Raw genomic sequence first — 144179 nt, forward strand, 5'->3', positions numbered from 1 at the left:
TGATCTCTACAGTCCCTCTAAGGTAAGAGACTTTTGAATACTTCAATTTTTCTCTCCCTTGATTTTATTTCTTCATCCATCCAAGGAAATTATTCCTGCAGATCAAGTAACCACTTTCCTCTAAGTCAGGGGGAGAACAGCTGGGTCTATAAACTTTTGTCTGAAGAGTCAGTTCTATAAATAACCTGCATTTTTCATAACTTTGCTTTCTAAGATTTCAGAAACAGTCTTAATTACAGCTCAGTAGGTAATACTTTTTATCATCAACAAATTTCAATAATCACTGCAAAGACTAAAATGAGAAATTTCCCATTTTAAAGTGATTTATTCAGGCATTTTTCCCACCAAAATTATTATACCTGATTTCTGCTAATGCAATAAACTAGGGAAAAAAAGTCAGTAAATCTATTAGCCCAGTATTTCTAGAGAAATATTTTTTTAAGATTTTGTTTATTTATTTGACAGGGAAAGAGAGATCACAAGTAGGCAGAGACGCAGGCAGAGAGAGAGGGGGAAGCAGGCTCCCCGCCAAGCAGAGAGACTGATGCAGGCCTCAATCCCAGGACCCGGAGATCATGACCTGAGCCAAAGGCAGAGGCCTAACCCACTGAGCCACCCGGGCACCCCTAGAGAAATAATTTTAAATTTTTGGATAAAGGATCAATACCAGCTGAACAGAATGCGAGACATCAGGATTGGAGTAAGGGTGGAAATTATAAACATAAATTTGTGGAAATTATAATCTCCTAAATTTAAAAAAAAAATCATTCAGTAATCTTACTTTTCACACTACCACGAGGACTCAGGAAGGGAACACAAACAAGAGAAGAAATGTAGTTTTCTGTCATGCCAGCATGTTTATTTCCTACTATTTTAAGCCCAGGAGGAAATCCTCCCAAGAACCAAATGCTATGCATCTTCTCTGTGGCTCGAGAATGTGGTGGCAGTGGAAGAAGAGACAGGAAAGGGAAGTATAGCATTAAGATGCTTTATCACAGATTTTCACCAATTAAAAATCGGTGTGTATAGGCAGGGCATGCACACACACACAATAATCATTACTGTGTAATTTATAACTTTGTTTTACTATACTAATATATTATGCAGATTTTGAAATATATACCAATAGCATAAAACAGTTAAAGGGTATGGCGACTAACATAACATAATAAAAAACTATTTAAAAAAGAATAAAGATAATAAAACTTCTAATATATCCCCCCACATCTTAATGAATCTGCTCTAGCACTCCATGCAGTATACGCACCTCACTTGGAGACCAATGGTATAAGTAAGAGATGCTAGGGTTAAAACAACTTATATTCATTTAGATGAAATAATGCCTCCGTTTTTATTGTTTTATAAATGTTGTTATTTCTAGAGAGTTTTAAATGTTATTTTTCTTAATCTTTTCAATTTTCACACTGCTTTTTTTTATATAAACTTAATATATTTTCAAAATCCTAAAAGAATTTTGAAACTAAAGATTAAACTACCTTGGAAATTTTTCTTTGTCATAGAAAACAATAAAAATAATAAGATTATGAGGTTTGTTTCCAAAATATAGGCATACCTCAGATATACTGTGGGTTCGGTTTCATATCACCACAAGAAATCGAGTATCACACTAAGAGGAGTCAAATACATTTCCTTAGGTGGCTTCCTAGTGTAAATAAAAGTTATAGAAGTCATATTTACACTATACTGTAGCATTTTAAGTAAGTGTGCAATAGTATTATGTCTTGAAAATATTTTATTCTTAAAAATATGCTAGCCATCATTACAACGAGTTGTAATCATTTTGTTGGTGGGGGTCTTGCTTCAATGTTGATAGCTGCTGACTGATCAGGGTAGTGGTTGCTGAAGGCTGAAATGGTTGTGGCAATTTCCTAAAATAAGAAAACAATGAAGTTTGCTGCACCAACTGCCTCTTACTTTCCCAAATAATTTCTCTGTAGCATGGAATGCTGTTTGATAGCATTTTACCTACAGTAGAATTTCTTTCAAAATTGGAGTCAATATTCTCAAACTCTGCCACTGCTTTATCAACTAAGTTTATATAATATTCTAAATTCTTTGTTGTCATTTCAACAATTTTCACAGTATCACAGAAGTAAAATCCATCTCAAGAAACTACTTTTTTTGCTCATTCATAAGAAGCAACTCCTCTGCTAAAGCGTCATAAAATTGCAGTAATTCAGTAACATCTTCAGGTTCTACTTATAAATCTGGCTCTCTTGATATTTTCATCACATAATCAGTTACTTCCTCCACTGAAGTCTTGAACCCTTCAAAATCACCAATGATAAATGAGATTAAATTCTTCCAAACTCCAGTTCATGTTAATATTTTGACTTCTTCCCATGAATCACAAACTTTGTTAACAGTGTGTAGAATGGTGAATCCTTCCTAGAAGGTTTTCAATTTACTTCACGAAAATCCATCTGAGGAATCACTATCTACAGCAGCTTACTCCATGGATGAAGAAGTCGTTTCAGTGCTTAAGTCTTACGGAAGAAATAACATAGCAACATTATCAACAATATAACAATAGCAGCATTATCAACAACAGCCAAACTATGGAGAGAGCCCAAATATCCATCAACTGATAAATGGGTAAAGATGTGGTATATACATAAAATGGAATATTATTCAGCCATCAAAAGAATGAAATCTTGCCATTTGCAACAATGTGGGTGGAGCTAGAGGATATTATGTTAAGCAAAATAAATGAGTCAGTGAAAGACAAATACTATAAAATTTCACTCATGTAGAATTTAAGAAACAAAACATATGAATATATGGGAAGGAGAAAAAAGAGAGAGGGTGGGAAACAAACCATAAGAGACTCTGTAAGACAAAGGACAAACTGAGAGTTGATGGAGGGAGGTGGGTGGATCATGGGTATGAAGAAGGGCATTTGTTATGATGAGCACTGGGTGTTAAATATAAGTGATAAATCATTAATTCTAACCCTTACACTATATGTTACCTAACTAGAACCTAAATAAAATTTGGGGGAAAAAAAGAGAAATGACAATGATCTGAACTTGTCAATGCAAATACAAAATCTTTTTTTTTTTTAAGATTTTATTTATTTATTTGACAGAGAGAGATCACAAGTAGATGGAGAGGCAGGCAGAGAGAGAGAGAGAGAGGGAAGCAGGTTCCCTGGTGAGCAGAGAGCCCGATGTGGGACTCAATCCCAGGACCTTGAGATCATGACCTGAGCCGAAGGCAGCAGCTTAACCCACTGAGCCACCCAGGCGCCCCTGCAAATACAAAATCTTTAGATGTTTCTCCAAATCTTTTCCGCAAGTGGATTGATTCTGATTTATTCTGTAGTCTCTTTTGCAAAAAATTTCTGGGGAGGTCTGCCTACCTGTCAGATAGAACATTTTGACTCATGAGTGAATTCTCCTTCTACAACAAGGATAACATTAATAAATAGAAGAAAACCCCTAACAAACAGATGTGAAGAGAGACTTGAACTTGGAATTTAAATAAAACTGTAAGAATATAAAAAAAAAAACCTATCAAATAAAATACCCTCATGGATGCTTTGTTTCTATGAGAAATTGATAAGAACAATTTCATTCAAAATATTTATCCAGTATGGTAATATAAATTAAATATAACCTGAAACATAAATATACATGTAATATAAATATATAATATATAATATAAATATAATGTAAATATAAATGAAATATAAATGTAAAATATGTTCCTCTTCGCTTTCCCTTTATTTTGTTGACGTTTAGGGAATGCTGATTTTTTTTTCATTTCACCCTGCATATTTTACATTCTGTGTGATAATTTGACATAAGAAACCATATTAGTCTCTTTCAATTACTTCTCAATTAAGTTGAGACCAAAGAGTGGTTGATAAAGACTGTGGGATTTACTTTTGAACCATCTGGATTTGAATGCTGGCCCTGTCAGTTAAGTTTCAAATTACTTCTCTGTTACTTTCCTTAACATAGAGATGTTAACAATTATACCACTACATTTCTGTATACATGTCTATAGTTGATCTTTGAACAATGTAGGGCTTAAGGGCACTGACTCCCTACACAATAAAAAATCCAAACTTTTGACTCCCTCTAAACTTAACTATTAATAGCCCATGGTCTACCAGAAGCCTTACTAATAACAAAAGCAGACAATTAACACATATTTTTTATGTTACCCATACACTGCATTTAATAAAGTCGGCAAGAGAAAAGAAAATGTTAAGAAACTAATAAGGAAAACACATTTACAGTACTGTACCATATTTATAAAAAAAAAAAAACTGCATGAAAGTAGACCCATGCACTTCAAACCTTTGTTGTTCAAGAGTCAACTGTACTATAATGTCTTATAGATGTACATGAAAAACTTTTATTCAGGAAAAATAAGTAGTTAACATTTAAAAAGTCAGCGTATATGGGGAAAAAGGATCAGGAACATTTTTCAAAATATATACAATTTAGTTACAAGAGCACTATCAAAATGTACGATCAGTTCTGGGGGAAAGACTTTGGACTACTGAAGCAAGCCAGTCAATATGATTGGAGGCAGCCTCAGCAGATATTAAAAAGGCACCAAAATGGGGCACCTGGGTGGCCAGTCTGCTAAGTGTCTGACTCTTAATTTCAGCTCAGGTCCTGATCATAGGGTTGTGAGACCTAGCCCCACATTGGGCTCTGTGGTAGATGTGTAGCCTGCTTAGGATTCTCTCTCTCCCTCTCCCTCTGCACCTGAACCCTCTCTCAAAAAAAAAAAAAAAAAAAAAAAAGCACCATCTTCCCAGTAATAGAGTTTTCATTCCCTTCCCTCATTTGACAATTCCATGCAAACTAGCACCTATAGGTATGTCAAGTATGGAGTGTTATATTTTTTAATTGTTGGGATACTGAGGAACTCCAAGTGTATCCAGGAAAGATGATAAAGTTTCCTAAGAATAAAAAAGGAAAATACCCATGTTTCAACCAAGTAGGAAGCATATCAATATTGTAAAATTTAGGACAACCATTTATGCACAAACCTGTTCTCTCCCAACTGTAGACAGCCATGGAAGTAGTGAGGTTGCTAATAACTTGTTTGTACAGGTTGTGTGAGGGAAGTACTATGCAATACTATTAATATCACTTCAAATTAATTACAGAAGGAGAATTTTCATATCCATGACCAAATATACTTTATGTGAATGGAGATTATATACTGAGATCCTATGGCTTCATCTTTATCATTATCTTAAATGTACATAATATGTTAATGCAATAATGCAATATATATAATTTGTGCACAAATATACATATATTGATGCTTTCTTTTCAGCTCTTGACTAGCAGCTATTAATCAGTCAGTTTATAATGGTACAAAGATTAGAAGGTAATTTGTACCTCCAGGGTATTAGGTATATTTGATTTTTTAAATCTAAACCAGATTTAGATTAAACCACATAAAATGCTGATTTGATTATAGATTATGTTCTTAGAAATCTTAGACCACTAAGAACATTTTGGGATAAATATATACCCATAAAATTTTGTGCATTCTTATGAGCAAATTTTACCTATTTTCTCTTTAATTTCCATTCCTATAGAGTTTATGCAGTGATTGTATTTGAAATGAAAAATTATCCTAAGCAAAATGAAGCATACATAAATAAAGATATCAACTTCTCCTGTACACACTAATTTCTGATTCCTCCTTTAAATGGTAGTAAACAAATGTGTAGCACAGAAATTATATAGCAATCATGGAATCCTATAATTGTACTGATTAACTTTGATTTAATTAACAGATAGGAGTTCTCCAAGGAGCTCTTATTTTGAAAGCTAAAAAAAGCTGAATTATCCAACTACCCCCCACTCACACACACATTTAGCAGTTTTTAATTTAGAGTAATAGGTACTTTAATGAGTTTTGAAAGATTAATTCTCTTAATTATGTCACCTGTATCTTTTGAATCAACATGGGAAGTGCCAGTGTTTGCAGATAACCAACATGTCTGACCTTCCACCCCTGTGTATTTGAGTAGAACTCTTTCTCCTCTTAGACAAAAAAAAAAAAAAAAAAAAAAAAATCTTGATGTTATTAGAATTCTTTTAATGATTTTGTATGAATATGTTTTTGTTCCTTTGAAAATTGTCTCCAAATTACTTGAGGGTATAAAAGCACATAACAAAACTATCATCACTCTATAATTCTATGGAATTATATTATGTATGCCCTTCATTTTTTGAAAACTCCAATAAATATGTGTAGTAAATAAAGAAGGAAAGAGGTAGGATGAAAAAAAGGAAGGGGAGAAATAATTTACATTTTTAGGTAATGCACTTCCCATTTTCTTGTTTAGCATAATCCGAGTGAGAAGAGGAGATGAGAGAAATGAATCTTCATTTCAGGCATTCTCACCTCTCATTGCATGAAAGTTCTACACAAATAAGTGTGATTCTAGTGTTTGTTTTATTTTATTAAAAGATGTTATTGGGGCACCTGGGTGGCTCAGTCGTGAAGCGTCTGCCATTGGCTCAGGTCATGATCCCAGCGTCCTGGGCTTGAGCCCCACATCGGGTTATCTGTTTGGCGGGAAGCCTGTTTCTCCCTCTCCCACTCCCCCTGCTTGTGTTCCCTCTCTCGCTGTGTCTCTGTCAAATGAACAAATAAAATATTTAAAAAAAAAAAAAAGATCTTATTTATTTGACTGAGAGAAAGAGACATCCAGAGAGGGAACACAAGCTGGGGGAGTGAGAGAGGGAGAAGCAGACTCTCCACTGAGTAGGGAGCCTCGCTCCGCTGGGTGCCAGAATGTTGGCATCATGACCTGAGCCAAAAGCAGACATTTAACAACTGAGTGACCCAGGCACCCAGATTCTAGTGTTTAAAATTTGCATTTTATACCATCCAGACTCTGAATACAATCTAATGCTTTATCTTGTGCTAAACTGAACCAGCAATACGTTCCAGTTTGAAGACTAGCTATTTTTCCTTAGGAAATATGGTTTGTGCGCATACCATACTTTATAGGTGATATTGAGGATTTTCAAGGGCAAATTTGATAGTGTGATTTTCTCTTGTATACAGACTATAGTAGCTACTCCTCCTATAATCTGTGCTGTGTTGTCCACACATATATTTAGAAACATTGGTATGGAGGACACTGATCACCTCAAAGTCAGCACCGTGGCTCATATGCAACTCTGGTCCATGGCTCTAGTCTTAACTGATAGCTATTCCGGTCTGCATTTGTTGGCTGGGTTTTAGTTGCAAAGAGATTATTTCTTTATTCGCTTGCTTGCTTGTTGGTTGGTTTGTTGGAGTATTGTTTGTATTCTACAAAATTCTCACCGGTGTTATAATATCTGAGTCCCTGCATGTTTGAAAATGTCTGTTTTCTTTATATTTGAAAAAAAGCTACTCAATGGAATAATTTTCTTAAAACACGTTTTTCTTTCCTGAAGAATTTTTAAGAATTCCTTAACACTCTTCCAGCAGGTAATGTGTAAAATTTCAAGACCAAATTGATTTGTTAAACTTAAAGGTGATTTAACTATCTTTGTCTGTTGCATGTAATATTATGTCCTTATCTTGTACCTTCACTTGAACATGTCTTGACTTGATTCTTTCGTATAAACCTTGATTGTGACATGATGAATCCTTCTGAATTCTTAGTTCTTTGTTCTTTTTAGGAACTGTCTCCGTTTTAGGTAAAATTTACATAACAGAAAATCCACCATTTTAATCATTTTAAAGTATACAATTCAATAACTTTTAGTACATTCACAGTGTTGTGTAACTGTCCCCTCTATCTAATTTTAGAACATTTAAAACATGCTCTTCAAATGATAGGATAGAAGTCCATTTTTCAAGATACTAGGATACAGGTTTTGGACATGCCAAAATTATTTTATGTTTACACCTTTTACTTTTTTAATTTCATAAACATAACTCCAAATACATCCTTATACATAAATTTTTGTCTGATTTTCTGATTACTTCCTTAGATCAAATTACTAGGAATGAAATTACTGGACTTGAAGAGTGAGATTATTATCAAGATTATTGATATAATTACTTTATATCATATATTTTTCCACTCCTGTAAAAATTCATACACTACATTGAGGGCTATTGTTTTAAAAACACTTAGTATTTTGACGGGGGTAGGGTTTTATGGTATCTTTACTCATATTCTCTTTATTCATTGCTTCCAAACCAGCACTTGATTCACAAAATCTATATACAACAGATGAGCTATCAGTCTCCAATTAAAAACCTTCCTTAATTATTATCTTCAATATTATGTCCCTCCATACCCCACCCCAGGTGTATTTAGTTCTAAACTCCCAGTACCTGTGAGTAGGACCTTATTTGGAAATAGTCTTTGCTCACATAATCAAGTTAAGATGATATACTGGTTTGGGGCTGACCCTAATGCAAGACTATCTCATTATAAGAAGAAGTTAATTTGGACACAGAGAAGGTAATATAAAGACACACAGGAAGAACGTCGGGTGATGATGGGGACAGAATTAGAATGATGCATCTAGAAGCCCAGGAACACCAAAGATATGCCAGCAACCAAAAGAAACTAGGAGGGAGGCATGGGAAAGATTCTCCCTCAGAGTCTCCAGAAAGAACCAACCTTGCCCACATCCTAATTTTAGGTTTCTAGCCCCCCAAACTGTGAAAAAATAAATTTCTATTGTTTTAAGCCAGTTTGTTGTAATTTGTTTTGATAACCTTAGGAAACTGATATAAATGTCAAATGCTAATGCTACAGAGAGGTCAAGGAAATTAAGGGCAGAAAGTGACAGTTCAATTTAACATGCAGGCAATTGATAGGACAGTGCATTGACAGAAGAGTACTAAATATTTAATACTTCGGAATATTATTGTAGTGAGGAAGTGAAAATAATGATCTTAGATATTTTGTTAAAGAAGAACATGTGGGAATAGAAAGAGAGAGAGAAAAGTGGTAACAAAAAGGGAATGTGGTCAGCTTATTATTTTTTTAAAGATTTTACTTATTTATTTGACAGACAGAGATCACAAGTAGGCAGAGAAGCAGGCAGAGAGAGAGGAGGAAGCAGGCTCCCCACCAGAGAGCCCATTGCGATGAGGGGCTCCATTCCAGGACCCCGGGATCATGACCTGAGCCAAAGGCAGAGGCTTTAACCCACTGAGCCACCAAGGCGCAGAGCTATTTTAATGCAGATTACTAGATGCGTTTCAATCTTAAAGGAAAAAAAGAGAGAGATGCTGAAGAGAATGAGAGAAGGGGAGTTGTTTAAAGAGGTAGCACAAATAAAAGAATGTGTTTTAGAAGATAAACCACTTCCATCAAGATGATAACAAATGATTAAAAAATAGGCAAAATGCACAGAAATGTGAAATTCATGGTTGATGTTCTTTTTTTTTTTTAAAGATTGTATTTATTTATCTATCTATTTATTTATTTAGAGAGCAGGAGGATGGGCAGAAGGAGAAGGAAAGAGAGCATCTCGAGCAGACTCCGTGCTAAGCACCCAGTACAGGCAGGGCTCTGTCTCACAACCCTGAGATCATGACCTGAACCAAAATCAAGTGTTGGTCACTTAACAAACCAAGCCACCCAGACACTCCAACTTGGCTGGTGTTCTGAATTTTTTTCAGATGAATTGGAGATAACTTGCTTAGCAGGAGAAAGATGATGAAGAAAGAAGAAAGTTGAAGGAAATTTGGAATTTGGGGAAATGAAAACTGATAGATCCACATGAAAAGGGTGTCTGGCAAAAAGCAAGTATTTTCAAGGAGCACCCGTCTACACAAGTGACTGAAGTTGTATCGATTGCTGATTGTTGATTGATTGCCAGCAATACTTAGTAGCCTGGTTTTGTGGAAATGACCCAATATAACTGCAAAGCACCATGATGAAATAACAAAGGATAAAAGTGCAAAGCAAGAGTCTAAGTGTGGACTGTCTGATTTGAAATTCATAAGAAAAAAAAAAAAATCTCAACACAGGGGGAACACTGAACATACTGAAACCAAACTGTCAAAGAGAAGTTTGTTGTCAGAGAAATCTGGAATCTTGACAAAATTTTTCTGAAAATAATTCCTCCACTAGCCAGCACCAATACCTGAAATTCTACCTTATTATTTTTAAGAGGACTGTTAAAATAAAAATACAAGTGTGAAATATGCCATATGGTTTCCTTGAGTTTTAAGAGAGAGAGGAGAAAAAAAAAAAAGGAGGAGAAAAGAGAAGGGGAAAGCATGTCATCAGTATCCATTCTATTATTGTAAGTTGTTAGCAAATTACTGGGGCACATTACCAATATGTATTCTAAGCAAAATATGGAGAACCAATTAAACCTGAGAGAAATGTGATCTATTATACAAATAAAATAGATAAACATTTCTTGGTGATTAGGAATAACTGACAAACATTCACATAAAGGATCATTATTTTTATTAACATTTATGTAGTCAAACCAAGATTTAATCACTATTATGTAAAACCTATTAACATCTCCTATGATACCATACTTGGCTTATTTCCAACAGCCTCATGCATTTGCAAAGGTTTTAAATGTGCTCAAACACATTCCCAAGGGTTTTTTCCTTACTGTATCATTCTCTTCATATTCTTTTGGTAATCTTTTTGAGTTAATTATTACTTTCATTTGAACATGATGAAATGTGTAAGGAGTCACTTCAAACATTGACACCACTATGAGCATAGTCTTTCCCTTTACTTGAACTCAGAATTAAGAATTTTGGTTCTTAGGGTTTTTTGTTTGTTTGTTTGTTTTTTCCTGGTCCAGTCCCAGAAGAAGTTTTCACTGTAGAAGTTATTTGCAGGCAGTCTTATGCTTTCTAGCAGTAGTCTACAATCAGGCCCTAGCTTCTTTAGGACACTGCACAGGATCAATTTAAATTATGTATTAGGCTAAGAGGCATTCTCTCAAATGAGTTTAAATGCATTTTATCTTTAGACCACCTACATGATATGTAAATATATATATATTTTTTAATATATTATATATATATATATATATATATATATATGACTTAAACACAATGCCTCTGCTCTAAATAAATCAAGGTCAAAATAAATGAAGAGCTCAAGATAACTTCAGGTCCATTTGTCTAAGTCCTTGCGTTGTATGGATGAAAAGCAGCAGCCAGTTATGACAATAGGTGATGCATTCAAAGCAGTAGCCAAGTTCGTAAACATTTTTCCATTTCTAAACCATCCTTAGAGAAAATCATACATGGAGTCACACCATTCACACAAGAGTCCAGCAGAACAACCATGCCATCTGGATTTATGTCTTCCTCAGTAAAGAACTGGTAATTTTTGAAAGTAGCTAGAATGTGCCTGATTTGTTCCTCAGTTCCTGTCATAAAAGATTTTACTCTTTCTGGCCTCTGTTCTTTAAGTTTGCCTTTGATTTCATGTAATCTTTGATGTACTTCTTGTAGGCGCTCTTTGTGAAGCTGGTTTCCTGCAAGTGATGGTTCATGACAATAGCAACATTAGTGATTACTGTGCTTCCAGTACCTTTGCCCTCCGGGACTTCAGTGGAAGTATTTCCATCATCAGTAAATCATCAGTGTTACCCTCTGTCCTCCTGATCATCTTCCCCTCTACTTCCAGGCACAACTCATCTCTGATCTCCCAAATCTTGTAGACGTTGGAGAACATCTTATCATGGCTGAAGAAGTCCTGGTAGCTGATCATGAGGGCAACAGGAGAAAGACCTCTAAGGAGCTAATTTAGCCAGAGCCTAGAGCTCTGAGCTAGTGGTGCAGCCTGAGCAGCGCTGGCAGGGAGGAGGAAGTGAACAGAAAAGCCACACTCCCATATTTTAAATGTAAGAGTATAGGATCCTTCTCTAAGAATCACCTTCTGGTATGTTACCATTACCTCTGCCCGTCCTCCTTTTCTCGGGAGTCCAAGGCTAAGACTTTGGAGTTCTTAGAGTAATAGAGAGAGGAATTAGAAAACCAGCAGAGTGAACTTGGATGAGGGCAAGATTTAGATTCTGAGGCTACAATGAGCAGATTACTTATCAAATTCTCTTAGGAAGAAGTCTAAGGAAGTTTCTTTCTTAGCCATTATCTTCTAAACCTTCCCATGTTTCAAAGCATAATCTTCTGATAAGTCTATTTTTTGGCACTTCATTTCATCCTTACAAAGAAATTTTTGTAAATTGAAGTAGAGTTGACACATAATATTACATTAATTTCAAGTGTGCAACTTAGTGATTCCACAACTCTATGTATTATGCTATGGTCACCACAAGTGTGGCTACCACCTGTCACCATATTTCCTATTACAATACCAGTAACTACATTCCCTATGGTATACCTTTCATACCTGTGTGACTTACTCATTACATAACTGGAAGCCTTTATCTCTCATTCCCTTTCACCCATTTTGCCCATCCTCCCTTTTCCCCACTCATAAACAACAACTTGCTCCTTATATTTATGGTTCTGTTTCTGCCCTTTTGTTGGTTTGTTTTGTTTTTTAGAGTCCACATATACGTGAAATCATATCATGTTTGTCTTCCTCTGACTTATTTCACTTACTATAATATGCTCTAGGTCCATCTATGTAGTCACAAATGGCAAGATCTCATTTTTTATGGCTGAATAATATTCCACTGTATATATGTGTGTGCGTGTGTGTATGTGTATGTATATAATATATTACATTATATATTATATTATATTATATTATATATGTTATATCTTCTTTATCCAATCTTCTACCAATGGATATTTTGGTTCCTTCCATATCTTGGTATTGTAAATAAAGCTGCAATAAATGGAAGGGTGCATATATCTTTTCCTTACAAAGAAATTCTTTAAGAGATGTTTACAGAATCCAGAATCCAGTGAACACATATCCTCCTGTTCAGTTGCACATTCCCAGTTGTACTTTCATATTCCACCATCCATAATACTTGCTCTAATGTCAAAAATAAAAAATAAAATAAAGAATAAAATTTTTAAAAAATAATGTCAAAATACTGCTAGACTGCAGGCTCAGTGAGAACAGGGTTCATATCTGGTTTATGTCTGTAGTTTCACTGCTCCATCCCTAATACTTGGCACAGCTCCTAGAAGGAAATATATTTCAGTACTAATGGGAGGAACAACTGAAACAATGAATGAACAATAAATCCTCTATTAGGATATACAGAGATTCTCTCTGTGGAAGGCAGATCTAAAAGGAAAGCCATGACCTGGATCCTTCTCTTCCTCTGAAAGAAAAGAAGTCACTCGTTACACCCTTTTCACTGGGGGCCTGGGTGGCTCAATAGGTTGAGCATCTGCCTTTGGCTCCAGTCAATAGAGTCCTGCATTGGGTTCCCTGCTCAGTGGGGAATCTGCCTCTCCCTCTGCCCACACCTCTACCCCACTCTCTCCCCCTCTTAAAAATAAATTTTAAATTTAAAAAAATATTTAAGTAAACCACTTTCATTGTAAGTACTTCCAATTATCATATATATATAATTTCCACTCAGGGAAAAATCTGCATCTCGGGTTTCTGATTTACCCTCAGTGTATTATGACATTCCAAGGTGAGCAGAATCCTTCAGAAGAAACCATAGTCTCTGTCCGGAGGAAGGCAAAGGAGACTGATTTCTGGTGACAGAGATTACAAGAGGACAAATGGGTAGACCCTGGAAGTGGGAGAGGAGAAGGGGTCTGAGAAGTGAGAACAGACACACAAGCAGAAAGTGAAGTGAAATTCCCAAGGCCAGTGACACCTACCAAAGTGTGCGTCTAGCTGTACCCACAGCCTGCAGCAGGTACACCCACACACGCTCTTGGCAAATCTCCTGGGATCGTGCCTCCGCTTTAGGGGTGAGTGGTTTAAATTGGTTTAAAAAGGAAATGTCTGAGAGCAGGGACCTCAGCAAAATATCTTGAAGTTAAAAGAGGAAAAAACAACCTTGCCCAGATTTTATTGCAACTATGAAAGTGCGGCTTTCCTTGAGCGTCTCAACCTGCCATGCTCCGGCTGGGTGGATACAAGTAGGGAGCGAATGAATGAAATGCTAAGAGAGGGAAGGAGCGCAATCGTGGCCCACGAAGGGGTTCGTCAGCTCCGCGGCCCCCACAACGTCACCAGAGCAGGGGATTGAACGAGACTATAAAGCCCGCTGCCGCGCCTGAACCCCAGTTCTCCAGCCAGTGCCCGGGAGCTAGCGCAGGGGCAACCCCGGACGTCCCCGCTGGTGAGGGCTCTTAACACCGCCCTTCCCTCGCATCTCATCCATCTGCCTGCTCCAGTCGCAAAGTCCTCGGAGAGAAAGTGACTCCCCTGCTACCCATCACCTGCTGGCTCAAAGCATCTCATAACCAGCAAGGACAGCGGTAGCTTCTCTACCTTGCTTCCAGGCGGGGCTGAGGTCCGCCCATTAGCAAAGGGACCAGGCGGAGCTGAGGTCCGACCCTTAGGAAAAGCAGAGAAGAACTTCGAGGGAGTCGGCTCCGGCTAGCTGGCGGCGGTGAGTGGGGAGGTCCGGGGCTGCAGACTTGCGGCGATGGGCTCTCTCTCCGCAGCCGCGAACTGGACCGACGGTGCGGGCACAGCCAGCGCGAACGCCGGGAACCTGAGTGCGGCGCTCGCCGCAGGAGTGGCGGCAGGGGCGACTGAGACTGAGTGGCTGCACCTGCTAGTCCAAGCCGGCAACCTCTCCGCCTCCTCCTCCGAGCCGAGACTGCCCGCAGCCTCCCCGGAGCCTACGCAGCCCCGAGCCAACCTCACCAACCAGTTCGTGCAGCCGTCCTGGCGCATCGCCCTCTGGTCCCTGGCATACGGCGTGGTGGTGGCCGTGGCGGTCTTCGGGAATCTCATTGTCATCTGGATCATCCTGGCCCACAAGCGCATGAGGACTGTCACCAACTACTTCCTCGTGAACCTGGCTTTCTCTGACGCCTCCATGGCTGCCTTCAACACCTTAGTCAACTTCATCTATGCGCTTCACAGCGAGTGGTACTTCGGTGCCAACTACTGTCGCTTCCAGAACTTCTTTCCTATCACGGCAGTGTTCGCCAGCATCTACTCTATGACGGCCATTGCGGTGGACAGGTGAGGAGAGAATAGGAAGGAAGGGGGGAGAAGGGGGAGAGAAGATCTGAGCAGTGGGATAAGTTCACCAAGTGACATGGTGACAAGATGGATTTGATAAAAGGAAAGGGCCTGGAAAGAGTTCTTGGAGAAAGGAGGTAACTAACCCATAGATCCTCATCCAACTGGCTGAACCAGTTTCTGCTTCTATGGCCTCCCCCACTCTCCACAACCCTTGGTCCCACTAAGCGCATCTAGAGGGATTGAGAAGACCAATGAGGGAGATGGGGAAAATGCATCATTCCCAGTAGGACAAACTCAGCTAGAAACAATACTAGCAGGTTTTCCCAAATGGCCTCAAACAATTGCTGCAAAATTTATGTTCTCTGTAAAACTATGTTTTGGTCTTCCTTCTGTTAATCACTGTTCTGTCAGAGAAATGGACAATGAGTCACCACCCCCCCACCTTTTCTCCTCTCTCTAGTCTGCTGGTCTTCATCCCCACCCACCCTATTCCCTATTCTTGTTGCAAGGCCAATACTGGCTTGTCCTCCCAGTCATGGAACACCCATTAGAGGTAACAATGCCCCTCCAAAAGACCGTTGTATGCTGAAGTTGGGTTAGATTTCACTTTTAATAATCTAAGTAGGCTATGAGCTGGGTACACCTTGTTCCTGGAAGATTACATACAGCCAATGTTTCGGATGATAGAGGGAAGACCCTAAATAACAAAGGGTTTAAAAATGAGAACTGCCATTTTATAGCTATTTAAGATAATTTTTAAGAATGCTCCTGCATATATAGTGGGGATTCTGAAATTCTTAAGCAATTAAAAGAAGCCTGATAGACCTCCAATATTTGTTCCCATATTTAAGTTTTTAAAATTTCTCTTGCACCTACTTTCTCCCATTGAACATTATGAAATATGCATACTTGTATTAAGACAGTGGAAACCCCCCACTTATAATTGAAAGCTGATTACACTTTAATCAATATTATTCTAAAAACCAACAACACTGGTTCATTCATCTCTGTTCTGTGACCTGCAGGCAGCTGCATAGGGGACAGAGGAGGGAGAATGTAATTTTAAGTTCAAGTCTCAATGTTCTTTTTTAAAATATTTTATTTATTTACTTGACAGATCACAAGTAGGCAGAGAGGCAGGCAGAAAGAGAGAGGGGAGGAATCAGGCTCCCTGCTGAGCAGAGAGCCCTAATGTGGGGTTTGATCCCAGGACCCTGAGATCATGATCTGAGCCGAAGGCAGAGGCTTTAACCCACTGAGCCACCCAGGCGACCCTCAAGTCTCAATGTTCTTAACCATGAAAAGAAAAGAGCACTTTTTTCAGTATTAACAAAATAAAATGAGACTTAATATTCTTACTACATTAAGACACCATTAAGAAATAAAATAAGAAAAAACAAGTTCTTTCTGTAAATCCATCCTCTGTATTTACTATTTTGAAATAGCACAGAGATATTGAAAACATAAATCTGTAAGAACTACAATCACATGCTAGACTCAAAGGATTAAGTTGAAGGAGCAGTGGTTAGTAGCCACTAACTAGGATAAATAAGCACAAAATCACATTTTTAAAAAGGCTCTGAAACTGTTAATCTTGTATCTAACCCCTTCACTTTTGTAGGGACAGCAGTGAGTACAAAGAAGGAACAAAATCAACTCCAACTGAGGAATAGAGGAAACTGCCTCTAATCTTGCTCCAAGATAAAAACAAATGTTCCTTTAGTTTGAGCATCTTCCTTTTTTTTTTTGGTTTCCCTTTCTTTCTTTCTTTTTTTTTAATTACTTGTAAACATGTGATTTTTTAAATGGGACCAGCAGGGGAATTAGCATATCATGTTATAAAACTCTCACAGCTTCTTGAAATAGTAATAATTCCTTATAAGGTTTAATGAAAATTTAGTGTGTGTGAAATTGGTTTTTCAATTCTGATGAGTGAAAAGGGTTATTTTTCCAGTTATTTTCTGCCAACAGTTAGACAAAATCTGAAGTGGTCTTGGAGTTATTTTAATTGCTACAGTAAGACTTGACTCAATATTTAACCCAGATGATAAATGGGATGAGGTTAGCCTAAGAGTATTTGTTCTCTCTCTGCTTTATTTACAAAAGAGTAACTAAAACTATGTTTAGGGAAATATTACCTCAAGGAAATTTACTGTGAATCTTTGGCTCTTTCTATAATTTGTAGTTGTCATCCAAAGATTTGAAAATGTCCCATTTTGGGAAGCCTGGGTGGCTCAGTCAGTTAAGCTGCTGCCTTCGGCTCAGGGCATGATTCCAGGGTCCTGGGCTCAAGTCCCCCACAGGTCTTCTTGCTTGGCAGAGAGGCAGGGAGACTGCTTCTCTCTCCACCTCTGCCTGCCTCTCTGCCTGCTTGTGTACTCAGTCTCTCTTTCTCTCTCACTCTCTAATAAATAATAAATAAATAAAATCTTTAAAAAATTTTTTTAAATGACCCATTATATCTACTAAAATTACTGCTGTAGTGAGCTCTGAACATTCTGTTAAAATTATGGGGCAAAGTCTTATAAAATTAATTAGGGTCACATAGTGAAAGCAATATATATATACACTAATTGAATGGGTGAAACATACGATCATCATAGCATAAGATATAATCCCAAGTGGCACTTCTATAACTAGCAGAACTCTGGTAGATACCAAGGTTACATTCACGGTAATGGGAAAAACTATGTTGAAAATGAGTTTGCAGCATATTTAACAGACCTCATGTAAAGACAAAATCTTAAAACATAACACATTTAGCACACTAATTAGAAGATACAATACTAATATAAAAAGAACAAAAAACATAAACTTTCTGTTTAGGAAAACAAATGTCTAACAAGTATAAAATTATAGGCTACTTACATTACATATCTCCATTTCTTCACCTGCCGTTTGTTCCTCAAGCTACTCAAATCTGAATTTGTCTCCCAACACCTTCTCTGAAGATAAGTTGTGAAACCCAATGGGCATTTCACTTCCTTGATTTTTCAGTAGCATTTCTACCAGGTGCCTCAATGCTTCTTGCCTTCTAAATTTCCATGTACCCATGGTCTGTCTTCCATGCTTATATTTCTCATTCTCTGCCTCTTTGTAGTGGTTAAATACATAGGTTCCTGAATGCTAAATCCCTGGCCTGAGTTTGTCCTAACTTTGTTCTCTCTCCCCAAGTAAGTTCATGGCCTTATTTTTCACTTTTGAATAAAGAACTCCCATTTTTTTTCTGTCATGTAATTGGTTTTCTTCTGGATTGTAAAGATACATAATAATCTGCGCAATTATAGGCAAATATAAATGAATGAAAAATTAAGACTGGAGAAATACAAACAAAATTACAGTGAAGTTATAGCATAGATATTCCCAAAGTTAGAGTTCTAATCATTAATGAAAGTTGAACTTCAGATATATCTGTGACTCTTGATATACCTGCAAAAAAATACAATTAGTAATAGAGTATACACTGTCCATAAAAGCAATACATACACATTCTTTAAGAGGTAAGGAATTTCTAGTATTGAGTTTTAAGAATTTTTTCATATGGGTAATAGTGGGGTTACTGTCCTCAAACACAACTGTCACAAATGCAAAAGCTGGTCTCCTACAGGTGTTTGTTAAGTGTTCTGGGCGAGCTAAAGGCAGGTGCCAAAGCAGCATTCAGTGAATAAAGTCCTCAGAGTACCAATTCTCTAGTTGAACAGTTTCCAGATGTTCAGGTTTGATGCATTGAAGAAACTACAAGAAGGAATAAAGTACATTTCCCCAAGGAGTATTTTTCTCACCTAAACTTTGGATATAGCTTGAGAAGCAGATAACTCAAAGTTGTGAAGTTAGGGCTAAAGCTCTCCAAATCATCTTCCTTCCAGCTCCCAATCTCTGATCCTTATCTATCCTCTATACCAGTCTTTTATTCCAATGTATTATTTCACTCATTCATTTTGAGAGGCGCATATGCACAGTGCAAAAATAAAAAGTATAAATGTAAGAAAGTTAAATTTATGTATGCTTATCCTACTCCCCAAATATAGCCAACCTATGATCTTCATATTCATATTTCAACTCTCATCTGTGATATATTTATAAAATCTCACATATATGTATAATATATATACACACATACTCTGGTGCATAGTACTTTATATACATGCATAAACACAGATGTCCTTCTTTTAATTACTATAGTGTCACATTATTGTCATTTTTAATTTAATAAACTGTTCTTAAACTTTTATTGAAAAAATTATAAATATTGGATATTATTTACTGTAACTCAAATGACCCAATCTCTGTCCCAGGCACTCTTATCTTCCTTTGAGTCCCTGAATATATGGTGCTTTATTTTTGCCACAAAGTCTTTGAACACAGTTTACCATTTCAAATTCCCTTCTGCCATCTCCTCATTAGTTACATTTACTTACTCTTCCTTTAAATAATAGCTAAAATGTCACATTCACCAGGAAACCTTCCATGAGCCTCCCAATTTAATTAGATGTCTCTTTATAGACATCTTAGCACATGGTAGTCATGGCAGCTTTCATATATTAAATTTAATATTTATTTTTAAGAATATTTGATTAATAATTTCCTCTAATAGACTTGTAAACACCATGAAGACGGGTTCAATTTTGACCTTAGTGCTTTTTGTATCCTTACGTTTATGACAGTGGTTTGCACACGGTAAGCACAGAATCCAGACTGCTGAATAAATGAATCATAAGAGTAATTAAACAAATGAAAATCAAAGTTCATTCAATCTCATTATAAAGGAGATTCAACTCCATCTATTAAAATTGGCAGAGATTGGTAGGTATATAATGAACAGGGCATTTTTTACATATAGTTTTAGATTGAGCCATATGCAATTGTCATTTTTTACAGTTTTTTTTTATTGTATTTATTTATTTGGGAGGGCCAGGAGCACAGAGGGAGAAGCATACTCCCCACTGAGCAGGGGTGGGATGGGGAGATTAGAAGTGATGAAGAGGACTACTGATGAACTATTATCAGACCTCCCTAGGGACTCTGAAATCACTGGAGACTGGCAAGAGGTGGTTTGCAAGTAAAGATTACTAAGAAAATGTGGATATTTATGTTAATGTTACCATATTTATACACGTGTGCCTGGAAACTCCAGAGGACTGATGTTATATGCAAACATGTGACTTTTAAATCTCATTTTGGTCTCATAGGTGCCTCATCATTTATTTGATCATTTTGGGGAGGGTGGATTTTTAATGTTTCTAGTTCTTTGAATTTTGGTTTGAAAAATATCCTTGAGGGTCACCTAATGCAGCTCAGTCAGTTAAAGGTCTGACTCTTGATTTCAGCTCAGATCATGATGTTAGAGTCCTGAGGCTGAGCCCTGTGATGGGTTCCTACTTAGGATTTTCTTTCTCCCTCTCTCTCTGCCCCTCCCCTGCTCTCTCCTCTGCAGCCCCCCCCTAAAAAAGAAAGAAAGAAAGAAAGAAAGAAGGGAAGAAAGAAAAAAAAGAGGGAGAGAAAAGAAAAAATATCCTGAATATATTGGCAAATTGAACTTCTGAACGATTTTGACAAAATATATCCAACTGTTAGAATAAACCATATAAAATATTGACATTTTAAACTATAAAAAATGGAGGGATGCCTGGATGACTCAGTCGGTTAAGCATCTGCCTTCAGCTCAGGTCATGATCTTGGTGTCCTGGGATTGAACCCCACATCCGGCTCCCTAGGGAAAAAAAGAAAAAGTAGTGTCATCACATTGGTAGAGAGCATGACAGTTTCTCTGGAGAAGGAAGCCATGTCTTTCTCCAGACTGTTGTTTGGGGCATGTTATATCTGAATCTGCGAACTCCTAAGTTACAAACTTTAACCTCTGCTGAAATTTTTGTGATGTCTATTTGTGTTGAAAGAGAATTTAGGGGGCACCTGGGTGGCTCAGTGGGTTAAAGCCTCTGCCTTCAGCTCAGGTCATGATCCCAGAGTCCTGGGATCGAGCCTCGCATAGGGCTCTCTGCTCAGCAGGGAGCCTGCCTCCCCTCCACCCTGAACCCCGCCTGCCTCTCTGTCTACTTGTGATCTGTCAAATAAATAAATAAATAAAATCTTAAAAAAAAAGAAAGAAAGAATAAATGAAACAAGATGGGATTGGGAGGGAGACAAACCATAAGTGACTTAATCTCACAAAACAAACTGAGGGTTGGTGGGGGTTATGGACATTGGGGAGGGTATGTGCTAGGGTGAGTGCTGTGAAGTGTGTAAACCTGGCAATTCACATACCTGCACCCAAGGGGATAAAAATATATTATATGTTTATAAAAAAGAAAAAAAAAGAGAATTTAGAAGAATGATCTTTTTCCTAATCTTTGTTCCATTAGCAATTTCTTAATGACCAACATTCCTTCATCTTCTACTTGCAAATATCTCTCCTTGGGGCTCAGCCATAAATGTTATGTCCAGGATGGGGAATTGTCCATACCTCCTCTTCCCCATGCCTCATCACTCTGAGCATAAATCATTTTTATTGAGGCTTGCTCACTGGTACATTAAATAAATGCTGCAAAATAGACAATTGGGGTTTGCAGCCCTACCATTTCATTAGACACGGTCAGAGTGTGAATCCCATTTTAAATTCAGCAGGTTCTCTAACACATGGGGGATTTTTAGACTATGGATTTAACAATCTGATATAATTCCATATGTGCAACAAGGTTGATTTGCTCTGAATGGTGAGACTTTGGGGAATTTTGTTTTGTGCTTTTTAAATTATCTACTTCTTTTATATGAAATGAATTATTAATTAATTAAAGTTCTATAGATAGTGGCGAAGGCCACACAACAATGTGAATGTACATAATGCCTGAACTGTACACTTAAAAATAGTTAAAATGGTAAATTTTATGTATGTTTTACCACAGTACAAATTTTTAAAATATTAATAAAGTAAATATTTTTTAAAGAATCAATAGTGACTTAGATGTATGCCAAAGAGCTGGGACTCCAAAACAGAGCAACTTGAATAAACTTTGTATAGACGTTCTTGTGGTAGATGTCTTATGGTAACATTTTAAAACACATTTTCTAGGCTAAATTCAAATTTATGAAGAAATCTCTGGCAAGAGAGTACTGTTAACGTTATAATACATTATTTTATAGGCTCTGAAATCTTTTTCCCAGGAGTTGCATAATAGTATCTCAGATGTGTGGGATAATATAAAAGCCTGGCTAAAGGTACAAGGATAAACTTAGTTTGGTATGTGATACAGGTTTTTAAATATTTGCTTAAATCCCCCATTTTGAGCTTTCATTATCACTTACGAGATTTTCTTTTCTTCCTGTCTGCCCAAGTATCAAGCTTATTTAAAATTCTCTTTTATGCACACCTATAATTAAAGGAAATATGTATTTGATTGTTTGGGGGGGGAGAGACATTTTATTTTATCATTTTATTTTATTTTGTTTTATTTTATTTTAAAACATTAAAAAATTTAATTAAAAAATGTTTAAATTCCAGCACAGTTTACAAGCAGTGTTATATTAGTTTCAGGTGTATAGTGTAGTGACTCAGCACTTCCATACAACACCCAGAGCTCATCATGACAAGTGCACTCCTTAATCCCCATTGCCTCTTTCACCCATCTCCTGACACATCCTTCAAGATAGTATTATTTTAAACCCATATTTAAGATCATAGACTAAATAGTAAAAGAATAGGAAGGAATGGGAAAGTGAATTGCGGGAAGTCAAAAATCATTAAACAAGACTGATTATATCACTAACCAAGAGTGGTCCTAGTTTTATCCTGGAGCTGGTTTATACTGATGAGGGAATCAACTACACACATTTCTTCCCAACTCTGCATTTAGTGATGTTATTTTGGTAGCCTGAAATCATGGTAAGAGTTTACACCACGAAAATCTGCAAACATTAGAAATTAGAAGTTTTGTTTTCTGTTTGATTTTTTTTTTTTTCCTGGAGTGTCTATAGTTAAACATTTACCAGCACACAATTCATTATACTTGTAGTCACTTAACACGTATTTCATGAGTACCTTTTAAGTACTAAACATTGTATAGGTATGGTACAATTGGGACAAACAATGTAGATATGGCTCATACACTAAACGATACCAATTAATATCTAGCTGAACCCCTCAGCTGTATTCCAGAATCTTAAATCCAACAACTTATTCTACATTACCATTGAGATGTCTAACAAGCATCTCAGACTTTACTGAGATTGAGGTATCTCCAGACTTTACTGAGTTCCTGACTTTCCTCCAAAGTTGCTCCTCCTGCAGTCTTCTGAGGTCAAAATCTGAGCCTCAGGTCAAAACTCTTAGACATATTCTTTTTTTTAAAGATTTTATTTATTTATTTGACAGATGGAGATCACAAGTAGGCAGAGAAACAGGCAGAGAGAGAGGAGGAAGCAGGCTCCCTGCTGAGCAGAAAGCCCGATGCGGGGCTCGATCCTAGGACCCTAGGATCATGACCTGAGCCGAAGGCAGAGGCTTTAACCCACTGAGCCACCCAGGCGTCCCACTCTTAGACATATTCTTAACTCATCTCTTCTTTCATATTCTATATCCAATCCATCAACAAATCTAACACCCCTATTTTCAGAATACGTGTAAAATCTAATCACTTCTTAAGATGTCTACTGTTGTCTCCCTAGTCTTGGTCAATTCATTTCTCTCCTAACTGTTTTCCTACTCCTACTCTTGCTTCTTTTTGGTTCGTTCTAAAAGAAACCACCAGAGTGATCCTGTTAATAATGAATCTGATCATTTTCCCATGAGCAAGGTATCCAATAGTTCTCCAGTTCTCTCAGGATAGAAATCAAAGTTTGTTTGTTTTTTTTTTAAAGATTTTATTTATTTATTTGACAGAGAGAGAGATCACAAGTAGGCAGAGAGGCAGGCAAAGAGAGAAGGAAGTGGGCTCCCTGCTAAGCAGATGCGGGACTCGATCCCAGGACCCTGAGATCATGACCTGAGCCAAAGGCAGCGACTTAACCCACTGAGCCACCCAGGCACTCAAAATCAAAGTTTTTATAATGGTCTACAAGAATTTGTAGTAACTGGTCCTTTGTTACTCTCTATTGTTATCTACTGCTACTCACCACTCCACCACTCTGCTCCACCATCATTAGTCTACTCTGTTTCAGCAATATACTAGTCATATTTCCACATCTTACATGCTATTTTAAAGATGCTTTCTCCAGATAGCTGCATTGTTCATTCCATGTACTACTTCTTAAAATTGCTTTATTCTTTATCAAATGTATCACCTTCTGAAATACTATGTAATTCATTAATCTTTATTCCTTATTGTTTTTTGTCTGTCTGTCCTACTGGGTTATAAGTTCCATGAGGACCAGACTAGACCTGTATTTCAATTAAATGAATGAACAATAAAGTTAATGATAACTATAAAAACACATAATAGGGAAAGCACATGTAGAGTTTAGAACAGAAAAGAAATTATAGAAGCATCTTTAAAGTTCATTGTACAGAGGAATAGAAAATATCTCCTAATAAATTGACTATGAGCAGTTAATATTTAAATAAAAATAAAACATCTTAAATACCTACACAGTCTAGTGCATGATTATAGTATCCAGGTGAATTACATATAAAGAAAAAGACTTCGAGATTTTCAAAGCATAAGGAACAATTTTGAAGAAGAAAAAATACTCATAAGATTGAGTGTTTATGTTGAATAAGTACTATTAATTACAATTTAGAATTCCCGGATAAATAAACCTCTTAAGTTTAAAAGATGGTACAGTACCATGTGTACTGATTTTTATGCCTTCAAGTTGAATGGATATATGTAGGTAGTTTTTTTCCAATTAGCTAACTACATGGTATAAAATATATTCAAAATTCCTAAACTATGCATCATGTTTTCAATAGCTTAAACTATTTCACATCTGAAATCAATATATTTTTTATATCTCTTCAACAAAGACTTACATAATCTTAATTTCATGTTAAAGGATATAATATTTCAGAATCAAATAAAATGAAGATAATCCAATATTTTTAAATAATAGATTAAAATATCTTTCCTATACAAGATATTACTGGCAATCCTCATTCACCAGTCACAGAACCATTGCTGATAAATATCTTTAATGAACAGCAATGACATCTGCTTAGAAACATATAAAATGATACCAATTTTATAGCTTAGCCCCTCACAAACAGAACACGTATGCTAGATAGCCAATTTTATACATGCACTTCTCACTTTGCACAAATTTCAGTTACCGGATTTAGTTCTCTCAAGAACATAGCTATAATTTTAGTTACCAAATCATATTAACTGTAATGTGGTGGTGAGATATGAGGAAAGGGCATGTGTTCTTTTTTTTTTTTTTTTTTTTTTTCTTGGAGTGTACATTTTTATTAGATGATGAGTAACTTTAAACAGTATTTTAAAAAATTATTTTAAAATCTTATTTTTTTTTAATTTTTTATTTTTTATAAACATATATTTTTATCCCCAGGTCTGTGAATCACCAGGTTTACACACTTCACAGCACTCACCAAATCACATACCCTCCCCAATGTCCATAATCCCACCCCCTTCTCCCCAACCCCCTCCCCCCGGCAACCCTCAGTTTGTTTTGTGAGATTAAGAGTCACTTATGGTTTGTCTCCCTCCCAATCCCATCTTGTTTCATTTATTCTTCTACCCACTTAAGCCTCCATGTTGCATCACCACTTCCTCATATCAGGGAGATCATATGATAGTTGTCTTTCTCTGCTTGACTTATTTCGCTAAGCATGATATGCTCTAGTTCCATCCACGTTGTTGCAAATGGCAAGATTTCATTTCTTTTGATGGCTGCATAGTATTCCATTGTGTATATATACCACATCTTCTTGATCCATTCATCTGTTGATGGACATCTAGGTTCTTTCCATAGTTTGGCTATTGTGGACATTGCTGCTATAAACATTCGGGTGCATGTGTCCCTTTGGATCACTACATTTGTATCTTTAGGGTAAATACCCAATAGTGCAATTGCTGGGTCATAGGGCAGTTCTATTTTCAACATTTTCAGGAACCTCCATGCTGTTTTCCAGAGTGGCTGCACCAGCTTGCATTCCCACCAACAGTGTAGGAGGGTTCCCCTTTCTCCGCATCCTCGCCAGCATCTGTCATTTCCTGACTTGTTGATTTTAGCCATTCTGACTGGTGTGAGGTGATATCTCATTGTGGTTTTGATTTGTATTTCCCTGATGCCGAGTGATATGGAGCACTTTTTCATGTGTCTGTTCGCCATCTGGATGTCTTCTTTGCAGAAATGTCTGTTCATGTCTTCTGCCCATTTCTTGATTGGATTATTTGTTCTTTGGGTGTTGAGTTTGCTAAGTTCTTTATAGATTCTGGACACTAGTCCTTTATCTGATATGTCGTTTGCAAATATCTTCTCCCATTCTGTCAGTTGTCTTTTGATTTTGTTAACTGTTTCCTTTGCTGTGCAAAAGCTTTTGATCTTGATGAAATCCCAGTAGTTCATTTTTTCCCTTGCTTCCCTTGCCTTTTGCGTTGTTCCTAGGAAGATGTTGCTGTGGCAGAGGTCGAAGAGGTTGCTGCCCGTGTTCTCCTCAAGGATTTTGATGGATTCCTTTCGTACATTGAGGTCCTTCATCCATTTTGAGTCTATTTTTGTGTGTGGTGTAAGGAAATGGTCCAATTTCATTTTTCTGCATGTGGCTGTCCAATTTTCCCAGCACCATTTATTGAAAAGGCTGTCTTTTTTCCATTGGACATTCTTTCCTGTTTTGTCGAAGATTAGTTGACCATAGAGTTGAGGGTCTATTTCTGGGCTCTCTATTCTGTTCCATTGATCTATGTGTCTGTTTTTGTGCCAGTACCATGCTGTCTTGATGATGACAGCTTTGTAATAGAGCTTGAAGTCCGGAATTGTGATGCCACCAACGTTGGCTTTCTTTTTCAATATCCCTTTGGCTATTCGAGGTCTTTTCTGGTTCCATATAAATTTTAGAATTATTTGTTCCATTTCTTTGAAAAAGATGGATGGTACTTTGATAGGAATTGCATTAAATGTGTAGATTGCTTTAGGTAGCATAGACATTTTCACAATATTTATTCTTCCAATCCAGGAGCATGGAACATTTTTCCATTTCTTTGTGTCTTCCTCAATTTCTTTCATGAGTACTTTATAGTTTTCTGAGTATAGATTCTGTGTCTCTTTGGTTAGGTTTATTCCTAGGTATCTTATGGTTTTGGATGCAATTGTAAATGGGATTGACTCCTTAATATCTCTTTCTTCTGTCTTGCTGTTGGTGTAGAGAAATGCAACTGATTTCTGTGCATTGATTTTATATCCTGACACTTTACTGAATTCCTGTATAAGTTCTAGCAGTTTTGGAGTGGAGTCTTTTGGGTTTTCCACATAAAGTATCATATCATCTGCGAAGAGTGATAATTTGACTTCTTCTTTGCCGATTTGGATGCCTTTAATTTCCTTTTGTTGTCTGATTGCTGAGGCTAGGACCTCTAGTACGATGTTGAATAGCAGTGGTGATAATGGACATCCCTGCCGTGTTCCTGACCTTAGCGGAAAAGCTTTCAGTTTTTCTCCATTGAGAATGATATTTGCGGTGGGTTTTTCATAGATGGCTTTGATGATATTGAGGTATGTGTCCTCTATCCCTACACTTTGAAGAGTTTTGATCAGGAAGGGATGTTGTACTTTGTCAAATGCTTTTTCAGCATCTATTGAGAGTATCATATGGTTCTTGTTCTTTCTTTTATTGATGTGTTGTATCACATTGACTGATTTGCGGATGTTGAACCAACCTTGCAGCCCTGGAATAAATCCCACTTGGTCGTGGTGAATAATCTTTTTAATGTACTGTTGAATCCTATTGGCTAGTATTTTGTTGAGTATTTTCGCATCTGTGTTCATCAAGGATATCGGTCTATAGCTCTCTTTTTTGGTGGGATCCTTGTCTGGTTTGGGGATCAAGGTGATGCTGGCCTCATAAAATGAGTTTGGAAGTTTTCCTTCCATTTCTATTTTTTGGAACAGTTTCAGGAGAATAGGAATTAGTTCTTCTTTAAATGTTTGGTAGAATTCCCCCGGGAAGCCGTCTGGCCCTGGGCTTTTGTTTGTTTGGAGATTTTTAATGACTGTTTCAATCTCCTTACTGGTTATGGGTCTGTTCAGGCTTTCTATTTCTTCCTGGTTCAGTTGTGGTAGTTTATATGTTTCTAGGAATGCATCCATTTCTTCCAGATTGTCAAATTTATTGCCGTAGAGTTGCTCATAGTATGTTCTTATAATAGTTTGTATTTCTTTGGCTATCATTGAAAATAGAAGGAGAGATTAAAAGCTTCCAGGACAAACAACAACTGAAAGAATTTGCAAATACCAAACCAGCTCTACAGGAAATATTGAAAGGGGTCCTCTAAGCAAAGAGAGAGCCTACAAGTGGTAGATCAGAAAGGAACAGAGACCATATACAGTAACAGTCACCTTACAGGCAATACAATGGCACTAAATTCATATCTCTCAATAGTTACCCTGAATGTGAATGGGCTAAATGCCCCTGTCAAAAGACACAGGGTATCAGAATGGATAAAAAAACAAAACCCATCTATATGTTGCCTCCAAGAAACACATTTTAAGCCCGAAGACACCTCCAGATTTAAAGTGAGGGGGTGGAAAAGAATTTACCATGCTAATGGACATCAGAAGAAAGCAGGAGTGGCAATCCTTATATCAGATCAATTAGATTTTAAGCCAAAGACTGTAATAAGAGATGAGGAAGGACACTATATCATACTCAAAGGGTCTGTCCAACAAGAAGATTTAACAATTTTAAATATCTATGCCCCCAACGTGGGAGCAGCCAACTATATAAACCAATTAATAACAAAATCAAAGAAACACATAAACAACAATACAATAATAGTAGGGGACTTTAACATTCCCCTCACTGAAATGGACAGGTCATCCAAGCAAAAGATCAGCAAGGAAATAAAGGCCTTAAATGACACACTGGACCAGATGGACATCACAGATATATTCAGAATATTTCATCCCAAAGCAACAGAATACACATTCTTCTCTGGTGCACATGGAACATTCTCCAGAATAGATCACATCCTCGGTCCTAAATCAGGACTCAACCGGTATCAAAAGATTGGGATCATTCCCTGCATATTTTCAGACCACAATGCTCTAAAGCTAGAACTCAACCACAAAAGGAAGTTTGGAAAGAACCCAAATACATGGAGACTAAACAGTATCCTTCTAAAGAATGAATGGGTCAACCGGGAAATTAAAGAAGAATTGAAAAAAATCATGGAAACAAATGATAATGAAAATACAACGGTTCAAAATCTGTGGGACACAACAAAGGCAGTCCTGAGAGGAAAATATATAGCAGTACAAGCCTTTCTCAAGAAACAAGAAAGGTCTCAGGTACACAACCTAACCCTACACCTAAAGGAGCTGGAGAAAGAACAAGAAAGAAACCCTAAGCCCAGCAGGAGAAGAGAAATCATAAAGATCAGAGCAGAAATCAATGAAATAGAAACCAAAAAAACAATAGAACAAATCAACGAAACTAGGAGCTGGTTCTTTGAAAGAATTAATAAAATTGATAAACCCCTGGCCCGACTTATCAAAAAGAAAAGAGAAAGGACCCAAATAAATAAAATCATGAATGAAAGAGGAGAGATCACAACTAACACCAAAGGGCATGTGTTCTTGAGTCCTATGATTAGGTCCAGTCATTTTGTGAGCATATGCCTCTGGCCTGTGAACTTCTTAAGTGTTTTTCTTTTTTTTTCTTCCCCCTTAGATGACACAGGATGGCTAAAGTGGGCTAAGTGGAATACTTCCAAACTACTTTGAAGGCTATCTGAGGCAGATTTGGCATAAACTTCCCCTGGGACGGTTAGACTCTAATAATTGTCTTTCCCTGATTGACTTATTTCACTTAGCATAATACCCTTTAGTTCCATCCACGTCAATGCAAATGGCAAGATTTTGGGGGGTTTTGATGGCTACATAGTATTCCACTATATATATGTACCACATCTTCTTTATCCATTCAACTCTTGATGAACATCTAGGCTCTTTCCATAGTTTGGTTATTGTGGACATTACCGCTATAAACATTCAAGTGCACGTGCCCCTTCAGATCACTACGTTTGTATCTTTGGGGTAAATACCCAGTAATGCAATTGTTGGGTTGCAAGGCAGCTCTATTTTCAATTTTTTTGAGGAACCTCCATACTGTTTTCCAGAGTGGTTGCACCAGCTTGCATTCCCACCAAAGTGTAGGAAGGTTCCCCTTTCTCCACCTCGCCAACATCTGTCGTTTCCTGACTTGTTAATTTTAGCCATTTTGACTGGTTTGAGGTGGTATCTCATTGTGGTTTTCATTTGTATTTCCCTGATGCTGAGTGATGCTGAGCACTTTTTCATGTGTCTGTTGGCCGTTTGGATTGTGACAGAAATTTTTAAAGGTCTCAGAGAATTTGTCATTTTTCTCATTGATTATTAAGACCATTTTGCACTGTTTCAACTTGCATGGTAATTTTGATGTTCTCATACTACTTTGCAAAGTGAGACCTGCTGGCAAGTCAAGTATCACAATCTAATTGCCTAAGTTTGGTAATAAATAAATACTTTTGTCTCAGGCATTTGCACACTATTTAGATAACACATATAGACCATTCTATTCACCAAACATAATTATTATATTATTCAAGAATAAATCTTGCCACTTGCAGTGATCAATACTACTAACTGGAATTTAAATAAAAACTAAAAAAGTACCTTTAGAGTATAATGCTAAGCCAAATAAATCAGTCAGAGAAAGACAAATACCATATGATTTCACTCATATGTGCAACTTAAGAAACAAAACAAATAAGCGAAGGGGGAAAATAGAGAAGCAGGGGGCAAACCAAAAAACAGACTCTTAACTACAGAGAACAAACTGACAGTTACCAGAGAGGAGGGGTGGTGAGTGAAACAGGTGATGGGGTTAAGGAGGGCACTTGTGATGAACACAGGGTCATGTATGGAAGTGTTGAATCACTATATTGTATACCTGAAACTAATATTACATTGTATGCTAACTAACTGGAATTTAAATAAAAACTTAAAAAGTACCTTTGTCAGAGATACAAATTATATAGTGTGGAACTAGAACTGAAAAGAAAATGGTAGAAATGAAATACCTAATAGGAAAGACAACCCAGAGAAATAAGAATAGCTGAATACCAGAAACTATTAATATATGATGTCAAAAATAAGCAAATCATCATCTAAATGGATTTTGAAATGCATCCAATATAACTCAATACACATTTCTAACAGAATTCTTGGTGAATTGCAATATATGGTACTTTCTTAACATGATAAATATTTATCTCCAAATGCAATATGTGAGAACTATAAGAAATAAACTTTACACACACACACGCACACACACACATGCACATACATACCTGCACATACATAAAGCAAAAAAACTAAATAGTATAAATGTATCCACTGTCTTAAGGCTCTATTCTAGTAAAACCACAGTGGAAGTTGAATAAAATCTAAAATAGTCTACTACAATTTTTCTGACAATAAGTTGTTGGCTCTAACCAAGAAATGTTTGTTAATAATAAAAATAATACTTGACTTATTTTGCTAAGCATGATACGCTCTTGTTCCATCCATGTTAGAAAGACAACTATCATATGATCTCCCTGATATGAGGAAGTGGTGATGCAACATGGGGGCTTAAGTGGGTAGAACTACTATCAATGAAACAAGATGGGATTGGGAGGGAGACAAACCATAAGTGACTCTTAATCTCACAAAACAAACTGAGGGTTGCTGGGGGGAGGGGGGTTGGAGAAGGGAGTGGGATTATGGACATTGGGGAGGGTATGTGCTTTGGTGAGTGCTGTGAAGTGTGTAAACCTGGCAATTCACAGACCTGTACCCCTGGGGATAAAAATATATGTTTATAAAAAATAAAAAATTAAAAAAAATAAAATAAAATAAAATAAAATAATTTAAAAAATTATATAGTTTAGCCACAAAATCAAAAGTATTAAAGTATAATTAAATAGTAAGTACATTTTAAAAATTATTTTCAATATAAATGATAGACACAGGGTTAATAATTTTAACTTATAATAAGCTCCTATAAATCAATAAGAAAATTTTAATGCAAATATACAAAATATGACAATTTTTAAAAAATTATTACATAAATAAATGAAAAATATTTCTTATTAAAGAAGTATTAGATATTAAAATATTATCTTAACAATAATCAAAGATGTGCACATTCATTTAAAAATATTTTATGGGGGGCACCTGGGTGGCTCAGTGGGTTAAAGCCTCTGTCTTCAGTTCGGATCATGATCCCAGGGTCCTGGGATCAAGCCCCACACTGGGCTCTCTGCTCAGCAGGGAGCCTGCTTCCCTCTCTCTCTCTGCCTGCCTCTCTGCTACTTGTGATCTCTGTCTGTCAAATAAATAAATAAAATCTAAAAAAAAAATTAAAATAAAATAAAAAATAAAAATATTTTATGGTAATACGGTGCTACTGAAAGTTAGAAAAGTAAGCATTCTAATTTTTTGCTGGTGGAAATAGAAATCAGAACAACATTTTGAGAAATTAATTTGGTAACATGTATACTAAAATTGCTTACTCCATTAAACAGAGCAATTCTAACTCCAGGTATCTATCCATAAAAAATAAAGTTACAAAGAATGACTTTGTTGTTTGCAATTTTTTCACACTATAATAGGTCAGAAATAGACATTCTTATGCATGTTTTAGAATATTCTTTAATGATTAAGAATAGTATTTTGAGAATATTGTGATATCATCTCATACCTGTCAAAATGGCTATTATCAAAAAGACAATAACAAGGGAGGATGTGGAGAAAAAGAAACCCTTTTGTACTTTTGCCAGGAATATAAATTGGTGCAGCCACTATAGAAAACAGTATGGAGGTTTCTTCAAAATATTAAAAATAGAACTACTATACAATCCATCCACTGCATTTCTGGGTATTTATCCAAAGGAAGTAAAAACACCAATTTTAAAAAATATATATACCCTTATGTTCATTGCAGCATTATTTATAATAGCCAAGATAGGGAAATAACCAAAGTGACCATCAATAGATGAATGGATAAAGAAGATGGGCTATATGTATGCAATGGAATATTATTCAGCTATGAAAAAAGAAATGAAATGATCTCACTGATATGAGGAATTTAAGAAACAAGACAGAGGATCATAGGGGAAGGGAGGGAAAAATGAAACAAGACAAAACCAGAGAGGGAGACAAACCATAAGAGACTCCTAATTTCAGGAAACAAACTGAGGGTTGCTGGAGGAGAGAGGGATGGAGGGATGGGGTGGCTGGGTGAGAGACACTGGGGTGGGTATGTGCTATAGTGAGTGTTGTGAATAGTGTAAGACTGATGACTCACAAACCTGTGTCCCTGAAACAAATAATACATTATATGTTAATAAAACCCACAGATAAAGGGAAAAAAATGAAATCATACCATTTGCAACAATATGGATGGACCTAGAGGGTATTATGCTAAGCGATATATTCACAGAGAAAGACAAATATCATATAATTTCACTTATATGTGGAATCTAAAAGACAAAAGAAACGAAACAAAAACAGACTCATAAATACAAAGAACAAACTGGTATTTGCCAAAGGGGAGGTGGGTGGGCAGATGGGCAAAATAGGTGAAGGGGATTAGGAAGTACAACCTTTCACTTGTAAAATACGTAAGTTATGGGGATGTGAAGCACAGTATAGGGAATATAGTCAATAACATTGTAATAACTTTGTATGGTGATTGATGGATAACTACACTTACTGTGGTGAGCATATTGTAATGTATATAAATGTCAAATCCCTGTGATGTACACCTGAGAATAATCTAATATTGTATGTCAACTATACTTTAATAAAAAGAAAAGAGAAAAAATTGTGAAACTATTTTCCACGGTGGCTACATTATTTTCTATTCATACCCACAGTATATGAGAGTTCAGCTTATTCCAGATCCTCATCAGCAGTTGATATCGTCAGTAGTTTTGTTTTTATTTTAGCAATTCTAATGTGTGTAGTTGTATCTCAATGTGGTTTTAATTCACATTTCAGTAATGGATAATTATGTTGGACATCTTCATGTGTTTATTTGTCATTAATATTTCTTCATCAGGGGAGTGTTTGTTCAAGCCATTTGCCCATTTTTAATTTTTTTTATTATGTTAGTCACCACACAGTACTTCATTAGTTTCAATATTCATTGCTCCATGATTCATCATTTCCCCACAATAATACATTGTTGCAATATGTGCCCACCTTAGCACCCATCACCAGGCTAACCCATCTCCCCACACCCTTCCCCTCTGAAGACCTCAGTTTGTTTCCCCAGAGTCCATAGTCTCTAATGGTTCATCTCCCCTTCTGATCCCCCCCTTTGTCTTCCTCTTCCTTTTCCTAAAATCCTCCATGCTATTCCTTATGTTCCACATATAAAAACCATATGATAATTGTCTTTCTCTGCTTGACTTATTTCATTTAGCATAATCCCCTCCAGTTCCATCCATGTCAATGCAAATGGTGGATATTCATCCTTTCTGATGGCTGAGTAATATTCAATTGTATATAAGGACCACATCTTTATTTATTCTTCTGTTGAAGGGCATCTTTTCTCCCTCCATAGTTTGGCTATTGTGGACATTGCTGCTATGAACATTGCGGTGCATGTTCCTCTTCTTTTCACTGCATCTGCATCTTTACCCATTTTTAAGTTGGATTGTTTTCTTACTATTGAGATATTATTTTTAATACCTTACTGAGTTATAATTTACCTGTCATAAAATACAGTTATTTTAAGTACTATTTCAATAATTATTTTTAAGCTTTTAGTTATGTAAACACCAATACAGTCTAATTTTAGGATATTTCCATTACCCCAAAAAGAAACTTCACTCTTATTGCAGTCACTCCCTGTTTCATACCACTATGCTATAGACTTGGCTTTTCTGGGACTTGGTATAAATGAAGTCATACAATATGTAGTTTTTTTGTGTGGACTTCAAATTATTTTCTCTGTTTTAAAATTGGGTTATAGGTCTTCTTACTAAATTGTAAGAGTTTTTGTGTATTCTAGACACAAGTCCTCAATTGGATGTATTATTTGCAAATATTTTTCCCCTGTCTTTGGCCAGTCTTTTCACTTTCTTCATGATGAATCTGAAGAACAAAAATGTTTAATTTTGATGGAGTACAATATATATTTTTTTGTCTTTCATTGTCTGTGTTTTTATAGTCAATTCTAAGAAATCATTAGTTACCTCAAGGTGTGAAAATTCAGTTCTATGTTTTTTTTCCTGATAGTTTTATAGGCTTAGATCTTATATTTATATATGATCCATTTGGAGATGACTTTTGTGTGCGATGTGAGTGTGAGGTAACAATTCATCTTTCTGTATGCAGCTATCCAATTGTTCCAGCACTGTTTTTTTAAAAGACTACAGTTTCCCCTCTCTGAACTGCTTCAGCACATTTTTCAAAAATCAACTAATAAATATAAGTATTTATTTCTGGGCTCTTAATATTTCTAGTTCATTGATCTATATGTCTATTTTTCTGTCAGTAGTATACTATCTCTTGATTACTGTAGCCTCATAATAAGTTTTGAAATATGCAAGTATAAGTCCTTCAACTTTGCCTTGTTTTTCAAAATTGTTTTCACTGTTCTCAAAGATCTGCACTTTTAAATTGCTTTTAGGATCAGCTTTTTAAATTTTAAAATTATAATAGGGATTTTTGTAAGGATTGTGTTGAACATAATCAACTTGCGAAATAATGTTAGCTTAATAGTTTTGAGACTTCCTATCCATGGACTGCCTCTCCATTTATCAAGGTATTCTTTAATTTCTTTCAGCAATGCTCTGTAGTTTTCAATGGACAAGTCTTTCATTAAATTTATTCCTAATATTTTATACTTCTTGGTACTGCTGAATGGAATTTTTCAATTTAATTTTTATTTAAATTCTAGTTAGTTAACATACAGTGAAATATTGGTTTCAGGAGTGGAGTTCAGTTATTCAACACTTACATACGGCACCTAGTGCTCATCACTAGTGCCCCCCTTAATCCCCACCACCCCTCTAGTCCATCTCCCACATTTCTCCCTCCAGTCAACCCTCAGTTTGTTCTGTATCTCATGTTTCCCTCTCTCTTTTATTTCCCCCTCCCATGTGTTCATCTGTTTTGTTTTCTTATATTTCACATTGCTGAATGGAATTTTTAAAGTACATTTTCAGATTGTTCATAGCTTGTGTGTAAAAATGCAACTGAATGAACTTATATCATATGACCTTGCTGCACTTATTTATTAATTCTAATGGGTTTGGGTTTTTTTTTTTTTTTTAGTATTTTAAAGATTTTATTTATTTATTTGTCAGAGAGATAGAGAGAGTACAGGCAGGCAGAGAGATGGGTGGGGGGAAGCAGGCTCTCCGCGGAGCAAGGAGACCAATTCAGGACTCGATCCCAGGATGCCGGGACCATGACCTGAGACAAAGGCAGCCGCTTATGTTCCACATATAAGTGAAACCATATGATAATTGACTGAGCCACCCAGGCATCCCTAATGGGTTTGGTTTTTGTGCATTTCTTAGGATATTCAGTTTGGAGGATCATGTCATCTGCTAATAAAGACATTACTTTTTTCTTTTTAATTTGCATGCTTTTTATTTCTTTTTCTTTTCTTTATTTTTAAATTTATTTTTGCTTGTTTGGTTTTTGCCTGATTGATTACCCTGGCTAGAACCTCCAGTACAATTTTTAATTGAAGTGATGAAATTGGACTTCTTTACTTTGTTTCAGGTTATAAGGAGAAAGAATTACATTTTTAACAAGTATAATGTAAACTGTAGATTTTTCATCAGTGCACTTTATCAAGTTGAAGAAATTCCTTTATATTCCCAGCATGTGGAGAGTTTTTATTCTGAAAAGCTTTTAGATTTTGGTAAAGTATTTTCTGCCTCTGTTAATATGATCACATGGTCTTTGTTCTTTATCCTATTACTATGGCATATTACATATTACATATTAACTGATTTTCAGACCAACCTTGAATTTATGACATAATTTTTTGGCATATTATTGTTCAGGAAAGCATGGAAGAATTATGTTCTACAAAGAAGAAAGGTTATTAAAATAAAATTATCTTCTATTTATAGATGTGTTGTAAGAGGACAAAAATACAACTCTTACAAAGAAATAAGTAGGTACCTTTCATTTTTTCACTGTATATCATATGTGAACTGAGTAATCATCATCTGAATAGTAGCCTCATGTTATTTTCTATTCATGTATTCTGATTTGTTTTCATAATGCTTATTATTATGTATTTTGTTTACCACTATATTCATAGCATCTAGGATAATAACTACATAATTTTGACACTCGATATGGATTTCTTTTTTTTTTCTTTTTTTTTTTAAGATTTTATTTATTTATTTGACAGAGATCACAAGTAGGCAGAGAGGCAGACAGAGAGAGAGGAGGAAGAAGGCTACCCGCTGAGCAGAGAGCCCGATGCGGGACTCGATCCCAGGACCCTGAGATCATGACCTGAGCCAAAGGCAGAGGCTTTAACCCACTGAGCCACCCAGGCGCCCCTCGATACGATTTCTTATATGACTGAGTGAATGGAAGAAATTTTAAAAATTGTTTTCCTATCATTTCCTACATCAAATAAGTTGAGCACAAATTATCTTAAAAAGATATAATGAAAATATAATTAGAAAGAAAAATAAGCTATGAAAGAGCTTTCATTTTCCATTTTTATAATCCAAGTTTAAAGGTTATCTACTGTCTGTTTTCTTCCATTCACACAGTTAAATAAGCCTCATCACAACTTAAATACCCAAAGATGTAGAAATCCTCCTGCTTGACGGATGTCTTCATCTCTATGAGTTGAAAGATAACCTAGTAGAGCTGCTACATGCCATTATTTATTTCAGAAAGGAGTCTGATAGGGTGTAGATCCACATTAGACAAAATTGAAAGGAGTCAATTCTTAGTATACAAAACGAATTTTAAAAATCTCCAAGCGTAACCCTGAATATTTCCATTTAATCCCTGAATCATTGAGCATTAGATGTCCTTATTGAAGTTGCATAGAAAATCTCACTACTCTCTTAGTAAATTGTTTCAGATGGAGAGATTTAGAAGACAAATAACCTATACTGTGCTACCCTTTTGGGATAGGTGTGTGTTGAAGAGGTAGGGGCATTACCAAAAGATGTTTTTTCAATCCTTACATTAGAATTTTGGCATAAATTTGTTTTTCTTTCCATGTCAATCAGAAGTTCTAAGAACCATGTTAAATTGTTCCGTTTGTTTTTGTCTCAAACTTACCACTCTAGCTTCTTTATTTTGCTTTTGTTTTTGTCCTAAGTGTTAATTTCATTTTATTCAACATAGTTTGGAATGTTTTAGATTGAGTTTCTACTGTGACTGACATTAGCTAAGTCCCTTTGTATACACAGTGTTATTCAAAGTTATTTTAATCTCATAATCATACTCTATATTACATATATTAATCCTATTTAGCAAAGTTAAGAAAGCTATTCTTTAAAAACTATTTACATACTGAAGGTTTTATTTGTAAGTAATTATTCATTCCATCCGAACATTCAACCACCATAGAAGTATTCAAGTATTCAACTGTCCAAATATGCGACAATCATTTGCAGTCACTATTCAACTATGATATTGACTACTATACTTTGTTAGGTGCTACAGAACACAGAAAAGAGTAAATCAGTAATTCCAATGAGCTGAAATCAGAATATAAGCATAATGCTGTTGATGCACTGCACAGGTTAAAAACTAGCTCTGGACAGAGAGAAGGAAAGGACTCCATGGTGGTCATACTGTAATTTGTGTGGAAACTGAAGGAAGCTGGAAGTTCAGCAGTTGCAGAACTTTAGAGTAAGGTCTGAGCAAGAGAAATCATACCAGCAAAGAAACTACAAGGTGAGAAGGATGAAATTATTAAAGGCTATGTGAGCTGGACAATTTCCATTTCTCAGTTCAGATCTACTCTCTACTCATTCGACTCCTTTTTTTCTGCCCCTTTCCCACCAGGCTATTTCTGTGGACTAAATGCATCTAAAGGGTTGCTTGCTCGCTGGCCTCTTCCTGGCTTTGCCTAATGGGAGACACTTGGAGGAGATAGGAGGAGGAGAGGAGAGCAAATTTGGGTGGTATCTACCATTCTTTCCATTCAGGATTGCTGCAAATTTGCTAAACCTCCAATAGCACCCATAGCTCTTGCCAAGGGCTCCTCCCCCAAGAGTTCATCTCCTCACTTCATATTAGAGCACCCTTTTATACTTCAGACCTGGCAAGGGGGAACACCCACTCCTCCCACTCCTTGCTATTGCTAGTCCTAAGAATGTTCATTCAAGTTGATTTCCTTTAACACCTTTGTAAAATGGGGTTTGTAACTTAGTTTTATAAATGGCCTCTTTATTAAACTCACATCAGTTTTCCCATGCCAATGTGCCATCTGTTTCTCCTGGAGCTCTGACTGATACAATGTAGTAAGTTTGAGCAAAAGGGAACATATTTAGAGCCACTGTAGTAAAGGGTGTGCAGAATTGCAGTTAATCTTGTCAAAAGTGAAGAGACAGTGAAATAATTTAGAAAGATAACTTCGAAGACATTGTGAAGAAAGCTAAGAAAGAGTAACATCAGGGAAACCCAATATGATGATGTTCCAATAGTTTAGGAATTGAGAGCTGGAGGGGAGGGCAGAATAGATTTGGTGGTGTCAGAGGATGAACTGATAAGGTTTATGGTCCTGCAAAGGAAATGAAAAAAATAAAGGAGTTCAGAGTAACTCATATGTACATATGACTAATACAATGAGCACATTTCAAAAAAGTATTCATTTTCCAGATAGGAAAAACCTATTATTGAACACAAATATATTTTCATATATGCATAGTAATATTGATTTTTTTTTCCTGAAGCCATTCACACTGCCAGAGTAGAAAATGTTTTCACCCACTCTTATAATTCTCTTTAATGTTGCTGTTAGTTAAGGAAAATGTCTGCCAAAACTATTGACTTGTAGTGCCAAGTATAACATGTAGCTTTACTTAATCAGTGCACATAAAAGCCATATAAAACAGGAAGCCAAATAATTATGAGGGGAAGCTAATAGAGGGGAAGTGAATTTTGGCTCAATACCATTTGGTATCTGAGTCATACTTGCAGTACTCTGAAAACTACACAAAGTAGTAAGTAACTTCACTCAGTTGTCCCAATAATATGCTTTCTGTCATATTTCTGATGATAAGGGTCTCAAACTATAATTAGTTTTCAGACAACCTCTCTCTAATTAAATTTAGACTCTCAAAGTTGTGTGGGAGACTACTTTTATCTATTTCAACGATTCACCTTACGTTTATAATCCTTTAATTCACTCAATAAATGGTGACTCATTTTATTCCTGATTCCTGAGTGCCTCAACAACAGAGAGAAGTAAAAAAGAACTTTTACCACTGAAGACAATCTATCATCCCCTAGAGAGTTGTGATTCATCTTTCTCCAGAAACTGTAGTCTGAGCTTTACCTCCTATAGTGATCTAAAACTGGTCTACAGTTTTGACCCTATTGCGTTTTATACATTGACTAAAGCTAGCAAGTGTCCTGAGTCCTCTTTGAAATGTCTATTGTTCCCACCTGGGAATTTCTTTAGCTCTTATCCCAACTCCTCCACTTTGGGACAACCTTTTGAATTCCCTCTTCATAAAAACTCTTTTCCTTATAAAATGAAATTAAACTGGATTGAATATGTTTTCTTAGTGCCTTGAAAAGAGGCTCAGTATGTATTTTAGGAAGCATATTACCTTATAGTATAAATAGAATATCATGTGTAATTATACTATACACAATTATGTATAGTATATGTATATGTATAGTATATTTTATATGCTTATAAAATATAAAATACTGAAAATATTTATAGGTCGATTTAAACTTCAGATATATTTTAATGAAGACATTTCTTCCAGAAAAATAATCTGCCAAGAGTTCAAAACTATTTTCAGGGGGAATTAGTTTCTTAACAAAGAAACTAATTAACTTTCTAATATATGATTGATAACATAAAGGTGACTCTGTGAAAACAGTACTTTCAAAGTGATATATAAAAGTAGTGATATATGTTCCCATTATTTTTCCGAGACAATACAGAGATGACACAAAATGTTAGTAAATTGGACTTTTAAAAAGTGATTTAGAGCTTTACAGTATTTTGTGGATGAAATAACCTATTGTGTTCTGACTTTTTAATTATTTATCATCAGAGATAGTATGAGTAACATAAGGTATTCATTAGCAGCAAGTTTTATATTGTCTATTAAGAAAACCACTTCTAGGGGCGCCTGGGTGGCTCAGTGGGTTAAGCCTCTGCCTTCGGCTCAGGTCATGATCCCAGGGTCCTGGGATCGAGTCCCGCATTGGGCTCTCTGCTCGGCAGGGAGCCTGCTTCTCCTCATCTCTCTCTGTCTGTCTCTCTGCCTATTTGTGATCTCCCTCTCTGTCAAATAAATAAATAAAATCTTAAAAAAAAAAAAAAAAAGAAAACCACTTCTAAATTCATGTCTGAAATTTTGAGGAGAAATTGTTCTATGTCATACTCACTAATGAGGTAACATTTCATTATAACTCATTTTGTAGTGACTATAAATAGAATTTAAAGATTAAATGATTTATATATAAAGCTTTTAGAATAGCATCTGATACAGGTGTTAGCAATTATTGCGTTTATTGCCAAAAAAGAAAATCTAAATATATATTGGATATAAAATATCAGTGAAGTCATGGTTGATACTTACATCTCCAGTTTCATTTGACACCTCTGTTTTTCCCTCCTCTGTGCTATAGAGAAGCTGGCTTTTTTAGTTCCTCAAATACCTCGTGCTTTCTCTGACCTCAGATTCGCTATTCCACTTTTTCTTCCAGTCCCACCTTCCTTCTAATTAACACCTATTTATCATTCCAAACTGATGCTGCTTCCTCAGGGAAGCCATGCCTGCTAATATTCTCTACCATCATTTCACCTTTACCCCAGACTAGGTCAAATTCCCTGTCTTATGCTTTATAATTACTAGTACATGTCTTCATAACATCATGGTGTACACAAGGGAGACAATTTTATTTTGCAGACTTCCTGAAGGATTATACTGGAGAGACTAGCTTACTGACAGTACAGGGAACTGGGCTAAACTTCTAAAGGCATTGTAAATGACAGGGTCACCCATGGTACACATAGCATTTTTTTTTTAATTATAGAATATAAAGTAAGCATAACAAAGAGAAGAAAAATCAAGTTTAGAATCAGAGGATGAAGACTGCTGATAGATCCTCCCCTCTCCTAAACTTCTAAATCCATTAAAATTTTGAAATCTGAAATGCTTTATATAATTGCATCTGTTGTGGAAATCATCAGTACAATTTCTCAACCAGGTCCACAGTGGGTGAGATGAATGTATTCATACAGATTCAACAACAGAAACAGAGGGCATCAAATAGGTCAGATTGGATTTCACTTTGAAATCATAGGGAAGGGTGCTGAACTTGCCCAGGCCATTACAATAAAACTCCAAGGAAAATTTAACTAAATGTCCCAGAGGCAATATTTCCTAAGCAACATTTAAGTAGTAATTTCTTAACATATTTGTGACTATCTGAATAATGTATTTCTTCTGTTTTAGACTCTGAACTCCACAAGAGGAGGAATTGTATCTATTTCATTTACCAATATGGCCAAAGATTGTAATACAATCTTGGGGGGAAAAAGCATTCAAGAAATAGTTGAAACAAATAGCTGATATTTGATTAATAAATGAATAGATAGACCTAATGGCCAAATTTATATTGGAAGTAAGTATAGTGAGGGTCAAGTACTTTCACTATTCAGAAATTATTTTTTAAATATCTTCTCCCTCAAATGCCTGTTTATAAATTTTACTTGTAAGAATCAAAAAACTTGGGATCCTTGAGTGGCTCAGTCAGTTACGTGCCTGCCTTGGGCTCAGGTCAGGATTCTAGGATAGAATCTCCTGTCAGGCTCCTTGCTCAGCATGGAGCCTGTTTCTCCCTCTGCCTGCCACTCTCTCTGCTTGTGCTCTCTCTCTCTCTCTCTGACAAATAAATAAATCTTTAAAAAAATTTAAAAACCTGAATAGACTGCTTTCTTTCTCACTTAATAATATTTTGAAGTTCCTATTATATGTATACATATATTTGAATGTATGTATATGTTTATTTTAATAAATACTTATTCCCTTCAAAATTCACCAAGACTGGGACGCCTGGGTGGCTCAGTTGGTTAAGCAGCTGCCTTTGGCTCAGGTCATGATCCCGGTGTCCTGGGATCGAGTCCCACATCGGGCTCCTTGCTCAGCAGGAAGCTTGCTTCTCCCTCTGCCTCTGTCTGCCATTCTGTCTGCCTGTGCTCGCTCTCTCCCTCTCTCTCTCTGATACATAAATTAAAAAAAAATCTTTAAAAAAAAAAATTCACCAAGACTATATTTATAACAGATTAATTGGCTCACTCTTGCTTCTTTAAAACACACAAAAAAACACAAAATAAACTTTGTCTACAAAATGCAATTTCAGAAAAGATTTTATTTCTTTTTAGTGATTTTTCAAAGCAGAAAATGCCTTAGCATGAAAGGCAACTAATCTTAACTTTCCATAGACAATAGCTAAATAGCATTTTATATATGGGCTTTACAGACTAAAACATTGTCTACTGTGGCCAGAAGCAAATTGGAAAACAGTCAAATCCATGTCCTTTCAGGCAAATAGTCTTCGCATTGTTAATATAATCAAGTACCCATCTGAAGAGAACACTGTCTTCTTATCGAAATTTTAAAATTTGCAGAAGCACAAAAAGATCCAGAAACATAGCTTAATAAAAATGCTAGCAAAAGGAAGAATTATACCAGATATCAAGAGCAATTGCAAAATGGAAAAGGCCTACTTATTGAAAAAGTTATGTCAAAATATCCTGTTTTAGACATGAAAGGATCAGAAAAGATACTTCAATTATGCCAGAAAAAAAAATAAGTGGTAAAGAATGGATGCTTCTGAGAATTGCAGACTCAAAAGATAATAAAAAGTAATTTTAAACTTGTTTAGGTGATATGCTAATTGGAAGAGTGAAGAATCCAACCTTAGCTATTACATACGAAATAATCATACCAAGGAGACTAACACATTTGAGAATCTATTTAATGAGGGAAAAATGGTAGTGAGCTCAGAAAAAAACCTAGGAACAGCTAATGTGATCACATCGAAGATACGTATTTCTTTAAAGGAGAAATAAAAGTCCTGACAATCATTTATGTGATATTATATCTCAGATTGGATCATTTCTTCTCACGGTTCAGAGGATATCCATGTGGATGAGCCTAAGGATCATTTTATTTTTTATGCCTACTTTTGAGCAAATTACTACTGCTGGAGAGAGTCACAGAATATGAAATATTGATGCCACAATGAATTCCTAATTACCAATTTCAAATTGGTCTTGTCAGCAGAGCCTGGCAATTCTACCTACTTCTTTGGCCAACTGGCTCTCCCTCTCTACAATGTTTCAACATTCCTTTATTTTCCTCAAATCATTAACATAATTAAATCTCCCAGGTAACACCCTATTCCAAGCTGCAATCTTCTCATCCAAACCAAAACAATAGACAATTTACTTACTTCCCTGCTTCCATTCCTTTCTTTCCTTCAGTCCATTCTCCATACTAAAATCTGATTATTCTCTGATCACCTCAACAACTTGCCACAGGACAAAAGACCTACAACCTGCTGTACAACTCCATCTCAAACCACTTCGCCCTTCACTTTCTGTTTCTGTTACAGTAGTCTTTAATTTCTCAAGTGCCCAATGCTTCCCGCATCCTTACCCATTGCTTTGGTTTCCTGGGGCTATTGTAACAAAGTCATACAAATGGAGTGACTTAAAACAATAGAATTTTATTGTCTTGACAGTTCTGGAAGCTGAAATCAAGCAGTTGTCAAGGGCCATGCTCCCTCAGAAACCTGTAAGGAAATTCTTCCTTGTCTCCTCCTAGCTTTTTGTGGTTTGCTGACAGTCTTTGGCACTCCTTGGCTTTTTTTTTTTTTTTTTAATTTAAATTCAATTAGCCAAAATATAGTACATCATTGGTTTTTGATGTGGTGTTCAGTGATTCATTAGTTGCATATAATACCTAAGGCTCATCACCACACGTGCCCTCCTTAATGCCCATCACCCTGTTACCTCATCTCCTCAACCACCTCCCCTTCCACCACCCTTCCACAACCCTCAGTTTGTTTCCTAGAGTCACGAGTCTCTCATGGTTTCTCTCTCCTTATTTCTTTAGAAATGCATCATTCAGTTAGATGCATCATTCAATTCTCCATCTTTGTATGGCCTTCTCCATATGTTTCTCTCTGCTGCCAAATTCCTCCTTTAAATCAATCATATTGGATTAAGACCCACCCTAATGACCTTATTTTGACTCAGTTGCCTTTATAAAAACTCAGTTTCCAACTAAGGTCACATTCTGTGGTACAAAGGTTCAGGACTTAAGCATATCTTTTTGAGAGACACACAAGTCAACCAATAAAAATCCATTAACACGGGAGTTTTTCACAGGTTCTTTGTTCTTCCACATATCTTCTGGCAATCTTTATTCTTCTGCCACCCTGCCTAGTCACCTTTCCAAGTTTCAACCCAGAATGACTTTTCTTAAGGAAGACTGAATCACAATCTAAATATGTTTTTCCAATATATAGCCATTCACATGGCTATATATTGCTTGCCTTTGTAACCCTTGTCATATTTGGAATTTTATGTTTATTTTACATTATTTGGTTAATATCTGTCTACTTCACTGGACTCTGAACTCTGTGAAGGTCATTTCTCTTCAGTGTTGGATCACTATACGTCTAGAATACTATAATAGTATAATACTACAATAGGCATTCAGTAAGTGTTCAGCTGAATGAATAATGGATCAAACCAGAAATGACAAAAACATCAACTTGAATTTCCTAATTTTCACTAAATTTTCCCATTTTCACTAAAGTGTTAGTTAATGAGAATATAAATTGATTATTTTCATATATTTCATATAAAGCAATATTCTCCCTGCCAAGAAATAATTTCTATAATAGAGAGTAATTCACCAAAACCATCAGTAAAGAACTTGTACTGTTTTTTTAATTATTTGTGCTGTAGTAACTGTACAGGACTCTAACCCACTCATGTCACTCAAATTCTCTTTTTAGTCTCAAAAAATCAACAGTTCCAAACATCCAAATTGCCTTCATACACTTCCAGGGCAAGCAAAAAAGCAAAAGATTATGATGGAGTTGAGGAATATTCAGTTCAGTACAACAAAATTTATTGATAAGTGCTGTGCTTGGCTCTAGAAACACCCACTAAGCAACAAGTCAATAGAAGAAGAGAAATGTTGTGGTGAATCATAATCAGCAGCAGTGGAAATAGAAATGCCCACCTACAAATATTACCTTTCTATGCTTTAATATTGCACCTGCACACTTTTAGATTCCAAGGCAAAATGTGATTCTTTGGATGGCATCTATCTTGTGTATTTTCCTTTCTCTTCCACAATTCCTTATATGAGTCATATTCAAAGCTACGGTGTATAAACATACAGACTTTGAAGACTGGCAGAACTGGTTTAGCATTCTAGCTCTTAATATCTGGGTCATTCTGAACTTTAATGTCTTTAAGCTTCACTTACCTATAAAATAGAGATGATATTATTTGGTTGATTAGATTGTTCTGGATATTAAATAATGTATATTATAAATTGCCTGCTCATGGTTCGCAATCAGTAATGTGCTATTATTCACCAAAATAATCACAAAAGGTACATTTTAAACTATTTTCAGTTTCAAACATAAGCACTTAATCTTCTGAAACTATGGTACTGTTTTTATGATTTTTTTCATACCTAACATTCACTTATACCTATTAGCTGACATACATAATACTAACTTTAGTTGAATTTACTTAAAGAAAACATCCTTAGTTTATTATTTGTAGTATATAGATAAGTTCCAATATATCTATTAAAGGTCCAATTCTTATAGTTATAAAACAAAGAGCAATAAGCAAATTAATAAATTATCCTTATTTTAAAATATTTATTCTTAAGATTAAAATGTTTGGGTTTAATATTCATTCTTTGATTAAATTGTTGCCTTTGAAAATTTTGCATAAATCAAAAAATATTTGAGAAACACAGAATGGTCAATAGTAAAATAATTTAAATAATGTTTCATTGATAGTAATGCAGAAATATAATTAATTTTTTGTATAATTTGTAAATAATTTTCTGCTCTATTAGACAGAATTTGGCAATCAGACATATTATTTAAAACTTTAAATTGATTCTCCCAGACATAATTACTATTTTACCAAGTGGATATAGCTTGACTTTTGCTACCATATTCAGAGTTTACAATTTCCCACAAATTCGCACTTTAAAAGCCAAGTATATTTTCCTACAACTATCATGTTGTACATAGTTATATATGATGAGGGAGCAGGAGGCTGGCTGAGGACAAAGCAAAAGCTGGCGCCTTGCACCCCCTCTTCACCCTTTCCCCTCCATAAGTGTAGCATCCCTCAGGCAGCCCTGACTGCCATGAACAATAAGCAAATAGTTAACTTGCAGAGTTTATAATCCTGCTAGACTGGAGTCTCCCTTGGCTTACAAATGTCCTAAATCTCACTAACAAAGACAATTGATAGCAGGATTGTGACACCCCACCAAAAAGTCTCCCAACTATCTTAATGTTAATGGCTGGGCTAAAGACAACATTGATCCAGCAGCAAGGGCAAGGCCTTCGGCAGGCCTGGAACATCCTGGCACCTTGTAGGCCCTCTTTAGCATATGAAAACTCCATTGAAACCTCTCTTCCCCTCACTTTCCCCCAGCCTCGGTACATAACCTGCCATCCCTCACAACCCGGGGCAGCAGCTCTTCCTGCCCACGGGTCCTGTCCCCGTGCTTTAATAAACCACCATTTTGCACCAAAGATGTCTCAAGAATTCTTTCTTGGTCATCGGCTCCAGACCTCAGCCCACCAAACCTCACCTAGGTTCTAGAACTTCATCATATAGATACTGTGAAGATTTTCATGATAAACCAAGAATTCAATTTTAGAGATAATAGCAAGGCAGAGCCTGCCTCAGTCAGACTTGACTTATTCATTATTATCTGAATCCTGAACTTGTCTGTTGATATTTTTAAATGGAGTTGTTGATGATATCCTTTATAGGGGTTCCTCATCTTTGTCAGTCATAACCATATTAGTTCTCCAGAATTTTCTTGTAAACAGTTGAACATACAGAAGAAAAAGGGAGGCCTTGAGGTACAGAACTCATATTTTTAAGCACTTACTACGCACTTTTCCACTTCCATTGAGCAGACATTTACGAATTCTGATAATGTGTTAGGAATAGCACCAAATAATCGATAACTTTCACTTATATTATTTCTATTAACCTTGACTTCACCTCTATGAGGCAGGTGTTCTTATTTCTATTTTTAAAATAATGAAGCTGGGTTTCAAAAAGGTTAAATAAGTGACAGAATAGGATTTGAAATTTAATCTGCCTGATCCTTAAAACTATGCCATGATTGTTACTCTATGTTACCTATACATAAGCAAAATCCTCCTTAACTTGCTTACCAGAGAAATAACTCCTTTGAAACTCCATTTTTAACTCTGTACCAAGAAAGACAAAAAAAAAAAATGGTTTTGTTTGTTTTTATATAGGTATATGGCCATTATTGATCCCTTGAAACCCAGACTGTCTGCCACAGCAACCAAGATCGTCATTGGAAGTATTTGGATTCTAGCGTTCCTACTTGCCTTCCCTCAATGTCTTTACTCCAAAATTAAAGTCATGCCAGGCCGTACTCTTTGCTATGTGCAATGGCCAGAAGGTCCCAAACAACATTTCATGTAAGTTAATTCTCTATTGTGGTTTTCAAATCAACTTATTAAAATACTTGAAGAGCTACAGGTTGGGAGCAACAATTAAGTAAATAAGACATAAGCATTTCCCTTAAGGGTTCACACATTAGTTGGGAAAAAGATATTAAAATATTATGACTGGCTCAGTCGGTAGAGCAACTCTTGATCTCAGGGATGTGAGTTCAAGCCCCATATTGGGTATAGAGATTACTTAAAACTAAAATCTTTTAAAAAGGCGGGGGGGGGGAGGCTAAAATACTACCATATAATATGATCAGTAAGTTTTGTTAAGTTTCAAAGGTTTCTATTAGGAAATATTTGATGACATTTATATGGGGTTGAATTAGGGAATTTCCTGGAGGAAGTGATAAGATCCCTGGAGATAAAATCATTACACAAACAAAAGCAGGGTTCCTATTGATTGAGGAAAGAATGGGAAGGGAAAAACTGAAGCCCAAAGGTGTGGCTTGCCCTTTTATAAAATCCTGGCCAGGGAAAGGCAGTTCTGGAAGCTACACAAAACTTTATACAAACTCTAGTTGTATGGTTATATTATCAGTAGCCCACCTATTCTTCCCTAACTGCATTCTTATGATTTTAATTGAAAGCTATGAAGTCCTAGAGTCGAGTTTGCTAATTTATAGTATCATGACACTATAAATTAGTGTGTGACTAACACATCTGAATGTTATTTACCAAATTAATAATGCTATCAGATGTGTCATGACATTGGAAAAATGAATGTAAATGTAATTACCTGATTTTTTAAATTACAGTCATATAACTTGTGGATCCAAAGTGGCTTAGAGTAGTTACATTTTTTTATTTGGATAAAAAACAATTTGTTTCAAATATGACCGGTGTTGCAGAGATATATAGAACAATTTTACATATGAGAAAATATCTCTCAGTTGAGTCATCTCTTTCTCTCTGATGATAATTTAATTATATTAATTCAACCAATTACCAAGCAGAAAAATGGCATTCATCCTGAACCTCTAGGCAGGGAGAACCTGGGTAGCAGTCTAAATCAGCATTGCAATGCAGCTAGAGTTTTTGCATATGAATCAGAGATTGACAAGAATCAACTGGTAGCATTTGGATGACAGTAGTAGGCAATAACATCATATCTTGACAGATTTGGGAAATGATAACTTGGAGAAAATGTGGAAATAATCTTTGGAATTTTCTATTGTGATTTAAAAGGTAATGAATGCAAAGTTCCATATGCAGTATCAACATGTGGGTTGTTTTTTTGTTTTTTTTTCCATTTTTTGCAGTTACCATATTATTGTCATTATACTGGTGTACTGCTTTCCATTGCTCGTCATGGGTGTCACATACACCATTGTTGGAATTACTCTCTGGGGAGGAGAGATCCCAGGAGATACCTGTGACAAGTATCATGAGCAGCTAAAGGCTAAAAGAAAGGTACTGTTCCATATTATTTTACATAGGATTTGTGTATGTAGCCCAACACAGAGGGGAAAACCTAGTCATAGCATTTTAACATGATTGGATGCTTTACTCTCATTTTTTGCCTGTTTTCTTTCTTTCTACCCATTTTTTCTTTTAGTTTATGTCTTCTATAAGCACTGTTTATGTACAACATCGGTTCCAGATTAGACAATCACTTTCTTACAGCAGGACTTGTACGACCTTTTGCAGTGTTCTCAATTACTCCACCTGAAACTTTTGAAATCTCACTTGAAGTCCCAGTGATTATATTTCTGCAGTTGTAGTGTTATGCCCAAATTCCAAGCCGCCCCCCCAAAGACGACCATCAGAGTTCAGAGTCAAAGCCAAACAGCAAGGGTCGTTTATTAAGAGTTCGAACCCGAACCTCCACGCACTTGTTGCCAGTGACGCTAAGAGGCCCTAAGCTCAGGATCACATCACTTTTTATACACTATTTTGGGGAGGCAGGGACTTAGCATACATCATATCCTGTAACAAATCGCTACATACCACGGGCAAATCAAAAAGGAACTCTATAATATGACTGGCGCGCTACAGAGCGGAAAAAGGGCTGGGAACAGATTTTTGGTTAGGTCAAGAGGCTGTCATTCTTCAAACTGCTGAGTTGGCACTGCTAGGGTATGTGTCACCTCAGGATTGGTCGGGGTCTTCCTGTCAAGCCGCAGGGCACCAGATGGTTATTATCTCTTGGCCCAGAGCCGGATGGGGGGCCGGGAGCAGTCATTCTGTTACATCCAATTCCAGGTGGGGGTTTCTCTGGCGTCAGATGACTGTTATCTCTTGGACCAGAGCCCGATGGGGGGCCGGAGAGCAGCCATTCTGTCATGTCCAATTCTGGGTGGGGGATGTGTGGTTACAAAGTGTCTATAGAAAGTATGCTGGTATTTTTCCATCTCCTCATGGATTAGCAAGCGAAGGTACAGAAGCAGAAATAGCGGTAATGGTTATAATTTAGGCATCGCAGTAGCTACCTTTGTCCTTTATTGAACAGAATACCCCTGATGTCCTCTAATCTCCCAGAAGCTTCTTTTATCCCAGGAATCTCTCCTAGTATGTGCTATAATTTCCCAACATCCATCTACCTATCCCTCTCCTCCTAAACATGCCTCCACTCCTCCCCCAGCCCCATCTAATTTCTACCAAGCCATCATGTATGTCTGATTAAGACATGAGAGCTGCAGTATAGTTCTTCTATGACTTACTGGGTGGCAAGAAAAAACTTATTTTTGAACAACTCACATGAAACAAAAAGCCTCTAAAGATTATTATAATGACATTTTACTAGGATTTTTTAATGAAGATTTTTTTTTCTATCATGTGACTCAAGTGAGATTTTTTAAAAAATGTGTGGAGTTGAAAAGAATCCTAGAGCTGACTATCCATCTTCCTCTCTCCGGCTGATGTGTTCCTCATACAAATCAGAGAGGTTTTCCCAAAGAGAAAAGAGTCATACTGATTATGCCAATTATTTATTCCATTTGTGATGCATTTATTTATATAGAACTCTACTTACTACATGGACTCTTCCTTAAAAAACACTCAACAATTTAAAAACCAATTATCTAAAAACCCTTATTTAATAAAGATCACCCATGTTTTAAAATCTAATGTAGCAAATCGATTTCATTTTAGTTTTTTCCTCTGTTACCGATAAAGGAAAATAAGATTTATGTCCAGTTCACATTTTATCATGGTCTCTAGTATTTGAAAACAAAAAGTGCATGAACTTTTACACATTAAAAAAAGTGCATGAACTTTTACACATTAATCTAGTCATTTCAGCCTATAATATGGATAATTATGGGTTTCTCTTTCAAAGAAACTTACCTTAAAAATGAAGTGAAACTATGCCTTTAGCACACACACACACACACACACACACACACAAAGTCCCTAAAACTAAAAACTTAAAGAACATAAATAACACACATCTTAAACGAAAAGTTTCTCTTTCCATTTTGTAGTGTCAGCTCTCATTTTCCAACATCTTGCTCATATTGCAGTAGACTTGGGGGGGTAATATTTTTTATAGCTGTGTTTTAGGCGTCATCACATTAAACAACTGATAGGTATTTCAGAGTAACATTTGTCTCTGTACTGACCACTTAGCTTCCCATCTTTTATTTCTTTCTTTTGGTTTCGGCATATTTTTTAAAATATTTTTTCTTGTTCACTCCTAAACAAATTAAAATAAGCCCAGTAATTGTTGATGATAGTTCTCTTTTTCTCATATTCATGTAATATTGTCTACCAAGAAATGAAAAGCTCATGTGAGTGTTCCTTTTTATTTTTGATTTGAGTCCCGGAGGGAAGAAAAGCAAAAGGCAGTATTTTTGTCTTTGCCCTCCTATAACTGATGATAGTAAGGCATAAATATTTGCTTTTTGTTTCATTACTCTACAATTTCAAAGTATAAATGCCAGTTCAAACTGAGAGGAACCCTTCTAGAACATTTCAAAAAAGTAAGACATTTAGAAGTTCAAGTACATATTTCTGTCATATTGTGTTCTGGGCTAAAATAATCCAAATGACATCCATGCCATGGACATCTCATAATGAATCACCTTACCCTTGGATTCCTTTCATAGGCATGTATTAGAATGATCAAGATTATTGCAGAAATAACACTCATTTCTAAAAATTTAAAAAATAGAGCTGGCTTTTCTCTTAATTTATTTGTACCTAAAATTAAAATACTGTGGTCTGGAATACCGTTATTTATCTAGTAATCATATTTTTTCTATATTTTAATATGACAAATTAGGTCAAAGATGTAAATCCCACCCTGGATAAGCATTTTAATAATATCTTCTATTAATAATAATATCTATATTCTAATACTATTCTATATTATTCTATAATATTCTATATTCTATATTCTAATAATATCTATATTCTAAGATATTATTTAATAATATCTTCCTTATCTTCTAGGGAAATACATCTTTGGTAATACAGATTGGACTTCAGAGATTAAATAAGAGGGTATCAGTTACGTAGTACAAATTCATGATGACTGTGGGGAAGAAGGACGCCATAACAACTCTGAGCCAGCCTCCTAGTTATAAAAGAGTAATAGTGCCCCAAACACACATTAACAAGAATAAATGAAAGCTTACAAAATTTAGGCAACTCACTGAGATCTCCACCACCACTGAGAAACATTACTTCCATTTTTCTTTCTCCCACAATCTGCAGGAATTGTGCCCAATTTCAAACATTAGACATCAACTTCTCTGAAGAACAGCCAGTAAAATAAATTACTATGTTGAAGTCATAATGAATTTAGCAACCTAAACTAATATGAAACTTTCAAATAATTGAGGATTAACTTCCCCATTTAATCTTTACATATGACCTGCTCAAGTATATTTATAGTTTGAAAATAATACCAGTAGTTATAGCTAGTACCAGGTAAACAACCTAAATATTAGTCTTGAGAAGTAAGTTAATACCTCTAGAAATATTTTCTCATCTTTAAAATTGAAGTGTTGAAACTGAAAATCAGTATTAAAATTCGATGGCTCTAACCAGCTCACTTAACACTAGGAGGTAATAGGTAGGATTGTCTACATTTGAGTCAGATATATAGAACCAGTCTTCCAAAAATATGTTAACAATCACATTAATAAAGTCTTTTTATGGAGTGTATTTTACAACTTCAGAGTATTTTGTGTACCTCATAGCACAGGTATATTTAATTTATGGTAAATGTGCTAGATTTTAAAATATTGTATTTTATATACCCACTGGCTTTCATAGAAGTTTATTTAAATATGCATGTTGAAATAATAATGTACCTTTAATATAATTAAGTGGGTAACTTAAGAATCCAGGCACTTTAAATAAGAATATCTTCAAATAGTAGCAAAATACAAAGTTTCAGTTAATATCGCACAATCCCCAGAGTCTTAGCTCTCATTAGTTCATTTTTTGGGGGTAGTAATTTGTTAATATTCTTGCCAAAGCTCTCCTTCAAGAAATGTGTACTATTTTGTGCACTGTTATAAATACTCAAATTGAAAATATAATATTTTTATAAATTTTTAAGAGAATGCTTTTCTAACATTTTCCTGTTTGCTGAGCTTGTTCTACTAATGTTTACATTCCAGTGTAAGAATACTTTGGTGTCTGGAAGAAAAAACTGATCTTGTTCTACTTTGTTCTACTTACTGGTGGATATAGTCACAGATTTTGGCTACCCTATGTATGAAAGAAATCTATTTGAAGTCAACAATTATACAACAAAATTTGAAACTTTATCTCTTTATGTTGGCATATAAAGAGTCAGACTGTAATTATGTAGTGGTCAACTCACAAGCTGATTTTAAAAGACATCTGCAATTTAAAAAATAGATCTGATCAGAACCTAAAATTTCATTAATCCCTTGCTTACTGCTATTTTGGATTAAAATCAAATGCAGTATAAGGAAGAAATGAGTATGGGGTGCTAACATCTCATATTTAGGATGTTTTGGTAAAAGAAATCTAGTGTGTTCTTTGACATTTTTTCAGTCTTGTCAAAGTTGTTCCATTTCCTTAAGTATCTAGAAGAAAACTGTAGATACTGTCTCAGAAGCTATGATAATGCTTATTTGAGTTAGAATCTTATCTACAACTAAATCTACACAACTACAATTTGAAGGCTGCACTTTGGAAACAGAGAGAAGTTGTTATCGGTCTCTCCCACTTAGTATTCTCATATATTGACTACTTTCTTGGCAATGTGGCTGAGAAAAAAGTAGTGACATTCTCCTATAAATGATATTAAATTCTTGGCAATAACAAAATATATCCCAAAATATATGTGTGAGTCTGCTGGCATCTTGGAGCAACTATGTAGAAATAAATTCTAGAAGACCAGTGATAAGCAAGATGGAAAGAAAATAAATTATATTTATTAATGGATATATGAGTTGGACATAAAACATAGTTTAACACGTTAAATAATTAAAATTATTAACTTCATCTATAAGAAAAATAAATCGTGGCTAGAGAAGGAAAACAATGATAAGAACTATATCAGATCAACCTTAATTCATTCATCAAAGGTGATATATTAGAAGTTCCTATTATAGAAAGAACACTGACAAAGTTTATCTGATACCAGAAAAAAAAAATGTTCTCTTGTGATATTCTTATAAATCAGATAAAGAAAAATGGCCTTGTTGCAAATCATATTAGTATTGATTTAATTAGGATGCTCCATGTGTGCCGATGAAGAGAATGGTGTCAATCTAAACAGAGGCTTTGAGGGGCACGCCAGAGAGCTCTATCCTCAGTACTAGCTCATTCAAAATCGATCAATAACTATGTGGCCATGATAAAGAAGCCTAGAGATAGAGACAGAATATTAGATGAGGGGCACCTGGGTGGCTCAGTGGGTTAAGCCTCTGCCTTGGGCTCAGGTCATCGTCTCAGAATCCTGGGATCAAGCCCCACTCAGCAGAGAAGCCTGCTTCCCCCTTTCTCTCTGCTTGCCTCTCTGCTTCCTTGTGATCTCTCTCTCTGCCAATAAATAAAATCTTTAAAAAAAAGAATATTAGATGACTGAATTAATAACTAGGAAGGCCTAGAACAGAGGGCCATGTGCATGCATGCTGTATGGTCTTGATCCCATGGTTCATGAAAAAGAGTGGGGTCTTGGATGTTAATGATAGCTATTCTTTTTTTTTTTTTTTTTTTTAATTTAAAGATATTTATTTTTTTGAGAGCAGGGAGAGGAGCAGAGGGAGAGAGAGAATCTCAAGCAGACTCCATGCTGAATCCAGAGCCTTACCTGGGGCTCATTCTTAGGACTCTGAGCTGAAACCAAGAGTCAGGTGTTTAACCAACTGAGCCACCCAGCTGCCACATCAATGATATCTAGTTACTGCCCCATCAGTGTGATTTTAGACACATCTCTTTAACTTTCAGAATCCTTGTTTACTTAAGACTGTGGAGGTTTGAAAAAGGACTTTTTGTATTGAAATTCAGTGGTTCTAACACTCAGCATCATGCCTTTTACAAAGGAGACACTTTTCCTGTTGATATTTCCCTCTTCTTGAGCTATTTTCTAGCTTTTTCAATATGGAGAACATAAAACTGAATGCAGAATCCTGTCCAGACATTTATATCTGATTCTCACTTTAGTCCTTTTAATAAATCAATGGTTTTTATTTAAGATGGTTATAGATTTTATCAAGGCTTACAGTTCAGATAAATTATATTAAAGATAAAATCCATTTCTAAGTGGCCTAGAGTTGTTTTTTTCTATGCATTAATTCAACAAAAAATATAAATGGAATATTTCCTGTGACTACATCTAACCAAAGTAACAACAGCCCAACCACAAGGGGAAAAAGTGTTACTTCCAATTTTTTAAATTTAGCCTAAAAGCCTCTTAGTCTTGGAAAGTATCCATTAAAACAAGGTGAATCAATAGTATGATAGCACATTTCCTTCTCTGTGTTTTAATATTTACATCACATTTTATGCTATTAATCTCATTTTTTTCCTAGCAATTGTCTTCCTTTAGCTACCCAGCTGTAGCAAATAAAGTAACACAACATGTGCACATTTTTCTAAAAGAGAGCTTGCTATGCAATGTCAGCAGTGGCAGACGTTCAGATTAATTGAGAATCTGCTGAAATGCTGGCTTTGTGAATAAACTAGAAGTTTTGTGTCTGACTCCTTCCCCATAACCAATTATTTTATCTTTGTGTACTTCACTTTCCCACCAAAAAAAAAAAAAAAACTTTATTATCTATATGACTTAGATTTCAAATACTAAGACCTTATGTAAATGTACAAGCTAGTATATAATTCAGTGTGATTTTCCTATCTTTGTGTCTCTCCCTCATTTCTGTGCCTTCATGACACATCTCCACTTATTTTCATACCCAAAATTTGGTATAATAATATTATTATTCATATTATAATCATAAAACCATATATCCTTTGTAAATTTTTGTATTTTAAGAAGTACATATCTTCTCATATTTTTCCCTTTAAAATGTATAGTATAGGCATACATTTTATACGTGTGGGAGTGTGTGTGTGTGTGTGTGTATCATGGAGTCCATGATCAAATGAGCGAGACTGATACAAAGTAAAGGTTAAGCAAAGCTTAATTCCCATGCCAGGCATCAGAAACCAGACTGACCAGTCACGGCCACCTCATAAGAGAGAGATGCCTTGCCGATCTCACAGGCTGGTTTTATAGGGCATAATCACAGACCTCAAGGTATGTGGCTTCTATTGTTAGGGCTTTTATTCCCAGAATTGATACCTGAAACCCATACCAGGAACTACTGGGGCGTTTATTCCTGGAATGAAGTCTGTGGATGTAAACAACAATATGGCTACCTAAGCAATATGGACTCGCTCTGGCTAAGCAGGCCCTAATAGTTAAACAGGTTTTAACATTAAATCGGCCCTAACTATATATATATATATATACCTAAAGTTTATACAGGTCTAAAACCAGTATTTTAGTAGTAGATTTTCTAGGGAAATGAAAATCAAGGACTGTAAAATATATTTTTAAGTTTTTGTCATGTATCACAAAATATCTCCCCCATAAAGAAAAATAAATATTATAAGCACTTTCATATAGACATTCATGATAATTTAATCATGTATTTTATTCATATATTTTGAGAACAGTTTGTGCTCTGGCTGATGAATCAATGAGCATCATTAGATCATATCTCCTTTTTTTATTTTGGGAAATATATAAATATTCCCTCAGGATATGATGAAAATTTATATGAATTGAGCCTTTGAAAACCATGATGTCTTCAAGAAACAGAACTAAGACCAAAACAAAGTCAAAAAACACCTGAAATTTATGATAGGTAGATAAAAATACTTCTAATGGAAACAGTGAATCTTAAAGAAACTAATAGCTGCTCCAGCTCATTAACTTCTACCCCCTTGGGGCTACAGCTCACAATCAGGAGCATCTCCTACACCCCACCTTTGCACTGAATGCAGATGCCACTTGGATGCAATCTTTTGATTAAATCTTCTCCCTGCTCTCTATGGGTGGCAGTGGATAGCAATCATTTTGAAAAGCCTAGAAAAGTTTCTGTGTATTTCTTTCTGCTTTGCCAAAGGTACTTGAGAGAGGAAGTGTTTACTCTTTTTTGAAAAGATAGCACTTTCAGGAGAAATGTCTGCAGCCCTTCAGCACTTGGCAATCACTTGAGAAGATTTCTCCGTGGATTATCCATTAATAGTGTTCATTCTGCAATCACAGGTGCAGAGAACACTGGGATTAGGTTCAGAAATCGTGGAATTCTCACAGGAAAATCAAGCTTAGCATACGAAATCTGTAACAAGTGCTACAAAATCAATATGCAGGAATCGGTTGCATTTCTATACACTGATAACAAACTATCAGAAAGAGAAATAAACCAAACAATCCCATTTACAGCCGCATCAAAAAGAAGAAAATACCTAGGAATAAATTTAACCAAGGAGGTGAAAGACCTGTACACTGAAATTATAAGACACTGAAGAAAGAAATTGAAGACAACACAAATAAATGGAAAGATACTCCATTCTCATGTATTAGAAGAATTAATATGTTAAAATGCCCATACTACCCAAAGCAATCTACAGATTTGAACCAATTTCATTCAAAATTTCAATAGCATCTTTTACAGAATAGAATAAATAATCCTAAAATGTGTATGGAACCACACACACACACACACACACACACACACACGAAAAAAAAAAAAAACCCAAATAGCCAAGGAATCTTGAGAAAGAAAAACATACCTGAAGGTATGATACTTCTGATTTCAAACTATATTACAAACCTATATTAATTAAAATAGTATGGTATTAGCATAAAAACAGATACATCAATCAGTGGAATAGAAATGACAGCCTAGAAATAAACTCACATAAATATGATCAATTATTTTACAACAAAGGAACCAAGAATATAAAACGAGAGAAGGGAGGATAGCGTGTTCAATAAACGATGTTGAGAAAACTAGACAGCTATATAGGAAAGAATGAAACTGGATCACTGTCTTAAAATTCTGAATACTTCAGGCCACACAAACACACAAATGCACACACAGAATGGTATCAATTATTATAGGTTTTACAAAATCACCATCTAGATAGATGAGATTGAATGAAACTCTTCTACTGATTTTATATGTGTTTATTATTTAAAACTTGGACTTATCCGAAGTTTATACAAGTTGTGAAATGGAATAACTGTTTTATTTTCTAGATTCTCTTCTATTGTATAATATTGTAATTCTATCCCCTTCACTTATTTCATCCATCTCTCTACCCACCTTCATTGACTTCCTTCCACATATATATTACTTAATTCTCACAATATTTATGTGACTTTTTCTTGCTTTATAGAAAAATGAAACTGAGTCTCAAACTTATAAAACTAATAAGTGGCAGAACTTGGACCTGAATCATCAACAGAAGTTTTTAGGGCTGTGTTCTCTTAGAGAACTACTTAGTTCAAAGGACCAGGTTTCAGAATGATACTTTGTCTGAGTACTATCTGTATTATACAAGGTACATTCTTACATACTGTCTGTACTGAGCTTCATAATTTCCCTGAGGTAGTAGGCCTGGTGGAAGGTGTTTTCTTTAACTGAACAAATCAGGAACCTGATGTTCCAGGAGGGTGAAAGTGGCCCAAAGAGCTGAGAATTGTGTACATGAGCCCATTCAGTACTATGGAATGCAAGATGACCATTCCTTCTGTCATACTCAACTGCAAAGAATTGGCAGCTACCCTTAGCCAATCTTTTGTGCATTAAAAATTTTGCCTGGTCATTCCATTACACATCCTGATTTACTCTAGTCTAGTGCTGTCCAACAGAAGTTTCTGCAATGATGGAAATGTCTGTATCTCAACTGCCCAATGTGATACTCATTAGCCACATGTAACCGACAAATGAACACCAAGAACAGCCACCAAGAAATGAAAATTATTTTATTAATGTAGATTGAAATTTAAATGTCACATCTGGATAATGAATACCATATTTTTATCAATGCTACTCTAAAAAGGCATAATAAGCCAACTAGTTATTTTGCAACCAGTGTTTACTCTCATTTACTGTAAAATTGTAGTAAGAATTGAAGAAAATTATTAATTCTACCATTAAGTTCTTAAAAAACTAAGATTCCTTTACTTTAACATTTTGTTCATAGAATTCTAGTATTTGAAGTATTTTTTGTCTATTCTTGATTCTTATTTGTGTTGTGTGTATTTTAACTACATTGTGTCACATATATACTTATTTTGGCTACTAAGCTTCTTGAGCCATAAGTAAAGATTTCTTTGTAAGAAAAGGCCCATTATGACTTCCTTAAATTTCTGACATCATGTCTAACACAAACATATGTAACATATTTGTACAGCGTTAATGGGGAAAACAAAACAAAACAAAACATGAACTGTGGAGTCAGATAGTCTGGTTTGATTCCTGGATTATTGGCTACTGGTTCTCTCACCCTTAATCTCTCCCCCTCCATATCTCATTTATAAAATACCAAAATACTACTTCTTTTCTTGAAACTTTTTGATAAGGGCTAATCAAGATAATGTATGTATTAAAGGGTCTAGTTCCTAATGCTCATAAATATGCAGTATCAGTCTACATTTACTTTCATCGATTCATGAGACAAAAATAAACCTAATTATGATCTCTAATAAAAATAATGCTATGATAGCTTCATAAAAGCAACAGCATTTATTGTTCTTGTTATATGTCAGACATTCGACTTAGGTGCTTTAAGGAGATGAGCCAATTGAATTCTGACAACCACATGAGGAAGGTACTATTATTATTTCATTTTACAGATAAAGAATCAGTCAATAGATGGGGTATAGAATTGCCTGGTCTACTGAATGATAAAGTCAAGATTTGAACCCTGCAAATTTGATTCTAGAGAATGTGTTCCTTTTTTTTTTTTTTTTTTTTTTTTTAAGATTCATTTATTTATTTTAGAGAGAGAAAGAGAAGGTGTATACACACACACGGGGGTGAGGGACAGAGAAAGAGAGAGAATCTCAAGCAAATTCCCCTGCTGAGTACAGAGCCTTTTGCAGGCCTTGATCTCACGACCCAGAGATCATGATCTGAGCCAAAGTCAAGAGTCAGACACTTAACCAACTGAGCCACCCAGTTGCCCCTAGAGAACATGTTCTTAACTTCTCTATTATACTGATCATTTCCATACTTTGCTCCAAGTATGGGGGTTGTACATAAAAGAATTCTTCATTTATTTTTTGATTTGTTTAATTACCAGTAATATAACTGAATTATAATATTGTATTATTTAGTAATCCATTCTGAATTAAAAGGCTTTTGAAGATTAAACTAACCAGAATACATAATATTGTTTTTAAAGAATAAGTACTTCCCAGTACTAGCAGTCAACTTAAAATTTATTCCCAGTGCCAGCAATCAACTTAAAAATTAATTCTTAGAAAACAATCCATCAGTAAACTAAGACTGCATGCATTTACCAAACTGAAGAGGCATCTATTTTAGATATGCAAAAATATGCACTAAAAATGTGTTGCTGATTGTTGAAAATTGTAAATCAGCTCAATAAATGGTATTATTTTGTTTTTTGTTCAGATCAATTTTTAACATTCTAAAGCTCTTTTTAATACATAAAAAATAAAAACAATAGGCTTCCCCAACAAACTGCCCTTAGTTAATATAACACCCTAAAGCATACAGATATTAACTAATGGTTTTGTAGCAACTAAAACAATTTCACAATAATTACACTGCCATTGCCAAATATAAGTAGACAAATATAAGTACAACTCATTCTTATATTTGGAGAAAATCTAGATTTTTTTAAATTAACATATAATGTATTATTAGCCCCAGGGGTACAGGTCTGTGAATCACCAGGTTTACACACTTCACAGCACTCACCATAGCATATACCCTCCCCGATGTCCATAACCCAACCACCCTCTCCCTACCTTCCTCCCCCTGGCATCCCTCAGTTTGTTTTGTGAGATTAAGAGTCTCATAGTTTGTCTCCCTCCCGATCCCATCTTGTTTCATTTATTCTTTTCCTACCCCCAAGCCCCCCATGTTGCTTCTCGACTTCCTCCTATCAGGGAGATCATATGATAGTTGTCTTTCTCCGGAAAATCTAGATTTCTGAAGCCAAATAAGCACAACATTTTGTCTGTGCCAGAAAGCAAGAGGAAAAGAGAGGGAGAAAAAGGATTAAAGCAAGGAAAGAAAACTAGGAAGGAGAGTGATATACATGATATGTAACAAAAAAGATGAAAGGCTTTTTAACACAGAGGAAGAAGACCTGGGATTGAAGACAGCTGAGTGCCAGACCTGGTATATTTCAGCATTCTCTTGCTTGATTCACCACTTTTCTCTGAGCTCGTTGTCTTTTTTTTTTTTTTTTAAAGATTTTATTTATTTATTTGACAGAGAGAAATCACAAGCAGGCAGAGAGGCAGGCAGAGAGAGAGGAGGAAGCAGGCTCCCTGCTGAGCAGAGAGCCCGATGCGGGCCTCGATCCCAGGACCCCGAGATCATGACCTGAGCCGAAGGCAGCGGCCTAACCCACTGAGCCACCCAGGCGCCCACGTTGTCTTATTTGTAAAATGAGAAGATTGAGATATATCATCTCTAAGTTCTCTTCCAGCTATAAATATCCATGATTGCAATTCATGAGTTATTTATTCAACATCTAGTATATACTAGGCATTGTGCACAAATGGTTTTATTTAACCTTACAGAATCCTATAAAGAAGTCTATATTTCAGGTCAGAAATATTAGTGGCCCAAGCTCACTGGAAATTTTCTAATGGGTTCTGTGTAGCTGATTGTGCTTACACACCAAAGTTTTTCCTCATATCTCTGACCCCTCTCAAACAATGAAAGTCACACATATTATATTATTATCCTCAAGTGATGTGTCATGCAGAGATACAGATGGAAAGACCCACACTTAAGCTTAGTTCAGTATGGAGTTCCCTGCACTCAAAAATAAAATTATTCTTCTTCAAATTTGTAACACTTCAGTCCCTACGTTTCTTTCTCTCTGATCACAGCCTCCTATCCCCAGCCCTATCTAGTTGGAGGGAAGAAAAATTATGTGCTTTGACATATGCTTAGGCAAGTATTTCATGGGAATAGTAATGGGACAGAATACAGGAAGGAAAATCACAGGAAACATTAATACTTAAGAGTATCAACTTGTGCTTATAGTGCAAGGTGATGTTTTTTATATGCAGTAGTTCTGTTTCCATTACTTATATAAATATGTATTCATATAAAATATACATAATGTCTTTCTATGCACTGCAGTAGTGAACTAGATGATGAGGCTAAGAAGTAATAATGGCATCTGAAACTAGCTAAAGATCTATGATGAAAAAATTTTCTAATTCATAACCTATATAACACACAATCTCTACATTATTTTACTTTACCCTCACAGTACTGCTCCAGGATAGATAGGAAAGTGTTGTTTTGTTTTGTTTTGTTTTGTTTCATTCTGAAGAGAGGCATAAGCAAGAGAGTCAGCATTAGAGAAGGTAAAAGTGAAATAGAAAAAGATCAATGTGAAAACCTTAAAATAATCATCAGAGTTCGGTGACTGATTAGATATGAAGACAGAGAGAGGAAATTAAACATTCTATTCAAAGACTCAGTTGCTGAGAAAACTGAGATGCTAGTGACAAGAAATTTGCCTGTGAGCAAATCCAGCGATTTAGAGTGAAGATGAACTCACTTTTGGAAGAACCCAACGAACATGGTCCACATGCAGCTGGAGGTGTGTTCCAGCAGAGGGAATGCTTACTCACCCTAAGGACGGTGACAGCTAGTGTTACAACTGTGGGAAATGTCTCACACTTCTGTAATCTAAGAGCACTAGTTTCAGTCAATCCATTCTGTGCTGTGATTAGAAATGTTCATAAGCAGAACATTCTATCCCAGCCTCTGAAGGGCATAATAATTGTGAATATAGGTGCACCACCTACTGAGTATCATGAGCCCAAATTCCTCTGCTCATGTCCCTTTTTCCTCCTATTCTCCACAACACCAACCTCCCGAAGCCCATCAGAGGAGCAGAGAAAAATCGTTTTTCCAGAACTACCTGCTTTTATTTATGTTTTTCATTATTTCTATTTTTTATTATTTCCAATTCTGTTAAATAAGGTCTTTCAACCGATGCAAAAAATTCCACTGCTAGCATTGCTCCTCTTTACTAGAGGTAACCAGTTAATAGCAGATTACTAAAACATTCTTTGAAACAGGTGAATGCTAACTGACTATTTATGCAGCCATTCTTGTGCTCTCAAAAGTAAGAGAGTATCACCTCTCTTTTTCTATTCCTATTTGACTTTGCATCATAATCATACAGTATTAATAATGTGGAGTCTTCTGCTTGTGAAGTCACCTGATGGGACTTGGTAAAAGCCAAAATCATGAAAGGAAAGAACCAGTTCTGGAATTTAGACTTCCTGAGTTCCACAATGGAACTCTGTCCCTCGTCCCAATACACACAGGAAATATTTTTAGTCTAAATCTGTGGAATAAAGTGCATGACTTCAGGACTATATTATTCTTCTCAGCACTAGAAATGGAAGTCTAATAATCTATTGCTGAATGAGTTAAACTGTTCTGGAAAATTTTCCATATTTCATTAAATAAAAATATTTCTTAACCCTGCCACAAGTAAAATAATATGTAGGACTCTCCCTGTTACACAGATTCTTTTTTTTTTTTTTTTAAAGATTTTATTTATTTATCAGAGAGAGAGAGGGGGAGAGAGCAAGCACAGGCAGACAGAATGGCAGGCAGAGGCAGAGGGAGAAGCAGGCTCCCCGCCGAGAAAGGAGCCTGATGTGGGACTCGATCCCAGGACGCTGGGATCATGACCTGAGCCAAAGGCAGCTGCTTAACCAACTGAGCCACCCAGGCGTCCCCCTGTTACACAGATTCTTGATTCAGTATTCCAGTAACTTAAAAACTCTAGTCAGTAAAATGAGTTTATATGCATAGATATCATGGTCATTATACAATTCCAAATTCCTTTAACATCAAACTATGCTGGGAGAAAAAAAAAAAAAAAAAGCCTCCTTTCTTTCATAAAGAACAAAAACACTTCAGTGTTTTGTAGGACTAACTTTATCAATATCAAATATAAATTCCCTGATCATGTACAATAATTAATAGAGAGGTTAGGTTAACAGAATGATAGATTGCAGAGGGTATACTTTTAGGCTTACGTAGTGCGTATCCCCATAGAAGGTCTGCTGTCTTCGCAAACGTTTCCACAAACCTCCCATTCTGCCCATGCCCTCTGCTGGCAACATCAGCTGTGAAGCTTTTCCTAAAAAGAAAATTCCTTTCCAACAACCCAAAGAATACATGAAGAACAGGCATTTCTTTCTTAGTGTCCTTTTGGTTGGCAGCTAGGACACAGGACCTGACAGAATCAAGGGCTTTCTCCGCTGGAGGTAAAAGTAAGAGATACCAGATTCCATGAGCCATTTCAGCCCCAGGAGCAGCTGCACGAACTGCACATGTCTCAGACTCACCGTGCATCTATCTAGGTTAGGCAACAGAATACAAATATCAGCTGTATTTCATAATACCTGCCACAAATGATTTAGAAGTGGTGAGGGGATGAGGGGAGAGAAGTGGAAAGAAAATGTATGAGGTTGTAAGAGAAACCATAGCAAACAACCAAGACTAAGTGACTTAAAAACAGAAATTTATTTTCCCCAAGTTCTGGAGGCTTAGAAGATCAAAGCGTCGGCAGGGTTGGTTTCTTTAAGATCTCTGTCCCTGGGTTGTAGATGACCACCTTCCTCCTGTGTGTTCATGTGACTTCCCTCTGAATATAAGGGCAGCAGTCACATTAAATTAGGGTCCACCCATAAGACATTCACTGTATCTTATTTAGCTCCTTTTTTAATAGTCTGTTAACTTGTATATTCTTGATTTTTATTTTTTTTAATTTTTCATTTTTAAAAATTTTTTCTTACCATAACACATACCTTCCCAAACTTTTTTAAGTCCCTATTTCCAAATATAGTCCCATTTGGGAGTTCTAGGGATTAGAACCTGAACATATGCATTTGGGGGGGGATGATTCAACCCATAACAAGATGTCATTCATAATTTTTAGAAAGGAACCCTCTGATAAAGTGACTTCAGCGTCCTGGCTGCTTGCTGGCACCAAGGAGTATTTCTGCTGTTATAAAGATGCAAGTTCCTCAACAAGGGAGAGAGAGTACACTAAATGAGGGCTAGGGTATGCTTCTCTCTACATCATTCCAACAGGCTTATCTTGGGCAAAAAAAAAAAAAAAAAACCGAAACGATTTTTCTGTGTGTTTGACTTAAATGTTTTATTCTTCTTCATCCCTAGTTGGCAGTTTGCCTATGAGAGCCCTTAGTACTTCCCCATTCTCCTCCAGTCCACTTTTTTCCTTCCTGCCCTCAAAGAAACAGTTCCTTTTAAAATGATTTCACCTTCCCATCATTAGGTAATCTTGCTGTTAAAATGCCTGGCATGATGCGCAAGGCCCCCAGCACAGCGTTCTGTGAGTGACGCTTACTCCGTGTGTGTTTAATGACAGCCCGTTCCCAGGACTCTCCGTTTTCATTTACCATTAGTTATGTGACCTGGTTTTTAACTAACTTCATATATATCATTTTTTTCATATGTCCTGAATGAAAAATGTAAGTTTTCTCGAGGACTTTGTAGGTTAGTCGAAAGGGAGAATTTGCCCCTTAGAACACAAAACCCCTTTAGCAGGTCTTCTTAAGTCAGCAACCAGGTAATTGCGTCCGTCTCGCTCCCTCTTCCTCTTCTCCCTCCCCACATTTCCTCCGTGCAGCCTCTCCTTGTTTCATTTCTCTGCTCCACAACGACCACGCACCCACAATCTCAAGGACAAATTTAGTACTGTTCCTTTCATTCAAATAGTCCCAAACCTGCAAATTCCCGTCTACATCCATTACCCTTCTAAATAAACGACATATCCTATATATCCCTATATGAGATTTTTCTCTCTTCCACGTCAGAGGATTACAAATAGAAAAGTGATTTTGTTGTTGCTGTTGAAGTTGTTGTCTTCTGTCACACTGTGTTGCAGAGACCCTTTATGTACATGATTCTAATTATTTGCTCTCAGTCTTTTTCAGATGTCTTTGTACTCCATTTTTATTTGTATTTCACTTCTGAAAAGATTTCGGAGAGACTTGGCTACTTTGCTTAGGTGGTTAATCCTAAAGGGCTACAATTCTGTATACTTCTATATGCTTTCCTCCGTGTATTTCCAAAATTATGTACTTTTCAAATCATTTGTATTCCTTCCAAATCTGTCTTTAATTTGTTTTTTCTTCAGAAATGTTTAGAACTAGAGAAACAATACATTGTGACTATTTTTTACATTTTCATTCTCAGGTATTATCCTCCGATTATGTCTGCCTCATTAGTCCATCATTCTCTAACATGATCTGGCAGCATTATACAAATCTCTGAAATTGGAATTTCTAAAGCTTTCTGCCACAGCCATCTAAGTTCAGAGGAGAATAATGATTTTCACTGACAACTTAAAGGAACACATACAAGCTTCACATATTAAATCTGTAAAGGAAAAGAACATCTTAACAAACTGAAAACAAGGGATAGAATAATAGCTGCATACCAAAAAGGAATACAAACTTTAGTATCAGAATAACAACAGGTCCTTTAGCATTATCCATGCTGATTAAAAGGCAGAAGATCAAGTATGAGATAGTAATTTCCTTTATATTAACAGCACCTCACCGAAAATTGAAAATGCATGATTGATGGCCATAAGCTCATATACCATGTTAATCCAGCTTGAACACCACAGACTGGTTTATTTTAAAACAAGCCTTCATGGAGAACTAGAAGACACTGCTTCTAGTTCATTCATTTGACTGCCAAAACAAACCAGGTCTCCATCATCACAACCCCTAGTCTACCTTCTAGCCAGAAGACTGCTTGTGACATCTCAGAGAACATTTCATTACCAGACCAGGCATTTGACTAGGAAGGACTCTGTACAGAGAGCTCTAACTCCACTGCTGGGAGACAATAAATCAACGTGCATTTCCTTGGGGATCACCTGTAATACACTGAGTGGGAGACCTCAGACCTTACAATTCCGTTTCTATTGTTCTCCTATCTTCCTATAAGACATCTTAGAATTTTGGCAGCTTTGAGAAAATGATTCAACTGTAAAGGTCTTTACCCTCACTTTCCTCAAGTCCATTAGGCCAAAAGGGAAGCAGGGTTCGGGAACGTTTTTTCTATAATGATTTCATTTTTTAGTGCATGGATGGCGTACAAGTGGCTGTTCTATTATATTCTGTGATGATAAGCCGAAAAATATCTTGCCACAAGCTAAAGGAATTATTTTCCAATATATGAAGTTGTTAATATTTTTTTTAAGTTTTGGAGGAAGGTCATAGAATCCATATTTTTGGGTGATTGAACAACAAAGATCAGATTCTCATTTCTCTGAATTGTGTTGCTTCACACAAAATCATTCTTTTTTCATCCAGCTACAGTACTAGGTTATGCTAGTTGGCTGGGGAAAAAAAATCTAGCTGTTTTGGTATTTTTTTCTTCTAGTTTTATTGATATTAATTTTAAGGAGAAAAGGGAGAATCTATTTATTTTTAATCCTTTTTCTAAGACAGTCATAGGTATGTATATTCCAATATGAAGACAGGTTGATCCAGCAAACGACCTTACAGCATTCCCATTAATTTTTATCCTCTAATTCAATCTGATTTGAACTTCAATATGCATTTTAATTTAATTTTAGGAAGTGTGTTTCCTTAAAGCTGGTGAATGCCCTTTCCCAGTGGCCCTAACAATGGTCCCTCTTGGGTCTTCTTGCTCCCACGCAACTGAGTTCCATGACTCCACAGCAACACATCTGTTCCATAGTCCAGAACAATTCCTAGCGAGGCACACCATCTGCACACCTCATCAAGTTTCTGCGGTCTTCCTCCAGTGATGGTGTTCCCATGTTCTTCATCTATGCCCTATCTGTGTCCTGGATCCTTGGCGCCTCCTTCTCAAGACTATTCTTCCATCACTTAAAAAACCATCTTCCACTTCACGATGATTCCGCTCAAAAGGCAGACACCCTCACATCGCTTTCACCTTGAGTTGTTCATACTTGCATTTTCCTCTTGTTTACCAATTGTTTACTTCTCTGTTAAGTTTTTTGGGGTTCCAACATACCATTCTTCTGAAACTATCTTTGCAAAATTTACTTTTGCGTTCTTTATTGCTAAAACTATTGGAGATACTCAGTCCCTGGCCAGATTGGAGCAACAGATATCTTCTGATCACTCTCCATTTGAGAGGTCTCTCCTATGGTATTTGTCTCTATTCTCCCCTCAGGCAATTCCTCTTCAGTATCTCTTTATGGCTCCTTTTCCTCTAACTACCACTAAAATGATAGTCTTGACCCCAGAGGCCCATTCTTCATATTTTTATAGCTGTCATATAGAGTTTTATTTGGATAATTTCATCTACATCAACACCCTTGAAAATTACTTCCAAATCTACATTTATATTATGCCCGTTTCTAGACATTTCTTCTGAGGTCCAGGTTCTAGGCTCCACATTAAAATTCTATTCATCATCTCTTACCCCAGCCCAAATATAATAATCGTTTCAAGATAAGTGGTCAAAATTATTTAATCATCTTTATTCCTGAAATTCTTCTTCCCTACTTCATAACTGAATAGTAGTTCGGATCAAAACAAACAAACACAAAAACTGGGTTTAATCTGTAATATCTCCCCTTCATCAGCTGAAATCCAATCAGTAACAGGGTTCTTCAAATGAACTCTGAAAGCACTCAAATAGATTCCCTTCTTTCATAAGCTCCTGCTCTACTCTAACTTAGATCTATGTATTTTCTCACCTAGATATTAGGTGTCTAATATCCTTGTCTACTAAGGATCCTCCTGCCTCCATTTAATCTCACTCAAATAAAATCCATTCTACACTGTCTTCTAAGTGATCTCTCTTAAGATCTGAATCTATTAATACCTTCTTTAAAATCCTGTACTGGCTTCTCTGGCCTCTAAATTGCACTTACCCCTCCCTAAGCTCACTTCCATCTATTTCCCCCATCTTCTCCATCATGTATCCTGTACTATATACTACCTCCTAGTCAATCAAGCCTTGTGTAGTATTAGAGTGAGATATAAGTTTTGCATATTTTATTTTCTGTCACTAAGACACTCTTCTCCCCTACTCTTCCACCCCTTTTCTGCTCCTCTCACTTGGCTATTTCCTGCCTCTTTCCTACGTCCATCCCCCTTTTGCCTTCAGACACCTGCAATAGCACATGGAAAACTCCAGCATGCAACTTACTATTATATAGAAAGCATCCACTTGCTCAACTTGCTTAACTATCTCTTCCAACAAACTACAAAGCTTAAGAGCAGGGTTCACAGCCCAATCACCTTTAGATATTCCACAATTTAGAGTGCCTAGCATAATTCAGGAACTCTATAAATGCTTTTAAAATGAATAAATGAATCTGTTTCCTTGGATTATTTTTTTCTGATGACCAAATGCCCTTGAAGGAAGACCAAAAACAGTGAGAATTTGATTCTTCTAAATTCATAGACACTGATTTTTTTTTCAGCATATTGCATTATTTTTCACACCTCATTTTTCTTCTTTACCTGTAAACTTCATTGATGTCTTGAGGTACATTTTTTCTCCTAATTGCCTTTACTCCTGGATGACTGGTGAACACAATTTCTTTTAAAGTGGGGATGTATCACAGTTAAATTCTTCTATTCCTCTATTTGAATGAGTCATGACTTTAAAAATTATTTTCATATGTGAAAGGTTATACTTAATGTGGAGGACAGAATACTTAAAATGAATCAAATTTTGCTGTTTTTTCTTCTTTATTTGTCTTAAACCATAACTCAAATGAATCACAATCTTCTAATGTTTATGACTGAAATATTAAAAGATCATGATTCATTTTGGCTCTCCAAATCTGGTTTTAATTTTTGATAAGACACTGTACACTGATTTTCATGTTTTGTGAGTTGCTAACAAGAATTGACTCTAGTCAAAAATGGTAGTTAATGGGAACTCAACACTTCAATGATTTTGCTAATTTAAAGGTTCTAAGAAAATTATTTCTCTCTTCTAGTAGTGAAAGAAAAAAATGTTTTGTTATAGGAGTATAATTTTAGAAAGTGATAGGAGATACTGACAAAATGAATCAAGTATTATCAAGTAATTATTATCAATATTCACATAATCATAATTGAAATGAAATTTAGTGCTTTGTATTGACTTCAAATATTGACATAAGATTTTCATTTGTAATAGTTTTGATAAATCTCCTGAGAGCCTGCATCTTTTAATTCATTATAACCAACTTTTCCTGTAACTCTTTTAACATATTTATCAGAGTTATTTAAAGACCTTATCTGCTAACTGCAGAATCTATTGATTCATCTTTTTCTTGATTATGAATTACTTTTTATACGTGCATCATAATAATTTTTGGTTCTGTACTGGATATTGTGAGATATGGTGTTAAGATTCTATATGCTATTATCTTCATCTGAAAACTGCTATGTTTTCCCATAGCAGGCAGTAAAATTACTGGTGGGAACATTCAAATTTGTGGAAGCTGGTTTTATATTTTGTTAGGGTAAATCTATTTTACCTTTGCCTTTCAGTTTAGGGTTATTCTCTTAATCATGGGCAGAGTCTTTACTCCTAAGGCATACCTCTTCTGGGAAAACTCAAGGCGTTTACTGAGACCCTCTAGTTTGGTGAGACTCAAACTCTAAACCTCTGTCTCTTCTGTTAGAAGTGGCTACTAAAATCTCCCCACTCTTGCAGCTTTCAGCTATTGTTCACCCTCCGAGTTGCTCATACGTTTAGTTTTGTGCATGTGCACTGCTGGGCAGCCAAGGACTTAAGAGAAGTTTGTATATATAAATATAGTAGTCTCACCCAGGTTATATAGCTCCAGGTGCACCTTCCTTTTGATCAGTCTCAAATGCAATAAAACAGTTTTGCTGTTGTTACCATTGTTAATATTTTTTCTCAAGAGTTTATAATTGTTCTTGGGAAAAAATGTTTTATGTGCATGCACTCAAATACAAGTATAAATATATACACACATATATGTATATGTGTGTATATATACATATACATATATGTGTGTATATATACATATACAAACTACTGTGTATATAATATTATAATAAAATATACCTTGTATATATACTTGTATATATTATATACAAGTTATGTAACATATTAATGCTTCTTATATTAGAAACATTTTTAGAATACAATCTTTTCCTTTATCTCTGTTTGTACATTTTGCGCTGTGTAGTGACCCACAAACTTGTACTAATGTTTCACTTCATATTCTCTAATATCCCACCTTGGAGTTTCCTCTGTAGCAAGTCACTAATTTCTGACATTACTGATCTGAGTCCATAAAATTTAATTTTCTAGGTCACTTCCAATTTTCCTGACACATTATGGAGAAGACTTAAATTTGATGTTTTAAAATATATTTCTGGAATCATTAGAGCAGAGGATATCAATCTTTCTCAGAAATTATTCATGCATCTAAAGGAGTAGATAGAAAGATTATTTTCTTTTTTCTCAGATGAACTTCACAAGCCAATTGAGATCTTAAATACTAATAGAAAAAATCCAGAGATTGTTTTATTATTATATTATACATATTATAGTTAACAATTAATTGGCCATGACAGTCAAAGTGCTTTTTTTAAAACTTTTTAAAAACTTTTATGGTCTTTTTACTGTTCAATTAATATTTTATTAACTAAGTTTAACATTGTTAATTTTCCAATGGTAAAACTAAAACAAATATCAAAAACTGTGTTTATTTTTTTTTCTTCTTGGTCATATAATAGTTTTTCTACATAGGAAACCTTTTCAAGAAATACCTGTTATCCTGTTATTCTGTAGAAATATACTATGTAGGAGAAATGACAAAGTCACCGTACATATAAAATAATTAGTCTTGTTTTTTTTTTTAGCTGTAATAGAAAACATGAATTTGATGTTACTTCCTACTTTCTTTTTCCTCTCTCTCACTATCTCTGCCTCTATCATTCACAATCACAGACACACACATTCACGCACAAATAGCAGGAATATGATGGAAAAAAGAGCCATTCTTAAAGTTCCTATTGTCTGCACACCTTCTGTTACGAAATTTGACAAATTTCTTGGCTCTCTAGTACTGTGTACATTTTACCCATTGCTCCCCAGCCTGCCACCATAACCTGTGTTTGTCTTTACAAAAGTCATGTTTGCAATCAATTTACATGGTGCCAATGATTTAAAACTTGCTTTATAAATTAGTCAGATTGGAGAATGAAGTGAAAATGAGTATCTCAGCATGCCCAGAGTATCTAATGAGCCTGGCATCCACACTTCCATTTAATCCTCACAGTTTCTGCATGAAAAGTGTTCTTATCTTTTCTTTACTAATAACACTATGATATGCAGAAAGATTAAGTAATTTTCCTAAGGTCACTAGCGGTTTATGAACAAGGCCTAGATTTAAATCAAAGTCTTAGAGTCTAGTGCCCTTGACACTCTACCACATCACTGTGCAATGAAGACTTCAAGATTTGTTTCTGACTATTGCATGGACAGTGTATGCTTAAACATATGCCACTGGGCAGTCGTAGGATGAGCCATTAAAATTCTTTTGCCTCAATACTATATAAAACCAAGTTAGTAAAGCCTTTAAAATATTAGGGGAAAAATTCCTCTCAGCAACTCCTTTAAAAAAGTGTCTCTCCAAATTTGGAAATCATTCTTCCTAAGCCAAACAATGAATCAGTATATTAATATAAATATTAAAACCAATATCAAAGGAAAACCATTACTTTCTAGAAAACCCAATAGATAAACTCAAAAGAAAAAAATATCTAGAAAATAAAAGAACTTAACACACCCATAAATGAGCACTTGAAAATGTATTATCTTACATTTGTCATTGCTAAGGACAAATTGTGTCTCCCCAAAATTCACATTTTGGAGCTCTAAATCCTAATATGATTGTATTTGAAGATAGAGCCTATTGGGAGATAATTAGGGTTAAACGAGGTCATGTGGATGCTGCCCTGGTCCAATAAGAATAATGCCATTAAAGAAGAGACACCAGAGAGCTCATACTCTCTCTTTCTGAACACACAAAAGAGAGGTCCTATGGGCACACAGTAAGATGGTGACTGACTACAAACCAGGAAGTCGACCCTCACCAGAAACTGACCATGCTGGCATCCTGATCATGGACTTCCAGCCTCCAGAACTGTAAGAAAATAAACGTCTGTTATTTAAACCATATAATCTATGATATTTTGTTCTGGCAGCCTGAACTAAGACAGTTATTATTTTATTATTAGCTACTAAAATATAATAGTAGCTTTGGCAGTTTTCCTCCCTAGGATGCTTAAATACATTATTTGAAATAATCTTCATCACAATCCATCATCTCATGTCACATTCAAGAAAGCGAGGTTTAGAGAGATTAAATAACATACAGAAGATCACACACATAATTTGCTAATGATGCTGTGTGTGACTAGAATTCATATCTCTTGGCTCTTCATCTATTCTTCTATCAACATCCATGTTGTGAGACCAAATAATAACCACTTTGCATATGCAAAGGCTCATTAGCGTCAGCACTGTCTATGACTTAAAAATATGACAATGTTAAAGACCAGTTTTGCACAATTATCCACGTAACATTAATTAGTTTTATAGTACAGAGAGAATCCAAAGAGAAACTTTATAATGTCCTATATGAAGATAAAAGTGTATTTTATTCAGAATATCACAACCCTGGACTATGCATAAGAATACCAATCATTGTATTTTAGATTACTCATATTATTCCATTCACACATAAATTTAATTTCATTTATTTGAAAAAGGGTAATCATGTGCTGTGTGTATTCTTCTAAACTCTAGAGATACTGAGATAAATTAAACTAAAATGTTAAAGGCCCTGAAGGAATTTGCATTCAAGCCGAGCAGAAAGACCTCGTAGGTAAATAAAATAATGACCAAATGTACTAGGAGTAGTACCTGGAACAAGAAAAAAGGCTGATGTGTTTTAGGACAAGAAATAAGAGTGCTGAAGTGTAAAGAATCAAGGGAAGGATGCAATGGGTAAGACTAGAGAATGGGGCAGAAGCAAAATGCAATAGAAGTTTTAAAGAACAGTAAGAAGATTTTGTTTTATTCTGGATACAATGAGGAAATCATTTTCAGTAGAGAGTTACAGTATGTCTTTTCTTTTTAATCCCTTTAGCTATGGAAGCAGTGACCAGTTAGGTGGTTATTGTTCTAGTCCAGGAGAAAGATAGTGATAACTTTCACAGAAGTAATAGCAATAGAGATGAAAAAACTTGAGCATATTTAAGACATTTTGGTGACTTGGCCAACAGGATTTGCCTCGGTATTAAATAGGGCAGTAAAAATGAGGGGATGCAAAGACACAAGCATGGTTTCCGAGTGTCTGGCTTCTGGTACAAGATGGGTAGTGATGTCACATACTGAGACAGGGACATTCACAGAAAAAACAACTTTGGAGACAGGGAGAGAATGGAAGGAGCTTTTTTAATACATAACATTTTGAGATGTTTCTGAGACTCCAGATGAATCATCCATCTGGAGGAAGATGATGGCCTAAAAGTTCTACCTTCTGGTCTACAACTTGCTAATTCTCCTGAGTGCAGCAGCAACTAAGATAGGACAGTGGGCCAGCTCAGAGGGATGTGTGAAGCCCAGGGCTGCTGAAACCCAGGAAAGAAAGGCCCAGAGTTTTGTGCGTCAACCTCATCATTCCTGAGACTGTGAGAATGTTAATGGTTCTACTGTGTCCACGTGGGGCAGACTGTCTTCTGCATCATCCAAGAATACATGAGCAGATTTGCTGCTTGAAGAGAACACTTTCAGTTTATCTTTATAAGCAAGGATGAACAGGACCTGGAGTTGGAAAAAAGAAATAAAAGGGACGCCTGGCTGGTTCAGTCAGTAGAGCATGCAACTCTTGATCTCAGGGCTGTGAGTTCAAACCCTATATTGGCTGTAGAAATTACTTAAAATTTTTTTTAATTTAAAAAAACAAAAAGAAATAAAAACAAACTTCAGGGAACCCAGCTTCTAGAAATAAGACAAAGAAGCAGAGCACCTAGAATGAGCTGTATGTACTTCATGAACTAAAGCACAAAAGGTCAATTATGATTAAAAAATTATGAGACTAAATACATGATTTTTAAATGTAAAACTCCAGTTGTTAAAAAGATGTCATCACTGCAAAGTAAAGAAATATATCAAAACACAAATATACAAAATACCTAAGGATCATGAGGGAATAAGTAACAGAAGTTTAGAGGAGGGGTCTAGGTTTGGGATATAAATTAATTCACTTGAATAACAAAGTACTCACTGTATAGAAGAATGCTTTATTTACCCTTATCTCCAAAATCAGCCCCTTCTACATCCCTGTTAGAAAAGAGATGCATGCCTACTTGACATTTAACAGTATCATATAACAATCATAACAGCAGGGCACCTCCAATATGTACCAAGTATATCAATTAGAGTGAGGTAATGTAGCACATATAACAGGTCCTCAACAAATTTTAGTTTCCCTTCAACGTCAAAGGCGACTATTTGTCCTTTATTTTTTTGAGGTATTTATTTATTTATTTTCCTCAATTGTCAAGATTAGAGCTGAGATCAATGAGGTGGAAACCAGAGATACAGTAGAACGTATCAATGAAACTAGAAGCTGGTTTTTTGAAAGAATCAATGAGATCGATGGCCACACTAATCCAAAAGAAAAGAGAGAAACCCCAAATTCATAAAATTATGAATGAAAAGGGAGAGATCACAACTAACACCAAGGAAGTAGAAACAATCATCAGAAGCTATTATCAACAGTTATATGCCAATAAGTTTAGCAACCTAGATGAAATGGATGCATTCCTGGAAAACTATAAACTACCAAAATTGAACCAGGAAGAAATCGACAACCTGAATAGACCAATATCTAATAACAAGATTGAAGCAGTGATCAAAAACCTCCCAAAAAACAAGAGCCCAGGGCCTGATGGATTCCCAGGGGAATTCTACCAAACTTTCAAAGAAGAAATAACACTTATTCTCCTGAAGCTGGTTCAAAAATTGAAGCAGAAGGAAAATTTCCAGACTCTTTTTATGAAGCCAGCATTACCCTGATCCTCAAACCAGGCAAAGACTCTACAAAAAAGGAGAATTTTAGACCAATATCACTGATGAATATGGATGCTAAGATTCTCAACAAGATCCTAGCCAACAGGATCCAACAGCACATTAAAAAGATTATCCACCATGATCAGGTGGGATACATCCCTGGGCTACAAGGATGGTTCAACATTCGCAAATCAATCAATGTGATAAAACAAATTAATATGAGAAGAGAGAAGAACCACATGGTCCTCTCAATTGATGCAGAAAAAGCATTTGACAAAATCCAGCATCCATTCCTGATTAAAACGCTTCAAAGTATAGGGATAGAGGGAACATTCCTGAACCTCATCAAATCTATGTATGAAAGACCCACAGCAAATATCATCCTCAATGGGAAAAAGCTTGCAGCCTTCCCGTTGAGATCAGGAACAAGACAAGGATGCCCACTTTCACCACTCTTATTCAACATAGTATTACAAGTCCTAGCAACAGCAATCAGACAGCAGATGACATGATTCTTTATATGGAAAACCCAAAAGACTCCACCCCCAAACTACTAGAACTCATACAGCCATTCAGCAACGTGGCAGGATACAAAGTCAATGTGCAGAAATCAGTGGCTTTCTTATACACTAACAATGAAAATACAGAAAGGGAAATTAGAGAATCGATTCCATTTACTATAGCACCAAGAACCATAAGACACCTGGGAATAAACCTAACAAAAGAGGTAAAGGATCTGTACTTGAGGAACTACAGAACACTCATGAAAGAAATTGAAGAAGACACAAAAAGATGGAAGACCATTCCATGCTCTTGGATTGGAAGCATCAACATTGTTAAAATGTCTATACTGCCTAGAGCAATCTATACTTTTAATGCCATTCCGATCAAAATTCCACCGGTATTCTTCAAAGAGCTGGAGCAAATAATCCAAAAATTTTTTATGGAATCAGAAGAGACCCCGAATCATTCTTAAACATTCTTATAAAATGAAATGCACCTACATGTTAGTACCACATTCTGAGTTAATTTCTTACAATAAAAAGGCATTTCTTTCTTGATACCATTGTTGCTATTAAGAGAACAAAGTACCATCTTCTAGAATATATATCTTGACTTATATTTACTTTATGGTGCAAATAAATCTATACTGACACAAGATCACACTCTACAAAAAGAAGTTTGTGTGTGGAAATAGTTTTTGTAACCACCATTGAAATAAAAGACAGTGTACAATACAGACATGTATCTAACCTACTCTGTTAGTAGCATATCAAAATTAAATCCAAGAACATAATGAAGTCTATGCTATTGTAATAGTCACTTTTATATATCAGCTTGACTGGGACACAGGATGCCCAGATAGCTTGTTAAACTTGTTATATCTGGGTGTGTCTCTGAGGGTGTTTCTGGAAGACATGAACATTTGAATTGGTAGACTGTGTATAGCAGATGTCCTCTCCAATGCAGGGGAACATCATCCAATTTGTTGAGAGCCTGAAAAAAACAAAAAAGTGGAGAATGGTTGAATTGTTCTCTGCCTGCCCACCTAAGTTGAGACATCAATTTCCTCCAGCAGCTTTCCTGGGTCTCCAGCTTGAACATGGTAAATCATGGGATTACTCAGCCTCCCTAGTTGTGTGAACCAAGACTATATATATATATATATATATATATATATATATATATTTATATATTTATATATATTTGCAGAATTAATGAATTAATGAAATATGAAGCAAGGCCATATGCCATTAGCTGAACTGATGAGGAATGGGTTATTTACCAGGAAAAAAAATATTCTTGCTTAGATTAAACATATTTTTATATGAAAATGAAAGTGTTCAGGAATTGGCTGCTTCTAGCAAGGCCAAAATTATGGAAATATATAGCATATAATGGGAATCTGTGCAGTATAATAGATATCATAGTGCTGTTAGTCAGTGTTATCCAGAGAAACAGAACTGTAAGAAATATATATATTCATATATGTGATTCATTCATATTATACCTGAATATATAAATAATTACATATATAATTCATTTATTCCTATATTAATTCTTATATTCATTCATTCTCAAGACATTAAATATCATCTACAGGTCACTGACTCTGAAATGTATATTATAAATCAATACTACTTCTATGAGCTCTAGGTTTACATAATAAGCTACATACTTGATGTCCTTGCTTCACCTATTTCTCAGATATTTTAAAATTATTATGTATTTAACTGATCTCTGAGTCTTCAGGTGTAGCATAAAAGTAGACTTTTCCTATTGTCATTCACATATCAGTGCATAGTACTTCCATTTATCCAAATACTAATTTCTAAGAAGAGTTATTCTTAAAAACTCCCCTTTCCCTCTCACCATTACCTGATCCAGCCTAATGGTCTTCCTCCCTAAAACAGCTCCTATCTCTATACTTTTCTCTATATCCTTTGAAATAATTCTCCAAAATTCTTTCACAAGTCCACAGGTCCACCACAACAGCCTCTCCAACTCACTTCCCCAGTTCTGCCTTGTTTCCCCAATTCCTCACTCAGCAGCCACAAGGACTTTTTAATGAGATGTAATTTACATATAACATTATAGAAGTTTCAGGTGGATAGCACAATGATTTGGTATTTGTATGTATTACAAAATGATTACTACATTAAATCTGGTTATCACCAATTTCCACACATAGTTAAAAATTCTTTTTTCTTGTGATAAGAACTTTAAAAACCATCTTCTTTAGTATCTTCCAAAATATAATAGAGTGTTGTAACTATAGCCACCATGTTGTATATTACAAATGATGTTCTTAAAATGTAAATCAATTCATACAACCTCCTTGCAATTTTTCAGTAGTTCCCCAATTTACTTAAGAAAATAAATTAAAGAAGTTGCAAACTCTGAAAATAACCTACAAGGTTCTACATAATCTTGCCACCATTTATTCTGCCAACCTCCTTCTGTGCCACTTTGCCATTCATACACTGTGTTCTTTTTTTTTTTTAAGATTTTATTTATTTATTTGGCAGAGAGATCACAAGTAGGCAGAGAGGCAGGCAGAGAGAGAGAGGGGGAAGCAGGCTCCCTGCTGAGCAGAGAGCCCAATGCTGGGCTCGATTCCAGGACCCTGAGCCGAAGGCAGAGGCTTAACCCACCCAGGTGCCCCCATACACTGTTCAAATAACACTTGCTCTCAGTTGTTTGAACACATCAAACCTTCTTCCACTTCTTGGTCTTCACTCACACTGTTATCAGAGCCTAGAATGACGTGCCCTTTATTATTCCATCTGTACATCATCTAGGTTTCAGCTTAGTGGTTCCTCAAATAGACCTTCCATTTTATTCTACAAATCTAGACGTGATTATTTTTCTCTATAGAATTTACCATAATCTGTAATTTCATATGTTTTCTATATTTACTTTTAACAAATATCTCTTTGATAGGATATAAATACTATGAAAATAGATAACATTTTTTCTTTTTTAATTTAGCACTGTATCTCTAGAGTCTGGAACCTTGGTTTCTTTAGAAAAATGTCATTATTGTAAGACAATTATTATATAAGTGTACAATAAACTAATTTTGCAAAAATAATTGACTTCCTTCCTAAGCCTGAGCCATCACCAGGTTCATATATTCTTCTTAAACATTGTGCTAAACACAAAAGTTAAAGACAATAATAATTATCTTAATTTAGATATAAGATATTTAAATGTATTTTTTGTTTTATTCACTTAAATAATACTTTTGAAACAGAATCAGACCTATAAATATACAGAACAAACTGATGGTTGGACAAAAGGGATGAAGGGAAGTGGGAGATACAGGCTTCTGGTTATGGAATGAATAAGTCATAGGAATAAAAGGCATAGCATAAGGGGTAGGCGAAAAAGGAAAAAAAGAAAAAGAAATTCTGCCTTTCTAGTTCAAAAATGTATATTTTGAAATCCTACTACGTGCGTGATAGGGCCAAACACTGGTAAGATAAAGATAAATGGTCCTTCTTGCAATTGAAGTGTTCATTAATATGAGTGAGAAAATTCAGTACCTTCAGTCAACAGGTAATTTATTCAATGTCAAGCACTATGCTAGGATGTCCACAATAGCCAAACTATGGAAAGAACCTAGATTTCCATCAACAGATGAATGGATAAAGAAAATGTGGTATATATCTATAATGGAATACTATGCAGCCATCAAAAGAAATGAAATCTTGCCATTTGTGACGACATGGATGGAACTAGAGAGTATTATGCTGAGCGAAATAAGTCAATCAGAGAAAGACAATTATCATATGATCTCCCTGATATGAGGAAGCTGAGAGATAAAGTGGGTGGTTTTGGGGGTAGGGAAGGAAAAAATGAAACAAGATGGGATTGGGAGGGAGACAAACCATAAGACTCTTAATCTCACAAAATAAACTGAGTGTTGCTGGGGGGTGGGGGGGAGGGAGAGGGTGGTTGGGTTATGGACATTGGGGAAGGTGTGTCCTATGGTAAGTGCTGTGAAGTGTGTAAACCTAGCGATTCACAGACCTGTACCCCTGGGGCTAATAATACATTATAGGTTAATAAAAAAATAATTTTTTTTTAAAAAGAACTATGCTAGGTTCTAGAGACACAAAAACAAACAATGCATATGCCCATATTTGGAAGCAAACAGAAACATGCTTGACTATAATATGCATCTGTATTATAAGATGTAAGCATGATTTGGTAAATGTCATTAGGAAATATCTAACAATACCTGCGTGAAGAAATGAGGGAAGCTATTGAGATAGGTGAACTTGAGATAACCTCCCAAAAGATGCATAGAGCATTTTACAGGGAAGGCTATCAGATCAGGGCATTCCAGAGTAATACATGCTAATCACATAGGTTTATTTCAAAGTAACTACAGATCAGGACAATAACATTATTTATAATCCATGCCTTCTTAGATTATCATACAGAAAAATATGAATATTCAGTGGGCTCATATCATTTTCTACCAGATTTAGCATAGTAAAGCATATTTTTAAGTATTCTAGATTTATGCTATTTCATAAAGCAATTAAAGTATGCACATCTTCAAGACAAAAAGCCAACTGCACAAGTATGTTAAGACACTGGCTTACATACTGTTTAGACCAAAATATATTAATAACAGTGTATTTTTTAATTTTTTTTTAATTTATTTACTTGACAGAAAGAGATCACAAGTAGGCAGAGACACAGGCAGAGAGGAGGCAGAGAGGAGGAAGCAGGCCTCCTGCCGAGCAGAGAGACGGATGTGGGGCTCGATCCCAGGACCCCGAGATCATGACCTGAGCCGAAGGCAGAGGATCAACCCACTGAGCCACCCAGGCACCCCAATAACAGTGCATTTTTAAAAGGACAAGTTATGTCAACATAGCGCAAGATATAAAATCTCTTGGCTGAGCAAATGATGTCAGCCTTGCCTTTATCACCTGGCCAGGCACACTCTTGAGATACCAGATCTCCCCCTGCCCCAGCTCCTGAAACAGAAAAGGAAGTGCTGACCCGAAATTATGTTGCCAGCAGCCAGAATCTGATTACGGCTGTTTGCTTTTTAACACTCACTTCCCCACAAAGGTAACTGAGGCAGAAATTCTCTTCACTCAGTCCCCTTCTGTGAATGTCAAAGGATCTTAAATCCTAACAGGAACTATTTATTTAGGACTAAAGTAATCCTTTTCAGCAGACCTGCTTTATGGCTACTAGGTGAAAAGAATATAGAAGATTGTCAAGAATTGGTACTTCTTGTCCATTTGTCTTTAAACATGCTCAGCATAAGTGAAGTCTGTGGAAATAAGTGGTGCCACATGAGCCCATAAAATATTTGAAGTTCTGAGTCCCTATTTCATAGCTTTGATGCAGATAAATCTGTCCATATTCCCATAGCAATAAGTAAATCAGATTCCAACTTCAAGCTCCCAGCCCGTTCCACCATTCCAACTTCTTCTCTTGATCTTTCATCTTCCAGCATTAGGACAAGATCTCATCTTACCTGAAGCTCAAATGGGCAATTCCTTTGCAAAAAAAAAAAGGTTGTCTGACTATCCTTCACTTAGCCATTGCCTGAGCACGTTAAATGAGGAAAGAAGCCAGGGCTATTTCTAAAGGTCTTGAGAAAGAGAATGAGCCCTTAGCTAATGAAGAATTAAGAGACCCAGGAACTCTAGCTCCGAACCTGCCTTTGGGATCTGGAGGAAGCACCCCACCTTCTGAGTCTTAAGTCTCTCATCCATAAAATGGAGAAGCTATATAGTCATAGGTTTGTCATGAAGGCTAGAGAAAGTCATACACTGGGAAGTTTATTTGTTAATGATTATAAAAAGCACTAAGCCTGTTACTAAAATCAAAAGGGAACACAGCTCTACTGAGTCATCCATCAAGGTCACCCTCAAATGCATCTGCTGGCCTTGCCTCACCCAAAGGAAAATGTTGCTGTCAGTATGATTTTCCTTTGCTGAGTCTCAAAATGAGTGTTAGAACCACCTGGCCGGTGCATGAAGCGCAGCACCTGGGGCGAACGCTGCATTCTGGAGCACAGAGCTTGTGGCACCAGAAGCTAGCACGGGACGTTAAGGAGGGAAAAGATAAGGGAATAGAAGCTTTGAAATGTGCGGTGAAATAAGCACAGGATAAGTTTGAAAACATTGCTTTACCTTCTAGAGCTTAGAACGGAGACATTTAAAATGCAAAGTCAGGAATGGGCTCTTCACTGCACTCCAGTTAAAATGTAACAACCCAGGCCCTTTCCCTAAAAGCACAAATACTGATCAAAGATTTTCAAACTTCGTTCCCATTACCAGACCACTATCTTGCAGTCAACATGTTACGAATTATATTCTTGTATCACATTTTTGTGTTAATTTGCTAAACAAACACTTTAACGTAATCCACATTTTAAAACCATACTCTTACATTCCTTCCTGTTCTAATAAAACAGAAGCCTCAAAAACAGGACTTTGTCCCAATTGTCACAATACGTGACAATTCCTTTTCAAAAACTTTTGTTAAAATTGTTCTTGATTATTTAGATACTCAGGAGATGCTGGTAAATGAATCTACTTCTATTGTTTCTGTAAACCACAGAAATTGTTTTCTGGCTATTTCCTATTTTAATTTTCTTCATCTAACCTAAGAAGCCATAACAGCTCTGCTCCTTCAGAGGTGAACACCTAAGTGTAATAACAAAGAAGGCTTTTGCCTTAATCAGAGACCACTCTTCAGTCTAAGCTCAAGTGACAGATTCAATTGGATTTTTGAATAGTAGAACAACCAAGAAAAATCTATCATCTTATTCAGCAAGCAAGGTTTCTATATGCAGTGTCATTACTGCCAAGGAATTACCATGGAAAACAGAGCTCCTGACGAAGACCATATATAACCTAAGAGAGGCTCATCTGATGCAAATGGAGATCCTAGTCTATTTCTGATATTGATAAGAGCAATTCTGTGGGTGATCCAAACCTCTCTGGAAGTCTTCATTTTCTGGGGTCCTGTAGAGTATTCTGCCTCCAAGTTTGCTGGCATGAAGGATATCATCTAGTGTTCTCAGCATTTCAAACATTGTTGCTGGCTTTTCAGGTTGCCATAGCAAAATACAATAGACTGGTGGTTTAAACAACAGGCATTTATTTTTTTCGCTGTTTTGGAGGTGAGTCATCTGAGTGGAAGGTGTCGTCTGAGATGGTTTCCTCTAAGGCTTCTCTGCTTGGTGTGCAGATGACTGCAAACCTCTGTCTTGCATGGTCTTCCCTCTGTGTGTGTCAGTGTTCTAATCACTTTTTCTTTCAACAACGCCAGTCGTACTGACTGAGGCCCCCTCCTAATGAACTCATTTTAGTTTAATTATCTCTTTCAACCGCCTATCTCCAAATTCAGACTCATGCTTAGGTACTGAGATAAGACATCAACATGAATTTTGAAGACTGACATCACCAAGATGACAAAATAAGACACCTCTTGTTATCTCTTTAGTAACAATGTGGCATCCATCCAGAGGCAAAAGTGCTTTTTTGGATGCAGAAGGATCTAGATAGATCTAGTGCGGTCCAAGAAAGAGGAGAGTCATTTTGAGAAGGCAGGCCTGCATCCAGGAGGCTAAAACAAGGTCCCAGCTATCGACCCAGAAACAGTTCTATATCCTGGAGGATTTGGCTCTCGTCTCATTTGGATTTGGTTCTTTCACCAACACCAAGGTGAAGGAATCTGGGAGGAGTCCCACCCACCATGAGTCAGGTAATGGATATAGAGACCTCCATGCAGCTGTGGACCCTACCATGGCCTGTGAACCAATCATAGCTCCTCTTAGCTCCAGTCCAGGAGCCGTGGAAAATACTGATTTAGATAATCACCCATGGACCAGAGAGCCATGTGGAAGTCCAGGAGTCTAGCAGAGAAGTTCTAGCATAGCATTAGAAAAAAAAAGTCTAAGGCAGATGCTGTGGAGAGGGTAAGAGGAACAGCTTAACCGCACCCACATCACCTCTCCCTGAAAGTGACACAGCTCAGTGCCAAGAAGGTCTTCCTCAGGGGTGATTTCTCCCAAGGGCAAAAATTGAAGTATATGAGTGAGTGAGTGAGTGAGTACACTCTGCCCCAGCTCTGTGGGGTGCTGCCAAAAAGGCCCATTCTCTCCCTCCAGTCAGAGAATTAAGTCATGAACTGCTAAACTAGGAAGCAGGTGAGTGACTGGGAAAATAGCAAGCAGGGTACATGGAACCCAGCAGAGGGACTTAGATTCTACTACCAGTCATGGACTCTACAGGAAGCCAGTCCACAAGGAGCTTGGGATGCCTCCCTGCAGGTCTCCTACTGGCCCAGTTATAAGATGAATACAGTCTGAGGATCTGATGTGAAGCATGGGGACTATAGTTAACTAGACTGGATCATATACTGGAAAGTTGCTGGTAAAATTTCAGTGTATTTACCACACATGCACACAAACCAAAAATGGTAATTATGTGAATGCTTATTGTGGTAATCATCTCACAAACCATACATGTATCAAGTTATCATATTGTACACATTAGATAACAATTATATCCCAATAAAGCTAGAGAAAAATAAATGAATAAATAAGCAAACCTTGTAAACTTAACCAAAGAATGGGGGAACACAACTTTCTCCATAAGAAGCCTCCACACATTTTTATCTCCAACCATGATCCCATAATATCAGTCTTTACACATCTTGCTTTAATATACTTCCTTTTCTTAATTTCATCTCATCTTCCTTTTGTGGGCTGCACTGCTTTCTTTGACTTTAGATCTTTAGGCTTATGATGATAAGCCTAAAATCTTATGATGCTCTCAAAGTTTAAGTTTTCAATGGAAAAAATGAAAATACACTAAAAACAAACCATAATAACATGTAAAGAAGGAGAGTCCAAATACAACACTGTACACACACACACACACACACACACAAATGTTTTCCACACTTGAACCTCCACACACACACAGGTTATTCTCATTTGTTTGGGGTTGACATAACTTCTCACAGACATGACTCCACACTAACTTAACTACATTCTCACATTGCTTGGGGATAGCACCAGTGTCACATTTCTTGGATGACACCAACAGCGCATTTTTTTAAATTTTTATTAACATATAATATATTATTTGCCCGAGGAGTATAGGTCTGTGAATCGTCAGGCTCACACAATTCACAGCAGTCACCATAGCACATACCCTCCCCAATGTCCATAACCCAACCACCTTATCCATACCCCCCCACCCCAGCAACCCTTAGTTTATTTTGTGAGATTAAGATTCTTATGCTTTGTCTACCTCCCGATCCCATCTTCTTTCATTTTTTCCTTCCCTACCCTCCACAAGCCCCCGCCATACCTCTCAAATTTCTCGTAAGAGAGATCATATGATAATTGTCTTTACAGTGCCTGTATTCTTATCTAATTCTAAAATCACTAGCAAAATTCAACTCGGCTTCTAGACCATGGTGCCTTTTTTTTTTCACAACTGTTATTACTGGGTTCTTATTTTCTTTCTCAAAACTGAAATTTTTATGCTTACTGAATGTAACTGCAACAGCAAAAGCTGAGCCTAAATAGCCCATGAAATGGTACTTTTCCTTTTGACACTTTTATTGAAATTTTTCCCATACCTACTTTGGAGAATATATTTTAATTTGCTAATGTGTGGTTAAAATAAGCAGGTTTGCAATTTTGACTAAAAGAAATATAACAGTTCGTTTAAGAACGTTTCTGTGGACAAAAGGTGTGGTGAAGTGGTAGGGTGTGACCCATGGGACGGTTCTCCAGAACATGCATTCTGAGGGGTTCTAATCCAAACAAGAAGCTTCCTGTCCCATGGCGTTAAAAATTTCCAGTTCATATATTTAGGAAGAATAAATCCTCTACTGAAGAATATAATCCTAGACATATTTTATAGTTGGCACTCTTCCATTTCATTTCCTAGACTTACTTTTTTTTCTCTTTTATGACCTAAACCCCAAATCATCCCTCCTACACTAATTTAATATGAAAGATAAGAACAGCTGCAGGCATTCCAGTCTAATCTGTACAGGATACAAAAATCAAAGATTTGTTTTTCCCTTTGATACACAAAGAAAAGGTGCCCAAAGCTTATTTTCACTTACCAGGTCATGCATTTCAATCCTATCTATGTGAGTAAAGTGTAACTTTAACTACTAAAAACAGGCAGTAGAACTGTGGGAACTACATCACTTGTCCCATCTCCCTTCTTTCTCCTGCTCATAAGTGTCTGTGCCAAGGACAGTGGGCAGCCATGACTGTTCTTGTTGCCATGGAAAATGGAAAATAAATCTCGTTGTCCCAGAAGTGGGACATAGCTCAGATTTATGAAATACCCAAAATCAATCGATCGTTTATATCAAGTTGTAACACATGGTGAAAGATTCGAATTGTCTCTGCCCTGGTCTCTTATCTTGCCTAAAAACTTCAGGATTTTCAGGAAGGCTACCAAACTGAACACCTTTCCTGATTAGTGTTTATATGCTAGTGCCATCGTCCAGCCATGAGACTCAGGCGAGCAGCTCACAGTATTTGCACATCTATCATTGCTCAAGGTTTGTGCTTCAAAGTGCTGTTTTGCTTTTGACACTTGACAAAGCAATGCAATTTCTTCCACTGAAAGACCCCGCTTTTGCATTTACATTACAGCTGGAGTCCCGAAAGTTTGATATCGTAAATAATTCCACAAGATTGTGTGAGCAAGACTGAAGCTAACAGTTAAAATGTATTTTATAGAAATAAGTGAAGTGTATTATAACCATGTAGAAGATCTTTTCATTTAGAGTCCTTTTGATTTTTCCTTATTTTCAAATCTTTTAGGGTCTTGTAGGGTCTCTTAGATTTTTCCTTATTTTCAAATAAGTTTCTAAATGTTTTATAACAAGGTCCATAAGGCCCTATATCCATGAATTAGAAGTTATCTGAAATTTCCATTCCAGAGGCATTTTCATTTAATTTAATTTTCCACATCCACTTTAATTTTTCCACATTATGGACTTCTTCCACATTGATGGTTGGAAGACACTTAAAAGATTCTAATAGCCTTTGTAGGTCTTTAATTACTATTGTTGGAAAACAATTTCATGCACAGGGAGTTTGTGGTCAGCCTGCAAGAAACAGCATTCCAAGAAGCTCTTATGTATGTTTGCTGATACCATATTTAACAGAGTAGCCTGTACCATGTTCACACTGATACAGTATTTTTTTTGCCCTTAACATTAATTCAGAATAAAATTTAATGCTTTCACACACCTAAAATATTGATTATATCATTTGTACACTCATACTCTTTTAAATGTGTTTGCCTAGATAAGTGAAAGAGCAATAAAATATTAAGCTCATTTTATACATACATGCCTATTTTAAACTTGGAGGACAAATGACACCAGTGATTAATGACCAACTAAAATCAAAGACACTGCTTCACCCCCTATATGACTCTTGGTTTCTTTTTTTTTTTTTTAATTCACTTTCATGTATTTATTTTTGAAAATTTCTGAGCACCGATTATGTATGAAATCCAATCTATGTGCCTGAATCCATCAACAAAAAAAAGAAAGCAAGCAGAAAATTCTTGCTCTTTTATATTCCAACATGAGGAGACAGAAAGTAAAGAACAAACATAACAAACTGAAAATAAAGAACGGGGAGACTGCGGTCTTACATGGGTTGGTCAGAAGGGAGTCACAGAGAAAGTCACAGAGAAAGTAACAGCTGTGCAAAGGCGAGAAGAGCATGAGGATGGTACCCCGTGGGAATAACTGGGGGACCAGTGTTCTGGAGGGCAAATAATTGGGGGCAGGAGCTTGCCTGTCGTGTTCAAGGAGTAGTATGATGTTCGTATAGTTGAAATTAAAAGGCAGTAGTAGAACTTGTTTCGTTCAGTCTTCTGTCCCTGGGCTAGTTACCGGGCACTGAATCATTCTTGCTTATAAAAACTAGTAAGTTCTCATAAATATTATTTCAATTGCATACACACATGTTTATATTCACCACATTTCGATGTATTTTTTATTTACATTGTTTTCATTATATTCTAAGCTTCTTCAGGATAAGAGATGGGTCCTCTACTCATTATTTTTCTCTATTCTGTTTTCTAGACCCAAGAGACATTCAGTAAATGTTATTAATGTAAGTAGAAAGAAAAAAGACTTAGGAATCTTAGTTTTAAAACTCCAACCTTGTTTCATGAATCACAGTGGTCAAATCTTTTGGTCTTTGCCTCAGTTTCCTAAAGCACAATTGAAAACCAGCTAATCAGTTGTTAAATACATGAAGCATTGTATAAATGTGAATTATAATAAAATGTGGTTCTTATTTACATTCCACAAATATATAAATAAGAAATTGGAGAGATAAATGCAGAAATCTGAATACAGCTTTTCAGGGGGAAAAAAATCAGTTTAAAGAGCACTGAGAAAAAAAATGCTTTTGGTGGTATGGCCACTGATAACATTCTGTGGGCTATTGACCTAGATCTTCAGCTCTAATGAAGCTTAGTACTTGTTACCTGGATGGTACAGTGATCAGGCTCTTGGGAAAGCTTTGCCTTCCACACTGATCCACTTCATGCTTTGCCTTGTTCTAGAATCATGTCTCTCCTGACTCTTAACCTTGCCAACTTTTCATCTGAATCCCTAACTTGCAGTGAAATGATGAGTCCAGTCCATAAATATCATCTTTTCTTAGTTCTAAGATGCTTCATAAATCACTGATGTCAGGACTCTCTCTGATTTCTGTGCTGATGTGACTAGGGATGAGCTCCCAAATTCTTTTATTTAACATATATCATTCGAAACATTTTACTATTTCCAAATTGCCAAAAGAAGTATGGACAAATTTAGTAGGCAGATTGTTAGTGAAAAATATTAAATAAGGTCATCATTTTATTATTATCTCCTTTTCCACACAAAGCCAAGCTGCTTTGAGTCTACCTTTCTTATAGTCACAGACAATGGACAGATTTTATTTCATTTAGGGACACATAAAATATCCTTCCGTTCAACCTACTATTTTAAATTGTACATTGTCATTCATTATTCATTAATTCCATATCTAATTATTTGTCATCAGCTATATGCTTCAAATTGTGCTAGATGCTGAGAATTTTAAGATAATCAAGACATTCTCTCTGCCATTTAGGAAGTTAAGGTCCAGTGGTGGAGAAAAAAAAGTTGATATGTTACTTTGGCCAGGACTCTTTAGAATATTTTGTTTCAAAGGTGTGGAAGCCAAGAAAACAATCCGTGCTTACCAAATTCATAAGACCTAATGTATAAAACAGTTGACTATTTTTAAATTTAAAGTTAATGATATTTCCTCAGACTAATGTGAATATTCATAATCACTGTCCAGAGAAACCTTCCCCAATACCAGATTATAAGAGAAACCAAGTTGACATTCAAAAGGTTGCCTCATCGACATGGTATTAGAGTAAAGAAATCTGAATAGTCTTAATCTATATAGTCAGGCTGTAGTAAATATGGAGGAACCAGCTCAGCCCTTGGAGCCTAATTTACCCCCACCATGACTCAACAGTCGGTTTCTCTAGATATATCTCTGCTATTTTGCTGTTCAGGCCAGCACAGCCAATCTTGCTCTTCTCTCCCCTAAGCTCGTTGGATTCTTCTAAACACTCATTTTCTTCAGGCCATCTAATATATATGTGTTTCTGTTTGAGTTAGTGTAACCCATTCACTTGGGTTAGATAAAGAAGGAATGGTGACATCAGCATAGCTTTCTTGAGACTTATCTAAGGCAGCTGTCCCTAGCTTACCTCCCACTTTTTTAATACTAATCCTCGGGCATGCTATGTATTTAACTATATTGGCAGAAAAATATGATTTACAGTAAGCTACTGCAACAAATATATTTAATGACTTTAAAATTTTCCAGAATTGACCTCTTTCCTTCTTTCTTTCTAGGTTGTAAAAATGATGATAATTGTTGTGGTGACATTTGCCATCTGCTGGCTGCCTTATCATATTTACTTCATCCTCACTGCAGTCTATCAACAGCTAAATAGGTGGAGATACATCCAGCAGGTCTACCTAGCCAGCTTTTGGCTGGCAATGAGCTCGACCATGTACAACCCCATCATCTACTGCTGCCTGAATAAAAGGTAGAAATGAAATTATCAAACCCAAGCTTCTTATCCCTCCTGGCTTAGCTGAAAGCATATGATGTTGTTCCAGCTTCTTGGTACAAATTAAAAATGTCAAAAAGAAGGAAAATTTTAAAAATTCACTGAGGGGAGTACAAAGCTTGATTTTTTTCCTAGACTTCAACCTACTTTATAAAATATCCCACTTTAACAATTACAATAACAATTACAATTAAAAATTATAATTACAATAATTTAGAAGTTCTAACTGGGAAATTTTTATATGGTCTAAATTCTCCCTCCAAACCCTTCCAAATTTTGTCTGCACAAAAAGAAAAAAAAAATCCATCATGATTGAAGGAGGTGAGTTGAATATGTGCTCAAGTCCTCAGAGAAATGAAGACACTCCATAGAAATATACAGATAATTTTTATATGGGGAGAGAGGATGACATATGTGAATCTCTATTAACAAGGATGTCTTGTAAACAGACTTCAAAATAGAAGATGTTGCTGTGAGGGTTCTAGAATCAGTAAGGCAAGGAGAATTCCAATCCTTCTGCCCCTTCTGCCTATATAATGAGGTCAGTGAGTAAGACAGGGGGCAGTATCCATGGAAATGGGCAGTGAGGAAATTGAAGTGGTCAAGGCAAAGCTACTTGCACAGTAAAGTTTTTAAAGGGTAGTATTTGTAGCCAAACTTAAGACTGGAAAGGAAGGTAAAATGTTGTTTCCAGATAAAAACACCTTGGTAGTATGTAAAGACACATGGAGGAGCAGGGGTAAATTTCTTAAGACTGATGATTCCCTAAAAAAACCAATGTGTTTTGAGCACAACTAGAAACAACTTCATGTGAGTAACTGTGAACCAAATCCTTAACTCTCTTTGCAGTCGGGCCTCCATTACACTATCCCTTCAGTTTGTTAAACACTTAATTCTGCTTTTTTTTTTTTTTCATTAATTGCATAAGCCGTGTATCAATTCAAACCACCCCACAAGCAGTACATCTGTTTTTAATCAACTTCACTTAATGGTTTACAAAACAAGGGATTCTGTGCTTTCATATATCATTAGATAAAAACCTTCAAGATTAGCAATTAATTCTAACATTAAATGGGACTTTAATGTAAAAATATGTAATCATTTCTGAAAGAAGTTATTTTGAAATATGTCATTTTTTTTTAATTTTTTATTTTTTATAAACATATATTTTTCATTTTTAAGTGCCTTAACCGCCAAGCCTAATTCAATTACACTTCTGCAAACGTATAAAGTGACTGAAGAAATGTACACTGTTTCTTTGGCATAAGGATTACCTGATGCCGTGCTTTCACTCTTTGATGACTTCCTTCTCATTGATAAGACATTAAAATTCAAACAAGAAAACTTGAAGGACTAGTACCAATACTGTGGCATACATTTTAAGAGTTTGGCAAATTCAAAATTTGATTTTGTTTACTTGCCTGAAGTAGGGCTTTCTGTGACAGTTCAAGGGAATTTCCACTTGAAAACGTGATTTTTTTTTCTTTCTGTGGCCTGCTTCTCTTCAGATTTCGAGCTGGCTTCAAAAGAGCCTTCCGCTGGTGTCCTTTCATTGAAGTTTCTAGCTATGAGGAGCTAGAGCTCAAGACCACCAGGTTTCTCCCCACTCGGCAAAGCAGCCTGTACACGGTGACCAGGATGGAGTCCATGACAGTGGAGTTTGAGCCCAGTGAGGCAGACAACACCAAATCCAGCCGGAAGAAGAGAGCGACTCCAAGAGATCCGAGCTTCAGTGGTTGCTCCCACAGGAATTCCAAATCTGCCTCCACCACGTCAAGTTTCATAAATTCGCCCCATACCTCTGTGGATGAATATTCCTAAATTCATTTCACAAAGAGGCAGATTATAAAATATAAGCCCTATTCTCCTGTTTGGAAGTCCTGCCCTACCTACTCTCTGGAAACGGAGGGCAATTTTGGGCAGCCGGGCTTCAACTGAGGAAGGTAGAATAGAAATGTAACAAAGACACTATTAAGATATTTGACCCCTCAAAAATTAAATAAGCTGTCCATTTATTCTTTGAAAACTCTAAATTATTACATCAACAAACTAAAAATAGATTTGAAACATACTTCTAAAATTTTTTCTCGTTTAAAAATAGCAATTATATATTTACGACATAAAATAACATATGATTTTTCCAAGAGATTAAAAAAGCTTTAAAAATAAAATTGTGAGTAAATAAAAACAAAATCTATATAAATGAAACATTTTCATCTGTAGCTATAAAACAGGGAAAAAATGATTCATCTTCCCACTAGAATGAAGGAAAACTGCCTCGAAGAATAGGAATTAGTGAAATTTTTTGCTCAAATGAACTCACTTTGTAGAATGAAAAATTTTAAAGATTTAAAGATTTTCTCCATGAAATGTAATTGGAAAGGAAATCTAGTAAAATTATTAGACAGCTGAACATGTCATTCTCTTTATTATTTTCTCTGACAAAATGGCTTCAAAAGAAAAAAAAAATAATCCTTTACTTTTTGACCATTATATAAAGTACCAAGCTAAGAAAGAGTCCAAGTTAGGACTACTTTGTCCTTAAAAGGACAAAACAAACTCCTATGATCCTTTTTACTTTATTTTTCATAAATATTTTTCAAAAATTTTAGAAAACAGGCAGATTATAAAACATTAAAGATGCCTTCTAATGAAGAAGGGAAGAATCCCATTTGTATCTGAAACTGGCTACCAACTTTTAGTCATGAGTTAAAGACAGTCATTCATACTTAATGATGGCAGACAGGAACATCCACCAGCTCCAAAGGAAGAAGTGCTTCTCCCCATAAGTCAAGGAAAAAGCTTAAGACGGACATTGACTTTATCAATTTTACAGCATCCTTCTCCTGTCCTCTCCCTCCATTGAAAATAAGAGTAAAGATTAGGGGAAAGTATCAGAAAATAGACTCAAATGCAAATCCTTAGAAAAGAAGTCAATGTACTAATATGTACTAATAAATGTACTAATATGTACTAATAAACATGTGTAGAAAGGTGAATCAACTGTTAGAATAGAAAGTAGAACAAGAGTTGGATATATGTGAACTAATACCATGCAAACAAGAGTATAATTTACACCTTTCCACAGAGAGCTTTCCTTTTGTCTGTTTAAATAATGCAGACATCCCCCAGAAAGAAATGAGCTAATCATCCTAAAGAAGCATCTTTTTACTATAAAAAAAATTACTGTCATATTTCTGAGAGCTATAACAAAAAAAGCACACTTTAAGTGTAGATTTCAGCGCTATAAATATTTCTTTGAATTAAAGATACTGTCAATTTTGTTCAGAAAAGCAGAAACCTGAAAATGTGTATGTACAATACAAACTTTTCAGAAAGTTTAAAATATTCAGTTAGATTTTTGTTAAAGCTATCCAGCTAAATTAATTACTTGTAATGCTTTATTGGATTGTTATGCCTCCACCAATACAGAACCAACTATTATGAAGAACATGGTAAAAGCAATTATTCAAAAGAAAATCATGGTCCATTGCTGCCACTACATTAAATTTTCCAATCCTCTTTCCTATTTTGGGCCCGAAGCCAGAAATATCTAATTAGTACAAAGTATTAAAAAAAAATCTATACACCTCCACCATGTGTTTAAGCTGATTTCTTCTGATTGTACCAATAAACAGACTCACATATATACACTCACAAGTGTGCAGATACAATCATCCTAATGTATCTAATAGCTTCAAAGAATTAAATTAAAAACGGAATGCTAAAATAGTAAATGGTTGTTACACAGTAGCCACAGAAAGATCAATAAAATCTATGAGGCATGTGTGCATGCTTGGGATGAGAAATGTATCATTATTTAGGATTTAATTGTTGAATATAATTTTTTATTTTTTATTTTTTTTAAAGATTTTATTTATTTATTTGACAGAGAATTATTTGAATTAAAGATACTGTCAATTTTGAAAGTATCTTTGAGAGATACTTTTGAGAGAAATCACAAGTAGATGGAGAGGCAAGCAGAGAGAGGGAGGGAAGCAGGCTCCCTGCTGAGCAGAGAGCCCGATGCGGGACCTGATCCCAGGATCCTGAGATCATGACCTGAGCCGAAGGCAGCGGCTTAACCCACTGAGCCACCCAGGCGCCCCTATAATTTTTTAAATGTTCATTTCAAAACATGTAAATGCTTATCCTACAATGTGAAAGTGTCAAGAAAAAAGCCTCATATTTTAAAGCAAACATTATCTTCTTAAATTTACAAACGATTCTGAGACTGGCATTAATTAACATTCTAATTACATATAGGACCATATTCAGCTGCAGCCCATGAACATGAAGTTTGGCTCTTGGGTTCACTGTAGTTAGCCACCACCAAATGCAGTTTGAAAAACCTATTTCCTGGCCTTCGTATGCTAGAAAAATTTAGTATAATTTGCTAAGACATCTAAGGAAAAATATTGCTTCAATCTGCTGTTTTGTTTGACTCTTTTTTTTAGTTTATTTGTTTGTTTGTTTGTTTGGGGTTTTCCAGGAGATTTGTTGTTGCTGTGCTTACCAGCTTTCACCTTTTGAGTGTGACAGAAATACCTTAGGTCCAGATGGCACCAAGAAAACTGACATCATTCACTCGGTATTTATGACCTTAAAGGAAAGTTATGAAGCAGAATTTTTAAGGTTTAAAAATAATAAAATGAGAACAATGTGAAAGAGGATTTTGGCCCTTTTGTCTGAATTTTGACACTGAGAATTATGGAATAATACACATGGAAACCATATCCAGTAGAGGTCACTTTAAATAAAGCTATGCTGATATGTTCACATATGTCAGGGCTTAGAATAATTTACCTCCAAAATTCACACTACCCTCTGATGTGAAAGTTCACTCCAAATTTTTTTCATTATTTGAAGGTAAAAACTGACTAGAAATAATAGGCAGATGGTTAAAACATCCTAGGATATTTTGGATTTAGGTCAGCAACAGAAAAATACAAAATATTTTGAGAAAAGTCTGAGGGAATCAAAAAGACTTGCGTCATTGTAAGTATTTTTTAAAAGACCAAAGTAAATAAATAATGGAGGCTGTATTTTCATTATTTTGTGTCTGGAAAAAGTGCTTTTGAAATTATCTGCATAGGAAAATATTAAAGCAAACATGACTATTGTAGAACCTTATCTAACATCTTTTATTTTTTAGCAAGCTTAGTATTCTGCTGCATTATTCCATCTCCCAACTTCATGAGGATGACATTTCTGACCCAGCAGCCAAATCTGTATTCTTCTCCAGATCCTGCCAATCTCTTATCAACAGAGATCCGACCAACTTCAAAGTGACCTCCGTGCTTAAAAAGCATGCAGAAGAATGCCAAGAAGCTTACCATCAAACCTCCGAAGCACAAAATAAAATTGAAAAAAATCAATGCTAGCCAGCTCAGATTTGAACTTGAATTTTGTTAATGCAGAATTACATCAAAAAACTTCTGATTAATGTCTGGTAAATTATTCCATGGAATGCAAAGTCAGGAGAGTTACAATTTCTCATACTTTTAACAGTAACAAATTGAGATCCCACTTGTTGCTGATAACATTCTAAAAGTTAAGGAAATGAATTGAAGCATGACACAGGCCATGTAGAATAATGTTCTAATAATTTCCCTTAGGGCTAAGCAGGAATGAAGAATAACGTACAATAGCTCTATACAAGGTCAGTGATTGTGTGTTATAAAATAGGCAAAAATTCTGTGTATATAAGAAATAAATATAAAGTTTGTAGCTAGTGAATTAAGTATTTTTAAGTTGTTCTGATTATACTGAATAGTTTAATACATTCATACCCTTGGTATATGTGGTTAATATGTGACAGATTTGCTTTTGCTTTTTTCTTTAAAACTATTAAAAATAATATTAAAAACAAAAGCAGTCCTAGTATTTCCCTACAGGCTAGCAAAATATATATTATGGAAGATCCTATATTATCTAAACACTCTCACCCTCAGAACTAGATTGTGCTTTGCTTTCTTCCTTAGTTATCCTCATTGAAAATATCTAGTTTTTCTAAGTTAACTTGACGCAGGAAAAAAAGCATCTATGGAAAGAAAAGTTATCAAAATGTACAAAATATTCTGTGTGGAGAGTACATGAATTGGAATATAGAAGGGAAAGAGTATGAAGTTGAGTACAGAGCATAGCATTTTAGAGAGCATCAGATCTCTAATAAATGACAGATGAGTTTAAATCTAAGCCTCACCAACAGCAAGCTGGGGGAACGGGGGCAAGTAAATCTGCTCTAAGCCTCATTTAACTCATCAATAAAAAATAGAAAATAGTGATTTTTTCAAAACGCTAATGTGAGAACTGAATGAGCTAATGCATGAATAGGACAGGGCCAAACAATAAACATATGTTCAAAACATCATTAGTATCATTATGTGCATGGGGATAATATTAAAAGAACCTTTTCATGCCTGTCATTCTGCCCCCATCCAAAGCTCTTTGAGGCATTAGTAGCCATATAGCCTCCTATCCCTTAGCCCTGGGCCATTTTCAGAGTCTGCACGAGACTTCATGGATTATGTATGAGTGTTCTGGGAATGTGCTACCTGGCCCTGGGCCCCCAGGCAGGGGAAAGCTGGATAGGTGAAGGGTTAGAAATGGCCAGTTAATAGAAGTAGCTTTGGATGAGAGAAGTTAAATCACTTCTTAGGAAAGATGCAGCCATTTTAGGTTGAAGAATAAGAATGTTAAACTTCAAAAGAAAATAGATGAGGAAGATAACACAGAAAAATTTCTTTTCAGGCTTCCTGGGCAGCTCCACAGACTGCTTTCTTTGCATTCTATCTGCTCTGAGAAGAGTGGCCAGAGACAATTCCATGTCAGATGTCAGCAGTGACCCTCATTGCCTATCCATTTCCAACACCTGTAAAGACATCTTCTTTGATCTACTTCCTCAACCCCACTCAGATACAAGCCAAGTATCCTCCACCATATCTTACCAACTTAACATAAAGGGAAGAGAAAAACAGGAGCAGGATGTCTTCACTGTCCACCACACATCCAAAGCATCAGGACATTCTCTAAGCTCTTAAAATATACCCAAGGTTCAACTGATACCATGTCAACTGCTACAAACCTGGTCCAAGCTACCATCATCTCCTACATGGATTATTGCCAAAGTCTCTACCCATGCATCCCTAAAATTGATTCTCAATAAAGCAATCAGAGTGATTCTTTTAAAATAACTTCATTTTACTGCTTTGCTCACAGTCCTCTTGGGGCTTCCCACTTCTCCTAGAAAAAAAAAAAAATTCTTCAATCACACTAGAAGGAAACTAGAACTCAATAACCAAAAAAAAAGGGGGGGGAGGGATTCATAAATATTTGGAAATTAAACGATATGTTCTTAAATAATCAAAAGATCAAAGAAGAAATCACAGGGAAATTAGAAAATACTTGCGATGAATGAAAACAAAAATACAGGGTGGCTCAGTCATTGAAGTGTCTGCCTTCAGCTCAGGTCCCCATCCCAGGGTCTTGGAATGGAGTCCTGCATTGGACTTCCTGCTCCTCGGGAAGCTTGTTCTCCCTCTCTGACTCCCACTGCTTGTGTTCCCTTTCTCACTATGTCTCTCTCTGTCAAAAAAATAAATAAAATCTTAAAAAAAAAAAAAAAAGAAATATTTATTTGGCCCTAGGTCCCATTTCTACCACAAAGCTCTTAAAACTCTTGGAATTTCCTAAATTCTGAGAGCAATGATGAGTTGTTATGTTAATGAGGTGACTTTTGGACCCTGCCTAAGGACTGGGATTAGATGCCATGCGGGCGAACCCTGTGATGAAAGGGTTGGAGATTTCAGTCCTACCCCTTTCCCTCTAGAGAGGGGCCAGGGAATGAAGTTGAATTGATCGCCAATGGCAGTGATTTAATGTGTCATGCCTATTTGTGTAAAGAAATCTCCATAAAACAAAAGCACTGGGTTCAGGGAACTGCTGGGTTGGTGAACACATGGGGGTACTAGGAGACTTGTGCACCTGGAGAGGATACAGATGCTCCACACACTTTCCCCACAAGTTGCCCTGTGCATCTCTTCCATCTGGTTGTTCCTGAGTTATATCCTTTTGTCATAAGCAGGTGATCTAGTAAGTGAAATATTTCTCTGAGTTCTGTGAGCTGCTCAAGGAAATTAAGTGAGCCTCAATAGGAGGTGATGGGAACCTCTGATCTATAACCAGTTGGTCAGAAGTATAGGTAGCAACCTGGACTTGCAATTGGCATCCTGCATGGAAGAGGGTTGTTGGAACTTCCAATCTGTAGCCAAAGGTAAGAAACAGGTAATAACCTTGGCTTGAGATTGGCATATGAATTGGAGGTGGGTGGGGAAGCAGTCTTACAGGGCCAAGACTTTAACCTGAGGACTCTGATAGACTGTCTGAATTGAGTTGAATTCTCAGACACTCTGCTCCTGTCTGCGCATTGCTTGGTGTTGTGTGGAAAGACCACCTACCACTACCTCCCCCTCAACACACATACATCCACGTTTCAATTGGGTCCAGGAACCCAAAAGACCTGAAATGGAGCCTAAGAATGTCCTTCAGAAAACCCTAGCCCAGAGGAAGAATTTACCCTAGACTCAAGCATACAGCAATAGGAGTCCAATTATATAGTAAAAAGTAATCTGCTGATTCAGTGTTTCTGGTTACAAGCAATAGAAATGAACTCAGGTAATCTTAGTCAAAAAGAATTTTATAAAACACGTTAGCTATCTAAAAAACTCTCTTTAAGAGCTGGAAGAACATCCATGAAACAAGATGGGATTGGGAGGGAGACAAACCATAAGTGACTCTTAATCTCACAAAACAAACTGAGGGTTGCTGGGGGGAGGGGGTTTGGGAGAAGGGGGTGGGATTATGGACATTGGGGAGGGTATGTGCTTTGGTGAGTGCTGTGAAGTGTGTAAACCTGGTGATTCACAGACCTGTATCCCTGGGGATAAAAATATATGTTTATGAAAAATAAAAAATTAAAAAAAAAAAAGAGCTGGAAGAACAGGCCTGGGTAAATGCATTCACTGGCGACAGACAAAAGAACATCTGAGAGCCACGAAAGTAGCAATACTGCTACCAGAACCACTGGGCACAATCATTCTTCGCAAAACCAGGCAGCCAGCATGGCTTAAGTACTGCCGCTGCTTTAGCCTCTGAACGTTGCATGTTGGTGCCCCTGCAGCACAGCCTTCCCTGGACTGGGTCCTCCTGCGTCTCTGCTGCTTTACTTCACTAGCTTTGAACTCAAAGCCCACGGCAGCTGCATCTGATTGGTGTAGGCTAGGCTGCTGGGTGCATGCCCTCAGCTCCAGACCCAGTTGAGAATGAGGATTAGCTTTCCTGCTTCCAAAATGGGAGACAGGCTCTGCCTCATAGATGGAAATTCCCCAAACACTCATGCTAAGTATTCAGTAAGGATGGCAGATGTTTATAATAGGTGCCTTGGGGAAAGGTTACATAAATATTTTTAGTTACATAAATATTATAGTTAGTAGAAGCACAGCTTGCAATTTTCCTTTTATTCTTGTGTTAACCATATTTTCCTTAACAAGCAAATACTGTATATGTTACATAAATTTTCAAGAGCATCATTCTGCAGAAAAAAAGTGAAGCTTTCTGTTTTAACTGAATTCCGTAGGAAATGTGTCCACTTTTTTCAAGATTATTTGTACCATGGCTTGCAAACCTGAGAAATGATTGTTACGGTTTCTGGAGGTTAGAAAATTTGGCTATTGATTGGCAGATGACATCACTATTAGGGGAAATGAACATATTTACTCTCTAGATATAATGTGACATTCATAAACACATGTTTAAATTAAAGCCACTCCTGTGACTCTGACAAGCCAAACAATGAGTGGTGAATGATGACCCAGTCTCCTCCTAAGGAACTTGAAACTGCCCAGTCTGAGATTTCAGGAGGACAAGATGAAGACCTTTTTTAATTAATTTACATTTTACCACAAGTAAAATGTTCTTTTCAATTTATAACAAGACACCTACAGTTCCTTTTAAAGTATATTGGAAAGGCTATAGAAAACGATCCTGGTGTATGAATGAAAAGGTATCAGAATATGGTCCTGTGTGCTAAATCAGAATTCTCATTTGTATGGGAGGTCTCAAATGTTGGGTTCCAACTTTCTCCAACCTCCAAATAACCTAAGAGTGGATCTGTATGGGCAGTCCTAGGTGGTCTGAGAGGACAAATGCATTTTAATAAATATATCTCACAAGCATATGCTTATGCACCAGGCTAAGCAAAGTACAAAAACATGTAAAGCTTCAACTTTGTTTCTAAAAGGCAGACCCCAAAGGTACATGACTTTTTATTTAACACTGCACCCTTACGTCTTAGATAAGCAAGTGTAGTGGATGGAGAGAGTTTGCGGGAGCATCCTTGAACTAACTGATTTCAAATAAGGGATCATGATAGCAACAACTTCTGAGACCCCAAGAAGCCACTGAGAACCTAAACTAGGCAAAGAGAGATCAAGTGAAACTGACTTAGTGAGGAGTACAGTGGAGACCCTGGATCAGTGAAGAGTTGTATGATGGTTTTAAGCAAGAGGAACTGACTTGGACATGTTTAGTACTACGGGAAGAACACAGACATTTCAAAGACAATTTTGCATAGTTAAATATATGTTTATGTATTCATAGAATTCATGCTAATATGACAATCTTGACAAATAAAGCTCATTACTAAAAAATGAAGGAATTTGGCTGAAATTAAACTTTCTCTGATTACATAATAAATGCATAAGAGATCAAGAGCATAAATTTCCTAGACAACACTCTTTACCCTTTCATTACAATGCCTCATGAGTATAGGTCAGAATAACATTGTTTCCTTACTTAATAATAGTCATCAGGGCACCTGGGTGGCTCAGTGGGTTAAGCCTCTGCCTTCGGCTCAGGTCATGATGTCAGGGTCCTGGGATCGAGTCCCGCATTTGGGCTCTCTGCTCGGCAGGGAAACTGCTTCCTCCTCTCTCTCTCTCTCTCTCTGCCTGCCTCTCTGCCTACTTGTGATCTCTCTGTCAAATAAATAAATATTAAAAAAAAAAAGAATAGTCATCTAGACTAACTGGTCCAAAAAACTATGAAATGTAATGGCTTTCATATCTGAAAACACACACACCACAAACATATATATAGATTTAAGTGGAAAAATGAGGTATCATTAGCCTCCTTTAATATTGACTATGGATGTTAAAATATAAAATAAGTAACAATACTCCTTATATAAAAATAAGCCCACAAAATAATTTATCATTACATTTATTTTTCACCAATTGCACAGAAGTTTTTCCTAATATTCTGGTATGTAATTCAATTGCTTGCTCTTATATCCTGAAAGGTGCTGTATATTAGGTGATTAACAAATATGTTAATGTGCTTTGTATGAACACCAAAGAATGGAACTTTTAATATAGAAGACTTAAATACTTTAGAAAAATTTGTTTTCAAGTTTTCAAAGTATGAGTGCAAAGAAAGATTTTATAGGCAATATCCTTCTTTGTTCTTGGATTATGGGAAACCTTCTTTCAGACTTGGAGGTCTAAGTTCCTAGTGAACCAAAATCTAGCAACCTCTTTACAAGATCTTTTGGCCCTGAGTAAAACTCAAGTAAACATGCCAGCTGCTCCCTTCATGCTGAAAAACCTATCACCTTAAATTTAGAGATGGCTGCTCCCTCTCCTCACTTAACTTCCCTTAAACTTCACCTCCTGATTTCTCTCAGAAGTCAAAGGAACTTCTGCAATCATGAACCAGGTACTTCCCTTCATGCCTGCCAGAGTCCATGGAGATGATGGTCAAATATAAAATGTAGTTCCCACTTACTTCATATGATAACAGAAAAGCAGACTATTAAGGTCAGTCCTATACAGATAAAGGTGAAAGCAACTAAAACTATCTAAACATTATGTAATTACATTGCTAATACTCTTCAGTGATTACATGACATTTTATTGTTCAGAATGGGGTTGAGATAATAATAATGTTTCAATTTATTTTTATGATCATCCCCAGAGAATATAGTAAGTATATAGACTATTAGGCCAACATGCCATTCGCAAAAATTTATATTTACCAAGGACCTAAGGATCTCCTTCCCACATAGACTTAGAGAATGCTCAGTTATTCCTCTTATTTTGTCTGTTTTGAAGGGCAAATATTTGTGTGAAGGCAAGAGGATTTAGTAGGAGATTGCTTTTTAAGTTAACATGTTTATTTCAGCAAATAAGGTTCATCAATCAACCTCACATTCTTTATTACCAATTAGAGCACTTAGTCTACATTTTTGAAGTCATGGGTGGTTTATTAATTTTTCACACAACCTTATAAAGTAATAAATTAAATTAATAAAGAAATTAAAAAAGATTTTCAGATCTTGCCCAAATCACAGCTTGCTACTGGTGAAACTTAAATTTAAAAAAAAAAAAAAATTTAAAGATTTATTTATTTATTTGGGAGATAGCAGGTGTATGCATGAGTGGGGTAGGTGCAAAGAGAGAGAGATTCTCAAGCAGACTCTCCACTGAGCACAGAGCCCAATGTGGGACTCGATCTCACAATCCTGAGATCATGACCTAAGCTGAAATCAAGTCAAACACTCAACTGACTGAGTCACCCTGGTGCCCCTGGTGAAACTTAATTTTGGACCCACAAAGCTTGACTCTAGAAACTACTTACACCTTTGACTAGTAGTCTGAGATCTAGCCACATGAACTTGGTAAAGTAAAGGCTGTATATATCTGTCTCTGATAATCATCTTAACGTGTAGTGTTTTCTGAGAAGATGCTGGTCAGTAAGATGTTAAGACCTTTCATGAGGTCTAGTTAATACCATGACTACACTCCACTAGTGGTTCTTATTCTAACCCGAGGGTATCCCAGGGTTGATTCCAAATCAGGAGAGTGATGTTATTTCAGCAAAACTAGCAAGAAACTGGAGAAAATATCAGATATTGGTTAACTAGCACACTAATGTCCTACATGGAAAAACAATTATTCAGGAAATTGATGAAAATGGAATCACAACAAGGGTTATTATATAGACATTTTCTTTTATTCACTTTCTTTATTTTTTTCCCTTGGACTACAATTCTTATCTGTGCCTAAGACACTGTTGATAATTATAGGATCTATCCTTGTTGAATCTATCTTGTTGAATCTTCAAAATGTTAAGCTCAGGTACATTTATGAACAATATTTTCATTACAACATAATAAATGATTAAGAGATTTACAGTAAGTCACCATGGAAACAGACTAGGGAAAGCACCTCTGTCTCCCTGGAAAAATTGCAACGAACGTAGAGATGCATAAAGAATAATTTTCACAGATGATTTTTGAACTGAATCCTGAAGCACAAAATGGAATTCTCCAAAGAGAAGAAAAATTACAGAGAACAGAGAGCACAGAGGCAAGGAGGCCTAAAAATTCTACAAGTGTTTTTCCTTTTTTCTGCATTAAATTACTTTCAAAGTTTCGAGTAAAGAAAGCCAATACTAAAATTGTCTCGGGGTCTGCATATACCAAATATTAGATTATTTCTGCCAGCTTTTATAATACCATTTAGATTCACACAACCAAAGAAGTGCTCACATCGTCCTCACATTCTCCTGACGTTCTTCCAGCCATACATCAAAGTCATATGAATGGACACTAATCTGATTACGAATGACCAAGGACTTTCCTGTCTGAAACATTTCACATCAAACTCAGAATGCAGAGAATTTCCTGAATCATTACAAGCAATGAAAGGAATTTTTAATTATTCTACACAATTTGTACAAGCTGTTGGATTTATTGAGTACATAACATTTTATTTTGACTCTGAAACATTAGTGCAATCATTTTTTTTTTTAGTTTCAGAAAGACTTTAATATGAAATATTCAGCCTTGTTTTATTAAAACAGATGTGTTTGCTCTGTGTCTGATACCAGCCTCGTCAGGGATGAAATGAAGGAAAAGATGAGGGTCAAGTTTGAGTGAATAGTTAAATGGCTTAGGGTGGAAGAAAGAAATATATAGATATCAGAATTGAGTGATAGCAAGTTCGGAAGGAGTCATGGCTGGAATGAAGATCATGTATGAAGTAATTCTGAGGCATTACTCCATTATTTGTCATTTGCACAAATATGGGCAAATTACTTGCCCATATTTGTCATTTATCATTATTTAAGAGATGTGTGCAATATGAGAATAACAAAATAGATGTTGATAGATAGATAGATTGATAACAGAATTATTTTGCTACAGAACTATGTATTAACTAGAGTGGCCCTCCTTGGAATTATTATTATTTAAGTCAATATGACAGTTCAAACTTTGAGTAGATTTTTTTAAAGAGTGAAGTTGAACAAAGAGACTTATTATAAGTTCAGTAATACTAACATTTTTTAATTTACTTATTTATTTTATTATGTTATGTTAGTCACCATACAGTATATCATTAGTTTTTTGATGTAGTGTTCCATGATTCATTGTTTGTGTATAACACCCAGTGCTCCAAGCAATCCGTGCTCTCCTTAATATCCATCACCAGGCGCCCCCATTTCACCCAACTCCCTTCCCTCTAACATCCTCAGTTTCTTGGAGTCCACAGACTCTCATTGTTTGTATCCCCTCTGATATCTGCCCCTTCAGTTTTTCCCTTCCTTCTCCTAATATCCTCCATGCTATACTAATATTTTTAAAAAACTATTCCAATAAGCTATCCTAAGCATAACGTAAAGTTTAAAAAAAAAAAACAGTTGAAATTGGTTTTGTCTTTATCCTTACTGTTAAACAGTCCTTCCACTCCCACTTATGACTGAGAAGAGAATAATCCAAGTATTTACTGTTCGTTCACACTATGCCAAGATTTGTGCCAAACACTAGAAATATCGTTAAGAACAACATGGAGATCAGGATGTCTTAGAACTTACGGTCAAGTAAGAAGACAGTACTCAAATAATTACCTGGATATGTATTTAATTATGACCATCAAACAGTTGCAAAGGAAAAATTCACAATGAGAATACATAGCAAAGAAACATAACCTAACCTGAGAGGTCAGGGAGATTTTCCTGAGAAACAGACATTTAAACAGAAAGCTAAGATGATCCTGAGTATCCAAAAGAAAATGGAAGATTATTTTTTCAGGCACAGATAAAAGCATATGCAAATATTCTGAAGCAAGAACTTGTTTGTGAAACTAGAAGTTTAATAAGGCTTCAGCATAGATATTGAAGGAGTGTGACATCAAAGAAGTCTGGGCCATGTGGTGACTGCCAATACCTCTGCCTGTTGCAATTTCTCAGGTGATAAGTATTTACCCTCTTAGATGAGAAACACCCCACAAATTGTTACATCAGCCTCTGAAAGATAGATAAGGCTAACTTCCTATGGAAAAGGAATAGATACTCCTTTTTTAAAAGATTTCTTTATTTATTGGAGAGAGAGAGAGAGAGCGCACTTGGGCAGCCAGTGGGGGAGGAGTAGATGGAGAGGGAGAGAAGCAGACTCCCACAGACTGCAGAGCCTTACTCGGGGCTCTATCTCACGACCTTGAGATCATGGCCTGAGGCTAAATTCAGAGTCCAATGTCCAACCAACTGAGCCACCCAGGTGCCCCTGAATACTTATTTTCTATATCCACATGACTTAGATTCCATAGTGGATTTTGTTGTCAAAATGAAACAACTAAATGCTGGAGAGGAGAAGACACCACTGGTTTCACTGAACTATAAATGGCACCAGCAAAGAATGTCCAATTTCCACTCCGTCTCCCACAACTCCATAGATACCCTCTGCTTAAGGTTCTCAAGTTGTAAATCCAAAGATTATTTATCTTACAAGACAACTCAGGAGCATTTGTCACATACGATCACTTCCTTGTTGCAATGTTTCTCTTGGATCATGATCTCTCTCCTGGTGCTCTCCCTATCTCACCAGCTACTCTTCCTGGTCTTTTTGATAGGTCTCTCAAAGTGCAAATGTATCCAAAGCTAAGTCCTGGGCCCTTTTCTCTTCTCTATACTCTCCCATCCAGGACTATAACTTGATATATTCATATCTCCTAATTCATATCTCCAGTTCTGATTTCTCACTGTTCTGGATGTGTATATCCAACTTGACACCTCCATGTGAATGGAATCTTCACACAGACACCTCAAAGGTACATGGCCAAAAGAACTCAATATCCCCTGTATTATAAGATCTAAATTCTCAAGTGCTGCCTTGACATCTTTGGGCCTCATAGACCCCCCAAAAGTCTGGCTGTGAGCTCCTCTACTCCTGCAGAAGTGCTCCTACCCAGTAGGAAACTTTCTCTATCTGAACACTATCAGCGGGACCAGCTGCACCCACCCCCAAACTGATCCCCAAACCAACAGATTCACCTCCTTGCTAAACCCACAAAATTATTTAAACAAACTAATCATCCTCCTGCAGGAACCAGTGGGAACTGCACCCTCCTGTTACCCAGGATCTGCCGGATCTGCCTCCCCACAGTCCTTCTGGCTCGCCCACCTCCCAAGTGTAACACCTGTATGGCCTAGAACGGCATGCAGTGTTATCTTACCCTGCGCTGAGAATACATGAATAATAAACTGCTGTCAGTCTCATCTGTCCAGAATTAGGTGTTGTATGTTTGACCATCTCCTGTATTTTAGGGCACAGGATCCTTCCTTCACTGATGGAATGAATAGGAGGTGATCATAACGCCCCCAAAACTAACTCTTCCTCTGATCCACATCTCAACACATAGTGCAACCACCATCCAACAAGTTGCTTAAACCAGTAAGATTTGATTCTTTTCTTTCCCTCCTACACAATCTAATCAGTTTAAAAGTCCCTTCAACTCCTGCCTCAAAAACTTTCTTTCCATCTGCAATACCTCCGATGTTTCACTAACATTATCTTACTTACCAACTATGGTGACCCCTCCGACCTGGATCCTTCACATTTACTCTTATCACAAACAATTCATTACTCACACACAGTTGGTTTTAAACTCTCCAGTTGTTTTCCACCACACTTAGAATGTAAATTGTTTTGTTAGATTACGGAGTCTTCCATGATTTTATTCTGCCTGCCTCCTCGGCTCCTCTTGCCTTATGCTTCCTTCTCATAACTCACTCTGCTTCAACCATAGTAACCCTCTTCTGTCCCTAGAACTAGATCCCTGCCTTTGGGCTTTTACATGAGTTGTTCTTTCTTTCTGGAAAGAGTTCCTTCTGATCTTGTCATGGCTGCCTGATTATTTTCAATCAGATCTCAGATACAACAGTATCTTCTCTTAGATATACTCCCTGATGTCTCAATCTCTGTCATACCACCTTCTTTTAATTTTCTTCGTACATTACCTCCATCTGATAGCTTTCTTGCTTATTTATTTGTTCATTTGCTTTGTGTCTGTTTTGGATACCAGACTGAAAGCTGATGAGAGCAGGAACCTTGGTTGGCTTATTTACAATCTCAGCATCCAGGGCTGTGACTGACATATAATAAGAAATTAATGGTTAAAAGAACAAATGAATAAAACAAAGGAATGCAACCATTAAAGCAAAAAGTTCATATTCATACAAACCATTATTCAAATCCCAGTGTATGATCTCTCTGAATCTTAGTTTTCTTCTGTTTCAAAAGTGGTTGCAGTCATTAATACTCCTGTTTCCAGCTGTTCCACATCCTCAACAACTTTTAGATTATCTTCTTTTCACAATTAGCTGTCCTGGCAGGGGTTCATTAAGTTAGATTATTGTTTTAACTCTTTGCTTATGACCAAAGAAGTTGAGCACCTTTTAAAAAATGTATTGGTCACAGGCACATGGGTGGCTCATTCGGTTAACTAACTTGTCTGCCTTCAGCTCTGGTCATGATCCTAGGGTCCTGGGATCAAGTCCTGCAACAGGCTTTCTGCTCAACAGGGAGGCTGCTGCTTCTCTCCCTCTGCCTGCTGCTCTGCCTACTTGTGCTCTCTCTCTATCAAATAAATAAAATCCTTTAAAAAAATGTATTAGTCATACTAATCTATTCTTTGATGAATAGATTGCTTGAGTCTTGATGAATAGTTGCTTGAGTCTATTGTTCAATGTTTTATTGGATTATTTGTTTCTTCTAATTGACTTGTAGGATATCTATGCATTTTAAATATGAGTGCCTTGTCAGGTATGTACATTTAAATATATTCTTCTACTGTGTAGCTTGAATTTTCTAACATTTGATTATATTTTCATGAATAATCGTTCTTAATTTTAATATACTACTATTCACCAGTCTTTCCCTTTATAGTTAGTGCTTTCTGTGTCCTTAAAGAAATGGTTGTCTACCTCAAATTTAGGAACATAATCTCCTTGGATTCCTTTCAGAATCTTTTTTGTTTTACTTTTGACATTTAGATCTGCAATCTGTATGGAATGATTTCTGTGTATGATGTGAAGTAGGTGTCGAAATTTTTTTTTCTTACATATATCTAATTGCTTTAGCACCACTTCATGGAAAAGACCATCTTTCTCCTGCCTCACTAAATTGAAATGCCACTTGTTGTCAGTATAAATATGTGTAGGTATTTTTCTGGATCCCACTCTGTTCCATTGGTCCATTTGTTGATCTCTGGTCCATACTCTCTTAATACTAGAGCTTTTACTATGTTGGTATGTGTAGGTGAAACCCCCCCAATTCTATTCTTCCTTTTCCTCAAGACGGTCTTTGCTGAGGTTTTGCATTAGCTTGTCATTTTTAACAAGAAAATATGTTTACCTTCAAATGAAATTGCACTATATATAAGAATAAATGGGAGGAAAACTAATAGCTAACCAACACTGACTTTTTAATTTACTAACATATATACTTCCATTCCTTTAGGTTTATTTCATTATCGTCAATAATAACCTGGTGATTCACAGACCTGTACCCCTGGGGATAAAAATATATGTTTATAAAAAATAAAAAAATTAAAAAAAAAAAAAAATAATAATAATAATAACTCATAAGTTTCTGTGTAGAAACCATTGGACTAATTCATAAATACCAGATGTTTTAAGATACTATATTATTCATATCAATTTATAATTTTATCATATACCAATTGGCTTCTGGTACATAGAAGTAAAACTGATATTTTTATGTTGATTTTGCATCTGGATGGACTTGCTAATTCACTAAGATGTTCTAAAAATATCTCTAAGATTTTGAGGGAATCTCTTCTCGGCCTTTTGGCTAAGATCAAGTGTAGATTTTGGGGGATATTCTATAAATAGCATCCTATCACTTGCAAATCATAACAGTTTTATTTTTTTCCCTAGTTCTTTACCATTAATTTCCTTTTCTGGCCTTTTTGCACTTGCTAAGAACTCCAGTAAAATACTGAATAGAAGTAATGATAGTAGTCATATCTGTTTTGCTCACATCTCAGGGGAATGTTATTGTCATTATTAAATATATTGTTTTTTACAAGATTCTTGTGATTACACTGGGTCCATTGAGCTAATTAATGAATGGATGAATATATGAATGATGGATGGATTGACTACCATCTCAAAAAATAGATTTTATAAATTCCAGACACACGGAACTCAGAAAGGTTTTTAACTACAGAGAAATGTTGACGTGGTCAACAATTTCATCCAGAAAAAAAAAAAAAAGATTCTTTTGTTTATTTTTTTTTAAAGATATGGCCAAATTCAAGAAAGCAAATGATTCATTTTAAAATTGTGATTAGCACCAGATCAGAGATATAAAAAACCTTCGTCTTTGTGGTAGGAGTAGGGACAGTTGAAAGACAGTAAAAGAAACAGTTGTTGAAACTTTTTTTTAAAGAGGATAAACATGTATTGTTTTTTATTTTTTCAGTGTTCCAAGATTCGTTGTTTATATACCACACCCAGTGCTCCATGCAATAGAACTATTTTGAAAGTTGTTTATTTTTTACTTAAACCTGTAACGTTCCAGTCTAGCTATGTACCTGAGAAATCGACACACTTGTGTACCAAGAAATGCATTCAAGAATGCTTATACCAGTACTATTCATAATTGCCCCAAACTAGAAACAACCCAAATGCCTACCAGTAGTAGAATGGATAAATAAATTGTGGTATATTCATTCAACAAAGTATTACAATAGCAATTTTGCAAACAGCAACAAAAATGAATGATCTATTGAGAAAGAGAGAGATGTCTAAGATTCCCAGTTGTTTCAGTCCTCAGCTGTTTGAGTCTCCCCAGACTAGGCCCCAAACGAGAGTGAACATGCCTTTGGAGATGACTCTAGTCCTAGCCACTATCTGGACACATCAGCATGAGAGACCTTGAGTGCAACAGCCAAGGTGGGCCCAGCCAAGCCCCACATTCATAAACAAAATAAACCATTTTGGGAAGCCTATCTGGATCAGTTGGTTAAGCATCCAACTCTTGATTTTGGCTCAGGTCATGACCTCAGGGTCAAGAGATCGAGCCCCATCTTAGTCTCTGAGCTGGACATGGAGCCTGCTTAAGATTCTCTATAAAAAAAAAAAAACAAAAACCTAAATAAGTAAACTACTTTGACTATTAAAAAAAAAAATAACCATAACAAATTGGGCAAGAGAGTACTAAGAAGGAGAGTCCTCAGTGGATTGCTTGGTAGCCATAATCTTCCTTCTTTCAATGTGTAATAATATCCATACCCTCTCCTGATGATAAGAATCAATCACCTCTGCCAGGTTGATGATTCCTCTTTCTTCGGGATGGTTAATGAGCATAAAGAAGACAAAATGCACAAGTGGAAATTGTAGCTTGTAATTCAATAACCCAGAGTTCTAGAAACCAGGCACCCAAATTTCTCCAATCTGGTCAACTGGAATAATGGCAAGTGATGATCTTGCTTACATCCCCTTGTTTTCCAGATCCATGTACTACGCTTTTGAGGACCAGAGCCATACAAAAGTCTTTTGTTCATTGTGTATACTGAGGTCTAGAGAATGACTCCCAATGATACTAAAATGTTGCCTTGAAACAGAACTTCACATGGACCTTCAGTAGTCCATTCCAATCCTCTATTAGGCAGCAGCTTCTGGGTGGTGCAAAAGGTCATATGACCAGTGAATTCCATGTTCATGGGTCCATTTCCACGCATTGTTGCTATGAAGTGGGTCTCTTCAGTTGATACTATTTTTTCTGAGAATTCCATGACAGTGGATCAAAACAAATACATGTAGTGTCTAATGTTTATAATAATCCTTTGCAGTGTTCAAAGCATCTTTATAAAAACAATTATTTTGTCTGTTCATAACAATCATATGTAATAGGTATTACTGTCTATATTTTACATTTAATTAAGTCAGAGTTCATGAGGTTAAGTTCTTTGAAATGTACAAATAGATAACGTATATTTAAAATACACTTTAAAAATACAATCCATAAAAGGACGTGGCATCTAAGAAGTATAGATGAGATGCCTATCTTATAAGTAGATTAAAAGTAAACAGGTGACCAAGATTAGAAGCAGATATCACAAGTATGATTTCTTTAAAAATCATGTGAGGGGCACCTGCGTGGCTCAGTGGGTTGAGCCGCTGCCTTCGGCTCAGGTCATGATTTCAGGGTCCTGGGATCGAGTCCCGCGTCGGGCTCTCTGCTCAGCAGGGAGCCTGCTTCCCTTCCTCTCTCTGCCTGCCTCTCTGCCTACTTGTGATCTCTCTCTGTCAAATAAATAAATAAGAAATCTAAAAAAAAAAAATCATGTGAAAAAAAATACTATAAGCCTCTATATTTTTCAGGGTTCTACTGAAAAAAAAAAAAAAAAAGATAAACTTGCTCTACCTACTTTGAGCAAAAGACAACTTAATTCATTGACCCTCCTAAATCATTAGAATGCCTTGAGAAGTAGGCCCTGGGCAAGTCTCCGAGAATGACTCTAGGAAAGATATCAGAGATGCCATCTGTCCAGAATGCCACCTGCTCTGCCTTTCCAAAGTTAGAGAAGCCAGATGATTCTTCATCATCCATCCAGAGTTCAAGATTAGTTGTAATCTTTGAGAAGACTTTTCAGAACCCCCCCCCGCCAGATTTATGCCACCTCTGTAACCTATATGATATTAGTACAATGCAGTTTCCATTTGCATTCCATTCCATTTGTTTCAATGGGCACTTCTCCTTCTAAAGTCGGTCCTTAAAAATGTGCTTCCTTTTTAGCTACATCCCTAAGTGTTTATCACAGGTCCTGAATTATTGTAGGCCCTCAATAAGTTGTATTAAATGCTTATTTCATATCAGTCATAATTTTATGAACTTTACATGAATTAATTCATTTAAAAGTCATAATTTCCCTGTGAAGAAGGTCCAGGTATTTAACTCATTTAACTCATTTAAACTTAGGCAGTCCATATCCAGAGCTCACATCCTACCACCATTCTACCTTCCCTCATTGTAAAGGTAATGTCTCCCAAAGAAAGCAGTTTCAGGAGATTAGACAAAAAACAGTTTTAAAAAAAAGAAGAAATATCAGTGAATAAAAGAAACACTGAAGCTCCACAGATTCAATCAAGTTATAGAGACTTTGAACTAATTTGATGGAACTTTAATGAAAAACTTTTGAAAGCCATCTACTTTGGAATAAATAACCATCTATCAGTTTATTGCTTTTTGCAATTAAAACAAAGTAAAGCTACAACCTGTTTATAAAGGTTTTAAATGTAACATTCTATGAAAGAATTCAGATATGGTAGATATGATTTACGAAAAGAGCTCACAACTCCCTGATCTGAAGCTTGCCGAGATAAAGTGTGTTGTAGATGGAGAGTTTTGTGACAAGAGTTTTGGGGGAACATGACTAGAAAGTACAGTCTTTCAGCAGTGTGAGAAGAAAGGGCTATTGTATTTTAAGAACCCTTAAATAGTTTTTCAGTAAAAGTTGGATATTAAGTTAAATGACTAAAAAAAAGTGGTAAAGTGACTGATTTTCTATTGAAAACATTATTTCAGGAATAAATATCTGAAAAGGCACACAATAATAAAGAAGTCAATGTGAGGATCCTGGACAACCTGGATATTGGATATTCATGCCCATGGAGGGCTATAAAATAGAAACTACTGCTTTGCAGTAATTCATATTAATTACTCATTTCAACGGCTTTTGGGGGAATAGTGCACTACTCCTACAATCCATTCTTTATCAACTGAAGGAAAGGTGGATTAGATGACACAAGACTGCCCATAGCAAGACCATTCCTTCTTGTCCATGTGTCCGCTCTCTGCTATATCTGGAGAGGATTTTTTTCCTTCTTTTTTTTTTTAATTTTTTATTTTTTATAAACATATATTTTTATCCCCAGGGGTACAGGTCTGTGAATCGCCAGGTTTACACACTTCACAGCACTCATCAAAGCACATACCCTCCCCAATGTCCATAATCCCACCCCCCTTTTCCCAATCCCCCTCCCCCCAGCAACCCTCAGTTTGTTTTGTGAGATTAAGAGTCACTTATGGTTTGTCTCCCTCCCAATCCCATCTTGTTTCATTGATTCTTCTCCTACCCACTTAAGCCCCCATGTTGCATCACCACTTCCTCATATCAGGGAGATCATATGATAGTTGTCTTTCTCTGCTTGACTTATTTGGCTAAGCATGATACGCTCTAGTTCCATCTATGTTGTCGCAAATGGCAAGATTTCATTTCTTTTGATGGCTGCATAGTATTCCATTGTGTATATATACCACATCTTCTTGATCCATTCATCTGTTGATGGACATCTAGGTTCTTTCCATAGTTTGGCTATTGTGGACATTGCTGCTATAAACATTCGGGTGCACATGCCCCTTTGGATCACTACGTTTGTATCTCAATGTGCAAGGAATCCATCAAAATCCTTGAGGAGAACACAGGCAGCAACCTCTTCGACCTCAGCCGCAGCAACATCTTCCTAGGAACAACGCAAAAGGCAAGGGAAGCAAGGGAAAAAATGAACTATTGGGATTTCATCAAGATCAAAAGCTTTTGCACAGCAAAGGAAACAGTTAACAAAATCAAAAGACAACTGACAGAATGGGAGAAGATATTTGCAAATGACATATCAGATAAAGGACTAGTGTCCAGAATCTATAAAGAACTTAGCAAACTCAACACCCAAAGAACAAATAATCCAATCAAGAAATGGGCAGAGGACATGAACAGACATTTCTGCAAAGAAGACATCCAGATGGCCAACAGACACATGAAAAAGTGCTCCATATCACTCGGCATCAGGGATTTTTTTCCTTCTTAAAGGAACAAACACCACACATAACAACTGCTCAGCACTCCAAAACCCAAATGAAAATACTGTGAAAAGAATAACCACTTCCTGAAGCTTTTTCTAAGCCAATACTCATAAATATTTTATTCTGTTTCTGTTCAAGATGATTGCATTGGTCTTTAGCCACTAGTAGGAAAAAAAGAGAGAGAGATAAGCTACATCAAGTCTTTGTTCATTGGCCATGCCTGCCACCAAATATACCTTGATTAAGGTATATTAAATATTTTTCTTCATAAGACTATCAACATAATTTGTGTTTAATATAACACATTCACATATAACCAAAATAATAATACCATCAATAATAATAAGTTATTGGTTTAAAGATTCATTTCCATAATTCTGACCTTTTCTTTTCATAAATGGCATGCACCTGTTTTGTATGTTGAGAATTGTTGTGAAACCTATGTATAGTAAAGAGAATATACTAATAATAACTACATATAATTTAGAATCAGATAATGCTTTTCAATTCCACTGTATATAATATAGATGCAATTATGTTAAAATGGATGTACAGAAGTAACTTAGTTACTGAGTGAGCCAACCAAAATTTCAGCATTCAAACCTCATCATTGCTTAAATGTTGCTGTTTATCATACAAATTCAGCAACCCTCAGGAATTTAAACTTACTGAGTTTTAATGTGTGAAATGTATAAGCTACAGAAATATTCACAAATTTAGAAATCTTCCAAGCTAACCAGAACATGTGTTTCAGAGATAAGATGACTTTATGTTCTGGTTCCTCTGGGACAAAGCTATTTGCATCTATTGGCTCTGCATAATAATTAGTAGCACCCCTTTCATTCTTGATGGACTGTGTTCAGACGACTGATCAAATGGCTTCCCTGCTTACTGACGACAAAACTCTATTGTATTACCAAGTTTTGATAATAAATATTAATCAAAATGTTCATAGGCTCCATTGGTAAAAACAAGTAACAAAGATATATAAAGTGGTTTTGCCTTTGTCTCTCAATTATTTTAAGCGTTCTCATTTTATTAAAGTTCCATTACTAAGACACCTAAGAATTTGAACCTTTAGTTACACTTTCCTTTCTCCTTCCATCCAACCTGTCAGTGACAGGTCACAGCCTAATACAGCAGTCCTCAATGTGCAGAGGATACATGACTATTTTCATAATAAACTGTTCACTCCCTTTTTTCATAAATGTAAGGTAGAGTTTTCCAGGGACTATATGGTGTACGATGACATCATCACTCTGATAGTTAATGGAAAGTATGCTTATGTAGACTATCATGTTCTAGATTTTTCTAAATTAGGGTGTAGGGTATAGAAATGTACATGTTCTGTATGTGTATGTTCTTTTATCTCAGTACCTCTATAGTATTGCTACTATATTCTTTAATTATACATGTTATAATCTATATAACATTATAACACACCGTGAATCATTACTTTAAAATTTTTAAACTTTTCTTATTAATTATGTCCCACATAGAAATAAAACAAGTAAGCTTACTACATAATCTTGCTTTATAAAAATAGGGTTTTTTTAAAAGATTTTATTTATTTATTTGACAGACAGAGATCACAAGTAGTCAGAGAGAGAGAGGAGGAAGCAGGCTCCCCACTGAACAGAGAGCCCGATGTGGGGCTTGATCCCAGGACCCTGGGATCATGACTTGAGCCTAAGGCAGAGGCTTTAACCCACTGAGCCACCCAGGCGCCCCTATAAAAATAGTTTTTAACTTTTTGGAAACTTTTCTAAATTTTACATTTTATGTAGAGCTGTCATTGTTTTAAGATTTAAAAGTATTTGATTGAAAAATTGAAGAAAAACTAATTTTTCTTATAGATCATTAGACTTATTTATTTATTTATTTACTTATTTAGTTTTTAGAGAGAGAGGGTGCCAGCAGAATGAGGGTCAGATGGAGAGGGAAAGGGAGACTCCCCAGCAAAATCCGCACTGAGACTAGAGCCCAACGTGGTTTCGATCTCATTACCCTGAGATCTTGCTTTATAAAAATAGGGGTTTTTTTTTAAGATTTTATTTATTTATTTGACAGAGATCACAAGTAGGCAGAAAGAGAGAGGAGGAAGCAGGCTCCCCAAAACCAAGAGTCAGACACCTAACCAATGAGCCACCCAGGTGCCCAGATCATTAGTTTCAAAAGAGAGGGGGCCCCCTCCAAAGAAACTGGGCAAAACTGTAAATAGCAACACAAAAATATGATGAAAGTTACCTTTCCCTTCATTTTATAGATATTAATAATTTACCTATGTGTCATTTTATTCAAAAAAATATTTTTAATAATATAGTGATATCGGCTAAGTTGCAGTGTCATTTTGAGACTGTGTACAGTTTTTGGTTCCTTCTACTTTGCAAAATGCATTTAAAGTTTATCCATATTGTTGCAGAATCAATAGTTCATTTCGTTTTATTGCTGAATACAGAACTCCAATGTATGGATGTACCACAGGTCTTGTTTGTCTGCTTTTACTTCTGTTTATGTTTAGTTATTTGTTTTTATGCATTCACTTGTTAAAGGACATCTTAGCTATTTTCAGCTTGGGGCAGTTATGATATAGCAGTCATAAGCATTCGTGTACAGGGTTTTGTGTGAACATAAATTTTCAATTCACTTGAGGAAATGCCTAGGTATGAAATTTCAGATTGTAGGATGATTGTTTCTTTACCTCTATAAGAAACTGTCAAATGGCTTTCCAAAGTCACTGTATCAGTTTACATTTCTATTGGTAATGAATGAGAATTCTTGTTGCTCCATATTGGCTTTTATTAAATGTGTAGATTGCTTTAGGTAGCATAGACATTTTCACAATATTTATTCTTCCAATCCAGGAGCATGGAACATTTTTCCATTTCTTTGTGTCTTCCTCAATTTCTTTCATGAGTACTTTATAGTTTTCTGAGTATAGATTCTGTGTCTCTTTGGTTAGGTTTATTCCTAGGTATCTTATGGTTTTGGGTGCAATTGTAAATGGGATTGACTCCTTAATTTCCCTTTCTTCTGTCTTGCTGTTGGTGTAGAGAAATGCAACTGATTTCTGTGCATTGATTTTATATCCTGACACTTTACTGAATTCCTGTATAAGTTCTAGCAGTTTTGGAGTGGAGTCTTTTGGGTTTTCCACATATAGTATCATATCATCTGCGAAGAGTGATAATTTGACTTCTTCTTTGCCGATTTGGATGCCTTTAATTTCCTTTTGTTGTCTGATTGCTGAGGCTAGGACCTCTAGTACTATGTTGAATAGCAGTGGTGATAATGGACATCCCTGCCGTGTTCCTGACCTTAGCGGAAAAGCTTTCAGTTTTTCTCCATTGAGAATGATATTTGCTGTGGGTTTTTCATAGATGGCTTTGATGATACATGGAGACTAAACAGTATCCTTCTAAAGAATGAATGGGTCAACCGGGAAATTAAAGAAGAATTGAAAAAAATCATGGAAACAAATGATAATGAAAATACAACGGTTCAAAATCTGTGGGACACAACAAAGGCAGTCCTGAGAGGAAAATATATAGCGGTACAAGCCTTTCTCAAGAAACAAGAAAGGTCTCAGGTACACAATCTAACCCTACACCTAAAGGAGCTGGAGAAAGAACAAGAAAGAAACCTTAAGCCCAGCAGGAGAAGAGAAATCATAAAGATCAGAGCAGAAATCAATGAAATAGAAACCAAAAAAACAATAGAACAAATCAACGAAAGTAGGAGCTGGTTCTTTGAAAGAATTAATAAAATTGATAAACCCCTGGCCAGACTTATCAAAAAGAAAAGAGAAAGGAGCCAAATAAATAAAATCATGAATGAAAGAGGAGAGATCACAACTAACACCAAAGAAATACAAACTATTATAAGAACATACTATGAGCAACTCTACGGCAATAAATTTGACAATCTGGAAGAAATGGATGCATTCCTAGAAACATATAAACTACCACAACTGAACCAGGAAGAAATAGAAAGCCTCAACAGACCCTTAACCAGTAAGGAGATTGAAACAGTCATTAAAAATCTCCAAACAAACAAAAGCCCAGGGCCAGACGGCTTCCCGGGGGAATTCTACCAAACATTTAAAGAAGAACTAATTCCTATTCTCCTAAAACTGTTCCAAAAAATAGAAATGGAAGGAAAACTTCCAAACTCATTTTATGAGGCCAGCATCACCTTGATCCCAAAACCAGACAAGGATCCCACCAAAAAAGAGAGCTATAGACCGATATCCTTGATGAACACAGATGCGAAAATACTCAACAAAATACTAGCCAATAGGATTCAACAGTACATTAAAAAGATTATTCACCACGACCAAGTGGGATTTATACCAGGGCTGCAAGGTTGGTTCAACATCCGCAAATCAGTCAATGTGATACAACACATCAATAAAAGTAAGAACAAGAACCATATGATACTCTCAATAGATGCTGAAAAAGCATTTGACAAAGTACAGCATCCCTTCCTGATCAAAACTCTTCAAAGTGTAGGGATAGAGGGCACATACCTCAATATCACCGTATTGGCTTTTAAACAAGTTAAAATTCCTTTTATTTTAAACTGAAGTCTGGACTAACCTGGAAATCAGGGATGTTCTACAGCTATACTGCTTGCAGCTCAAGGAACCCACTTCCAGAAAACTGTTTCCTTCTAATTTCATCCCACTGCCAGCATAGTCCTCATTAACGTAATTCTCTCATTCTTGCCAGGTCCTGGTTATCAGCATACGGACTGGTACAGAGAAAAAAAATCCAAGTAAAGGAGGATATGCATGAGGTTCAGCCACTCTGGAAAACAGTATGCAGCTTTTCATAAAGTTAAAACAAACATGCTAATCCTATCACTCCTGCCTATTTATACGAGAGAAATAAACTTATGTGCACACAAATGAAATAATCAAAATCTCATCCCAGGTGGCTGCAGACGTCAGTTTCCTATACTCCTAACTAGGGTCTATTGCCCAAAGCAGTCATACTCATAGGACACCAGGAAGACCAGAACAGAAATATTATAAGCCTGATGGCAGTTAAAGAGAAAATAAATGTGTCCTTTTTTTGGTTCATTTTGAGTCTGAAGGGAATCAAAAAGCAGCTAATGTTCTCAAATAGATTTTAAATCAGTTTTACTTTAGATATTGACCCTAGTGAAGTGTTCCCCTACAAAACAAACTCTGTTAGGGTAGAACAGATTATTCGTTTGCTCCAGTTTCCTAGGGAGATCACACCCAGAGTTTGATTTTTTAGCCTCTCTGAGTACATTAATCTCTCAGGTTTGTAGGAGAATTCTGCAAAACTCAACCTTGTAGAATAAAAGATAGAAAAAGATAAGAAAGGATTTAAAGATAATTAAGATAATATCTCAATACCTTCAAAAAATTACACAACTTAATCCTTGATTCTTAGACGTCTATCCAGTTCTGTGACATTTTATTCATGCAGAGTGATAGGCTTAGTTTTAAATTTGGTTTATTTTGCCTTAGCGTGAGTTTGTCTTCTAATCTCTCTTTTATCTTCTTTTCCAGTTTTTCCCTTTGTGAATTATTTACATTTAAATAAAATGAAGTGAAAATTAAGCATGTTTGTATATTTAGAGGATAAGGAGGAATAGATTTACAACTGAAGTGCATTAATTTATAGAATAGGCCTTTTCCTGCCATCTCAATTTCAACGAAAGCCTCAAAGCTGGAGAAAATGGTTGATATATTCCAAGAGGAAGTAGGTCCTTTACAACTTCAAGTTAAATGAAAATGAAATAGATCCATATGCCTAGAGAGCATTATGGTGGTTCCCCCCCCCCCCATGAGGGAGAGTGGAGGGGTGCTTAGCTTCCTCCAAAAGCCAACCTGGAAAAGGGAAAAGGAGTTCATGGAATCTGCAATTGCTTGCAATGGTAGACACTAGAATCTTGGATTTATGAGATCTTCTCTTGACGCTGACTCATGGAAGCATGGAAGCCAAGTGAGTGATGTTTTTATCCCAAGCACACTGACCTCCACCTGAAGTCAAGTAATGGTAGTGTTGCAGCTGGATGATGGAGCATTAATGATCTAAATCTCGGAAGTGAAAAGCACATACTTCTAAAACAGCAATATAAATACTTATTTACTTCTCTCTATTCATTATATCTCAAATATAAACCCCAGGTAGTCAGCATTGTGTAATGGATTACAGCCTAAACTTTTTCATCAGTTACACTTGTGTCTTCATCCTTTCCTTACCATTTATGTAAACTTAGGTGTGTTATACAACCTCTTTAAGCTTCAGCTTTCTCACTGGCAAAATATCAATATATTATATAATACATATGTGTGTAATATAAGTTTCTGATTGTTGTACAAACTGAATAATATGTGAAAAGCACTAAGCACAACATAATCCATAGTCATTCTTCCACAAGTATTGTTGTTGTTACTATTATTATTTCCTTAAGGACAAGGTTCATATCAGTATAATAGTACCTACTTACATGTTCACAAATATTTGATGATTAAATTATTTTTTCTAATTACTATCTAGTACACATATACATTATGTCAATGGAAGAAGATATTTGAAGAAAATTAATGTGTATTGATGAAGACTATCTTAGTACAATTATGATCTATAAAATATCTAAACCACACTTTCAAATGTTCTAAGACAAGGATTCTAAGAAGCTTCCTAATGACCATCTCCAGTCTCACTGAACACATTTTTGATAAATTTTCTAACATGCATTACCCTTAAATTTTTTTTAATAAACAGGGTAAAAGCTGTTACAACCAAACATTAGCTAAATACCTGGTTTGTCATTTATGACAAAGCATAAAAGTCAGGGTGATTTGTAGAGGAAATAATACATTATCCATGGTGTCCTCTGGCAAACACAACAGATATTCTCAGAGAGCGACTTGGGGAAAGGTTTAATCATCCTACTAGATGACTCACTGAAAGGTGGGAGGTCAATACTGGTAATCTGAAGGCAAACATCTCTTTTCGACTTTGTAAGTATTCTGTGACATTTTTATATGTCCAGGAAAAGAAGGTTACTTGAATATATACTTGCCCTGTTTTTCTATGAAAATAGCTTCCAGAAATTTTAGCAGGTTTTGGAAACTGAGTGATCAAGTCTCCCAATCTATTTCAAGTTGTTTTTTCCTGCCCTTGGCTCGGGTCATGATCACAGCGTTCTGGATCCAGCCCCACCCTGTTATCCCTGCTCAGTGGGAAGCCTGCTTCTCCCTCCTGCTCCCCCTGCTTGTGTTCCCTCTCTCACTGTCTATCTCTCTGTCAAATAAATAAATAAAATCTTAAAAAAAATAATAACAAGTGTTGACGAGGATGTGGAAGGAAGGGAACCCCCATGCACTGCTAGTGGGAATGTAAATATAAACGTAAAGCCACTGTGGAAAACAGAATGAAAGTTCCTCACAAAAGTTTTTTAAAAACTACCATATGATCCAGTAAGTCCACTAGTGGGTACTTACCCAAAGAATAAAAAACACTAATTCAAAAAGATAGATGCAACCATATGTTTACTGCAATATTGTTTACAATAGCCAAGATATGGAAACAACCCAAGTGTCCATTGATAGATGAATGGATAAAGAAAATGTGGTATATAGATAGATAGATAATATTATAAATTAGTAATATTATTCAACCATAAAAAGAGTGAGATCTTGCCATTTATCACAACATGGATGGTCCTAGAGGGTATTAAATGTAAGTAAAGTAAGTCAGACAGAGAAAGACAAATACAATATCACTTTATTTATATGTGGAATCTAAAAAAACAAAGCAAACAAAGAGGCAAACAAACAAAGAACAGAAACAGACTCCTAGAGAACAAATAGCTGTTTTCCAGAGAAGGGAGTGGAGGATAGGCAAATGAGGTGAAGCAGATTAAGAGGTACAATTGTCCTGTTATAAAATAAGTCACAGAGATGGAAAGTACAGAATACGGAATATCATCTTTAATATTGTAATAACACTGGATGGTGACAGATAGTAACTACACTTACTGTGGTAAACCCCCAGTAGTACCTAAAGTAATTGAACCACCATATTGTACATCTGAAACTATATAACATTGTACACTATGTATAGTACATTATACCTCAATAGTATATTGTACATTATACCTCAGTAGTAAAATTTTTCTAAAAAGTAAAAAAAATAATAATAAAGATTTACATCTCAAAGGAGCAGAGGAAGAATTTACAATTACAAGGGTTCTAAATTGGATACTCTAAGGGAGGGGAAGGACCTCTAGGATATAAATTCTGTAAGGACCAGACTGGAAGGGAAGGCCCTGAAGACAGAAAGAAGCCTGTCTAAATTTTCACTTAACTGAGGAAAACATTAAGGCCATCTTGATCACAGCAAAGTTGATAACACAAAAGAAGAATTTATAAAATAAAGAGATTATATTATTTTCCTCATTTTCCCCTCAAAATTACCATGCCCTTTTATTTTATTCCACTTAAACTTTAATTCCTCATTTTTATACAAGTTTTTTTCTCACGCTAGTATTCCTTGAGATTATATTACAATCTGCCTCTTGTTCTTGGGCTCCCAGGAATGCTTAGATCCAGATGCGTAGTAGCAACAATACAACTTCCCATCAAAGCCCCAGCTGGAACCCGGAGGCTAGTTACTTTCAAGTATGTCCCATCTTCCTCTGTATTCCCTGCCTTTCAATTGCCCTTAAGGTATAATCACATTGCAAACCTTCCATCTAATTTATATCTTCTCTTTCTCAGAGCTATCATTCTCTTATTGATTCTACTTCTACCTCCTTTTACAGAAACTACATAGAATCCCCATGCTATTTCCAAAGAAACTTCTCTATGATACGAAAGACCTTGACAGTTCCCTCTACCTCTTGGCCCTAACTGTAACCTGGCTCTCCTCTAATGCTATAATTTTGCTCAATAAATCCTCAAAAGAAAACCAATTCTCCCTGCGTTTTATAGTGAGGAGGTATGTACATCTTTCTCTTCACCGTTCATTCTCATTAGAGAATGAGATTTTCACTACATGTGATTCTCATTTTCACTACATGTGATACTCATCCAAAAACCCCTCCTCAGGGAGTCCCTGAATATTCAACTATACCTTGTATTACTCATTTTCCTCACTGTCATCAACTGACCTCCACTTCCTTATGCCACATTTACTGAGGACTTTGGGATCTGGATGATAGTCTTTCCATAGAGTCCAGTCATCATTCTGAAAAACAACGCCCATGTGGACGGCCATCTAACAAACTTGGCTCTCATTGCCCTCTGACAAAACACCCTTAAAGTTTCTATTCCAGACCTCCTTATTGTCCCAAATTCATTTTCTGATCTGAGATTTGCAAATATAATTTGCACCTCTATTTTTATACCTCCACCACTACTTCTTTTCACTAAATATCCCCGTGGCCTTCTTTACCTAATAACCTCAGGAACCCACACCTCAAGGATGGGGAGGACATAGGAAGGATGGTGTTCAAGGTACTGGTGAAGGTATGTATAAAATTCCTGGACTTCCTGATATTATTGGAATGTGGAAATTCATTACTTTTCTCTTTCCAACTGCTTATTTGACATAACCATGTTTATCAAATGGGGTCATATAATGAGTCCACACCTGAACATTTTTTATTCCAACCTCCAACCCCAAAACTGACATACCCACAGTCTTTCCCATCTTAGTAAATGTTATCACTATACCTAGTTGGTCAAGTAAAAAATTTGCAGGTCTACACTGTACACAAAAATTAACTCAAAATTTATCAGAGGTCCAAATGTTCAGTGGGAAAATGATAAAACGTTTAGAAGAAAACATAGGAGAAAATCTGCATGACCCTGGGTTTGGTGAAGAGATTTTACATGTCAAAAACATGATCCATGAAAGAAAAAAAATTATTGTTAGACTTCATTAAATTTTAAGTCTGCTCTGCCAAAAACACTATAAAGAAAATGAGAAAATAAGTCACAGATTAGACAGAAATATTTGCAAGAAACATACCTGATGTAGGATTTATATGCAAAATATACAAAAAACTCTTATAACCAAATATGTATACATAAAACTCTTAATATATATATAATATAAATATATGTAATGTATATATAAAACTTTATATGTGTGTGTATGTATATATAGCTATATACAAAACTTTACATATATGTGTATATATGTAAAACTGTATTTATTTATACACATATATATACATAAAACTCTTAACAGTAAAGAAAAAACAAACTTAAAAATTTGTTTACTTAGGTCAAGTAAGCAGGCAAAGATCTGAGAAGATACCTCACCGAAGAAGATATACATATAACAAATATATAAAAAGATGCTCAGTACCATTTTTCATTAGGAGATGCAAATGAAAACAATGTGATAACACAATGTTTGCACCTATCAAAATCATTGAAAATACAATGCAACAGAATTCGCATTCATTGTGAATGGAAATCCTTATGTGATTCAGAGGACAATTCTCTTCCCTTTTCTTATACAGACTGTTTTCAAGATTCTACTTGACATGGTCCACAGTATGTTTCATATTTTGAAAATTAGAAACAATTCTACAAAATAAAATTGAACTCTGGGAGTAGATATTCCAAAATACATATTTGTCTAAGTATTTTATAAGAAATTATAACCAATACTGAAAGCCTTTTATGATTTTTCAGATTTACAGTCTTGCAGTTCAGTAAAAACAGGAATCAAAGTTTACTGAGAAATATTTAGTTGTCGGGCACCTGGGTGGCTCAGTGGGTTAAGCCACTGCCTTCGGCTCAGGTCATGATCTCAGAGTCCTGGGATCGAGTCCCGCATCGGGCTCTCTGCTCAGCAGGGAGCCTGCTTCCCCCTCTCTCTCTCTGCCTGCCTCTCTGTCTACTTGTGATCTCTCTCTGTCAAATAAATAAATAAAATCTTAAAAAAAAAAAAAAGAAATATTTAGTTGTCATCTGCCTTCTCCTTTATACAAGTGAATTTAATATACTTTTTCCCCCCAAAACTGAGTTTGTTGAGAATTTCAATTATCCTTATGCATCCTTCAGATAGAAATTTTTTATTTCTTTGTAAGAAAAATAAATGTTTTTTTAAAAAATAAAACATTACCTTTAACCCCTTTCTTTTTTCCATGTTATGATCTTGTTCTTGTCCATACACATTCATATTTTAAATAGTTGGAAAAAGAGTGTCAAGTTATAAATTCTCCACCTCTATTCCTATTCCTTGTTTCAGCCAGTATTTGAATGTACTTTCCAATCTAATACACTACCCCACATCCAGCATTTTTCTCGTTTTAGGAAAGAACGTAGAAACTGCTGGATGCTATGCTCCCCAGAGTTTGGCTCTGAGTCTTGAGTGATGAGAAAAATCTGAATGGCTTCAGAGAGCAAGGCACTCCCTTGTAAGAAAGAAGGCAAAGTAACTCTCCCCCTGCAGAACCTACCCTTGTAAATTCACAGTATTCTCTTGCTATTCCTAGTCTGCCTGAAAGAGGTCAGCTACATGCTAAATTTCAGGTGAAGATGTTCATGACTTAATATATTTTTTTAAAGATTTTATTTAATTATTTGACAGAGATCACAAGTAGATAGATTAGGCAGGCAGAGAGAGAGGGGGAAGCAGGCTTCCCACTGAGCAGAGAGCCCGAGGTGGGGCTAGATCCCAGGACCCTGAGATCATGACCTGAGCCGAAGACAGAGGCTTTAAACCACTGAGACACCCAGGCGCCCCAATATATTTATTTTTTTTAACAGTCCTGTTACCATGCACTGGAGAGAGCAAGACTTCACTCCAAAATGATCACCTACACCATGGTGAAATTCTAGACAGTTTAAGATCTCAGGGGCAGAGATTTCGAAAATGTCTTTCTGGTACCCTCCAATTGCCTTCCAAAAAAGGCAAAGCCAGCTGCAAGCTCATATCCCAAAAGACATAGCAGAGGATTAAGCCTACCATGTAATTATAGAAACATGTAGCTCAATAAATGCTCTTTTTATCCTTAATTGCTCCCAAGTAGACAAATTGGGACTGCCACTTATCTATGCATTTGTTGGATTGATAATTTATATATGTGACCCATTATACATTAATATTATTCAAGATGGTTTCTTCTATTGTTCACCGAATTCTTTCTCCTTAAGTTTTGCTGAGTGCATTGGCAGAGAATGTTTTCCTCTTTCTCTTTCATATCCTCTGCTCTGCAGTTTAGTACATATTGAAACTTAATGTCAATAAGAACTGCTAACTGCAGATAAGAGCTTCCATCTCTGTTCCTAAATCCCATTCTCTTCTCCAGTGTGTGTGAAAGAAAAGGGACATTATTCCTTGATACTGCCCTCCTTTGAAGTTATTTACTCTCTGAAGTGGGTACTTTTAGTGGGCTAATCATTCATCTCACAACTGAGAGAAAATGTTCCTTAAGTCATAAAAAAAGGCACAATTATTAAATATAGTACATATAATAACTTAATAAATTGCAATTTTCATTGTTCCAGGCCTAAAATATCCTCTCCAACAAGTATTCCTTATATAAACGGATAACATGAAATGTTCAGAGTTAATGAAATTGACATATCCTAAAATGGTGTTCACTGGACTATAAATTGGTAACCTGTGTAACAGAACGTTCAACTGAACATTTCCCATAACTAGAATTTCCTATAGTAGGAACAACAATGGACCCCCAGAGATGTCCACACCCTAATCCCCAAAACCTGTGAATACATTACTTTACAAGGCGAGAGATTTTGCAGATGTAATTAAGTTTAAGGATCTTGAAATGGAGAGATTACCTTTGGTTATCTGTGTTAGCCCAGTCTAGTCACTGAGTTCTTAAAAACAAGGGATGTTTCTTTTCTATAGTTACAGAAAGTCACTAGGCATGACTATAAATTATAAACTTGTTTCTCCAAAATTCACTTGTTGAAACCCTAATCCCCAATGTAACTGTTTTTGGAGAGAGGCCCCTGAGAGAGACAATTAAGATTAATGAGGTCTTAAGGATAGGGTCCTAATCTGGAAAGAGATTCCAGACCTCACTCTGGCACTCCCCTCTCTTTGTTTTGTTCCCTCCCTAGCCCTCTACTGGCCCCCACCTCTGTTCATGGACAGAGAAGAAACTGTGTGAAGACACAGAAGGAAGGTGGCTGTCTAGGGCTAGAAAGAAAGGTCAGAAACCTGAGGGTACCTTGATTTTGATCTCCTAGAATGCTAAATTCTGAGAAAATACATTTCTAATGTTTAAGCCACCTAGTCTATAGTATTTTGTTATGGAAGCCTGAACAGACTAAAACATTACAGAAAAAGGTTCAAAGAAATTCCATATTGCTTGTTTTGAAAATGGGACAAAGGGGTCATGAACCAAGAAATGTGGATGGCCGCCAGGAGCTGAAAATGTAAGAAAGTAAATTCTCCCCAGAGCCTTTAAAAGAGAACACAGTTCTGCCCACACCTTGATGTTAAACCAGTGAGATACATTAGACTTCCAATTGAAAGAATGATAAAACAATAAATTTTGTGTTGTTTTAAGCCATAAGTTTGTGGGTAATTGGTGACAATCACAATAGAAAACAAATGTATTTTCTAAGACTGAAAGATACACTATTGATAGCAGAATTGTTAAAAAGAGGATCCTACTAAAGTTTGTAACCCTAAACTCATCACCCTCTCCAGCTTCTATTTATCTGTAAGAACTATCATGTGGAGGCATTTTCAGAAAAGTGTTAAAGGCCTATAGTAATATCTTGCAAAGGTTGTTGATTCATTCCCCTTCCTTCCCGTCCTCAAAAGAAGGGCAGGCTGCCCTCCACGCCAGGAGAGGGGAGTAAAAAGCTCCAGGAAGCAGCAAGGTGGTTGCTAGAGGAGAGACTCATCCATGGACTGGATATTTGCTGACTGCAGAAGCTTGCCGGTCTTTGTTCTGCGGCTACTGAGGAGATAGTATGACAGTCCTTGAAGAAACTTAGGGATGAGGTACAAGGATTAGAGCTTTCCTTTTGTCTGGAAGACTCAAAAGGCAAGAAGTGACAAGAGCTGCTCCTAGTTGCTGATTGATAGAGACAAAAAAATTGCAGAAAAAGAGGCTTGAACTTCTAGAGCATAGTAGAGGAGCATGAATATGCATACTTTCCATAAGCCAAAATGTACAGTCTAGAAGTTAGCCAGGCTTGGTCAAGTTTCAAAGGACTTCCTCCCAGGATAAAAACCTTCCGTGGTTATGAGAACAAAGCAGAAAGAAAGAAGCATGGCATATGGCATGAAGAGCCATGAGAAGCTACTGGAGGTCAAAGAGTATTCAAAACTTATCTATCAAAGTTATCAGCTGGGTGGGTAGAGTTCTCCAATAACCCACAAAAAGGGGCTACAAGGGAAAGCTAACATTTATGCATCTGTCAGACAGAAAACCTAAAGCCAAGTTACAACAGTAGCATTTCCTCTGAGGTTTCTCCCTGCCCTGACATTGAAGGTAAAAGAATGCAGCACAGGGAGTAGAGAGTGGAAGAACAGGTGGAAAAGAGGGAAAGGCAGATCACATCCTCTTACTCCACTGGACTGTAAGAGCTGGCCTGAGCTGGGGGTAGAGTCACGGTGGGAGTCTGGAATGGAAGAGAGATTGAAGTCTCAATTTAGACAGGTCTTGTTTTTTTAACACATAAAAATCTGAAGTATTAGTTAATACCTGAAGAATGACTAGCAAACAAAGTGCCCCACTATAAATCTAATCTCAACATATTTATGCCTCGGCAATGTTAATGAGACCTGCCGATAAAACTAGGCAATAAAAGCACGACCTTTGAATTTCAATATGCCTCTGCTTATGTTCGTTTCTTCACTTTATTTTCCCTTCTGTATTTATAGATCTGGTGTGGTTCTTTCCTGTTTATCTTTCATCTTTTTTGTCTGTCAGTAGGGCCTGCTCCATCTGGACATCTGTTTGTCTATTTCTACAAATGTAGGATTAGCACAGGAAGAGTTAGCTGCCAGGAAAGGGTCATAACGACAATGCTGGTTTTATAGTTGGGAATGTCCTACTACCCAACCTCGTTTGTCCTCTGCCTAGGGGCATGGCTCACTTTGCTTTTCAGAATTTAGGAGATAAATTCAGAGAAGCTCCTTAAGTCACCCTCTTGCCATGTTGAATCTAATGATGTTGTTTATCCTCTCTTTTCCACCCCTGCTCCCACCTCCATATGCCTCCTTCAATAGAAGGCTGAGATGCAGATGACAATGGTGTCTGGGTGACACCTGCAGGTCCCCCTTCATGTCCCAGCCATGTTGTGGTTTCAGTGGTATAGAGTTGAGTCTCTTTAGAGACACAGCCTTGTTTCCACAGCCCTTTTATGCCTCAGATCTTGCTTCTCTAAGCTAGGAAAGGAGTGCTATAGGTATCCTTCAAAAGCACTTTTTTGAGATACCACCATACCCAGGTTCTAAGATGATATGAACATTTCCTAGCATCTTGTTTCATATGTTTCATTAATACTACAAAAACAAAAAACATTTCATTAATACTACAAAAATAGTGCATGTTTAGTGAATTTTGGCATATTGTATCTATAATATCTTTTCAGTGTTCAGCTGGTGGTTAATGGTTTGGAGTTGAGACTACGATGCTATTGTTATTATTCATTCTTTGAATGACAAGGATTGATACTATTTTATTAAACGGTAAGGGATTATTTTTCTTTTTTGCTGTTGTGGTTGCTATTTGTTTTACTGAAAGACTAAAGAACATGCAGCCTCGTCTTCAGACACTTCATACAAACATTTTGCTCTCCTCATACTTAGCATTTCCTAATGACTTAAGCATACATAGTTCACAACCCAGACCTTCAACCATGCTGCCCCTTCCACCTCCTAAACGTCTATTTCTTCATGACATTTCAAGATTTACATCTTTGTGACAGCTTCTCTGATTTCTCCAGAAAGAGTTAGTCAGCCAGCTCGGCCTCACACTCCCACAGCATTTTTCTCCTTCCTTGCTCTAATTTCTGACCTTTAAATGGAAAGTCTCTCTTTCCTACCCCAGAAACTCCAAGCACTCAAATCATACCTTGCACAAAACAGATACTCAATAAGTTATATGGAATAAAATTCATAATAATAAGTATCAACTAATCAAAAAAAATTTAACAATCTATTCAGTAACTTGTATTTTACACAGCATGGAAAAAATAGACAAAATTATGTAAATCCTTTATAAAATGTTAAATATAAAAACATTCAGTACTTAAAGGAAATATAATTAATTCATATGAAAAATAACTAAGTAGAATATGGATATTGGAAAATTAAGCAGAATTTGAATATTGAAAAATTAAGCATCATTGCAACATAGTCATTCACTTATTTCATTTTCATACTTTTAATAGTATTCTCAAATCATTTTCAAAATGCAGTTCTACTAAAACTGAAATATTCCATTTTGCAGTGGGATAAATACTACTAATACATTTCAAAAACTCTGTGTTTTAGTGTATTTGCTAATATATTGTTTGTGCAGTTAACCAAAAAGTTCTTTGAAGAGAACTAGAAAAAGATATGGGATAATAAATGAAAACAAAATTGAGAGTTTGTAGTCATACATAATTATTGAAAGTACACACTACTAAATATATTTTCTAAGAGTTCAGGTTTAATAATCTCCTAATTTCTTCAGTGACGTTAACTTATCTCTGTGTAGTAGATATGTATGCCAAAAAATAAAACTACATTATTTATTTATTTATTTATTTATTTTGCTCATTTGCTTCTTTTTTTTTTTAATTTTTATTTTATTTTTTTTCAGTGTTAAAAACTCATTGTTTATGCATCACACCCAGTGCTTCATATAATACATGCCCTCCTTGATACCCACATCAGGCTCACCACCCACCACTATATATATATATATATATATATATATATATATATATATATTTATTTATTTATATAAAATTTGAAAGGTATGATCTCTGGAATTTGCTGGAATAAAAAGAAGAATAAATCATGATGATTGCTTTCAGGAGTCCCATAATAACTGAAGAGACCGTTGTTCAGCAGAGAAACTATTTTAAGTGCCATAAAGACATCTGAATGTTGTGCCAAAAGAACCTGAAGGACATGAGCCCTAAATGAGTAATATTTAGACTGAGTTTAAGAAGTAACTTGATAAGGGGGCCTGAGTGGCTCAGTTTGTTAATCCTATTCAATGGTTTCCACCAATGTTGAGATTAAGACCAAGAGCCTCCTGTGTAGCTGGTCCCCTGCTTACCTACAACCTGTGTAGCTGGTCCCCTGCCTACCAGTCCAAATTCAGTGCCTGTCTCTTGTCTCCTTTCTCTTTGTGTTCCACCCACATAGATCTTCTCTCTGTCGTTCAAACAGGCCATGTTCATTTCCACCATGAGGTCTTTGTTAATGCTAATCCTTTTGTCAGGAAAGCCCATTCCTCTGTTTTTCACCTAGTTATTTTTTTTCTCAGATTTTAACTTTTCCTGATCACCTTTTCCTCTCAGGATATATAACAGGAGCCTTTTTCAGACACTCATGGTACGCCATCCCTTTCATTCAGGGTATTATTCTGTTTTAAATTTTGTGTTCAGTATGGTGATTATTTAATATCTGTCTCCCTTCCTCCACTATGTTATAAATTTACTTTAAGAGGAACAACACTTACTTTTGCTCACCATTATATTCCAAGTCCTTCTTCCGGTAGCTATCATGTAGTGTCATCCAATAATACATGTGCAGGATCAAGCACAAATAAATAAGGAAAAGAACGTGGTTACACTGGATGAGGAGAAGAGAGAGGAAATGTGCACAATTTCAGAATCTTGAAAAAAACCTAGCAACTATGGGGAATGGCAGACATTCAATGCAGATAGCAATGTTAAGTTGCCTGGGGAAAGTCAGTCATTAAAAAACAAGAGAAAGGACAGAAAGAATAGCTTATAACATTCTTAAAAGGCTTAGTATGCCAGAATGGTTTTTGTTCATATTTTATAAGTTAGTGGGATCAACAGATGTTTTTTTTTTTTTTTTTTTTGTCTGCCTACTTCTTTTTTTTTTTTTTTAATAATTTTTTTATTTTTTATAAACATATATTTTTATCTCCAGGGGTACAGGTCTGTGATTCACCAGGTTTACACACTTCACAGCACTCACCAAATCACATACCCTCCCCAATGTCCATAATCCCAACCCCTTCTCCCAAACCCCCTCCCCCCGGCAACCCTCAGTTTGTTTTGTGAGATTAAGAGTCACTTATGGTTTGTCTCCCTCCCAATCCCATCTTGTTTCATTTATTCTTCTTCTACCCACTTAAGCCTCCATGTTGCATCACCACTTCCTCATATCAGGGAGATCATATGATAGTTGTCTTTCTCTGCTTGACTTATTTCGCTAAGCATGATACGCTCTAGTTCCATCCATGTTGTTGCAAATGGCAAGATTTCATTTCTTTTGATGGCTGCATAGTATTCCATTGTGTATATATACCACATCTTCTTGATCCATTCATCTGTTGATGGACATCTAGGTTCTTTCCATAGTTTGGCTATTGTGGACATTGCTGCTATAAACATTCGGGTGCACGTGCCCCTTTGGATCACTACATTTGTATCTTTAGGGTAAATACCCAATAGTGCAATTGCTGGGTCATAGGGCAGTTCTATTTTCAACATTTTGAGGAACCTCCATGCTGTTTTCCAGAGTGGCTGCACCAGCTTGCATTCCCACCAACAGTGTAGGAGGGTTCCCCTTTCTCCGCATCCTCGCCAGCATCTGTCATTTCCTGACTTGTTGATTTTAGCCATTCTGACTGGTGTGAGGTGATATCTCATTGTGGTTTTGATTTGTATTTCCCTGATGCCGAGTGATATGGAGCACTTTTTCATGTGTCTGTTGGCCATCTGGATGTCTTCTTTGCAGAAATGTCTGTTCATGTCCTCTGCCCATTTTATATGGAACCAGAAAAGACCTCGAATAGCCAAAGGGATATTGAAAAAGAAAGCCAACGTTGGTGGCATCACAATTCCGGACTTCAAGCTCTATTACAAAGCTGTCATCATCAAGACAGCATGGTACTGGCACAAAAACAGACACATAGATCAATGGAACAGAATAGAGAGCCCAGAAATAGACCCTCAAATCTATGGTCAACTAATCTTCGACAAAGCAGGAAAGAATGTCCAATGGAAAAAAGACAGCCTTTTCAATAAATGGTGCTGGGAAAATTGGACAGCCACATGCAGAAAAATGAAATTGGATCATTTCCTTACACCACACACAAAAATAGACTCAAAATGGATGAAGGACCTCAATGTACGAAAGGAATCCATCAAAATCCTTGAGGAGAACACGGGCAGCAACCTCTTCGACCTCTGCCGCAGCAACATCTTCCTAGGAACAACGCAAAAGGCAAGGGAAGCAAGGGAAAAAATGAACTACTGGGATTTCATCAAGATCAAAAGCTTTTGCACAGCAAAGGAAACAGTTAACAAAATCAAAAGACAACTGACAGAATGGGAGAAGATATTTGCAAACGACATATCAGATAAAGGACTAGTGTCCAGAATCTATAAAGAACTTAGCAAACTCAACACCCAAAGAACAAATAATCCAATCAAGAAATGGGCAGAGAACAGATGTTTTAAGTAAGGAAATGATACACTCTGTTTTGGTTTTTGGCATTGTAATTCTGGTGAGGGGTGAAGGATAAATTGGAGTAGGTAGAAATTGGTGGAGTAGAGATCATTTTGAAGGTTATTCCAAAAGATGATGTTACCTTGGAAAACAGAATGGAAGTGAAGGTGGAAGAAAAGAAGTTACAGATAACTTTCAAGAAAAAGCATCTTCACCAGAGAGCACATTAATTGCTGGGTGTGAGAGAGGAAAGATCTCTAGATTGGGAGACTGAATGGATGCCATTCCCAGTGCAAAAATGGATATAGAAGTAAGAGTAGTTGAATATAGAATGATAGTAACTTCGCTTTTTGACATGCTAAATTTAAGGTTCATATCGTGCATGTAATCCAGTTGTTCAATAGGAATATTTGGAAATATGGGGTGGAAATGCATAGTTATGAATCTTTAGAATGCAAGATGGCAAGTGAAAACATGAAAGTGGATTCATTCAACCAGAGATGCCATCTAGAATTAGATAAGTAAATTTTAAGAAAAAAAAAAGAAAAAATAGAGGAGGAGTCACTGAAAGGGCAGAGTTCAAATGTTGCTAAAGATGGAGGAGACCCAGGGTATGTCCTGGCCTCAAAAAAAAAAAAAAAAAGAGGAAAGGTCTTCAGTGAGTGGTCTGCTGTGTCAAAGGCTGATGATAAATAAAACACAATAAAAACTGAGAATACAGACTGTGGGTTATAGAGAGGAGAGGGGCGGGGGGGGGATGGTTGACCCAGTGATAGGTATTAAGGAGGGCACAGATTGCACGGAGCACTGTGGGTTACACACAAACAATGAATCCTGGAACACTACATCAAAAACTGATGATGGACTGTATGGTTACTAACATAACATAATAAAAAAATAATTTAAAAACTGAGAATAGGACTTCAGATTTGCAATTAAGAAGATATTAGTGCTTTCAGAAGAACAATTTCAGTAGAATGGGAAGGACTGATGTGGATTTTTAGGCACTGATGAGTGAAGGTGAGGAAAGAAACAGCCATGTGGTTTGTTCTTTCAAAAAGTTTGTCAGTGAAGGGAGAGAAAGACCAAAGTGATGGCTACAGAGAGGAGCATATCGAGGAAAAATTTTGTTTGCTGGTTTATTAATTACTTTTAAATCATCAAAAATACCCCCAAATAGTTAATGCCTGAGAGGAAAGAAGAGGTTGTAATAAAAACTAAAGAAAAAAATTACAAACTGTGAAATATTCTTAGTGTTTCCATTTTATGTTTTTATTATTTGAGATGGAAAGTAGCTTCACAGCTCATTAATTTATTTAGTCAAGTGAGTAAGTTTTGTATGAATATAATGTATATATCTATATGTGTGTATGTGTATATACATATATGTATATGTGTGTATACATATATACACACAATAATTTATATATATACACACACACACACACATAGAGAGACATTGCTCCCTCCTTAAGGAACTTAAAATCTTGTTAGAGAAAGAACATAAAATAATAATACAAAGCTTAATCATGATTGATTCGTTTAACAAATATCAATGCTTCCAATCAGCCAAACATTATGACAGATACAAAGAATTAGGTGGGAGTCATGCCAGATGTGGTTCTGGCCCTCATGCAACTTGCATTGAACATTAAAAATGAAACAAATAGCATATAATGCAATAGCTATATTATAATTATTTTCTATACTCCAGGTGATTTAAGGAAGAATTCAGAAAAAAAAAAAAAACAACAACTTTAAAATCAAGTCATCTAGAACAGTCTCATCTCTGACAGCCAAACAAGTCAACTAGAGGAAATCAAGCTGTTACCTTAATGCCAGTGATAGTATAACAGGATGAAATGTTAAAACTAAGGATTATTTGTTTTTACTCTTTTAATGCCTAATCAAGTATAAATTTTTATATGTATGTGAAAGTTTTTAACTTGTTCTCTTTAGGGATATCCCAATTCAGAATATCCAGGTGTTTACATTTTTTACATATTTATACAAAACCTACCCAGCCCTAGAAGATGACAGAAGACTATTCTTTAAACTAGATTCCTTAATTCATATGGCATCTTTTTCTTGATCTTAACTATGAACACATGCTTTATCTCTTTCTTCCGCAGCCCTCCCATGTGATGACTCTTATCTCCTAAAGCACACATAGCATCTATCCTGGAGGCGAGGTCATTTTCTTCTATTCCATATCACCAATTCTAAACCATTGTTGTTGCTTATTCCCTAAAAAGTACCTGCTCTCAAGTATCTGGCAGGTTGTTTTTGTCTAAACCATTCATCCTTCTGTAAGTCTTAACTCAAATCCCCACCTAGACAATTCTTCCACACCTTGACTTTATTGACTTTAAACTTATGAACATAAGTTCAAAAATTATGACAAACTGCATTTCCTCATTTCATTCATTCTCCCATGATGGCAAGAAGCTATTCCTACCTTCTTTCACCTTAAACCTCCAACAGACCCTCCCTTCCTACTATTTTCAGCTACTGATCTTTTTTATGTCACAGAGAAAAGAAAAGCAATTAAGAGAGAATGTCCGCAAACTTCCATTACCTCACCTGCCCACTTTTATCTATACTCATTCATGTTCTACTTTCTCTCCATTCATGCACTAGATCCCACCTTCTCTCACTTTCTCTAAGCAATTGCTTCTGAAATTATACCTCCTGTCTCATCATCACATTTTCACACTCTCTACTGGCTTATTACTACCACAATACAGACATGCTATATAACATTACTATCACCATACAAACATGCTATAACATCAAAAGTCATTCCTCCCTAGACTCCATATATTGTTCTAACTACCACTCAACTTTGGTTCTTTTTATAAACACACCTCTGGGAAGGACTTTCCAAACTTGCAAACTCCACTTTCCACATCGTCTTAAGCCTGTCCCAGTTAGACTTGCCCTTCTCAAGACAACCTCATTGTCAAATCTAATGATCAATCCCTTCTTGCTCAACACTTTACAGTATTTGACAAGAGTGATCACTCCATCCTACATGAAACAGTGTCTTCACGTGACTTCTGGGATGCCACAACCCTTGAAGTCCTTCCTACATAACTCATTGTTCTGTTAGCCTCCTTTGCTGCATCTTCTTCTGTGTCTGTTCCATAAACTGGTCTCCCTGAGGACTCAGTCTTTTTGCCATGTTTATTCTCTCACATACTATTTGCACAGTAATAACTTCCAAATTTTTACTCTCAGCCCACATCTCCCATCCCACAGTCTTTACTTTTTATCCAATTCTACATCTCCACCTGATTTATAATAAGTGTCTTATGCTTAATAAGTGCATGACAAAATTCTTGACCCCATTCACATGGAGCTGATGACCATGGATTCTGAATGAGATCAAACAGAAAAAAATGTTTTTGTTTTTCTCCCAGTTTCAGCTGAAGCAGTTTAGGCTTGGAGTAGACAAAGATTTGGATTTAACTACAATCTGATTTTATAAACAATTACAAAGAAACAAAAGAGGGACAGTTGAAGTTGCATGTGTCTATATAGTCATGACCTACAAAGCTTTTGGCCTACTGAACCCTGGCTGCCTCTCAGACTTCCTCTTTTCCTACCGCTTTCTCTATGTCTGCTCCTCTCCAGCCATCCTGACCTCCTTGTGCTTTCCCATCTCTGAGTCTTTGGACTGCCGAGCCTTCTTCTTCAAATACCCTCATCCTGAATATTCAGAAGGCTTGCCCCTTAACTTCATCTACATCTCTACTCAAAAGGCACATTTCAGAAAGAACGTCTCTAATTAACTTATCTAAAATACCATCCCCATCACTATCATCTCTCACTTTATTTTTTTATTGGTAGCTATTATATTATATACTTATTTCATTTCCTGCCTTACCTTCGAGAATATATGGTACATGAGGTCTGAAGTTTAGTCTCTCCTATTTAGCTAGAATTTAAATAGTGGTTCCAATAAAGCTAACACTCAAAAATATGTACAAAAATGTGATCACTCAAAATATTTATTTTGTGGGGTAACTTAGATGCTATCTACTTTATCATAACATTAATATTCCTACAGGAATAGTTATGGAAGTTCTGCTAATAACAACAAACTTCAAATGAGAAACTACATAGAGTACTTAAAATAGTGCCTGGCAAATAATGATCATTTGATACTTTCTATCATCATTAAGTATCAATAGAAATAATACTTAAAAACTCAGAAATGCTCAAAGTATATTTTTGGATTTATATGTCCTAATATTTTGACTAATAACAAAGAAGAAAAAGGATTTTAAATGACCATTTCTCTTTTTCTTCTTGATCATTCTAGTTTGTTTCTGCATTTCTGTTATAAATATTATGAAAGCTTTAAAAGAAAGGAGCTAGAGTCAATGATCTCTACAATGCCTTTAATACTGTAAGGTATAAAAGTGTATCATGCCACCAGCTCCATCCAGTCATTCATATTGTCCTCAAAAAGCTGCCTTGCATTACCCCCTTTATCTCGAATGGATCTGTGAAATACTCAATAATTACATGCATTCAGATAGATATGGAGTAATCAAAACTCTTATGAAAGTCAAAATTGCAATTATTCTATGAGATATATATCAGAGAAGTAAAACATACCTAGCATTGACAATTTAGTTATGGTCTTCTTTAGTTTGAGGATATAGTTTCCTATAACGTTCACTCTAAACTGCTTCAAGTCTGAGTCATAAGACCATTAAATTGCCTGGTTGGTCATCACCATGTTGCTCAAAACTCTCAAATTCAACATGTCTTAGCTGAAGTAACAACACAATTTTGAAATAAATACGGAGTCTTTCTTATGAGAATCAGGTAAAAGTAATAAAATCTAATATTTGGGTAATTCCATTGAATGAAATAAATTTTTTATTGCATTGGACAAAGGCAATTTAAAGAATGAAGTCATGGCCTCCAATTCAAGATCCCATCAAAGTAGAAATGAAAATGGCTACTGAGCTTCTCAATGTATAAGTAATTTTTTTTCAGGCTTTGTCCTAAGTGAATTTTTATAGAGAAACAATCTATTTCCTTTTTTTATATTTATATATTTTTTATATTTCATATTTGGAATTATTATCTGTTTCAAAATTTTTTTAAGATTTTATTTATTTATTTGACAGAGGGAGAAAGAGAGAGAGATCACAAATAGGCAGAGAGGCAGGCAGAAAGAGAAGGGGGAAGCAGGCTCCTCGCTACCCAGGCGCCCCCTGTTTCAAGTTTTTAATTTAAATTCTAGTTAGTTAACATATGATATGATATTAGTTTCAGGAGAATTTAGTGATTCATCACTTGCACATAACAGCCAGTGCTCTAATTCTTCTAATAATGATGAAGACCAGTTACTAGCTGTCAAGGTATGTTATTGATTTTTATCATTATTAGAATAATTAGAACTGCTCGGTATGTGTTTAGTCATTTTCCTTGTGTTAATCCCTGGTCATTTCTCCAAGTATTTGTGGTCCCTTTCCTTCTCTGGAGAAACACAGAGACTTAAAAAGCTGTGGATTTTGTCAATGTGAATTTTTAAGTACATCAAGTTTCACAAGGCCAAGGAAGTAGATTTTACATCATCACATCTCACATGGATTTATAAGCCCTCAAATTACCCACTCAAAAGATAAGTGGAGGTATGATGGTGTTCTCCAGTATCACCCTAAGGTCCTTTAGGTGAATATTTTGTATCAATCATGCACAGTTATATTTTCTTAGAGAAAATTGCCTAGGAACTCCAGAAGTCTAGCAAATCACACACTAAGATGGTAAGATTAAGAAAGAGTCCATCCAGACACTTGAATATTAAACAAATTAGGAAAGTTCTCTAAAGCTCATTTTTCTCACCTGTAAAATGGATCCCATTTTATAACAATACAATAATATCTGCTGCCTTAGTTATTTGAGACACTGTAACAAAAATACCATAGACTAGGTGGCTTAAACAACAGATATTTGTTTCTCACAATTCTAGAGGTTGGGAATTCCAATATCACGATGCCAACAGATTCTGGTAGGGTGAGGGCATACTTCCTGGTTCACAGATAGCTGTCTTCTCAAAGTATCCTCACATGGTGAAGGGGTGAAAGAGCTCTCTGCAGTCTTCTTTGTAGGAGCAATAATCCCATTCATTAGGGCTCTACCCTCAAGACCTAATCACTTCTCCAAATTCCCACCTCCTAATACAAGCACACTGGGGGTTAGGTTCTGAATTTTCCAGGAACATAAACATTCAGTCCATAAAAATTCATTATAAAGTTTTGAGATTTGACGATGTCTTATACAGATCAGGTGTTAAATATACGTTGAATGACTGATTCAAATAAGACATTACTATTTAAAACATTTTGACACAACTTGGGCCATGGTATATACTCAAAACATGGTAGAAGGAGAAATAGCAATAATAATAATGTCAGTACTTATGATTGTTGTAGTGTACTATTAATGTTAATATTAACGTTAATCAATGCCAATATTGATTTATTTAATATTGGTTTGCTTGATCATTTCTCCAAGTGCTGAGGAAACAAGAATTATGCCTCAATCAGGTTTCTACACTGTAGATGTATTGTATGCTTTTCATGTTCAGCTCTTCACTCACTCTTCACTGTATATAGATTTATCAAAACAAACTTTATACTACATTATTCTTCTTGTTTCTCCTTCTCTCCAAGCCTATCCTAAAAATCCTAACATCTTGTGAAGAGTCAGCTCTATGACATTATTGAATAGGTAATTACTTCAAAATAGGACTTGTGTAATAATCCAGATATGACCTAAATACCTATTGCAGCAAGGAGAGAGGATATATTTTACAAATTAATTATCCATGGGATCAGATAGACTTGGGTTTGAATCCTGACTCTGTTCTGCATTAAATTCTCAAAAATGATTTGATTTCTCTGAATTGCAACTTCCTCTCTTATGAAATGGTGATAAAAAATCTACACCGTTAGCTTATTGTGAAGATTAAATGAAATAAAATGTGAATTAGTATCAGTAGTAATGTTTAACAAACAGCCTTGCAGAAACAACATGATTTGTAGCATTTGTCAATTTCTGTAGTATAAATACTCTCACCATAGCTGTTGTTACCAACATAATGTGATTGAACAAAAAATTGTGCACCATCAGCTCTCATTAAGTTGATTCCAGTACAGCATGGGTTGATAGACTTTTGTCAAATAATTGCAAACAATTTCTATTTCTCTTTGGCAATATAGACCCAGTTGTTAAGTCACAGTAAGATAAGGTAAAATCCTTATAACGGAACCTAGTGTTTTATAACTCAACAGATTTTGTGAGATACTAATCCAAAGCAAATTTAAAACTGTAAATGGATCTCTCTTCCCATTTTCTAGGCCACTGAGCTCTAATTATAGATAGTTCTCCTATTACCTGCATTAACTGTAAATTAATTCAGCATTAATAAAATTAGTAATGTCCAGAGATTTTAGGTATTTTTGAAAATTCAAAATATAATCTAATAAAGAATCCTGCATATAAACAAAAAAAAAAATTTTAATTTATCCTATCTGTATTTGAATAGCTATGTAGAATATT

The 144179-nt window shown here is 36.0% G+C and overlaps 1 protein-coding gene and 2 pseudogenes across 1 annotated transcript; 2 read left to right on the forward strand and 1 right to left on the reverse strand.

Annotated features, from left to right (window-relative positions):
• Positions 1-11187: 11187 nt before the first annotated feature.
• LOC131823954 (translationally-controlled tumor protein-like) lies at positions 11188-11722 on the reverse strand (annotated as a pseudogene).
• Positions 11723-14200: 2478 nt separating this feature from the next.
• On the forward strand, positions 14201-95281 carry TACR3 (tachykinin receptor 3). The gene is made up of 5 exons (XM_059171769.1): positions 14201-15091; positions 49043-49231; positions 50524-50674; positions 92506-92702; positions 94235-95281. Exons 1-5 carry the CDS (start codon positions 14544-14546, stop codon positions 94545-94547), a joined length of 1398 nt encoding a protein of 465 aa, XP_059027752.1. The 5' UTR covers positions 14201-14543; the 3' UTR covers positions 94548-95281.
• Positions 95282-111916: 16635 nt separating this feature from the next.
• LOC131822775 (U2 spliceosomal RNA) lies at positions 111917-112085 on the forward strand (annotated as a pseudogene).
• Positions 112086-144179: the final 32094 nt, after the last annotated feature.

Source organism: Mustela lutreola, chromosome 1, assembly GCF_030435805.1.
Source record: "Mustela lutreola isolate mMusLut2 chromosome 1, mMusLut2.pri, whole genome shotgun sequence".
Classification (NCBI taxonomy): Eukaryota; Metazoa; Chordata; class Mammalia; order Carnivora; family Mustelidae; genus Mustela; species Mustela lutreola.

Coding starts and splice junctions, on each gene's coding strand:
- TACR3 (XM_059171769.1), top strand. CDS start 14,544: ATGGGCTCTCTCTCCGCAGCCGCGAACTGGACCGACGGTGCGGGCACA. Junction 49,232..50,523: donor GGTCCCAAACAACATTTCAT/GTAAGTTAATTC, acceptor CATTTTTTGCAG/TTACCATATTATTGTCATTA. Junction 92,703..94,234: donor TACTGCTGCCTGAATAAAAG/GTAGAAATGAAA, acceptor GCTTCTCTTCAG/ATTTCGAGCTGGCTTCAAAA.